This window comes from Symphalangus syndactylus, chromosome 1 (genome assembly GCF_028878055.3).
Source record: "Symphalangus syndactylus isolate Jambi chromosome 1, NHGRI_mSymSyn1-v2.1_pri, whole genome shotgun sequence".
Classification (NCBI taxonomy): domain Eukaryota; kingdom Metazoa; phylum Chordata; class Mammalia; order Primates; family Hylobatidae; genus Symphalangus; species Symphalangus syndactylus.
In genome coordinates, this window is record NC_072423.2 from 66,497,765 (window position 1) to 66,641,943 (window position 144,179).

At 41.7% G+C, this 144,179-nt stretch overlaps 1 protein-coding gene and 1 pseudogene across 2 annotated transcripts; both read right to left on the reverse strand.

Moving 5' to 3' along the window:
- Window positions 1-2,148: 2,148 nt before the first annotated feature.
- Window positions 2,149-102,842, reverse strand: YES1 (YES proto-oncogene 1, Src family tyrosine kinase). 2 transcript variants are annotated; one of them, XM_055236919.2, is made up of 12 exons: window positions 99,975-102,842; window positions 38,014-38,292; window positions 33,181-33,280; window positions 29,717-29,815; window positions 27,733-27,836; window positions 27,493-27,642; window positions 24,967-25,122; window positions 24,625-24,804; window positions 21,483-21,559; window positions 18,558-18,711; window positions 14,868-14,999; window positions 2,149-5,329 (listed from the first exon to the last, which is right to left on the reverse strand). In XM_055236919.2, exons 2-12 carry the CDS (start codon window positions 38,282-38,284, stop codon window positions 5,121-5,123), a joined length of 1,632 nt encoding a protein of 543 aa, XP_055092894.1. In that variant the 5' UTR covers window positions 38,285-38,292; window positions 99,975-102,842; the 3' UTR covers window positions 2,149-5,120. The 2 variants fall into 2 exon arrangements, with proteins under 2 accessions (XP_055092894.1, XP_063496753.1); XM_063640683.1 differs by having other exon boundaries at window positions 99,999-100,019.
- On the reverse strand, window positions 84,104-84,250 carry LOC129461771 (uncharacterized; annotated as a pseudogene).
- Window positions 102,843-144,179: the final 41,337 nt, after the last annotated feature.

The window sequence follows — 144,179 nt, forward strand, 5'->3', positions numbered from 1 at the left end:
AGTGACAGCAATTAAAATGCTTTGATGAAAGAAATACTTGGGCAAAACAGTGTATGTATAATAAAGGAAGGAACCTAAACCAATGGACCAATGGGAATGAATTAACCAATAATTTGTGCTGAGAAAATTACCTATATGGGAAAAAAAATCATGCTAGACTCTTAAGTCACTTTTTTTGAGACAGTCTTGCTCTGTCGCCCAGGGTGGAGTGCAATTGTGCAATCTTGGCTCACTGCAACCTCTGCCTCCTGGGCTCAAGCGATTCTTGTGCCTCAGCCTCCCGAGTAGCTGGGTCTACTGGCATGCACCACCATGCCTGGCTAATTTTTGTATTTTTAGTAGAGATGGTGTTTCACTATGTCGGCCAGGCTAGTCTCGAACTCCTGGCCCCAAGTGATCCACTGGCCTCGGCCTCCCAAAGTGCTGAGATTACAGGCACTATACCTGGCCCTTAAGGCACATTTTATACTCAACTTCCAAATGAATTAAAATGCTTTTATTGTTTTTTTTTGAGATGGAGTCTCGCTGTGTCCCCAGGCTGGAGTGCAATGGCATGATCTCGGCTCACTACAAGCTCCGCCTCCCGGGTTCACACCATTCTCCTGCCTCAGCCTCCAGAGTAGCTGGGACTACAGGCGCCAGCCACCACGCCCAACTAATTTTTTGTATTTTTAGTAGAGACGGGGTTTCACCATGTTAGCCAGGATGGTCTTGATCTCCTGACCTCGTGATCCACCCGCCTTGGCCTCCCAAAGTGCTGGGATTACAGGCATGAGCCACTGTGCCCGGCCTAAAATGCTTTTTAAAAAGCACAACCTATAGGGTTGCGCGCAGTGGCTTATGCCTGTAATCCCAGCACTTTGGGAGGCCCAGGAAGGCGGATCACTTGAGCTCAGGAGTTCTGAGACTAGCCTAAGCAACATGGCAAAACCCTGTCTCTACAAAATATCAAAAGTTAGCCAGGCAAGGTGGCTCGCACCTGTACTCCCAGCTACTTGGGAGGCTGAGGTGGAAAGATTGCTTGAGCCTGGGAAGTCGAGGCTGCAGTGAGCCATGATGGTGCCACTGCACTTCAACCTGGGCAACAGAGCAAGATCCTGTCACACACACACAGAAGCATAAACTATAATATAGATAGATGAATATTAATCTTGGGGTGGAAGAGGACTTCTAAGCATAAAAAAGGAATGAACAGACTTGACAATCTACAAATGTACAACTTTCATGTCAGAAATTATATGGAAAATTAAAAGGCAAACAGGAAACTAGAAAAACATTCTTAAATTGAGGAACTATTGCTATATTACAAAAATAAATGTTTACTAAATGAAGTGTTTTAGAAATCAGAAAAAAAGCTAATGATTTTGTAATTAACACTTATTGAAACTAAATGCTTTTGAATGACCATTCAAAATCTAGTATTAGACAGTTTTACTTTCATTATCCTATATAATTATAAAACGCATAGAGATAAGGCTTTTTTCTTTTTTAGAAAATTAAGCCCCTTAATTTATAATAAAACTGGTCATTCTATATATATATATATTTTCTTTTTGAGACAGTCTCGCTCTGTTGCCCAGGCTGGATGGAGTGCAGTGGCACAATCTCGGCTCACTGCAAGCTCCGCCTCCCGGGTTCATGCAATTCTCCTGCCTCAGCCTCCTGAGTGGCTGGGACTACAGGCGCCCACCACCACGCCCAGCTAATTTTTTGTACTTTTAGTGAAGACGGGGTTTCACCGTGTTAGCCAGGATGGTCTCGATCTCCTGACCTCGTGATCCACCTGCCTAGGCCTCCCAAAGTGCTGGGATTACAGGCATGAGCCACCGCGCCTGGCCTCTATTTTATATTCTTCACATAGATTGTGAACAGCTACACTCAAATTACTTAGGTTTCTGCATTAACTGTATTTGCTGGTATAATTTTAAAAAGAAGAAAATACTTATAAAAATAATGTCACTCACTTGACATAGAAAATTGACCACAAATAATGAGTTCAATAATGTTCTGAATTTAATAAAGGATTGATTAAATTCTGCTCAGTAGTTACAAGTAACTGAACATTTTTTTCTCAATGGAAGAATTCAGAATATATCAATTTTTAAAAAACGAATGAGAATATGAATAGCAACTAAAACGATTAATAGGTGCATTCAATGAGAATTTTTTATTTCAATTATCCACAAAACAATATTACAATACTTTATAAAAATATTAAGTTTAGGCTACCATTATTCATTTAAAAAAGTGTGCTAGAAGGCTGTTTTTGCCAACTTCCTTTTTTGGTAAGGGTTAACTTCCACATTAAGACACTGAAGACGAAAAGCTGTTGGAAAAAATCTTCAAATTTACAAAGTTGTTTGTTTTTCTTGGCAATTTAAAAATACAGAACAATTTAAAATGAATACACATTAAGTTAGTGTTTTATCCCTACTATACAATTGTTATTATATAAGGAACTGCTCCATTCAGTTAAAACCTAATGAATACCATCAACTTTTCCTGGCTTACTTTCCTGATTTAGTACATAAACATAATTTTGTTACCCTTTTGAATATGCTTAGAAAAATTACAATATCATAGTTCACACAAAGCCCTTAAAAAATCTCATGTCACAAGTTGTTGACAAGAGGAAATAATGACAGCACTCTTCTTAGGAAGACCCTCTTGGTAGAGAGTGTCAATACTAAGCAGGTTACATAAACAGAAAAAACAACCACAATTTTTAGTACCAGAACCATTGCCAACTTGCATGAAGTCCATCTGTCACATTTTAAAATGGTTTGAATTTGAACATATATGCCATGGCACAGAATTTCGAATCTGATGATTAAAATCAGGTAAATAATGATAGTTAAGAATTATATCCTGAAAAGAGGGGCCTAATATGAGGTTTAATTTAAGGTGTGACTATATGAGAGAATTTTAAAACATATACACCAGACCTTCATTTATCAATTTTTCCTTTGCTAGACACTTAAATCACTAATGCTGCTATTCAAATCTGTATTTTGAAATTACTGAGTTATTCTTAAAAATTAGTCTTATTTTGTATGTTTCACTTTTGCACTTTAGGGTAAAAACTGTCCCCTTTTCACCACTGTTAATATTTAGAATAAGTTTTCCTCCCCAAATCAACCATTTAATATATTCTAAAAGGGAAAAAATGACCACCATTACGTAGACTTTAAAACTGAATGTAGGCCGGGTGCGGTGGCTCACGCCTGTAATCCCAGCACTTTGCGAGGCTGAGGCGGGCAGATCACAAGGTCAGGAGATCCAGACCATCTCGGCTAACACGGTGAAACCCCGTCTCTACTAAAACTACAAAAAACTAGCCGGGTGTGGTGGTGGGCGCCTGTAGTCCCAGCTACTCGGGAGGCTGAGGCAGGAGAATGGTGTGAACCTGGGAGGCGGAGCTTGCAGTGAGCCGACATCGTACCACTGCACTCCATCCAGCCTGGGTGACAGCAAGACTCCGTCTCAAAAAAGAAAAAAAAAAAAGTGAATGTAGATTCAAACATGATTTGAAAACTGGAGTTCTAAAAATGTTTTACATAAAAGCCATATCCCACTGAAATGAATGTGAAGCCATAACTTCACTATTTTGAACAAATACCCATTTAGTGTGTAAGAAAAATTAGTTTTATAGTTATACCTTATAACTCTTAAAAGTCTCAGAATATAGCTAAGTGAGGAGCTCTGAGTGCCAGCAAAGCCATTCTCTCACTCTATGACATCAACATTAAACATCACATTCCATCCCTCTAACTTGTAAAACTTTCACATTTTCTTTTCTCGTATTTCTTTTAAATACATTTTCCTCTCTGTTCATCTATATTCACCATGAGCAAAAGTGCATTCAAGTCCCTGATCTGGTCATATTTTCTATTTGTGGCACCCATCCCCATAAGGACATATAAGCAATATCTCACAGTACCAAGTCTAGTTTTTAAAAAGGGCTTTTTAAATGCTGGGTCTTACTTTGCATGCTATCTAAAGATTAAAACATTTCCCCTTTGATTGGACAGTAGTTTCAATTATATATTGCCTTAAAAAAATCAATGCAACCTCATACAAGATTAACTCACTTTCTAGTTACCTTCATTATTCTAAGTCAAACTCTTCAGAAAAGGACTGAAGTGAAAAAGTTCTTATTCTTTCAGTTCCGTGAATATGAATATTAATGTACTGCATTATACTTTCAAATTCCACTTCTGTGGTCTAACATTTAATCAAGTTTGAGATCCTGTTTAAATTCCTTTAGAAAAACCTGGCCCATGTCCATGCAAAAGAAAGCATATATTAAGATTGCATACTGACTGTTTAACTTAGAAAAAACTTTTGAGAATAATAAATGCAAGAAACTTTAAAAAAGGCCGGGCGTGGTGGCTCACGCTTGTAATCCCAGCACTTTGGGAGGCCGAGGCGGGCGGATCACGAGGTCAGGAGATCGAGACCACGATGAAACCCCGTCTCTACTAAAAGTACAAAAAATTAGCCGGGCGTGGTGGCGGACGCCTGTAGTCCCAGCTACTGAGAGAGGCTGAGGCAGGAGAATGGCGTGAACCCGGGAGGCGGGGCTTGCAGTGAGCCGAGTTTGTGCCACTGCACTCCAGCCTAGGCGACAGAGCAAGACTCTGTCTCAAAAAAAAAAAAAAAGAAACTTTAAAAAACTGGAATGGAATTATTTGGTCCCATGATATTCCTTAATTTTAGATTTTATTATGGTATAGCTTTTTATCTCTCAAGTTTTTTCTGTAACAATAAATAATTTTCTTTGAGCAATTCTGACTTTGGGGAAAAAAAGAAAGGAAATTATTTATAAATAAGCAGGAGCCTCACTGTCCTTCATTACCATGCTATCACCCACACTGTTATCAGTATCTTAGCTCTATTTTCTCTGGACCCTGAAGTACGTTGGAAAATTCATCATTGGTACATTAGAGTTTAATACTTGGGGGAAAAAAAAGTGGTTTTGTGCAACCATATCTGGGATTCCAGTTTACCATTAAAAACATGCAGAGTAAAGAAGATTTTCTTCTTTTGATTCCTGTAGAAAATCTACACAAGTTCTTTACATTTTGGCAGATTTGTGCATATAAAATAGGCTGCTTGAATTATAAATTTTCTCCTGGCTGGTACTGTGGCTCTGTAGCAGTGAAGTAGTCTTCCAAGAAGGACTGAATATATTCAAATGTTGGTCTTTCATCAGGGTCCTTCTTCCAACACAGATTCATCAATTCATGGAGGGATTCTGGACAGCCCTGAGGGCACGGCATCCTGTATCCTCGCTCCACTTGTTCCAATACTTCACGGTTCACCATACCTAACACACAAGATTAAAACATTAAAGAACAATGGTACTGAGCGTCTCTGCCCGGCCGCCCATTGCTCATCGTCTGGGAAGTGAGCAGCACCTCTGCCCAACCACCCATCGTCTGGGAAGAAGTGAGGAGCGCCTCTGCCCGGCCGCCCTGTCTGGGAAGTGAGATGCACCTCTGCCCGGCCGCCTCGTCTGGGAAGTGGGGAGCGCCTCTGCCCGCCACCCTGTCTGGGAAGTGAAGAGCGCCACTGTCAGGCCGCCCCGTCTGGGACGTGAGGAGCGCCTCTGCCCAGCCGCCCCGTCTGGGATGTGAGGAGCGCCTCTGCCCGGCCGCCCCGTCTGGGAAGTGAGGAGCGCCTCTGCCCGCCCGCCCCGTCTGGGAAGTGAGGAGCGTCTCTGCTCGGCTGCCCCGTCTGGGAAGTGAGGAGCACCTATGCCCGGCCACCCCGTCTGGGAAGTGAGGAGCGCCTCTGCCTGGCGGCTGTGCAACCTTCCAAGTGTGAAGTGACAGCCTTCCTTGTAGAATGAATGAAGACACTGGGACTGATTATATAACACCTTGGCAGCTATCTCAAGTCGTTGATGGTGGAAGTATTGGAATTATAGAAGAAAGCAAACACACAAATTTGACTAAAGGCGATTTTGTGACTTCTTTCTATTGGCCCTGGTAAACCAAGGTTATTCTGGATGGAAATAGCCTTGAAAAGGTGATATATATATATGAACGTATCTGATTTTTTTTTTCCCCGTATAATTCTTACTTTGTGCAAAAAAAAAAAAAAAAAAAAAGCCTCCTCCAGAGAGGACTACCCATTCATACATGCCATGCCCCCTATCATAACTCCAATTTATTTTCTTCATAATACATATCACTCTCTCAAATCATCTTGTTCATTTCTTTGTGCTTTTTTTTGGTCCCATCCAGCTCTGAAGTGTAAACTCTGTGTAAACATCAGAGGGACCTGTCAGTCTTGCTTCCTGTTGTGTCCCCAGTGCCAAGAACAGTCACTAGCACTCAACAAATTTTTGAGTGACTATCTGAACAAATGCATGAATGTGCCTACTGCCTCAAAAAAAAAAAAAACAAAAAAACAAAACAATGGTCCTAACTAGCACTAAGAAAACATAACAAACCCCCTAGCCACTAACTGATTCAAAGTATATTATTTAGTGAAATAATTCTTTTAACAATGCAACAAAATCAATTTTAAACATGAGAATATCAAGAAGAGCTTAGAAAATGCTAATCTATGTTTTAACATGTCTAATTTTTCATTCTATCTTATATCTTATTTTTAATACTAATGTCTTCAAAAGCCAACCCCATTTGATTAATAAGAATTTAGGGTGCCACTATGAGGTACTGGTACTTTCTAATATTAACATTTAACAATGACCAAACTTGGGTTACTGAAGAATGGTGGCAAGATCCTGTATGAAAGAACTTTAAAACAGGAATTCAGAAGAAAGTTCTAGTCTTGGTTTTGCCAAATACACTAACCACATAACTTTATATTGAATTACTTCTGTGAAACAGTTTCCTCATCTAATATCACCTGTTTAACTTTCTTCACGATATTACACATAGCTCCTTTCTTGTATTCCTTTGTAATCCTCCCTTCCTCAACCCCCTGATCAGCAGTTCACCCCATCTTATCACAGGACAGCAAAATGCCTCCTTTTCCAAATTCTTCCTGACAGTGTCTCACTAAGCCAGCAACCCCATCTCACTTCCTTTATCTCCTGCATCACCTTCCCTGCCTGCCTGCAAATCAGGCCATCCCTCGTATCTCTTGGAAACTTTATCAACCAATTAGGAATGGTATTTAAAATAGTCTATGATTCTCTAAAGAAAATGTAATGGGGTTAAATCATTATTATTTAGATTTTGTTTTTTTTTTGAGGAATAAGTGATTTCTCAAAATACATTTTTTAAACTATTAAAAAAAACTCTACATGACATTACTTTGAAATTCAATACTTAAAAGGAAGTTTTCTGAGCTTTTCATCTAACTAGGTACTGTCATCTTCATAAGTGAAATCCAGCTGGGCGTGGTGGCTCTCGCCTGTAATCCTGGCGCTTTGGGGGGCCGAGGTGGGCGATCACCTGAGGTCAGGAGTTCAAGACCAGCCTTGCCAACATGGTGAAACCGCGACTCTACAAAATACAAAAATGAGCCGGGCATGATGGCAGGTGCCTGTAATCCCAGCTACTTGGGAAGCTGAGGTGGGAGAATCACTTGAACGGGAGGCGGAGGTTGCAGTGAGCCGAGATTGCGCCATAGCACTCCAGCCTGGGTGACAGAGTGAGACTCCATCTCAGGGGGTGGGGAAGTGAAATCCAGTACATTTTACTAACAATGGAAATACAACTAGAAGTTGTTGGGGGAAGGAGAAAAGGAATAAGGGAATTAATATTCAGTGAGGGCTTACTTTAATTGAACTTCTTTTCCATTCTGTGTTCTTTGATTTTATGCTTATTATTTTAATTGACTGTTAGGATTAACTAATCCAAATAAGCCGGAACCTATGAAAATAACTTCTAATTACCAATAAGCTTTCATTCAAAACTTCACTCAAAGGCCAGGTGCGGTGGCTCATGCCTGTAATCCCAGCACTTTGGGAGGCCGAGGCAGGCAGATCACGAGATCAAGAGATCGAGACCATCCTGGCCAACACGGTGAAACCCCGTCTCTACTAAAAATACAAAAAATTAGCCGGGCATGGTGGCGGGCGCCTGTAGTCCCAGCTACTTGGGAGGCTGAGGCAGCAGAATCGCTTAAACCCAGGAGGTGGAGGTTGCAGTGAGCCAAGATCGCGCCACTGCACTCCAGCCTGGGTGACAGAGTGGGACTCCATCTCAAAACAAAAACAAAAACAACTTCACTCTTCAGAATTTTCTGATAATTAGAACTATTAAATTATTTTATGCCAGCTGAGCATGGTAGTTCACACCTGTAATCCCAGCACTTTGGGAGGCTGAGTGGGCAGATCACCTGAGGTCAGGAGTTTGAGACCAGTCTGGCCAACATGGCGAAACCCCATCTCTACTAAAAATATAAAAACTGGGCACGGTGGCACACGCCTGTAATCCCAGCTATTTGGGAGGCTGAGGCAGGAGAATCACTTGAACCCGGGAGGTGGAGGTTGCAGTGAGCAGAGATTGCACCACTGCACTCCAGCCTGGGTGACAAAGCAAGACTCCGTCTCAAAAAAAAAAAAAAAAAAATCATATGGTAAATACTTAGCATACTGTCAATAAATGTAAGGATTTCATACCTGTTAGCATTTATCAAGGTTTATTACTATCCCCAAATAAGATTAGTAAACAGGAGCCGTTGCTTTGAAATGGACAATCTGATGTAAGAAGAGTATGCAATGGATCGGTCCATGCTACATGTGGAAAGTTCTTTCCAAATCCTCTTAAAAATCATCAAAGAAAGACAATGAATGATATTTATAAAGTATCTCTTTTTCTTCTTTAAAGATGGGTAATCTACAAATCGTTTATATTCTGATTATCATCTGAATACTTAACTAGAATATCCTGATCATATAAATTTTTATGCATTTCGATGCTATGTAGTTATATAGCTCATTTTGGATTTTCATGTTTCCCTGTTGAACTGACCCTTTTATCATTAGGAAATGTCCCTTTTTGTCCCTAGTACTATTTCTTGCCTTAAAGTCCACTGCTATCTAGGCTTTCTTCAGTTAGGATCTGCAGCGTATAACTTTTCCATCCTTTTAATTTCAGTCTCTTAAAATACCTTAAAGTGGCCGGGCGCGGTGGCTCACACTTGTAATCCCAGCACTTTGGGAGGCTGAGGCGGGTGGATCACGAGGTCAGGAGATCAAGACCACGGTGAAACCCCGTCTCTACTAAAAATACAAAAAAAAAAAAAAAAAAAATCAGCTGCACGTGGTGGCAGGCGCCTGTAGTCCCAGCTACTCAGAGAGGCTGAGGCAGGAGAATGGTGTGAACCCGGGAGGCGGAGCTTGCAGTGAGCCGAGATTGCGCCACTGCACTCCAGCCTGGGCGACAGAGCGAGACTCCGCCTCAAAAAAAAAAAAAAAAAAAATACCTTAAAGTATGTATCTTATAAATACCATTATAGTATTTGTGTATGTGTTTAAAATCCAGTCTTACCCTTTTTTATTGGAATGTTTAGTGTACCTAAATGTCATTTAATTATGGATGTAGTTGGGTTTAATTCTACCATCCTGATCTTTGTTCCATCTATTCGTTTCTCCTCTCTTGCTTTTTAATTTGATTAAACAAGCATTTTTCAATGTTCAATTTTTTTCTCTCCTCTGTTGGCTTTTTATCTTCTCTTCTTGTTATTTTAGTATTATCATTGAGACTACAATATGCTTCTTTGGTTTATTATAGTTAAAATAAGTACTTTTACCTGTTCCAAACTTAGAACGGTTTACCTCTTATTCCTTGACCCCCTCTACCCTTTGTGTTATTGTCACAGTCTATTTTTATATACATTATAAATTTGGTAAGATTTTTTATTGTTGGTGTTTTAGATCAGCAGTTTTCTCCCAAGCACTTTAAAGACATAATTTCACTCTTTCCTGGCTTCCATATCTGAGGAAAAGTTAGCTGTCTGACTGTTGTTCCTGTGTAGATAATATACAGGCTGAGTATCCCTTATCTGAAATGTTTGGGACCAGAAGTATTTCTGATTTGGGATTTTTTTGGATTTTGGAATATTTGCATATACATAATGAGATATCTTAAGGGATGAGATACAAGTCTAAACACAAAATTCATTTATGAGCCAGGCACAGTGGCTCGCACCTGTAATCTCAGCACTTTGGGAGGCCAGGGCAAATCGCTTGAGCCCAGGATTTTGAGACCATCCTGGGCAACATGGTGAGACCCAGTCTCTACAAAAATTAGCTAGGTGGATGGCACACACCTGTGGTCTCAGCTACTTGGGAGGCTGAGGTGGGAGGATCACCTGAGCCCAGGGAGGTAGAGGCTGCAGTGAGCCCTGATTGTGCCACTGCACTCCAGCCTGGGTGACAGAGACCCTATCTCAAAAAAAAAAAAAAAATTCATTTATGTTTCATATACACCTTATACATACAGTCTGAAGGTAATTTTACATAATTTTAAAAATAATTTTCTGCACAAAATTTTGATGGCATTTTGACTGCAACCTGTCACATGAGGATGGGTGTGGAATTTTCCATTTGTGGTGTTGTCAATGCTCAAAATGTTTTGGATTTTGGAGCATTGCGGATTTTTTTTTTTTTTTTGAGATGAAGTCTTGCTCTGTTGCCCAAGCTGGAGTGCAGTGGCACAATCTTGGCTCATTGCAACCTCTGCCTCCCAGGTTCAAGCAATTCTCCTGCCTCAGCCTCCAAGTAGCTGGTACTACAGGTGTGTGCCACCATGCCCAGCTAATTTTTGTATTTTTAGTAGAGATGGGGTTTCACTATGTTGGCCAGGCTGGTCTCCAACTCCTGACCTCGTGATCCACCAGCCTCGGCCTCCTAAAGTGCTGAGATTACAGGCCTGAGCCACTGTGTCCGGCTGCATTTTGGATTTTTGAATTAGGAATGCTCAATCTGCACCACCTCCTTATGGCTGTTTGGCTTTGATTTTTGTAATTTGACCATGGTATGTTTGCTTGAATTTCACTGAGTTTATTTTTCTTGTTTGAGGTTCACTTAATCTGTGGGTATTTTATCATATTTAGAAGATTTTTAGCCATTACTTTTTAAAAATGTTGTCACTGTTTCATCTTTTTCTCTCTTCTGCTTCTGGGACTCCATAAATTAGACCTTTTCACTATGCCCCACTGGTTTTATACATTCTGTTCTGCTTTCTTCCCCATTAGCTTTTATCTATGCATTACACCTTGGATACTTTGTTAATGTGTCTGAATCCACTAATCTTGTCTTCTATTATGCCCATCTAGTGAGTACTTAAATTTGATATAATGTTTTACAGTTCTAAAATTTCCATTTGAGGGCCAGGCTGGGTGGCTCACGCCTGTAATCCTAGCTACTTGGGAGGCTGAGGCAGGAGAATCGCTGGAACCTGGGAGGCGGAGGCTGCAATGAACCAAGATCGTGCCACTGTACTCCAGCCTGGGAGACAGAGCGAGACTCTGTTTCAAAAGAAAATAAATAAATAAATACAATTTCCATTTGATTTTTTTAAATAGATTCAAATTCTGCTGAAATTCTCCAGTTTTTCATTATTTTGCAAAACTTTTCTTCTATTTTAACATTCCATATATTGCTATTTTGAAGTCTTTTGCTAACTCCAAGATTTGGATTATCTCAGAGTCTGCTCCTATTGATTTTGAACTTTTTTTTTTTTTTTTTTTTGAGACAGAATCTTGCTCTGTCACCCAGGCTAGAGTGCAGTGGCACGATCTCAGCTCACTGCAACCTCCACCTCCTGGGTTCAAGCGATTCTCCTGCCTCAGCCTCCTGAGTAGCTGGGATTACAGGCGCCCGCCACTATGGCTGGCTAATTTTTGTATTTTTAGCAGAGATGGGGTTTTACCGTCTTGGCCAGGCTGGTCTCAAACTCCTGACCTTGTGATCCACCCGCCTTGGCCTCCCAATGTGTTGGGATTACAGGCGTGAGCCACAGCGCCCAGCCAGATTTTGAACTCTTGATAATCAATCATCTCTTCCCTTCTTCATGTATCTAGTAACTTTTTATTTTGTGTTAGACATTTTGAATCATACACTGTAGATTATATGGATCATGTTATTTTTTCTGAAGGATGTTCAGTTTAATTCCATTTGTAATTTACCAGCAGATCACCTGTTGTTAGGGCTTAGTTTTGCTCAGTTTTGCCCTTTCTCCTAGGGTATGGACTTTCTGGGGTCTCAACAAAAAGCCTAGGGTATTCTCCAACATCTATCCAGTTTGGCTGGGCAAGAACTCCTCAGCACTCTGTAGCCTCTGAACTCTGCTTGACTCCCCAGCCTCCTAGTGGCTATTTTCTGTTAGGTCTCCCAGAGACTCTCCCTGTGTATGCGCAGATTAGAACTGACCAAGGACCCGAGGGGATTTTTTTTTTTTTTTTTGAGACAGGGTCTTGCTCTGTTGCCCAGGCTGGAGTGCAGTGGTGCAATCATAGCTCACTGCAGCTTCATATTCCTCAATTTGAAGGATCACTCAAGCGACCCACCCACCTCAGCCTCCCAAAGTGCTGGGATTATAGGAGTCAGTCACCACACCCAACTGGAATTTTAAAGGAGAATTTTAGATTTCTTTCCCTATGGTTCCTTCTCTGGGACCCTGTCCTTCAGATCCCAGCACTAGGATCTCTGCCTCTTTTGCTTAATAAGACTTATGCTTTGTTTGGGTTTTACTGCCCTATGCTATTTTAGAAAATGCCTTCAGAAAAGCCAATATAAATGGCCTTCCTTGATATAATGTCCTATCAGTTTTTTTACATACTTTATTTAACTTTTGTAGTTGTTTACAGTGCTATAGTAAGTTGGATATTAGCCTCTCCATCATAGCTAAAACTGAAAGTTCCTCATGATTATATATTTAAAGTGAAACTATGTTGCATGGCTGTGTTGTTCTTTCTAGCCCTGTTTGCAGGTGTGGTGTAGGCAGAGTTGGATTTATTTAGTGTGGTGATTTTGCTAAGCAATGATGATGAAATCAGAGAAGAGTGAAAGGCAAGGTAACTGCAAAGGAGTGATCATACTGCTTCACTAGGGAATTTAAGGAGAATAGTTTCATGAATGGGGTGAGAAGAAGGAAAAGGTGGCAGAAATAATGAAGTAAAGATCCTGGTAGCACCAAGAAATTGCTAGGGTTGGGGTAGAGGGAGTTATCTAGAAAGATGGCAAGTGGTGGTCAGAAAGTAGATGCATGAAATAGATTTTGAAAGGGTTGCAGTTATTGGTGATGTTAAGGTTTAAGGTATGAAGATGGAAAAACTGGCTAAGGTAGAGTGAAAGATAAGATTACACGGGAGAAGAGTTCAAGCTACAAGAGACCAGGGTAATAGAAAAATCATTACCATGTGTATTAAGATGACAATGAGTTAAGACAGGAGAGGAGTTTTGTTGGAGAGGACAATGGTGAGTCATTAAATGAGAATAACTTGAATGGTATCAGTGAATAACAGCAACCAGACAAAGTGGGTGATAAAATTCGATGGCATTAGATCTACAGTTGGAGATATTCGGGAAGAGGAATATGTTAGATAATATGCAAAACCTGTAAGATTAGCAAAACAGTTTTTCCTAAAGATTAAATTTTATATGCTTTCACTCTCAACATTAGGATACTTCAGTAGAAGAGTCTGAGAAGTAACAAACTAAAATAATACTCAATGATAGCTGAATTTCAAGTGAGCTAAAATTTCTCCTTCCCCCTAGAAACTATATAAATCTCTTAATTTTGAGGCCGGGCATGGTGGCTCACGCCTGTAATCCCAGCACTTTGGGAGGCCGAGGCGGGCGGATCACAAGGTCAGGAGATCGAGACCATCCTGGTTAACACATCTCTACTAAAAATACAAAAAATTAGCTGGGCATGGTAGTGAGTGCCTGTAGTCCCAGCTACTCGGGAGGCTGAGGCAGGAGAATGGCATGAACCTGGGAGGTGGAGGCTGCAGTGAGCTGAGATCGTGCCACTGCACTCCAGCCTGGGCGACAGAGCAAGACTCTGTCTCAAAAAGAAAAAAAAAGTCTCTTAATTTTGAAAGGGAAGCATTTTTATTTTTCCTCTTTATTAATGGCAGATATATTTTTTAAAGTACTGGTTTATAAATAGGTTTTGTTAGGAGAAATAAAACAAGAAAAGGATCTCAAAATAATCTACTGAAGAAAACAAGGCAAGTACATATTTAAAAAACTATACCAGGATGGGCACGGTGGCTCACGCCTGTAATCCCAGCACTTTGGGAGGCCTAGGCAGGTGGATCACCTGGGGTCAGGAGTTCGAGACCAGCTTAGCCAACATGGCAAAACCTCATCTCTACTAAAAATACAAAAAATTAGCTGGGCATGGTGGCGGGTACCTGTAATCCCAGCTACTTGAGAGGCTGAGGCAGGAGAATTGCTTGAACCTGGGAGGCAGAGGTTGCAGTGAGCCAGACTGCACCACTGCACTCCAGCCTGGGTGACAGAGTGAGACTCTGTTTAAAACAACAACAACAACAAAAAAACCCAGTCATACTACTGAAAAAGAACAGTTATTTAGGATATAGGGTGATGAGCCAGGATATTTAAGATACGTTTATTATCTGAGAGAACAGTAAGAGGCCCTTTTGGAAAATGTCCTGAGAAAGCTGAGGTGAATGTGGGGCATATCTCATGTGCTCACCCTGTCAAGGATCGTGGCTTTCACTGTTACCCATCCAATGCCACAGTTACCCATCCAATGCCACAGTAAAGGGAAGGAGTGGGGAGAGGGAGAGGCAGGGGGACTATGAGAAGAAATAAAGGCCTTTTCCCCGCTTATAATTCTGTTCCTAATAAACTCCTGATAAAGCCACTCATGAGATAACCAAGAGCTAATAAAATGCAAGCTTACCTGGATATGGCACTCGGCCCTTTGTTACCAGTTCTGTCTGCAGAATTCCAAATGACCAGACATCAGACTTTATTGTAAACCGACCATACAGTGCAGCTTCAGGAGCTGTCCATTTGATTGGAAATTTTGCACCTAAAATAATATTGACCATCTTGCTTAATTGTTTTTAAAAAATCTATTTGTGTAAACATAGCATACGCAGGGCTAATGTTCTGTCAATATCTCTACTGTGGTCATCAGTGTCAATTCTTTAAATGTACAAGACACATGGGATAAAAATTCTTTAATTTTTAAAATTCATATTGAAATAAATCACATTTCTTCCTGATTAGATAGCTGATGATATAAAAAATAAGTTGGCTGTGGGAACAGAAAACAATTTAAGAAAATAGAGGTTGAAGCTCTAGCAAGCCAAAGATACGGGTTATAATACGTGTAACTTTTAAGTATAGTCTGGCACCTAATAGCTATAGTTAAGTATTGCCTGATGAGTGAATATTCTATTGAGTTATAATGTCTACAGGTTTTCAACCATAATCTCTTTCCTACTTTTTATATCGTTCTGGAAAATTTTATTGTACTACTTTTAAAAGCCCATGTTAATTAACTCAAATATTTACTGTATATCTTTTTTGTGGAGGGCATTATGCTAATCATTATGGAAACCTAAAAAGCATGGCTTTCAGGAAGTTTATAAAGTTACTGGGGAAATAAGATTATAGGTGTCTTACATTCTTTAAGTTATTTATATGTGTTTGTAGATAGTGTTTTAAAACAGAGTTCTTTAGACATTTAGACAAACAGACAATCAATTTTCCTTGGCACAGTTACAAAATGTTTCATTTAAAAAGTGGCAGGTGGTTGGGCACAGTGGCTCACGCCTATAATCCCAGCACTTTGAGAGGCCGAGGTGGGCAGATCACCTAAGGTCAGGAGTTCAAGACCAGCCTGGCCAACATGGTGAAACCCTGTCTCTACCAAAAATACAAAACTTAGCCAGGCCTGTAATCCCAGCTACTCAGGAGGCTGAGGCAGGAGAATTGCTTGAACCTGGGGGGCAGAGGTTGCAGTGAGCCAAGATCATGCCACTTCACTCCAGTCTGGGCAAAAAAGCAAAACTTGGCCAGGCGCGGCGGCTCATGCCTGTAATCCCAGCACTTTGGGAGGCCAAGGTGGACGGATCATGAGGTCAGGAGATTGAGACCATCCTGGCTAATACGGTGAAACCCCGTCTCTACTAAAAATACAAAAAAAAAAAAAAAAAAAATTAGCCGGACGTGGTGGCAGGCACCTGTAGTCTCAGCTACTCCGGGAGGCTGAGTCAGGAGAATGGCGTGAACCCGGGAGGTGGAGCTTGCAGCGAGCCAAGATCGCACCACTGCACTCCAGCCGGGGTGACAGAGTGAGACTCTGTCCCAAAAAAAACAAAACAAAACAAAACAAAAAAAACCAGTAGCAACTACAACATCACTAATCATCAGGGAAATGCAAATTAAAACTACAATGAGACACTACCTTACTCCTGTAAGAATGGCCATAATGAAAAAGTCAAAAAAAAAAAACAAAACAACAATAGATGTTGGTGTGGATGTGGTGAAAAGGGAACATTTTTCCACTGATGGTGAGAATGTAAATTAGTACAACCACTATGGAAAACAGTATGGAAACTCCTTAAAGAACTGAAAGTAGAACTACCATTCAATCCAGCAATCCCACTACTGGGTATCTTCCCAAAGGAAATGAAATCAGCCAGGTGTGGTGGCTCACGCCTGTAATCCCAGTGCTTTGGGAAGCCAAGGCGTGTGGATCACCTGAGGTCAGGAGTTTGAGACCAGCGTGGCCAACATGGTGAAACCTTGTGTCTACTAAAATACAAAAATTTGCCAGGCCTGGTGGCGGGTGCCTGTAATCCCAGCTACGGGGGAGGCTGAGGAAGGAGAATCACTTGAACCTGGAAGGTGGAGGTTGGCAGTGAGCCGAGATTGTGCCGCTGCACTCCAGCCTGGGCAACAGATTGAGACTCTGTCTCAAAGCAAAAAAAAAAAAAATCATTACATGAAAAAGATACATCCACACACACACATTTATAGCAGCACAATTCGCAATTGCAGATATAGAGCCAACCTAAATGACCATCAACCAATGAGTAGATAAAAAAAAGTGTGGCATATATACACCGTGGTATACTACTCAGCCGTAAAAAGGAATGAAATAATGTCTTTTGCAGAAACTTAGACAGAGCTAGAGGCCATTACTCTAAGTGAAGTAACTCAGGGATGGAAAACCAAATATTGTATGGTCTCACTTAAAAGTGGGGCTAAGCTATGAGGACACAAAGGCATAAGAGTAATATAATGGACTTTGGGGAATAAGGGGGAAAGGTTGGGGGGTGGATAAAAGACTACATGTTGGAGGTGAAACCCCGTCTCTACTGAAAATACAAAAATTAGCTGGGTGTGGTGGTACGAGCCTGTAATCCCAGCTACTCGGGAGGCTGGGGCAGGAGAATCGCTTGAATCTGGGAGGCAGACGTTGCAGTGAGCCAAGATCGTGCCACTGCATTCCAGCCTGGGCTGGGCGACAGAGTGAGACTCCGTCTCAAAAAAACAAACAAACCTACATATTGGGTACACTGCACGATGCTTGGGTAATGGGTGCACTGAAATCACCACTAAAGAACTAGTTTCCCAAAAACTATTGAAAAAAAAAACGTGGCAGCTAAATTAAGCCCTAAAGAATGGTTAGGAGTTTCACATGTAAAGATTACAGGCTGGGCATGGTGTCCCACGCCTGCAATCTTACACTTTGGGAAGCCAAGGCAGGAGGATTGCTTGAGCCCAGAAGTTCGAGACCAGCTTGGGCAACATGGCAAAACTTCGTCTCTACAAAAAATACAAAGAATTGGTCAGGCGTGGTAGTGTGCACCTGTAGTTCCAGCTACTCAGGAGGCTGAGATGGGAGGATCACCTGAGCCCCAGGAGGTCAAGGCTGCAGTGAGCTGAAATCACGCCACTATACTCTAGCCTGAGTGACAGAGTGAGACCCTATCTTGAAAAACAACAACAACAACAACAAACATTACAGATAGGAAGGCATTCCAGATGGAGGTAACTGCACAAAAGTATGGAGGTTGAAAGAAAGCCCTTTGTCTAAAGCAGGGTTTCTCAATCTCGGCACCGCTACAATTTTGGGCCTGATAATTCCGTGTTGTGGTGGGGGGGGTCTTGCCTGCACATTTCTGTACACTGTAGGAGGTTCAGCAGTATACCTGGCCTCTACCCACTAGATGTCAGCAGTAGCCCCCAGGTTGTAACCACCAAAAAAGTCTGTAGACATTGTCAGATGTCCCCTGGTGAGTGGAGGTACAGGGCAATATCTCCTCTGACTGAGACCCTCAGGCCTTTCTAGGAAAGAAATTAAAATATATTTGTTGTCATGTCAAAAGAAGTGTAAAGAAGCTACTACTTGCTATATGTATAATGCAAAGGATACCTAGTCAAGTTCTTTCTTGGAGGAAATAACTATCAGAAAGCCATAGTGGTACATGATTTTATGAATGAAATCAATGTCTCTATGACTCTTCTGAGGGAAGCTAAAACAATTCTTATTCTGGAAAACGCTGTATAGTCAAGAGAGTTAAGCAAAACATAGAACACTACATTACAAGCTTTTATGTAAAAGTAATTTTACCTTGTCTTGCTGTGTATTCATTGTCTTCAATTAACCTTGCTAAACCAAAATCTGCTATTTTGCACACAAGATTTTCTCCTACAAGAATATTAGCAGCCCGAAGATCTCGGTGAATATAGTTCATTCTTTCAATATATGCCATACCATCAGCAATCTTGGAAAGGGAAAAACAAAAAACACAAGACATACGATACAAAGGGAAGCAGAGAGAAGACAATTATGGTTAACGTCAAATTGTGTCACTGAAAATCATATTATCTTAGAAGGAGATGATGGTAACAGGGTATAGTCTAGAAGATAACAGGAAAACCAGAAACATAATAAAAATGCAGGCTAAATTCAGATTTCAAAAAAATCTAACACTGGCTGGGTGCGGGGCCCACACCTGTAATCCCATTAATTTGGGAGGCCAAGGCAGGCGGATCGTTTGAGGTCACGAGTTCGAGATCAGCCTGGCCAACACGGTGAAACCCCATCTCTACTAAAAATACAAACATTAGCTGGGTGTGGTGGCACATACCTGTAGTCCCAGCTACTCAGGAGGCTGAGGCAGGAGAATCACTTGAACCCAGGAGGCAAAGGTTGCAGTGAGCCAAGATCGTGCCACTGCACTCCAGCCTGGGCAACAGAGCGAGACTCCGCCTCAAAAAAATAAAATATAACATTACTCTGAAGACCAAGATTAACCCTCCTAATATCTTCTTGTGTCAGTGGTTAGAAGAGATAAATCACAAGGTAATTTAGTGCCTCTGGATACAAGCTCATCAAGGTTTCTATCAGGCACAATCTAAGATGACATGGTGATAAAGGTATTAAACACAAGGTACAGGTTCCCAAACTACAGCTTGTAGGCCAAATGTGGCCTGCAGCCTGTTTTTGCATAGCCAGAGAACTAAAACTGTTTTTTACATTTTGATTGATTGACTGAGACGAGGTCTCACTCTGTCACGCAGGCTGGAGTGCAGTGGTGCAATCGTGGCTCACTGCAATCTCTATCTTCTGGGCTCAAGCAATTTTCCCACCTCAGCCTACTAAGTAGCTGGGACTTAGGCATACACCACCACACCCAGCTAATGTTTGTGTTTTTTTGTAGAGATGGGGTTTCACCATGTTGCCCAGGCCCCACAAAGTGCTGAGATTATTAGGAGCCATTTTGCACAGCCTGGTTTTTACATTTTTAAAGGGTTGTAAAAAGTATGACAGATTGGATGTGGCTCACAAAACCTAATTTTTTTTTTTTTTAAACAAAAATGGATTGCGAACCTCCCCTACCATAGAGTGTCTAACTCAGAAGCATGAACTGGCCTGGCATATGCCTGTCGCCTATGTATAGTTTCTCAGTATAAAGTTTTTCTGAATTGTCAGATTCTGTGGACATTTGGAGGCTAGGAGGTAAGATTCCAAAACCAGCATGTCAACCAAAGCTAATAATAAGGCCTCTCAAATACCTACCACATATCTGAAGAGAAACTTTTAACAGTTTTCACGATATATTTAAAACAAAAAGTCAGCAGAGTAAAAAAGTCCCATTTTAAACTCTATATATACCATCTTAATTCTTGTGTTGGACTATAGTAAATAAAATATTCAGGCCGGGCACGGTGGCTCACGCTTGTAATCCCAGCACTTTGGGAGGCCGAGGCAGGCAGATCACGAGGTCAGGAGATCAAGACCATCCTGGCTAACACAGTGAAACCCCGTCTCTACTAAAAATACAAAAAATTAGCCGGGCAGGGTGGCGGGTGCCTGTAGTCCCAGCTACTCGGGAGGCTGAGGTGGGAGAATGGTGTGAACCTGGGAGGCGGAGCTTGCAGTGAGCTGAGACTGCACCACTGCACTCCAACCTGGATGACAGAGTGAGACTCCATCTCAAAAAAAAAAAAAAAATCAGCATACACTTTGGATTACTAATATTTTCTTTGGAACAGCACTCATCCATTTTAATTTTCTTAACATTATCTGTTGAAATATAAATACATATAGACTTTACATTTGTGGAAACATCTATTTTCTTTCTTTTTTTTCTTGAGATGGAGTCTCACTCTTGTTGCTCAGGCTGGAGTGCAATGGTGAGATCTTGGCTCACGGCAACCTCCGCCTCCCGGGTTCAAGCGATTCTCCTGCCTCAGCCTCCTGAGTAGCTGGGATTACAGGCGCCCGCCACCACGTCTGGCTAATTTTTAGTATTTTTAGTAGAGAAAGAGTTTCACCATGTTGGCCAGGCTGGTCTCGAACTCCTGACCTCAAGTTATCCACCCGCCTCGGCCTCCCAAAGTGCTGAGATTACAAGCGTGAGCCACCACACCTGGCCTGGAAACATCTATTTTCCAAGAAATCGTATGATACAGGACAGCACTGGACTAAGAGTTAGATAGCTGGTTCTAATACTCGTTCTGTTACTAACAAGTTATGTGAATTTTAGATACCTCTCATCTTTTGATACTTCATTAATCTGTATCATTAAGAGCTCACATTAGATTATCTCTGATGTTCCTGCCAGTTCTAAAATTCCATTATTGGCCAGGTAATCCCAATACTTTGGGAGGCTGGGGTGGGAGAATCCTTTGAGCCAAGGACTTTGAGACCAGCCTAAGCAACACAGACAGATCCCTGTGTCTACAAAAAAACCCACAATTTTTTAAATTGGCTGGGAATGGTGGCCTGTGCCTGCAGTCCCAGCTACTCAGGAGGCTGAGGTGAGAGACTTGCTAGAGCCCAAGAATTCAAGGCTCTTCAAGAAGGGAGCTATCGGCGCACCACTGCATTCCACCCTGGGTGACAGAATGAGACTCTGTCTCTAAAAAAATAAAAAATAAAAATAAAATCCCACCATTTCACTACATATACTATAATATTCTGGTAAGATTATTCCACATTTTAATTTACACTTTCAATTCAAATGGATACATGTATATATACAGATACCTGAGCAGCCATATCAACCAGCTGTGGAAGCTTCAAATACTTTCCATCTCCTTCCTTAAGGAAATCTAATAAGCTTCCTGTAACAGACAGCAAGATAGTCATAAAAAATAAGCAAATCTTACATTAGGATTGAAATGAATACTCCTCCACCCCAAATCACAACACAAAACTTCTTAGCTTTTCATTTTTTTAAATTTTGTGCAGTTTTGGAGTTTCCAAATAATTATCTAGATCCCAGAAGAGGTCTCTAAGCTGAAATTTTGAAAACTTCTCCTGATAACATATGCAAAAAAAAGAAAATGCATTAACTTTACCTGACAAGAGGCATTTTTTCCTTGCTTTGATCAATATCCCAATTCTGATTCAAAAAGTAGTATTAAATACTTACATATTTTTAAGTAAATCTGAATCAAGAATTCCGACAACTAGGAGTATCTTGGGGGTGGTTAAAACTAAATATAGGTAGCTAAATGAGTTGCTGTGGAACTACTGCTGTGACCAAGCTCTCTCCCTGAAAACTACAAAGTACTATGAATAACAGAAAGAAAAAGGCTAGAAGTCTGATTATGGCTTCACTATTATTTGTTAAAGCTTATAATCAAGAGAAAACATCACACAAAACCAAATTAAGGCAAATCTAAAACATAAAAGTGGTCTATTCTCTTCAGAAGTAACAACGCTATGGAAGACAGAGGAAAGTTGAGGAATGGCTCTAGATTAAAGGAGACTAAATAGAAATGACAACTAAATGGAATGCCTGAGCACAAACTGGATCAGGGAAGTGTAGTTGGTAGACTGGTCCAGAGCTAGGGAGACCAAATTCCAGGTGAAAGAAAAAACATGAAAAAAGTCATGAAAACAAAGAGCAGAACAGTGGGTTTATGCTGGAGTGCATGGGGAATGAGTTTGGACAGATTATAAAGGGACAAGTGCTAAGTGAATACCAAAATGAGAAACTGAAGAGTTTTAAAAATAGAAAGGACTTTTGTTATCTTGTATTCTAAATCTCTCCCGCCTGGAAATAATTGTACCCAGTGGTCTGACAACACAGAATTTTACCATGTTCTCCCAATTAAATAATTCTTAAAATTAATATACAGAGCTAAATGGGCTATCAGCCTTACCTTCATTATATTTCTTATGCTCCAATAACTTTTTTAATTGTTAAAGTCTTTATTTATTTGAAACGGAGTCTCGCTCAGTCACCCAGGCTGGAGTGCAGCAGTGTCATCTTGGCTCACTGCAACCTCTGCCTCCCTGGCTCAAGCCATTCTCATGCCTCAGCCTCCCGAGCAGCTGGAACTACAGGCACGAGCCACCACCCCCAGCTATTTTTTGTATTTTTAGCAGAGACGGGGTTTCGCTATGTTGGCCAGGCTAGGATCGAACTCCTGACCTCAAGTGATCTGCCTGCCTCGGCCTCCCAAAGGGCTGGGATTGGAGGCGTGAACCACTGTGCCTGGCCTGCTTCCAATATCTTGATTTAAACATCTTCCCTGTCCTTTTCTCCCCCTTTTTTTTTTTTTTTTTTGAGACAGGGTCTCATTTTTTCACCCCAGATGGGAGTGCAGTGGCACAATCACAGCTCACTGTGGTCTTAACCTCCTGGGCTCAAGCAATCTTCATGCCTCAGCCTCCTGAGTAGGGAATATATGTGTGCAACCATGTCCTGCTAATTTTTTTAGTTTTTGTAGAGATGGGGTTTCGCCATGTTGCCCAGGTCAGCCACCATGCCTGGCCCTCCCTTCCCCTCTGGTTCATCTAATATACTCTTTGAAAGGGCATATTTGGGCTGGGTGTGGTGGCTCACACCTGTAATCCCAGCACTTTGGGAGGCCAAGGCGGGCTGATCGCTTGATCCCAGGAGTTTCAAACCAGCCTGGGAAACAGGGTGAAATCCCATCTGCAGAAAAATACGAAAATTATCTATGTGTGGTGGCATGCACCTGTAATCCCAGCTACTCAGGAGGCTGAGATGAGAAGATCGCTTGAGCCCAGGGAGGTCGAAACTGCAGAGGAATGTGACCACACTCCACTCTGGGGGACAGAGTGAGGCCCCACCTCACAAAAAAACAAAAACAACAAAGAAAAAACACCAAGCAAACAAAAAAAAAAATGCCATATTTGGCAACTGTTTGCAGTAGACATTCCTTCCAAAGAGCGCCAGGTGCTTTGGGTCTTTAGGTGTGTTCTGGCTATCAATTAATAGGCTGTATCATTTCTTAACTTTTGGTTTCAGTCCCCTTTTGAGGGGAAAAATTTTCCTACAGCAAATATGTAACTTGTAGTTGTCCTTGTCACCACTAGATGGAACTACATCATTGACCAAGACAGACTACTGGAGAGGCTGACATAATTAGTGACTACTGTATATTATTGGTTCAAGAGTAAAAATAATAATAAAGCAGATCAAATCAAACACATAAAAATCAGGCCTGTCAGCTTATCTGCTGACTAGTTCTTACTAGTTCTTCTAACTAACCCTGCTACTGAAGATCCCATCTTGTGGTCTAGAGTTAAGGAAAATGAAGAAATTTCCATTGAAGGTAGTGGGAAGGCCAGGCACAGTGGCTCATGCTGGTAATACCAGCACTTTGGGAGGCCAAAAAGGGAGGATTGCTTGAGGCCAGGAGTGCAAGACCAGCCTGGGCAATATAGTTGAGACCCCAGTCTCTATTAAAAAAAAAAAAAAAAAAAGGAAGCAGTGGGGAAAAAAGTTCCTAGAAGTCCTGAATATAGGAATTATGTTTACATTAAAATGAGAAAACTAATTTAACTTTACCTTATTTCTTTGCTTTAGTACTAAAAATGTAAGTATCTTTCTGATTTTATCATTTTAATTAAATGTGTACAAACACTTTCTATTTTTCACCTTTCTAGCTTTTCCATTTCTTTTAGTCAAACTCGATTTCAAAATTAATTCAGCCTGCCTACTTTTCCTTTTAAACGTCATACTATCCTCTGGAATAACTGGATAATCACTATTCCATTAAACAAAGTGTCAGGTTTCTTCTATCCAAATGTCTACATAAAAATCTTAAATTAGAAAACAGTATATGCTAAGTCTATATGCATACAAATACAAATAAAGACTCTTAAAAATATTATCAACACGAATACCTAAAGAGATACTAATACATACCTTTTGACATAAATTCAGTGACAATGTAAATTGGCTCTTCAGAAACAACAGCATATAGTGGAACAAGTTTATCATGTCTTAATTTTTTCATTATCTGAGCTTCTTGAAGGAAAGCTTCTGGCATCATTGTACCTGGTTTTAGTGTTTTGATTGCTACTTTCGTGGTTCCATTCCATGTTCCTAAATAAATAACACATTTTATGAATTTATATTTTAAAGGATTTTAGACCAAACTTCAGTGAACAGCACGTCTCTTAAATATTGAAACATATTTTATCATAAATTGTTGCACTTTAATCCACAGCTAGACAATGACAGAAAACAAAAATTCAGGCTTCTTACCCATCCACACTTCACCAAAACATCCTTGTCCTAGTTTAACCTCTAGTCGCAAAGATTCTCGAGGGATTTCCCAAGCATCTTTTGCTAGACCTTGAGTCTGAGGTTTCACAGTTGGACACACAGTTGTCAACTTGTGGCATAAACCATCAGCATGTTCTAGATAAATGAATAAACTACACTGTAAAATCAACTACAAAAATTAAGGGGCATATAGTGTATCAATGTTTTAAGTTTAAACTGTAGAAAAACAAAAACAGAAGTCCTTTCAAGTTTTACTCTAAAAGCACAAAACAAAAAGGGAGTTGTCCATAAGCAGCAAAACATGAAATATACGTAAGTGAAACATTTTGTAAAATTTATTTTTAAGGCCGGACAAGGTGGCTTACGTCTGTAATCCCAGCACTTTGGGAGGCTGAGGCGGATGAATCACGAGGTCAGGAGTTCGAGACTAGCCTGGCCAATACAGTGAAACGCTGTCTCTACTAAAAATACAAAAATTAGCCAGGCGTGGTGGTGCATGCCAGTAGTCTCAGCTACTAAGGAGGCTGAGGCAGATGAATCACTTGAACCCAGGAGGCAGACGTTGCAGTGAGCCAAAATTGTGCCACTGCACTCTAGCCTGGGTGACACAGTGAGATTCTGACTCAAAAAAAAAAAAAAGTGTATATATACATATATATATGTTATTATTTACTACTTAGTATGTATATACTAAAATATAGTAAATATATTGTATTTACTAAATAGTATGTATATACTAATATATAGTAAATATATTAGTATATTTACTTAGTATGTATATACTAATATATAGTAAATATATTAGTATATTTACTTAGTATGTATATACTAATATATAGTAAATATATTAGTATATTTACTACTTAGTATAACTTACAATATATATTTTTAAAGTTATTATTTACTAAATACTTAGTATGTTCCAGTATTGTGCTAAATTAGCACTTCACAAGTATCTCATATAAATGAAGCTTTGAAAACATATGCAACTTTCCCCCAAGGCCCTGCAGTTAGTAAGTGGTAGAGATGGGATTCAAATCTAGGTCTGTCTGCTTCCAAAGTTCTGCCTTTGTACACTGGGTTTTATTAATTCTCAAAGAGAATGTTATCATTAAATGTTATTATCTAATAGCCACTAATCTGTAAGAGGCATACGAAAAAATCAAGGAAAAAGTTCATTTAGGAGATTTTTTTTTTTTTTTTTTTTTTGAGATGGAGTCTCACTCTGTCGCCCAGGATGGAGCGCAGTGGTGTGATCTCAGCTCACTGCAACCTCTACCTCCTGGGTTCAAGTGATTCTCCTGCCTCAGCCTCCCAAGTAGCTGGGCCTACAGGTGTATGCCACCACACCTGGCTAAATTTTTTTGTATTTTAATAAAGATAGGGTTTTGCCATGATGCCCAGCTGGTCTCGAACTCCTGACCTCAAGTGATCTGTCTGTTTCGGCCTCCCAAAGTGGTGGGATTACACGCGTCAGCCACCGCGCCTGGCCTTTTTTTTTTTTTTTTTTTTAAGACATGAGGTCTTGCCATGTTGCCCAGGCTGTCCTTGAACTCCTGGCCTCAAGTGATCCTCCTGCATCAGTAGTTGGGATTAAAGGCACAATCCACCATGCCTAGCAGGAGACTGATTTTTTTAAATAAGGGAGACACAAAGTCAGGGAACCCTAGATTCATAACAGCTTGACTTGTGAATTCTGCTTATACAATCTTTCTTATTATAAATGAGACGTGTTCTCTCCTATTCTCATTAAAATAACCACATAAATTCACATTGTGACAAAGGCAATTAGAAGGGATGCCACTGCTTGGTAACATGCTTGATCAATGTCAAGACTGCTGGCTGACTTGACAGACTCAGTTTGCAGCTAGCTGTCATTGAAGACATTACCATGGAAACATCTCCTCTCCTAGTATTAATCATGTAAAGACTTTCAGGTGCATTCATATGCCAAATTGGCAATGAAAAATTTTGAGACAGAAGATTCTAATATTAAATACCTTCAGAGGTCCGTGAGAGACAAAAATGTCTATAATTGCTATAGGTTAATTTTCTAGGATAAGAAAAATGCATCGTCAGACCAAATTTCATTGAATTTATACTTTAGGAAAGCTTATGTGATCCAGCCCATGCAGGGGAAGGTAATCCTTCTGACATAGCTTTTTCTGTTACCCAATGTCTAGTTTTACTTACTAAGTGTCCATAAATATTTGCTTTTAGGTTTATTTTCACAATGTACATGTGGTGAAATGAACTCCAATGTAAATACTATGCAGGTAAGATATAAGGACCCAAATGACGAGAGTCTATTAGCACGTTATCTGAGTAGCACAATGGAAGTACTAAGTATCATCTGTTCCTCCCTTTAAACTAGAATACAACATTTATTGGGCATGTATTATGTGTAAATAAGTGTGTAAATCTTAAGAGAAATGAGGATATGGATTTTGTCCTCATAAACTAGAATGTGAAGAAATAATTTTTACCTTTGAAATATTCACATACCTGTGTAGTGTTTCACCAATTTCTGCAGAGTATCAAATTGTGCTCTGGTTGTGATATAGTATCCACCATTGTCAAGTTTCCTAATTTTGTAGTGTTTCACATTGTCACCCCTTACCTCATCCCAATCACGAATAGAAAGGGAATAAGCACCTGGGTGAAAAATAAATACTTTCACTATATCTTTCTCAAAATACTGCCCCAAGAAATTTTATACTTATACTAATATAACAATATTCATACCTTTAGTAGTTTCACTCTCTCTTACTAAGAAAATACCTCGTTGATTTCCAGGATTCAGAAGTAATCTTTCAGCATCTTTTCTCCCCATTTTGCCAAAATACCATCTGGAAAAAAATTAAGTATTTTGAATTGAAAAGTGTGAGGTTCAGAAAAATTATACATAAGTGTCAGTAAGAATGGACTGGGATAGGTTTGGATGACCAAGAATAGCTAGAGAACACAGCTCAAAATACAGGAAAATGTAAGAGTTGTATTGATTAAATAGTAATATCACAAATATTACTGTTAGAATATACTCTTACAGTATTTCTATGTATTAACTACTCAATGTGTCTCTTAAAATTCCACCTGACAGTCACAGGAACAGTAAATGGAGAAGGAAAGAGAGCAAAATAACAGATCCTTTCTGTCAGTGACAAATGGAAATATTAAGACTATGACAGGAAGAATAGAAGTGGTTCCCTGGTAACAGTGTCATCATCTGTATTCAGTAAGACACAGGTATATCATACCCAAATTACTAGTAACTCTAAATATGTGTGGGTTTAATTTAATAAGGTTTTGTGAATAAAATGACAGTGTCTGCTATGGAAGAGTTCACAGAAAACTGGAGAAGAAAGACAAAAGAACAAAACAGAAAGTAAGAAGCACCATAGTGGAACAAAGAGTTATTGAGACACATTACAGATCATTAATAAAAGCAAACAAACACTGATAGAGCACCTATCATATACAAGGTACTGTGTTAAGTGTTATAATATGAAAATAAAGTAGCACTTATGAATCCCAGATAAACTGGTTTAACCTAAAAGTAGTATGTCACTGAAGGTGAATTTTGACTTTTTAAAAGTTGCAAAAATAGGACACAGAACTCCCATACACCCTACAATAAACCCTACAACTAGGTTCCCCAATGGCTAACATTTTGCTTTGTCATACTCTCTCCCTCTCTATATATGTATGTGTGTGCATGTATATATATATACATATGTATTTTTTCTTAACTAATTGTAAGTTGCAAACATGCTAAATTATTACCTCAAATACTTCAGTGTGTACTTGCTAAAAGAGAAGGATACTTTCCTACATAACTACAATGCAAGTGCCTAAATCAAGACGTTAACAGTCATATAAAACTAACTGAAAATAATATTCTTTCATGGGCATATTACTTTTATAATCATAAAATGATAATAAATCTCTGAAATATTTCAAAAATAGTAAAACCTTAAAGAATGTAAGTCTTTGGGCCAGGCACAATGGCTCACGCCTGTGATCCTGGCACTTTGGGAGGCTGAGGTGGGTGGATCACTTGAGGTGAGGAGTTTGAGACCAGCCTGGCCAATAGGTGAAACCCTGTCTCTACTAAAAATACAAAAATTAGCTGGGCGTGGTGGTGCATGCCTGTAGTCTCAGCTACTTGGGAGGCTGAGGCAGGAGAATTGCTTGAGCCTGGGAGGTGGAGGTTGCAGTGAGCCGAGATTACGCCACTACATTCCAGCCTAGGCGACAGAGCCAAGACCCTGTCTCAAAAAAAAAAAGAAGAATGTAAGTCTTGGCATCATAAATATGGGATGCATATATATACCAATATACCCATTCCTATCAACACACCCCAATATATAAGCTGTAAGTTAAAAAAATAAGTCAAGGCAGGGAATGAGGATAATCTGAAGGCAAATTTTTGAAGTGAGACAGTCTGAAAAACATGCAAAAGGCTTACAGATACATATTTAAGTGAAAACATAAAAGAGAGAGACTAGACATAAGGAAATATGACTGATGCAGATTCGTTTATGATCCTACTCTAAGTGAACAGTGTGACATTAGTTATTAATTTTTAAATAACATTTATTAATATGATACGTTAGCTGTATTAAGACTGGTATGTAATTCTGTGTGTGTAAAGTTGTGGCTAAGTAGAATGTGCATTAAAACATTTTAAAAATCAAAATAATTAATAAAATATGAAGTAGTGCCATACTCTTCTGCCTGAATGGAATCTGCAGGCGCTACATAATTGCTCGGGATATAACCATTCTTTCCTGTAGCGATTGATCTTGCTTCCCACCAATCTCCTTCCCTGCAACACATAAAACAGCAATCACCGCAAGGTAGACTATTGCCCAAGGTACAATATATTGCAGTGCTATCTTGTATCTGAAGTAAACAAAGGGTATTACTTTCATTTTTTATTTATGCATTCATTGGATAAAGAATTAAACTCAAAGAATGATATTAAAAAATAGGTTACATGAATTCAAGGAAGCACAATTGCATACTTCTGCTCCAAATAAAGCCTCAAAATCCCACATACTTAGTTATAAGATTTCTTTTTTTAACACAATTCTTTCAACCTAAGACAGACTATAGTGAATAAAACAATTTGGGAGGTAAATCTTTCAAATTACTCAGTTTGTTTTCTTTTCTTTTTTTTTTTTTTTAAAGCTTTAAGGTGTAATTTGCATGCCATAAAATTCCCCCACTTAAGATGTACAATTCACTAGTTTTTAATATATTCACAGAGTTGTACAACCATTATCACAATCAATTTTAGAACATTTTCATCACCCCCAAAAGAAACTCTGTACCCATTAGCAGTCACTCCGCACCCCCAACTCCCTCCAACCACTGTCAACCACTAATCAGCTGTCTCTATGGATATGCCCACTGCATGCACTTTATATAAATGGAAATATGTGCATTTATGTGGTCTTTTGTAACTTTTACTCGGCCTAATTTTTTAAAGGTTCATCTAGGTTATAGCATGTGTATCAGTAGTTCATTCTTTACTGCCAAATGCTTTTCTCTTTACAGTACATAAAATTGTAATATTCTTTTTTAATCATTTTAGATAAAAAAAAATCACAATGCTCTAACATTCCTATAGCCAGACAATTAACAATCAGCAACTAGGTTAAAAACTGAATTTCTGGGCCAGGCGTAGTGGCTCAAGCCTGTAATCCCAGCACTTTGGGAGGCTGAGGCAGGCAGATCGCCTGAGGTCCGGAGTTCGAGACTAGCCTGGTCAACATGGTGAAACCTGGTCTCTACTAAAAATACAAAAATTAGCTAGACACAGCGGCGTGCACCTGTAGTCCAGCTACTTGGGAAGCTGAGTCAGTAGAATCGCTTGAACCCGGGAGGTGGAGGTTGCAGTGAGCCGAGATCATGCCACTGGACTCCAGCCTGGGCTACAGAGCGAGACTGCATCTAAAAAAAACAAAGAAACAAAACAAAACAAACAAAAACCCCAAAAAACTGCATTTCTGGCCGGGTGCGGTGGCTTACGCCTGCAATCCCAGTACTTTGGGAGGCCAGGGTGGGCAGATCATCTGAGGTCAGGAGTTCGTGACCACCCTGGCCAACATGGTGAATGAAACCCTGTCTCTACTAAAAATACAAAAATTAGCTGGGAGTGGAGGTGTGTGCCTGTAATCCCAGTTACTCAGGAGACTGAGGCAGGAGAATCACTTGAACCTGGGAGGCAGAGTTTGCAGTCAGCCAAGATCATGCCATTGCACTCCAGCCTGGGTGACAGGAGCAAAACTCCATCTCAAAAAAACAAAAACAAAACAAAAAAAACCCTGAATTTCTAGAATAATGCATACTTATAAAAATGTTATCTAGAAATATTCCAGTAAGACCAAAATTAATAATTCAGAACATGAGAACTACATGTAGTTTATAACACATAAGCCCTCATTTTTTCAAAATTAATGTGAAAAGACCAAATATAATCAGTCTTTAAATAGGAAGATAGATATGGGATTTGTTACTAAAGATTAGATGCATGTTTTGCTTCACCAAGATAAAAACTGAAAAGGTACTGTCTAAATTAAAATGTTATAAATGCCTAGATAAATTTGCTCTCTAGAAAATGAATGAAAAATCCCTCAGTAATTCAAATATTTAGAAACTCATACACTTGGTTTGTGGTTCCTCATATATACTAAGCACTTTCAGATGCACAAACCAAAAACCTTGTATTTGATCCTGCTAAGCATTCATTGATTCACTCTAACATTTACTGAATAACTGTTAAGTGACAGACTTTAGTGTGTGCTGGAAATAAAAGTAAAAAGACAGTCCTTGACTTCAAGGAATTCACAGTCTAGAGCTGGGTTTTCCAACTTCAGCACTATTGACACCTTGGACTTGATCATTCTTTGTTGTGGGAGGCTGCTGTGTGCATTTTAAGATATTTACCAATATCCCTGGCCTCTACTCACTAGAAGACAGTGGCAGCACCCCAACTGTGACAACCAAAAATGTCTCCAGATATTGCCAAATATCCCCTGGGTGATTCTGTCCCAGGTTGAGAACCATTGGTCTAAAAGAATGACAAGCAAGTGACAAATTGTAATTCAAAATGTGATGAGAGCTATGATTGAGGTTTGCATAGGGTGCTATGTAAACATCTAAGAGAGATACTTAATCCAGCAGGGGATAGGGACTGGGCCAGGCAGGGCAGGAAGAATGTAAGGAAAGGCATCCTTGAGAAAGGACATATTAACTATATTTTGAAGGGTGAGTAGGATTAGCTAAATAAAGGAAAGAAAGGGAAAGATGAGAAATCATACTCCAGAAAAAAGAAACAGTATGTGTGAAAGCATGAGAGTATGAGAAACTCCAGTGTACTCAGAAAACTGCAAGTAATTCAATATGTCTGGGTAGTAGAGTCAGAAGAGGGGAGAAGCACATAGTAAATTCTCAATGAATGATTTTTGTTATCATTGTTGTTTTCCTTTTATCTTGATGGCAAGTGGTAGGTACTGAATATTTTAAAGGTAGAAGGATATGACCATATTTTATGTTCCGGAACAATAACTGGTAGCAGATGGGAACAAGGATGGAAGAAAACATGACTGGAAGCAAATAGACCATAAACATATATTTTGAGAAGTTACAAAGTGGTCATTATGCTTGCTAATGAAATTATTCGATCTACTTTCTACAACGAGCATCAAATGTTCTACAGTGTACCTCTAGACAAAAAGTCTAAGAGTCACATAAGGAAAAAAACAACTTAATTTCATCAATTGGAAAGTAGATGGGTTCCTTACTCAACTTCCCCCCCCTTTTTTTAATAGAATGAGACAAGATCTTTAAACCATCTGGTACTTAGAAAAGTAGGTGCATCGAACTCTCTTCATAAAGTTTTTTTAAAAAATAATACACTTGCATGTACTCCCCTCAGTAACTCTTCATTCTTAAATCTCTACTGTTTATGGCAGAACCACAGCAGCACAAATTGTAGAAGTAATAATTTCTGGCTATAGCAGCAGTGTTACAACATGCATCTAGAGAAGCCAATGCATTGTTAAACACAGTGGGCAGCCCATGCCCTACCTCTCTCATCTCTGGATCATCAACTAGCTCAGTGGTTTCTGTGTAAAGACCAGATTTCTGTCAGTATTTCTCTCACAAAATATTCATGACACTTACGTATTGTTAATTATTTGAAATCTTTCACCTTTCTTAAATGAAAGGTCTTCTGTAGTTCTAGCTTCATAATCATATAAGGCCACAAATATAGTAACACCACCTATCAGAGGGAAAAAAGACCAAGGTAAATTATGTAGCTAAGTTAACAAAACAGAAAAAAAGAACTATTGCCAGCCAAAAAAAAAAAAAGAAGAAGCTTAAGGATAGTTTTTTCAGTAGTCTCCAGAAACAATTTTTAGAAGTTGGAACTACTAAAGAATTTTAAAGTAGAGAGACATGACCGTATTTTATCTTCTGGGACAATAACTCAATAACTGGTAGCAATAACTAGTCTTAAACTCTCTGAAGACCTTACATAAAACTACTGTATTCTACAAATTATAAAACTCTGTAGACTTGGAGAAACAAATTTAATTTTGTTTCTTTTTGAGACAAAGTCTTCACTCTGTCACCCAGGCTGGAGTGCAGCGGTGTGATCTTGGCTTGCTGTAACCCCTGCCTCCTGGGTTCAAGTGATTCTCATGCCTCAGCCTCCCAAGTAGCTGGGATTACAGGCATGTGCTGCCACACCTAGTTAATTTTTTTGTATTTTTAGTAGAGACAGGGTTTCACTGGGTTAGCCAGGCTGGTTTTGAACTCCTGGCCCCAAGTGATTCGCCTGCCTTGACCTCCCAAAGTGCTGGGATTACAGATGTGAGCCACTGTGACCAGCCAACAAATTTAATTTTGACTCACTGTACCAACATCTCAGGCTTGGAAATGTAGTCAAATTTCAAATCAATTATTTGACAGAAAAAGCACTAATGAGTACTATAAACTAGTGGGGCAGTGTTCTTCATATAAATAATGAATGAACAATTGCATCTAATCATTACCAGTAATAACTAATTTACTAGTTTTAGCAAAATTACATATTTAACACTTAAAAATGTCATGTTTTGTCTTAAATGGTATCAGACAGTCACAGTGGCTCATGTCTGTAATCTCAGCACTTGGGGAGGCCGAGGTGGGCGAATCACTTGAGGCCAGGAGTTCGAGACCAGCCTGGTCAACAGGGCGAAACCCTGTCTGTACTAAAAATACAAAAATTAGCCAGGCATGGTGGCGCATGCCTGTAATCTCAGCTACTTGGGAGGTTGAGACAGGAGAATCGCTTGAAACCCGGAAGTGGAGGTTGCCATTAGCCGAGATTGTGCCACTGCACTCTAGCCTGGGTGACACAGCAAGACCCTGCATCAAAAAATAAATAAAATGGTATGGATGATATGAATTATAAAGTATAAATTCAAAAACTAAACTGTCATATTTAGCATTATGTGCAGATGCTTAAAGAGATTAGCATACTGAACAGCCAAACTATTATTTGCAAACAAAACAAATAATAAAACAGAAGTATACAATATGCATGACATCTCAGTGTTAAAATTATTCAAGGCAGGTATTCAGGTTAAAAACCCCATAATATATTAATCTTCTTTTAAAAAACTGTATATATTTATTGTATACAACATGATGCTTTGAAATATATATACACTGTGGAATGGCTAAGTAGAGCTAATTAACATATGCATTGCATCACATATCATTTTTGTGGTGAGAACACTTAAAATTTTGTTAGTAATTTTCAAGAATACGATATATTATTATTAACCGTTTTCTACAATAGATCTCTTGAACTTACTCCTATCTAAATTTTGTATCCTTTAGCCAACATATTTTTAATTGAATATGTATATACTCTACTCAATATAATCCCACTGACTTGTCAGATCAAATAAAATTTTTCTTTTTTGAGACGGAGTCTTGCTCTGTTGCCCAGGCTGGAGTGCAGTGGCACGATCTGGGCTCACTGCAACCTCACCTCCTGGGTTCAAGCGATTCTCCTGCCTCAGTGTCCTGAGTAGCTGGGATTACAGGCGTGCACCTCCATGCCCAGCTAATTTTTGTATTTTTTGTAGAGATGGGGTTTCACCATGTTGGCCAGGCTGGTCTCAAACTCCTGACCTCAAGTGATCTACCCAAGTCGGCCTCCCAAAGTGCTAGAATTAAAGGTGTCAGCCACCGTGCCCGGCCGACATCTTTACTTGAATGTCTAATAAGCATTTAAAATTTATTACAAAACAAAGCTCTTGATTTTGCTCCTCCAACCTATATTTACATACCCAAGTCTTTCCTATCTAAGTAAATGGCCCTACCATCTAATCAGGTACTCAAGCCGAGTCCATTACCAGTGCTATCAGTTTTACCTCTAAAATTTCCATTTCCACTGCTGCTACCCTAACCCAAGTCCTTGTCATCTCTCACAGGGGCTGGGCGGACTACTGAGAGTGCTAGTCTCATCTGCTTCTATACTGCTTCTCTACCATCCATTCTCCACACAGATGTCAGAGTCAGTTTTTCTCAAAAGAAAATTCAGTCAAATCCTTTACTTAATCTCTTCAGTAGTTTTTTCCTAGCTTTGAATAAAACCTAAACTCCCTACCAGAGTCTATGGGGTCCTGAGTAATTGTGGTCTCCTAACTCTTCAATCCCATATAATACAATTCTCCCCTCTGTTTATACTAGTCTCCACACTAATATTCAAAACTTACAAGTCTCTCTGTATCTCCTAAATGTTGCATTTGTTATTTCCTCTCTCTAGAAAGCTCTTTCCCAGGATTGCACATAGGTAGGTCATTCTCACTTATCAAATCTCAGCTCAAGAGCGCAGTGGCTCACACATGTAATCCCAGCACTTTGGGAGGCCAAGGCAGGCACATCCCCTAAATCAGGAGTTCAAGACCAGCCTGGCCAACGTGGTGAAACCCCGTCTCTACTAAAGTACAAAAAAATTAGCCGGGTGCCGTGGTGTGTTTCTTGTTATCTCAGCTACTCAGGAGGCTAAGGCAGGAGAATGGCTTGAACCTGGGAGGCAGAAGGTTGCAGTGAGCTGAGATTGCGCCACTGCACTCCAGCCTGGGTGACAGACAGAGACTCCAACTCCAAAAAAAAAAAAAAAAAAATCTCAGCTCAAATGATTTCTTCTTGAGACAGCTTTCCCTGATTAACTGCAGGGCCTTCACCATCATTCTAGTTAGTTCCTTCATAGCATTTAAGGATCATTAATCATCCATCCTGTTTAGCTGTTTATTCATTAATTATTGTCCAACCCTCTATAATGTAAGCTCCATCAGGACAGAAACCTTGTCTTGCTCACCTCTCCATACCTGATACACAGACATTGAGTGTACACTGAGTTAATAAATGAATACCCCTAATGGAGTATTTTATATAAGTAAATTGCTGTAGGTAACTAAAGTGTGTCTTTAAGTATCAATATTTAACCATTTTAGATTACTATCTTTCCCAAACATAACTCTAAAAGTAAACTTTTGCTAAAGACTGAGAAATGCCCTCACGGCCATCTACTACTGAAGTGTTCAGAATTAGGGGGCTGGAATTAAGACTGTAATTGACTTAACATGCATAACTCCCTAAATGAAGTCTAACAGAATCAGTGTATGGCAGTCCTCTGGCCATTGTCTTCTTTTTTTTTTTTTTTGGAGACAGAATCTCGCTCTGTCACCTAGGCTGGAGTGCAGTGGCGCAATCTCGGCTTACTGCAATCTCTGCCTCCTGGGTTCAAGCACTACTCATGCCTCAGCCTCCCGAGTAGCTGGGACTACAGGCACGCAACACCACACCTGGCTAATTTTTTTTGTATTTTTAGTTGAGACAGTGTTTTGCCATGTTGCCCAGGCTGGTCTCAAACTCCTGAGCTCAGGCAATCTGCCCGCCTTGGCCTCCCAAAATGCTAGGATTACAGGTGTGAGCCACCGCGCCTGGCCTGGCTATTGTTTTTGGTCCAGTTGGAACAGACTGAAGAGACAAATGTATAGTCAGTCTATGCTTGTAGTGGAGATTTATCTTTTGCCCCCACTGGCTGTTAATGAGGACATATATTGCTTGATTTGATGCTGGCAGCTGTTCTGCCAAGCCTAAGGATAAAGCAGACACTCCCAAGGGCTGCAGAATAGAGATAAAGAAATCTGAGTCCTTGATGACACCATGGAACTGCTGTTATCAAGGAATCCTGAAACTCACTCTACCTTTTTAAGCCAGCTATACTTTGTTACTTCAGTGAAAAAGCATCCTGATATGGGACCCTTTACAAAATAGCTCATTTTCTCTCTTTTAAAACTGTTTGAATCTATTTTTTTAAGAGCCTTCTGTCTCCACGAAAGGTTGTCAACAATCACTTCTTGCTATTCTCTAAAAGGATATAATAACGTAATAATTGGGAGTTCTGGAATAGGACAATAAATCTGAGCTCTCCTACTTACTATCTGTGACTTGGGGGAAAATTTTAAACTGTCTGAGCTTTAGGATTTTTCTTTTTTAAATCAGCAGCAACTGGGAGAAATACTGTATTATCACTACTTTACTGTCATTAAATTAACATCTATTAAGTAACTACTATAAGACTTTAATACTGCAAAGTACTTTACAATCCTGAGAAGTTGTCAAATTCTTGGGGGAAAGGTATATGTTTTGAATCTTTATGCTCCCAGTGCCTACAGTAGGGGGGGCTCAATAACTATTTGAATAATGAGTTAATAAAATAATTAATGACATGATCCAGTACATAATCACCATCAGGTTACTACCAATTTTCCAGAACCATACCCATGTATACAATAAAACTAATTTTTATGTTAGAGACTAATTTTCACATACAATTATTTGAAAAGTCCTCAGGTAAGATATCTTTCTTAAAGGCAGACAAGCCTTAAGTATATATTACCCAAGGTGATGTTCTCAAACAGACAACATAATTGTCCATTTAACTCTTACCTGTTAAACCAGCAGGATATGAACTCGGCACCACTGAAAATGAGGAAGATGCACCTCCAAAAGGCGTTACCCCCGAGGATCCTCCAAATGGTGTCATGGAAAGACTGCTGAAATTAACTGCTGTTCCCTTTGCTGAAGATGATGGACATGGTGACACTGTAGTGGGTTCTGCTCCATAATGGCTCACACTTGTACTGACAGGCTCTGGAGTATTTTCAGGTCTGTATTTAATGGCTGGACTTTTGTTTTCTTTACTTTTAATGCAGCCCATTATCAAATCTACAGAGACAATAAAACAAATATTTTGAGAGTCAGTTAACACACAGGATACTTCAAAAAGACAGGGTTCAAAAAATCGTTTTAAGAAAAGCATATGCCATCCCTGCAAAAAGGAACATAAACAAAACAAAAAAGAGAAAGCTGAAAACGAGGTCTCTTCCCCTCATTTATCTTTATTACAATTTGCAAAGGCCCTACTCCAATCGCTTCATTCTCCAACTCAATCACCTTTAATAGTCCAATGCCACCATGCCACAGTATATTGGGAAAACCATGGGCTCTGAAGCCAGAGAGGCCTAAATTTGAATCCTGGCTTCCTACTTAGTAGTGGAGTGATCTCAGGGTATGTTGCTTAACCTCTATGCACTCCAATTACTTGAAAAAGTATCGCTGGGCGCAGTGGCTCACGCCTGTAATCCCAGCACTTTGGGTGGCCAAGGCGGGCGGATCACGACGTCAGGAGATTGAGACCATCCTGGCTAACACGGTGAAACCCTGTCTCTACTAAAAATGCAAAAAATTAGCCGGGCGTGGTGGCAGGTGCCTGTAGTCCCAGCTACTCGAGAGGCTGAGGCAGGAGAATGGCGTGAACCCTGGAGGCGGAGCTTGCAGTGAGCAGAGATCGAGCCACTGCACTCCAGCCTGGGCAACAGAGCGAGACTCCGTCTCAAAAAAAAAAAAAAAAGAAAAAAAGAAAAAGTACCTGGGGGCCAGGCGCAGTGGCTCACGCCTGTAATTGTAGCACTTTGGTAGGCCTAGGCGGGCCAATCACTTGAGGTCAGGAGTTCAAGACCAACCTGGCCAACATGGTGAAACTCTGTCTCTGCTAAAAATACAAAAATTAGCTGGGCGTGGTGGTGCACACCTGTAATCCCAGCTACTAGGGAGGCTGAGGCACGAGAATCACTTGAACCCGGGAGGAAGAGGTTGCAGTGAGCTGAGATCGTGCCAGTGCACTCCAGCCTGGGTGACAGAGTGAGACTCTGTCTCAAAAAAACAAAAAATAAAAAAGCATCTGGGTGATAAAATTGTCTGTTAAAAAAAAAAACAGAGAAAGAAAACACAATAGAAAAAAAAGAGAAAAACCTACCTCATAAGGTTTACCATGAGGATTAACTTTATTACAAATTCTAGACAATCTGGCACACAATGGGTACTAGCAAATATTGTTGTATTCTGTCTGTACCAGCATTATGCCAACAGAAATACAATCTAAGTCACAAATGTGAGCCACATAATTTTAAATTTTCTAATTTAGTGTAGCCATATTAAAAAAGTACAAAGAAACAGGTAAAATTAACTTTAGTATTTTATTTAACCCAGTATATAAAAAACATGTTTATTTCAACAGGTAACCAATATAAACATTTTAATGACATTTTATTTTTTCATACTGAGCCTTAAAAATCTAATGTGTATTTTGTACTTGGAGTACATCTCAACTGGACTAGAGACATTTCAAGGGCTCAAGAGTTGTATATGGCTAGTGGCTATCATACAGGACAAAGTAGATCTATACCTTTTCCCTTCCTTGTCAATGGAAACACCCCTAATGCTCACCAAATTTAACCCCAATCTATCTTTTCAACCTTTCCAACTTTTTTTTCTACTATCCTCGTACTTATGCTCACACACACACAAATCGTGTTTTCCCAATGCATATGCCCTGTGCTTTCCCATTCTGGGTTTCTTTTTCCCCCTTCTAAAATTGTCTCTGTCTCAAGTATTCTCCCCACCTCTCTACCTGCTAAAATCCTATCCTTTCACCGATGGTCATCACAAATGTTACTTTTCCATTCAGGCTTTCCTTATAATCAGTAAAATATCTTTTCTCTTCAAACCTACAATATACCTTTGGGGAGATTTTCTTATGAGGCTCACTTTATTCCATTTTATATACCATTTTTTATTTACTAGTCTAATCCCAACCTACCCCCAAATTAATGGCAATACACTCCTTCGAAGCAAGATTTGTGCTTTACTCATCGCTTACCTACCATATTATCTACCATATAGGTTTACTAACATTACAAAATCTGCATTATTCTATTCACTTTCTACAGAAGCACTAATATAGAATTCATTAATTCACTTACTTTCAAAGGTCATTCTTATTTGTATAGTTTTTCCCTTTCTATGACATTCAAAAGGAAGTAGGTGAGTGTTGGCCGCCTCATAAATTCTGAAAGACTAAACATTTACAACCTCAGCTGTACAATAATAATTTAAAATGTAGCTACATATATTAAAATAGAAGCAGTCTTAGAACCTCAGAATTGGGTTTTAGATCACTCTCTTAAATGGGTATATTCTAAAGATGTGAGTTAACTATAAGCATCAAAATATAACCGGGGCCAGGCACGGTGGCTCACGCCTGTAATCCCAACACTTTGGGAGGCCAAAATGGGTGGAGAGCCTGAGGTCAGGAGTTCGAGACCAGCCTGGCCAATATGGTGAAACTCCGTCTCTATTAAAAATACAAAAATTAGCTGGGCGCGGTGGCGGGCGCCTGTAATTCCAGTTACTCGGGAGGCTGGCACAGGAGAATCGCTTGAACCCAGGGGGCGGAGGTTGCAGTGAGCCAAGATTGTGCCATTGCATTCCAGCCTGGGTGACAAGAACGAAACTCCGTCTCAAAAACAAACAAACAAAAACCCACAACAGGATCTGGAAACTTAATATACGGTCAGCCTTTTGTATCTATGGGTTCTGCATCCATGGATTCATCCATGGATTCAACCAAGATTCAGAAGTTTCAGAAAAAAATTGTGTCTGTACTAAATACGTACAGACTTTTTTTTCCTTGTCATTATTCCCTAAACAACATAGTATAATAACTATTTACATTGTATTAGGTATTATAAGTAATCTGGAGACAATTTATTTATTTTTCTTTTTTTATTTATTTTCTATTATTATACTTTAAGTTCTAGGATACATGTGCACAATGTGCAAGTTTGTTACATATGTATACATGTGCCACGTTGGTGTGCTGCACCCATTAACTCGTCATTTACATTAGGTATATCTCCTAATGCTATCCCTCCCCCCTCCCCCCACCCCACGACAGGCCCCGGTGTGTGATGTTCCCCTTCCTGTGTCCAACTGTTCTCATTGTTCAATTCCCACCTATGAGTGAGAACATGCGATGTTTGGTTTTCTGTCCTTGCGATAGTTTGCTCAGAATGATGCTTTCCAGCTTCATCCATGTCCCTACAAAGGACATGAACTCATCCTTTTTTATGGCTGCATAGTATTCCATGGTGTATATGTGCCACATTTTCTTAATCCAGTCTATCATTGAGGGACATCTGGGTTGGTTCCAAGTCTTTGCTATTGTGAATAGTGCAATCTGGAGACAACTTAAAGCATACGGGGGAGTGGGTGCAGTGGCTCGCACCTGTCATCCCAGCACTTTGCAGGGTCAAGGCGGGTGGATCACCTGAGATCAGAAGTTTGAGACCAGCCTGGCCAACATGGTGAAACCCTGCCTCTACTAAAAATACAAAAGTTAGCCACGTGTGGTGGTGTGCACCTGTAGTCCCAGCTACTCGGGTGGCTGAGGCAGAAGAATTGCTTGAATCCGGGAGGCGGAGGTTACAGTAAGTCGAGATTATGCCACTGCACTCCAGCCTGGGTGAAAGAGTGAGATTCTGTCTTTAAAAAAACAAAAAACAAAAAACAACAAAAAAACAGCATATGGGGGATTTGTACACAGGTTATATACAAATACATGCCATTTTATATCAGGGACTTGAGCATCTGGGGGTTTTGGTATCCACAGGAGGTTCTAGAAGGCTCTACAATTTCCCATGGATCTTGAGGGATGACTTAAGTGAAAATATTGTAAAGGAATTATAAGCTAAATATATAAAAGGCAGTTGCTTCTAAAAGTATTAGAAAAAATTAAGTAGTTTCATAATCTAAAGTTGGAAAAGTCTTTTAAAGTATAAAGTAACTTCCACATTGAGGGGGGCAGGGGTGGGGACAAAAGTTTAAGAGAAGCTAAAATATCTTTGTACTTGCTCATGCTTTCTTATTCTCTCAATACATAATAAATGTACACATGTGGAATCTGGTTGACATTCTTAATACAGACAACTTTTATGCATGAAAAGAAAAAGTCCAATGGAAAAACATGAAAACCTATCAAGAGACAATTCACAACATAGGAAGGGCCAATTAACATCTGAAAATGCATCCAACCTTCCCAGTCTTCCAAGAAATGCACATTATAAGAAGATACCTTTTGTGGTTATCAGACTGGAAGATGTTGACTCAATATACTTAAGCCTGAAGGCAAAATTGTAACTATCAATATATATCCACAAAATATGTAAAGACTGGGAGGGGGAAAGGTCCACTGTTCCCCACCCCACTTTCTGTCAGGGCCAAGCACTATTGTTTGCCATTAAAAAAAAAAAAAAAAAAAAGTTCAACCGTAAAAACCTTAAAAGTCGGTACAAGGAATTTACAAAATTACCTGCATCCAAAGTCTAAATATCAAGAAAACAGCATTAACTATTACATAAATTATACTTTGAAAGAACAGCAGTTGTGTGAAGGAGGAAAAATTATGGGGGAAACCCAGTAATACTGTAATTTAAATTCTGATAGGACAACTTGGAAATACCATGTCAATTCACAACAGAGGCTCCTATAATTACCCGACCACCTCAGTTTCCATTCCCAGCTTAATTCCTCATCCTCACCTCCTTTACCCATAACCATCTTCCCTCAAAAGTCACACTTTTTCTCCTTACCCTATCAAGTCTTCCATTACTATGCTTAACCTGTCCTCCAGCCTCATTTTCTTAATCCAGAGTACTGAGCCTAATGCCTCACATCTACGCACTTTTCTTTCCAATAACTCTAGGATAGCCCATCAATTTCAGTCCAGTTCCACCAGCACCCCGGTATCAATGCATAGGACCCATCATTGCTGCTCATCTCATTTAGAAATATTACTAATGTCATATGTGATTCATATTTTTAAGTAAACTTCAGGTGCAATATGAGTTAAACTGATTTTTATGGGTTGTCTTAGAAATGTTAACATCATGGCTGGGCATGGTGGCTCATACCTGTAATCCCAGAACTTTAGGAGGCCAAGGTGGGAGGATCACCTGAGGTCGGGAGTTTGAGACGAGCCTGACCAATGTGGAGAAACCCTGTCTCTACTAAAAATACAAAATTAGCTGGGCGTGGTTGTGCATGCCTGTAATCCCAGCACTTTGGGAGGCCAAGGTGGGCGGATCACCTGAGGTCGGGAGTTTGAGACCAGCCTGACCAACGTGGAGAAACCGTGTCTCTACTAAAAATACAAAAGTAGCTGGGCATAGTGGTGCATGCCTGTAATCCCAGCTACTCAGGAGGCTGAGGCAGAAGAATTGCTTGAACCCAGGAGGCGGAGGTTGCGGTGAGCCGAGATTGCGTCACTGCACTCCAGCCTGGGCAACAAGAGTGAAACTCCATCTCAAAAAAAAAGAAAAAAGAAATGTAACATCATTTAAAACATTTATATGGAAACCTACCTGTTGGATATTATACTGATTACCTGGGTAACAAAATTTATCTGTAGGCCAAACCCCACAACACATAATTTACCCATGTAACAAACCTGCACGTGCACCCCTTGTATCTAAAAGTTGGAAAGAAAAAACAATAAACCAAGCAAGAAAAATCCCCCAAAATAAAAACATAAAACATTTATATGGAAAAGTCTCTTCCAAGTTCCAAGCTACTGACTTATAGATATATATTCATTAATAACATACATTATGGGATAAAAAAAAACTATATACTGGGTACAATGTACACTACTCAGGTGACGGGTGCACCAAAACCTCAGAATTCACCACTACATAATTCATCCATTTAACCGAAAACCACTTGTACCTCAAAAGCTATCAAAATAAAACCAAAAACTAAAAATATTGTATATTAGACACTGTAAAAGGAGCTGGGAGGAAAGAAACAGTCCCTTTTCATTAAAAGGTCACAAATGTAAGAAACAAATACAACATTATACAATGTGAAAAATGCTAGAGTGTGACAAAATGTTAGAGTGGAGGTATGTACAAAATACCATGGAAATACAACAAATGTTATCAGCTCTGCTTAAAACGCTTAGGAAAAAAAGTTTTGCAAAGGAAGTGGTATCTGAGCTTGGTCTTGAAGAGTTGGAGATTTGGGGAAAAGAAAAGGATATTCCAGGAACAATGAAAAGTGTACAGAATGGCTCGATGCTTGAAACAGCATGGTTCATTTTAGGAACAGAAAATTTCTCTGTTCCAAGAGTGTGAGGGGCTGTTTGTGAGCTGGGTAGGACAGGCAGCTAGAGAGGAGATTTAATATAGAAGATTATTTGTTATGCAGTAACTTTTAGACTTTCTCCAGGGAGCATTAGGAATTTAATCCAGAATTTTTGTTTTGAGGAATAGCGGGAGAAGATGTGTTTTATAAAAACTATGACAAAAGGATGAATTATACAGCCTAGAAAGAATAAAAAATAATGACAGCAGTTAGACAAGTTATAAAACTATTCCAACTGACCCATGTGAGAAAAGGCAAAAGCAGCCAGGTGTGGTGACTCATGTCTGTAATCTCAGCATTTTGGGAAGCTGAGGTGGAAAGATTGCTTGAGCCTAGAAATTTGAGAGCAGCCTGGGCGTCATGGCAAAACCCTGTCTCTACAAAAAATACAAAAAATTACCCAGTTGTGGTGTGTAGTGGCACATCCCTATAGTTCTAGCTATTTGGGAGGCTGAGGTGGGAAGATCACCTGAGCCCAGGGAGGTCAAGCCTGCAGTGAGCTGTGATCGTGCCACTGCACTCCATCCTGGGTGACAGAGGAGATCGTGTCTTAAAAAAAAAAAAAAAAAAAAGACGAGCTGGAACAGTGTGGGGCCAATGATAATGGGGGAAATGAGAATTGTATAATAATCAAGGTTGTCAGTTAAATATGGAAAGAGGAGACATTAAGAAAAAGTCGAGGCCAGGCACAGTGGCTCACACCTGTAATCCCAGCACTTTGGGAGGCAGAGGCAGGAAGATCATGAGGCCAGGAGATCGAGACCATCCTGGCTAACAGGGTGAAACCCCATCTCTACCAAAAATACAAAAAATTAGCCGGGCATGGTGGCGGGCACTGTAGTCCCAGCTACTTGGGAGGCTGAGGCAGGAGAATGGTGTGAACCCGGGAGGCGGAGCTTGCAGTGAGCCGAGATCTCGTCACTGCACTCCAGCCTGGGTGACAGAGTGAGACTCCGTCTCAAAAAAAAAAAAAAAAAAAAAAAAAGAAAAAATCATTCATTCTTCAGTATTTATTGAACATTTCTAAAGTACTTACTATACGTGTATTAAGGGTTGGCTGACTCCAAAGTTTCCAGTTTTATTTATTTTTTATTTTTTTATTTTTTTTTGAGACTGAGTCTCACGCTTGTTGCCCAGGCTGGAGCACAATGGTGCGATCTCAGCACACTACAACCTCTGCCTCCTGGATTCAAGCGATTCTCCTGCCTCAGCCTCCCAAGTAGCTGGGATTACAGGCATGTGCCACCATGCCCGGCTAATTTTGTATTTTTAGTAGAAACGGAGTATCACCATGTTAGTCAGGCTGGTCTTGAACTCCTGACCTCAAGTGATCCACCTGCCTTGGCCTCCCAAAGTGCTGGGATTACAGGCGTGAGCCACTGTGCCTGGCCAAAGTTTCTAGTTTTAACCAAGTGGAGAGTAACACTATAATTAAGGTAGAGGACAGAGGAACAGATTTTTTGGACCAGTTTCAGATGGTTTGTTTTAGGTTCATGCTGTGAAGTCTGGTGGGAGATTAATAATATGTTTAAAGCTCAGAAAAAGATGGAAGCCAGAGATAGATTAAACAAAAATAGTTTCATAGTTTATCTGAATCTTTTTTTCTTCTTCTTTTTTTTTTTTTTAGACGAAGTCTCGTTCTGTTGCTCAGGCTGGAGTGCAGTGGTGCAATCTCGGCTCACTGGAACCTCTGCCTCCTGGGTTCATGCGATTCTCCTGCCTCCCGAGTAGCTGGGATTACAGGTGCACACCACCACACCTGGCTAATTTTTTGCGTATTTTTAGTAGAGACGGGTTTTCGCTATGTTGGCCAGACTGGTCTCGAACTCCTGACCTTGTGATCTGCCGCCTCAGCCTCCCAAAGTGCTGAGATTACAGGAGTGAGCCACCTCACCCAGCTTATCTGAATCTTTTAAAGATAATAAAACTCTCAAATAAGGTACAGATTTAGAGGAAATCAAAAGAATACAATGTTGGAGGACACCTACATACAAGGATAAGACAGGGAGAGAAATTAGGAAGCAACCATTAGAGTTGGGAATACTTCCATAGATACAAAAACATAGAAAAGATAATCACCAACTTCAAAACAATGGACAGGTTTGGGAAAGAGTTACAACTATATATATATATATATATATACATATATATATATATATATCTGTAGCAATTTTTTCATTATATGAAACATGAAGCAGAGAAAATATTAGTGTGTTAAATGTGGATAAATTATTTTTGTTTGAAGTATTTTATAATTTAACACTTTTTTTTTTTTTTTTTTGAGACAGAGTCTCGCCCTGTCACCCAGGCTGAAGTGTAGTGGTGTGATCTTGGCTCACTGCAACCTACCCCTCCCTGGTTCAAGCGATTCTCCTGCCTCACCCTCCCCAGTAGCTGGGATTACAGGCGTGCACCACCACGCCCAGCTAATTTTTTGTATTTTTAGTAGAGACACGGTTTCACCTTATTGGCCAGTCTGGTCTCGAACACCTGACCTTGTGACCCACCCACCTTGGCCTCTCAAAGTGCTGGGATTACAGGTGTGAGCCACCGCACCCGGCCAATTTAACACCTTTTAATAAGAAGTAAAATAAGTAGGAATAAACAGACTTTCAGGAAGAAAATGGCTAATAGTTTTAAAGACAAAATCAAGTCAAGTGGCACGTAAAATGATTTTTTTAAAGGCCAGCTGATTTTTTTAAAGGCCAGTAATTTGGAGCTCACTGGTGACTTTACCAAGAGCATTTCTTAACTTCATGAAGACAAAAGCAAGATTGCAGTAAGTTGAAGAATAATAAGTGAGCCATGAAACGAGGTAATCTTTGGAATATCTTCATAAGTTGGGAACACATGCGTTATCAAGATGTTTCCTATGATTTCTTTGTCTACTTCACTGATCCTCTCCTTCACAGTATTAGTGTAATCAAATACAGTTGCCACTTGGTTAGTCAACAGCCATTCTTCCTCTTCTTTGATAAAAAGAACTGTGATTTTGTTGATCCTTCTTACGTTTGCCAAGTCCTTCAGGGGAGGCTCAGTGCCTATCCAGCCCTGCATAGTAAATATTGATTTATTTAAGCCACTTACATGGTCTTATCTCTATTGCCAGTTGGCTGGTTGAGCCACGAGCATGGGCTTCCAGGAAGTTTTCCCCACTTGTAAAGAGGAATACAAGACAGAAATATTCTATTTTCTTCCCATAGATGTTATCATAGATGATGCCTAAATCAAATGACTTGCTCCACATCCTTAAGACTTGTTATTAACACTTTTTAAAAACTGTTAATTAAATGTAAGTTAAAACCGCAAAGGGATATCACTACATGATTAGTGAAAGATGATTATCTTTTCTATGTTTTTGCATTTATGGAAGTATTCCCAACTCTAATAGGAAGCAACCACTAGAGTTGGGAATACTTCCATAAATACAAAAACATAGAAAAGATAATCATCAACTTCATTCTAGAATCAAAACATTCTAATTTCTCATTCTAACTGGTGTGTAGTGATATCCCTTTGTGGTTTTTACATTTCCCTAATGACTACACCTTATTTTGAACACGTTCTCATGTGCTTATTTGCTTCCCATCTCTACTTTGGTGACGTGACTGTTCAAATCAGTTTTTAAACTAAAGTGTCTGTTCAAATCAAATTTTTAATTGGGCTGTCTTCTGTTATGTTCTGGAAACAAGAATATTTACTACTCTAACACTATTATATTCTTTATATATTCTGGAATCTAGTTCTTTGTCAGATGTTTATACTAAACTGTGATATTTCTCCTAGTTCATAGGTTGCCTTTGCATTTTCCTAACAGTATCCTTGAACATGCTTTTAAATTTTAAGTTCAATTAAAATTTTTTATTTTTATGGTTTATGTTTTATGTGTCCTGAAAATTCTTCACCAGAAGATTTTCTACATGTTCATCTGTAAGTTTGAACTCTTCTGTAAGTCAGGCCTATCGAGCCATTTTAAGCTAATTTTTGAATATATTATAATAGTCTTACATTCAAAAAAAATTTTTTTTGAGACAAGGTCTGGCTACCCTGGCTGGAGTGCAGTGGCATGATCATGGGTCACTGAAACCTCCCCCTTCCAGGCTCAAGCTATCCTCTTATCTCAGCCTTCTGAGCAGCTGGGACTACAGGTGAGCACCACCACGCCTGGCTAATTTTTGTATTTTTTTGTAAGGACAGGCTGGTCTGGAACTCGTGAGCTCAAGTAATTCGCCTGTCTCAGCCTCCCAAAGTGATGGGATTACAGACATAAGCTACAATGCCCGGCCCCATGTTCAATTTTTTAAAACTCGATATCTAGTTCTCCTAGTACAATTTGTTGAAAAACCTATTCATTTCCCACTGAATTACCTTGTTAACTTTGTCAAAAAGCAATTAACCACGTATGTGTGTAGGTCTGTTTTCATTCTCTATTTTTCCCATTGACCTATACATCTATTCTTATGTCAATGACCACAGTCGTCATTACTGCAGCTTTACTGTGTCTTGAAATTATATAATATAAAGCCTCCAGTTTTTTCATTTTTATTTATTTATTTTTTGAGTCAGAGTCTCGCCCTGTGCCTAGGCTGGAGTACAGTGACACGATCTCGGTTCACTGCAACCTCCATCTCCTGGGTTCAAGTGATTCTCCTGCCTCAGCTTCCCGAGTAGCTGGAATTACAGGCGTGCACCACCACACCTGGCTAATTTTTGTATTTTTAGTAGAGATGGGGTTTCACCATGTTGGCCAGGCTGGTCTCAAACTCCTGACCTCAAGTGATCCGCCTGCCTCAGCCTTCCAAAGTGATGGAATTACAGGCATGAGCCACTGTACCCAACCTTTTTCATCTTTTTCAAAATTGCTTTAAATACTCTAGGGCAGGGTCAGCAAATTTATTCTGTAAAATATTTTAAGCTTTGTGGACCATATGGTGTCTGTAACAACTACTCAACTCTGCTGGTTTACTGCAAAAGCAGGCTGAGACAATACGCACAACACACTAAGTGTGGCAATGTTAAAAAACAATTTCTAAAAGCAGGCAATGGGACAGTTGGCTTGCAAAGACCTGCCAAACCATGCATGAGGGTCTTTGCATTTCCATACAAATTTTAGAATCTCTACAAATTTTAATCATACAAATTTTAGAATCTCTACAAAAATGCCTGCTGGGATTCTGACTGGGATTATTCTCAATCTATAGATCAATCTGGGGAGAAATGATATTTTAAGAAAACTGACTTCCGCTTGATCCATGAATGTGGTATTTTATTTATTTAGGCATTTACAGACTTTTCCCAGCAGTGTTTTATAGTTTTCAGTGTACAGGTCTTGTCCAATTTTTGTGCAGTTTATCTCTAGACACTATGGTTTATGCCATTATAAATGTTACTACTTTATTTCTATTTCCAACTTTTCATCACTAACATATACCATCATGTGCAGCATAACATTTTGGTCAAGGAGGGACCACATATATGACGGTGGTCCCGTAAGATTATAATACTGTATTTTCACCATACCTTTTCTATGTTTAGATATGTTATTTATTTATTTATTTTTGAGACAGGGTCTTGCTCTGTCGCCCAGGCTGGAGTACAGTGGTGTGATCTCGGCTCACTGCAACCTCCGCTTCCCAGGTTCAAGAGATTCTCGTGCCTCAGCCTCCTGAGTAGCTCGGATTACAGGCATCTGCCACCACACCTGGCTAATTTTTGTATTTTTAGTAGAGACAGGGTTTCTCCATGTTGGCTGGGCTGGTCTTGAACTCCTGACCTCCAGTGATCCACCTGCCTCAGCTGCCCAAAGTGCTGGGATACAGGCATGAGCCACTGTGCCCAGCCCTAGATATGTTTAGATACACAAATACTTACTATTGTGTTACAACTGCCTACAGCATTCAGTATAGTGACATGTTTGTCGCCTAGGAGCCATAGGCTATACCATATAGCCTAGGTACATAATAGGCTCTAACATCTAGGTTTATGTAAGTACACTGCATGATGTTCACACAATGATGAAATCACCTGATGACACAACGTCAGAACATATTCCTGTCTTTAAAGTGACGCGCGACTGTGTGTAAATCTGTATACAAAGTATATTTGTATATTATGTTCTTGTGACTGTACTAAACTCACTTATGATTTCTAGTACTTTTATAGGTTCTATAGTATTTTCTACACTCAAGATCATGTGTACAAATAAACACTGTCTTACTCTTCACTCTCCTACATACGTCTTTTTCCCTGCTTACCTTATTCACTGACTAGTACCTCCAGTGCAATGTTGAACAGAAGTGATGAGAGAATATCTATGCCTTGGTTCTCAATCTTAAGAGGAAAGTATTTAGTCTATCACTATTAAGTATGATATTAGCTGTAGGATTTTTGTATTATAGCAGAACTTCATAAGGCCAAGCAAAGTTCCCTTGTTTGCTGACAGTTTTTATCATAAATGAGTGAATTTTGTCAAAAACTTTTCTACATGTACTTAGATTATCATATAGGTTTTTTTCCTTTATTCAATTGATGTGAATTTTACTGATCATATTGACTGTTAAGCAAACCTTGGGACCTTTGCATTCTTGAGATAAAACCCAATTGGTCATGGTATATTACCCTTTTATATGTTCCCGAAAGCTAATATTTTGCTAAATATGTTTGTCTATGGTCAAGAACCACATTGTTCTTTAGTAGTATTTTCCTGTAATTTCTGTGTTTGTTTTTGGTATCAGGATGTTGGCCTCACAAAATGAATTGGGAAGTACTCTCTTCCTTTTTTTTTTTTTTTTTTTTTTGAGATGGAGTCTTGCTCTGTCGCCCAGGCTGGAGTGCAGTGGCGCAATCCCGGCTCACTGCAACTGCAACCTCTGCCTCCTGGGTTCAAGGGATTCTCCTGCCTCAGCCTCCCAAGTAGCTGGCAGTACAGGCGCACGCCACCACACCCAGCTAATTTGTGTATTTTTAGTAGAGACGGGGTTTCACCGCGTTAGCCAGGATGGTCTCGATCTCCTGACCTCATGATCTGCCTGCCTCGGCCTCCCAAAGTGCTGGGATTACAGGTGTGAGCCACCGCGCCCGGCCCTTTTTTCTTTTTTTTTTTTTAAGAGAGTTTTTAAGATTGGTATTATTTCGTCCTTCAATGTGAGTGATCAACAAGGACTTTCCCCTCTAGCTAGTAAAAACTCAAATGCTTCCCAGCCCTCTGTGACCTCTGATGTCTGTCAGTTCACATCAATCTGGTTGCTCTTTGTCTGGCTTTACAGTTTTACTCCATGTATGTTCATTCTAGAATTCAGCAAAAAGTCAGAGACTTCTATGGATAGCATTATTTTTTGACAAAATGTCCTTCCTGCTGAACTTTGCCCTAAAACTTCTTGCTGCCTCAGCTTCCATAAATTCCGATCTCTATCTCTTCTCTTGTTCTTTGCTCAAGATTCCCTGTCCCAGATCTACAATTTAGAATGTGCCCCAGGCAAAAAGCCAGGGTGGGTGAGTGACTGTGGAGCTCACTTTGTTTCCCTTCTTTTAGGGATCGCAGTCCTGCATTGCTGTTGTCCAAAGTCTAAAACCCATCGTTTCATTATTTTGTCCAGATTTTCAAGGTTTTTGTGTGTTTGTGGAGGTGTGGGGGTTGAGATGGTAAACTCCATCATGGTCACTTAAAAATTCTGAAAAGTTGCCAGAGTGGTGGCTCATGCCTTTAATCCCAACACTTTGGAAGGTTGAGGTGAGAGAACTGCTTGAGGGCAGTGACTGTTAGGCAGTGACAGTAGGCACCACTGCACTCTGCTCTGGGCAATGAAGAGATATCCCATCTCAAAAAAAAAAAAAAAAATCTGAAAAGCTAAAACCTAGAAAAACATTTCATTCCTTGGTGTTAATAATCATTCAAGTGATGGCTGGGCATGGTGGCTCACGCCTGTAATTCCAGCACTTTGGGAGGCCCAGGCAGGCAGATCACTTGAGGTCAGGAGTTCAAGACCAGCCTGACCAACATGGCGAAACCTCGTCTCTACTAAAAATACAAAAATAAGCTGGGCATGGCGGTGCATGCCTGTAATCCCAGCTACTTGGGAAGCTGAGGCATAAGACTCACTTGAACCTAGGAGGCGGAGGTTGCAGTGAGCCAAGATTGCACCACTACACTACAGCCTGGCCAACAAGAGCAAAACTTCCTCTCAAAAAAAAAAAAATCATTTGAGTGCAGAGGGTCTTATCTCTTAAATGAACTTGTGTTTAACTTTTTATTATAACAGAAAAATATGTATTCCTTAAAAATCACCTTCAAATAAATTAACATTTTAAGTGTTTTACTGTAATCTGTTAAGTACTCTGTGGCATTTTTCTCTTACATTTCAAGAAAGAAAACTTTTTTGTGTGATGGGGTTTCACTTTGTCACACAGGCTGGAGTGCAGTGGCGCGATCGCGGCTCACTGAAGTCTAGACCTCCCGGTCTCAAGCTATCCTCCCACCTCAGCCTCTCTAGCAGCTGGGACCACAGGTGCAGGCCACGACGCCTGGCTAATTTTTGTATATTTTTGTAGAGATAGGGCTTTGTCATGTTGCCCCGGCTGGGCACAGGGATCCCCACACTTTGGCCTTCCCTGGGATTACAGGTGTGAGCTACCACACCTGGCCTGGAAGAAAAAATGTTAAAAAGTATTTCCTTATGTATCTGTTTGGTAAGTTTAAACATTTATACTCAGCTTAATGTTGGGCTCTTTTGGACTGAAGAAGGGATTTTATTGTAAAGATAAAAATGGTAATAAGGAAGAGGCAAGAATTTCACATAAAAATCAGAAATTACAAGACAGTCTGATCGTATACCACAAAAGCATGTTCAAGTTTTTTTTTTTTTTTTTTTTTTTGACATGAAGTTTCACTCTTGTTGCCCAGGCTGGAGTGCAATGCTGCGATCTTGGCTCACGGCAACCTCCGCCTCCTGGGTTCAAGTGATGCTCCTGCCTCAGCCTCCCAAGTAGCTGGGATTATAGGCATGCACCAACCACACCCGGCTAATTTTGTATTTTCAGTACAGACAGCATTTCTCCATGTTGGTCAGGCCGGTCTCAAACTCCCAACCTCAAGTGATCCCTCCCACTTTGGCCTCCCAAAGTGCTGGGATTACAGGCATGAGCCACCGCACCCGGCCTGCATGTTCAAGTTTGAATGCAGGTCTTGATACTAGGTTAACATTGCTTTGTTTTCCAGAACTTATTGCTTCCCTACCATAATGTGGATTAAGCATCTCTATTTCTTTTTTCTTTTTTTTTTTTGAGATAGAGTCTCACTCTTGTCACCCAGGCTGCAGTGCAATGGTGCGATCTTGGCTCACTGCAACCTCCGCCTCCTGGGTTCAAGCAATTCTCCTGCCTCAGCCTCCTGAGTAGCTGAGATTACAGGCACACACCACCATGCCCAGCTAATTTTGTATTTTTAGTAGAGACGGGGTTTCACTATGTTGGTCAGGCTGGTCTCGAACTCCTGACCTCAGGTGATCCACCTGCCTCGGCCTCTCAAAGTGCTGGGATTACAGGTATGAGGCACCACACCCGGCCAGCATCTCTATTTCTGTACTTCTGATGTTTCTGGCTAACTACTTTACTCTCTACTGACATACCTATTCTCTACCTCATAATTTCTACTTACTCATAATTTTTATTCATTTGTGGTTTGCTCCAGGTTCCCTCAATCTTCCACAGCACTTGAATTGCCTATTTCTGAGTTTGTATTTGCATGGCCAAGAGTAAAAGCAAAATAATATAAACTGCTATCTAACTGCACTAACCTGCTGACCAGTTATGGTTTGGCTATAAGCTGGTCCTATGGTTTCCTTAAGAGGCTGTGGACTAGAAGGTACTATGATGACTGGCCTCTTTAGCACAATCTCTTCTTAACATAAGGTCTCCTCAATTGACCTTGCTTTAATAGCTAGTAGAAATACACATTTTAGCAAAATGCACTGAAAGTAAAAACTTTTCAAATTGAAACAAATTTCCACATTAGATTTTTCTTTAATGGAGATGAAGTCATAAATCTGGAAGATTAATGTTTAATGCTGATCCAGCTCTACTAAGTCACCTGCCATTACCAGGGGAGGAGTCAAGTCAGTACAGACAGCTTTACTTTGTTCCCTCCTCATACCTGAACTACTTTCATCTTCCTGCATAACGGGCAAGAGAAGGCAGAGTAGAACCAAAAGAGCTTTGCTGATGGGGCAAGTTCTCAGGAGCAGAGAAGTAAAACGGCCCCTTTCCTATTTCTTATATGGCTGTCTTGTCACCCAAGAAGGTAAATAAGTGTATTCAAAAACTTGAACCATGACACTCATCTTTCGATTCAAAATCCTGTACGAATTAAAAGGCTGGTAAGACAGTGAGGAAAGACAGCCACCAAGAAATGCTACCAGATATTTAAGATGGTCAGGCATTCTCTTCTCTTTTAAAACCTCTAGACTTTCATAATCCTGTCCATTGTATAATAACTTTCCTGCTTTTCTTTCCATATAACCCACTTCTTTTAGCAAACTTTGTTCCAACTTTCCTATGTTTCTCACATTCACTTAAAATACAATCTGATCCAATGCTAATAATAAAAGGAAAAAATAAGAAAAAAACTGAGGTTCTCTCTCTTCCTTAGAACACTTTTCCCTTCTTTTTTTTTTTTTTTTTTTTTTTTTGAGACGGAGTCTTGCTCTGTCGCCCAGACTAGAGTGCAGTGGTGCGATCTCGGCTCACTGCAACCTCCGCCTCCTGGGTTTGAGCAGTTCTCCTGCCTCAGCCTCCTGAGTAGCTGGAATTACATGCGCCCGCCATCTTGCCCGGCTAACTTTTGTATTTTTTAGTAGAGACGGGGTTTCACCATCTTGGCCAGGCTGGTCTCAAACTCCTGACCTTGTGATCCACCCGCCTTGGCCTCCCAAAGTGCTGGGATTGCAGGCATGAGCCACTGCACCTGGCCTTCCCATCTGCTTTCTAAGATATTACCCTCTTGGTTTCCCCCCGTCTTACTGGCGGCTCCTTCTCAGTCTCCTTTGCTGACTGTTCCTCATCTCCCTGACATCTACACACTGGACTGCTGCCGCAAAGACTTCCCTATTTACATTCATTCCTTTGGTGACATCACACAGTCTTATATCTTTAAATACCACCTGCAAATTGATGATTACCAAATCTATATCTTTATGGACTTCTGGACTTCTCACTTGAACTCACTTTAACTGTCTACGCAATATCTTCACTTGGACGTCTAAAAGGATTTCAAATTTAACATTTCCAAGAATCCTAATCTTCCTCCCCAAACCAACTCCTCCTGCAATCTTCCCCCATCTCGATAAATGTTAATGCCATTCTTCTAGTTGTTCAGGCCAAAACTCTAAAGTCATCCTTATTATCTATTTCACACCCTTAAATTCCTCAGTAACTCCCCTGGCCCCCCTATTCTCAAAATATATTCAGTATCTGAAAACTTCACTCCACCTCTCACTGCTACCCTGGTCTAAGTCACATCATCTTTCACTAATTCAACAATATTGAATTATTCTAATAGCCTAACTGGTCTCCTAGTTCCTGCCATTGCACCTTTTACAGGCTTGTCTCACAGTAGTAGTTTAACATCACTCCTCTGCCATAATCCACCCAAAGACTTCCAATTGCACTTAAAGTCAAAGCCAAAGTTCCTGCTATGGCCTTCAAGATCCAATAACTTACTATGTAGCCTTCAATTCCTACTACTGTGCCCCAACTTGCCTCACTTCTGCTACACTGGCCTTCTTGCTCTCCTTCAAACAGACGAAGCATACTCCCAGCTTATTGTATGTATGGCAGAACAGTTAAGAGCACAGACGTCAGAGACAGAATGTCTGGGTGCAAAGTCTAAGTCCATCACTTACTAGCTGGGTGAACTTCAACAAGTTACTCAACCTTTCTGTGTCCCAGTTTCCTTATCTGTAAAATGGGGATAATAAAAGTAAACTTCATAGAGCTGTGAAGACTGAGTAAATATATACATATATATAAAACACACCTAACATAGTGCCTAGTATTTGAAGCACGAATGTTTGCCACATCAGTGATCATTTTGATAATGGTGGCTCTCTTCCACAGCATGTAAATATGGGCAAATTAAAAAAAAATTATTGAAATATAGTACAAAGAAAAATATACAAGTGAATGAATTACATAAACGCAACACCAATGTACTCACCACCCAGACCAAGACACCCTGTCAGCACCCAAGAAGCCCATCTCATGCTATTAACCATGCTCAGTTCCTCTTAACCACTATCTTGACTTCTAACATTACAGTTTAAGTTTTGCCTGCTTGTAAGGCTTCTTATAAATGGAATCACGGCCACGCATAGTGGCTCACGCTTGTAATACCAACACTTTGGGGATCATGGCTGGGCGTAGTGGCTCACGCCTGTAATACCAACACTTTTGAAAGCCAAGGCAGGAGGATTGCGTGAGCCCAGGAGTTTGAGACCACCCTGAGCAACATACTGAGACCTCATCTCTACAAAAAGTAAAAAAATTGGCTGAACATGGTGGCATACACCTGTAGTCCCAGACACTTGGAAGGCTGAGGTTGGAGGATCGCTTGAGCCTGGGAGATGGAGGCTACAGTGAGCCGTGATTGTGCCACTGCACTCCAGCCTGGGTGACAGAGTGAGACCTTGCCTCAAATAAACAAATACAAATAAAATGGAATCATATATAATGCATTATTTTGTATTTGACCTCTTTCACTTAACGATGCTTGTGAGACTCATCTGTATTATCAGGAACAGCTGTACTTTGTTTTCACTTCTGTGTAGCATTCTTTTATATGAATATACCATAGGTAAGGGATATGAATTGTTTCCAGTTTTTTTTTGCTATTATAATAATGACAGCAATGAACATTCCTGAGCCCTCCTTGGTACACATGTATGCATATTCTACTGGACGTAACCTTGCAATAGATTGCTGGGTCAAAGTGTTTGCACTGCTAAACAGTTTTCCAGAGTAGCTATAGCAGTTTATACTCTCACCAGCGAGCATGAGAGTTACCATTGCTTTACATCATCAATACTTGGTATATTCGATATTTTTTTTTGAGATGGAGTCTCCCTGTGTCGCCCAGGCTGGAGTGCAGTGATGCAATCTTGGCTCACTGCAACCTCTGCCTCTGGGGTTCAAGTGATTCTCTTGCCTCAGCCTCCCATGTAGCTGGGATTACAGGCTCATGCCACCCCGCCTGGCCAATCTTTTAAAATGTATCTGTTCTGGTGGGTGTGTAGGAGTCTCTCATTGTGATTTTAATTTTAGGTTCATAATTACTAATGAAGTGGCACCTTTACATATGTTTACCGGACATGATCTTTTGTGAAAGGTCTGTTCAAGACACTTATCCATTGTTCTATAGGGTTGTCTGTCCTTTTCTCATTGACTTGTAAGGCATTCTTTAATTTTCTGTATATTGGAGGAGTAGGATTTAGTGCATTTACTCCTGTATCCCCAGAACCTAGAAGACAGTCTGAAACATAAAAAGCATTAATATTTTTTACATGAATGAATGCTTGCCTGGCTGTTTTCAGATCCTAATCATACCCGTTTCTACAATTCTGCCGCATAATCTGACAATATATGGTGATTCCTAACCTCCAATCCAACCCAAGGAGGTTCTAAAATGTTGATTGCCTAACAATCTTTATAAAGTAGAACACTGTAACACTCTCTTGGATACATCTGTCAAGGGCTTCCTACAACCTACAAAATAAAACCTCAACTCTTAACCAGGCATTCCGGGTTAACTTCTCCAACTTACTTTTCTAATATGCTTTCTCTATCATCTACTAATCTTCCAAAACATGTATTTGTGGTTATGAAAAACAAAAAGGCCAATTAGACATTAACCACAAAAATCAGGGGGCAATTACTAATTTTTTTCGTTCTTTTGCTCGAGAAATTATTTTTGAAGTAGAGGCAGCAGGATGTGCAAAAGCTCATAAACAAGAGGGAACAAAGTGGGGTTTTAAGTTTTAAGTAGTTTGCTGCTGGTGAAGTACAACACAGAAGAACGAGAAGGGGAGGAGGCTAAAACAGCAACAAGGAACAGAGCCTATGACTCAAGGATCTTATATTTCCTTCTATTTAGCACTAATTGCTTTATATATGTATATAAGGACATTCATTTAATCTTGTTGGAAAAATAAATCACTGAATTGTAACTTGATGCTGATTAATTCTATTCAACAACCTGCCAGACATTTATATTCTTTCCTCCTCCAAAAAGCCAAGCCTAACAAAAATTCTAGAAATACTTGTAGGTTTTCCAACTATTTCCTAACTTATCAACTACATAAGTCATATGAAAAATTTTCAACTTTATGTTAGGTGGTCATCTATCAGAATTACTTATATCAGGCCGGGCGCACTGGCTCACGCCTGTAATCCCAACACTTTGGGAGGCTGAGGTGGGCCGATCACTTGAGGTCAGAAGTTCAAGACCAGCCTGGCCAACATGGTGAAACCCTGTCTCTACTAAAGATACAAAAATTAGCCAGGCATGGTGGTGTGCGCCTGTAATCCCAGCTACTTGGGAGGCTGAGGCAGGAGAATCGCTCTAACCCAGGAGGCAGAGGTTGCAATGAGCTGAGATCATGCCATTACACTCCAGCCTGGACAACAGAGTGAGACTCTGGCTTAAAAAAAAAAAAAAAGAATTAAAAAAAGAATTACCTATATCAGAACATACTTTATAGCAGCATGTTTAGTAAAGCTATAACAAATTTGAAGTAAGTTTATAATGTATCTGGTTCAATCATTAACAGTTAACACATTATTATGTTGTACACACATTATGTTGTACAGTGTTACACTGTTAAAGTATTTTGCTTTAATACAATTTTACACTTTGACAGTGCTTTATGTCTTCAAAGCTCTTTGTTATTATTATTTAATTTGATCCCAAAATAATCCCAATATGTTACCAGGACAAGTAGGCATAATCTCTACATTTTACATTTGAAGAAACTGAAATGGAGGGAGGTTATTTCATGCCTTGCTCAAGGACGGGGGCTAAAAGTAGGCAAAACTAGGAAACAATCTTCTGACTTCTATACTGCATTCTTTCTACTACCCATACAATCTTTAGGGAAGCCTTGTGTATAACATTCTTTGTTCATTGATAAGTTATTAAATATTAGCCCTTTAGAAAATGTAACAAACATGATAACATTATTTACAGCCAAATCCACTGCTCAACCTATGGCACAATCTACTAACTTTGGAAACAGCACCCTGCCTGTCAGCATGACAATGTTGCCTTATTATTAGTAACAGTGACTAAAAATTCTCAAATGATTTAACACATTTCTGAACCTCTTAAAAAATTAAATGTAATTATTTATATAAACGAACTCGAACAAGCTAATTGTGACATTACATGCTCTATCTAGTTTGGGAGGAATAGCCCTAGTCTGGCATTTTGCCCAGATGGCTCCAGTTTACATACAAGTTTTAAATCTTTAAGAAATCCTAGAAAAATAAATTTAGAAACTTAACTTCATAAAACATGAACAATTTCCATAGGTCACGGTGTTCTACAGGCCATAAACTAGTCTATGATTTTTCTCTTTCATTTTTAAATCCCCTCCCTTAAGCATAAAGCACAAAGGATAGGCAGGACCATAAAAGAGAAAACACAGGCAGAGAGAAGGAAGCAGCAGACTACTAAAGGGCATGCACTTTGTCTTGTAAAAGCAAACAAAGAACTTCATTTTCCAAGAGTCAAAGGAGAAAAGAAATGTTAGCAATGGACAACTGATCTTGCAGGGGTCTGTAATGGTACCAATTTTTTTTTACCATCCTTTTCTTTTTTCTGCCCTTTAGATATACAAACAATTGACCTTAAAGAAAAGTAACCCAACTCCTTCTAAATTCCTGGAACTTCGTGGTTTCTTTAATGAAGTCTGATACAGGATCAGCCATGAGAAGAGCCTGATATAAAGAATATGTAAAGAACTGTATGGTTGGGTGCAGTGGCTGATCCCAGCAGTTTGGGAGGCTGAGGTGGGAGAATCACTTGAGTCCAGGAGTTCAGGACCAGCCTGGGCAACAAAAGGAGAACCCCATCCCGGCAAAAAAATGTTTAAATTAGCCGAGCATGGTGGTACACACCTGTAGTCCTGGCTACTCAGAAAGCTGAGGTGGGAGGACAGCTTGAGCCTGGGAGGTCAAGGCTGCGGTAAGCTATGATCGCGCTACTGCACTCCAGCCTCAGAGAGAGAGTGAGACCCTCTCTCAAAAAAAAAAAAAAAAAAAAAAGTAGAAAATAATTTTTTTTGTTATAGATTATAGTAACAAAAATAACTTACAAATTAAAGCCTCAAGATTTTTAAAAAATGTATTAAATTCAACATAGAACAGATCTGAATTATGAAGATCCCAGGTAACAGTTAATTACCTTCAGCCACCTCAGGCAATTATTAAAGGCAGTTTTTTGGTAGAAAGGCACCTATCAAGTACTATTATGTATCATTCCCTCTACAAATCCAATCAACTCAAAAAATAAGCTGACCATATACCTATCTCAAGAATCTTTCTTCTCTCAGATTTCCACACCTTACTTCCAGTCTTTTGTCAAGATTTTAGACCAGCAAATTATAGTAAACAATTAGATACCACTTTCAAGTCCTTATGTCAATTAAATGCTCCTCAGGCAGTGCATGTACTCTTCTTTAATTGGGGTTTTAAACTTTAAAATCATCATCCACTTGTTTCTATAACAATGTATGTAGTCCTTTTTTTTTTTTGCTTAAATCTCTTTAAGAGAGACTAAAGAGGCTGAGTGCAGTGGCTCACGCCTGTAATCCCAGCACTTTGGGAGGCTGAGGAGGGTAGATTACCTGAGGTCAGGAGTTCGAAACCAGCCTGGCCAACATGGTGAAAGCTTGCCTCTACTAAAAATACAAAAATTAGCCAGGCGCTGTGGTACACACGTGGTACTTGGGAGGCGGAGGCAGGAGAATCGCTTGAACCAGGGAGGTGGGGGTCACAGTTAGCCAAGATCATGCCACTGTACTCTGCACTCCAGCTTGGGCGACAGAATGAGACTCTGTCTCCAAAACAAAAACAAAAACACAAACTTAATCTCCAGTGTGGCAGTACTGAAAGGGAGGCCTTTAAGAGGTGATTGGATCATGAGGGCTCCGCCCTTATTAATAAATTAATCCATGTATGGATTAATAAAGGATAAATGGATTCATGGGTCATCATGGGAGTACAACTGGTGGCTTTATAAGAGGAAGAGAGATCTTAGCTTAGCACAATAGCACGCTCAGTCCCCTCACCATCTGACACGCTGCACCACCTAAGGATTCTGTAGACAAGAGTCCTACCAGCAAGAAAGCCCTTCCCATATGCCACCCCATGACCTTGGACTTCTCTGCCTCCAGATCTGTAAGAAATAAATTCCTTTTCTTTATAAATTAGCCAGTTTCAAGTATTCTGAAAATGGACTAAAACACCTTCCTGTGCCCTATATGGCTAACTGGTCACCAGGACCTGACCATACTGCCCTGTAATCTCTAGAATTCTTCCATTTCTGCCCCAACTAATTACTTGTTCTATAGGGTTGCCTATACTTCCCTTGAAACTTCCCTTGACTACTAATTATTTACTGTCTGGATTATTGCAAAAGCCTCTTTAACTGACTTCCATCCTTCTACAGTGTTAGTTCTCCAATCCTTCCTGGCTATAATGTGAAAAATGTTTGTGTTCTCTAGAAAAGAAAGTCTGATTATGAGCCTTTGATGGTCCAGCCCCCTCTTTCTCCCAGTATAAAGTCCAAACTCCTTAACATAAAATAGAAGACCTTGGCCAGAGGCGGTGGCTCATGCCTTTAATCCCAGCACTTTGGGGCCTGAGGTGGGTGGATCACCTGAGGTCTGGAGTTTGAGACCAGCCTGGCCAACATGGTGAAACCCCGTCTCTACTAAAAATACAAAAAATTAACTGGGAGTGGTGGCAGGCACCTATAATCCCAGCTACTCAGGAGGCTGAGGCAGAAGAATTGCTTGAACCTGGGAGACGGAGGTTGCAGTGAGCCGAGATCGCGCCATTGCACTGCAGCCTGGGAGACAAGAGTGAAACTCTGTCTCAAAAAAAAAAAAAAAAAAAAAAAGAGGGCCTTGTATGATTTGCTTAACTTACCTCTCTTGGCTCTTGAATTTCTTGTAGATCCTCAAATGTACCATATTGTTCTCATAAATGCTTGGCACAACCTCCCTCTTTCCTTAATGCTTGACTTGTGACTACTCAACCTTCAGGTCTTAGCTTAAACGTTCAAGGAATCTTCCTTGATCTCCCAAGTGCTCGCACAGTACATTTTTTTTTTCTTTTTATTATACTTTAGGTTTTAGGGTACATGTGCACAATGTGCAGGTTTGTTACATATGTATCCATGTGCCATGTTGATTTCCTGCACCCATTAACTCGTCATTTAGCATTAGGTATATCTCCTAATGCTGTCCCTCCCCCCTCCCCCAACCCCACAACAGTCCCCGGAGTGTGATGTTCCCCTTCCTGTGTCCATGAGTTCTCATTGTTCAATTCCCACCTATGAGTGAGAACATGCGGTGTTTGGTTTTTTGTCCTTGCGATAGTTTACTGAGAATGATGTTTTCCAGTTTCATCCATGTCCCTACAAAGGACATGAACTCATCATTTTTTATGGCTGCATAGTATTCCATGGTGTATATGTGCCACATTTTCTTAATCCAGTCTATCGTTGTTGGACATTTGGGTTGGTTCCAAGTCTTTGCTATTGTGAATAGTGCCGCAATAAACATACGTGTGCATGTGTCTTTATAGCAGCATGATTTATAGTCCTTTGGGTATATACCCAGTAATGGGATGGCTGGGTCAAATGGTAGTTCTAGTTCTAGATCCCTGAGGAATCGCCACACTGACTTCCACAATGGTTGAACTAGTTTACAGTCCCACCAACAGTGTAAAAGTGTTCCTATTTCTCCACATCCTCTCCAGCACCTGTTGTTTCCTGCTTTTTTAATGATGGCCATTCTAACTGGTGTGAGATGGTATCTCACTGTGGTTTTGATTTGCATTTCTCTGATGGCCAGTGATGATGAGCATTTCTTCATGTGTTTTTTGGCTGCAGAAATGTCTTCTTTTGAGAAGTGTCTGTTCATGTCCTTCGCCCACTTTTTGATGGGGTTGTTTGTTTTTTTCTTGTAAATTTGTTTGAGTTCATTGTAGATTCTGGATATTAGCCCTTTGTCAGATGAGTAGGTTGCAAAAATTTTCTCCCATTCTGTAGGTTGCCTGTTCACTCTGATGGTAGTTTCTTTTGCTGTGCACGCATAGTACATTTTATTCCTGCCCCCACACCATTTATGACACTGAATTGTCACTGCCTATTTCTATCCTTCTCTGAACTGCAAACTTTGAGACAAGAAAATTTTCTCTCTTGTAGCTTAGCCTAGTGTTGGCCCATAGCTGATGCCCAATGAATATTTTTACAGATCATGAATACAAACTGACCTTGGAGTTAGACACACATTTCAATTCTGGTTCTGTCACTTATTAGCTACTGTGATCCTTGATGAAATTACTTTACCTTTCCTAAGACTGAATTTCCTCTTTTTTTTTTTTGGAGGAATAATACCTATCTTGCAAGGTTGTAAGAATTAACTGATATCATATGCAAAGCAATCATAGCACATACCCGAATGACAACTGTGTTTGCCTTGGTTAAGACTTATAGCTTCAAGGACAGAATCTGACTAGAGGTAGCTTAAGCAAAAAGGGGATTTTCTATAAACGTTATAGGAGTGCCTCATGGAATTCAAGGTCATAAGAGAAACTAGAACCAGCAACCCATGTTTTGGAAATTTAGTTCGTTTCTTCTCTGTTTCTCCTGGTCTTTCCATCACTTCCCTTGCTTCCCCATTTTCTCTCCTCTCCCCAACTACCTGGTCCCTTTCCACCCCCGTCCCATCTCTCCTTCACCCCCTCCATGTATTTTATCTTAGTCTCTCTTCATCTTTCATCTTTGCTACTATGCTCATGTGCTTCATTTTTCCCTCCTGTGGCACAATGGCCTTTTCAGCTCTTCATAAGGTAAAACATGGCTGGCAATAGTCCCAGAGTTAGGATTTTCATTTTAGAGCTAGGCTGAGGAACCATAAAATATCAGTTCCTAATTCCTAAAGGACCCTGGCCCAGCTTGGATCAGCCACCTCCCTCTGGGTCAGCCCTCTCCAGCCAAGAGGCAGGATCACTGATGGAACATGGCAGATCCCACCTGAACCATGAAATGATAGGAAAGGTCCTAGAAAATGAGAGAGTCTGGGCAATCAAAATACTTAGGGCTCACTACTCCATCTATTCAGTAAAAGCTATTACCATTTCAAGAGAATTGTTTTACTTAAGTGAATTAGCTATAATAAAAATATATTAATTAGTCACAAGTTTAAAGTTACACATCTATGATTTTAAATCTTATATGAATGGGAAATGTGTGACATCAATATAAAACATGTAAAAAGGATTATTTTTTCTTTTTAATTTTAACTTTCTAAATTTTAGACAGAGTCTTGTTCTGTCACCCAGGTTGGAGTGCAGCGGCACGATCTTGGCTCACTGCAACCTCTGCCTCCTGGGTTCAAGTGATTCTTGTGCCTCAGGCTCCCGAGTAGCTGGGATTACTGGTGTGCAACAACAATACCAGCTAACTTTTGTATTTTTAGTAGAGACAGGGTTTCGCCATGTTAGCCAGGTTGGTCTCGAACTCCTGACCTCAAGTGATCCACCTGTCTTGGCCTCCCGAAGTGCTGGGATTACAGGCGTGAGCCATCACGCTCAGCTAACTTTCTGAATTTCTGATCTCAATAGCTAATGCTGCAAACAGACTACAAAGGTTAACTTTTTTTTTTTTAAGAAAAGTATGTAAAGATATCCTAAGAATATTTTAAAAAATTATATAGCCACTAGGTTTGGCACATGTCTGTAAGTCCCAGCTACTCAGGAGGCCAAGGCAGAGGATCACTTGAGTCCAGGAATTTGAGTCTGCCTGGGCAAAATAGCTAGACCCCATCTCTTAAAAAAAAAAAATAAATAAAACATTATACTGCATATTTTAGCTAAAGACCCAAAGAGAAAATTGAGAAAATATCTCAAATATACATTTAAAAATTGAAACTAGTACATCCTAAATGTCTTCTCAAAACCTTGTTCCAAACTGAACAGAAAAACACATACACACACACACGGGAAAAATAATCACATAACCTATAGCTCTCAAGGAATATGAATGCAATGTTATAACAAAATTGAATCTGAAAGCTCAATTGAGTTGAACTGGAAAAACCAGGAGAAAAAAGTGAGACGTCTGTAAGCTTGTAGCATATCTGCTTCCCATTCCCTACCCCCAACAGATTTTTCTAAGCTTCTACATGTATCAATTTTTCTTTCCTTTTGTCTTTTTTTTTTTTTTTTGAAACAGAGTTTCACTCCTGTTGCCCAGGTGGGAGTGCAATGGTGCGATCTCAGCTCACTGCAACCTTGCATCCCAGATTCAAGAGATTCTCCTGCTTCAGCCACCCAAGTAGCTGGGATTACAGGCGCCTGGCACCATGCCCAGCTAATTTTTCTATCTTAGTAGAAACGGGTTTCACCATGTTGGCCAGGCTGGTCTTGAACGCCTGACATCAGGTGATCCACCTGGCTCGGCCTCCCAAAGTGCTGGGATTACAGGTGTGAACCACCGCACCTAGCTCATTAATTTTTCATGTTATTAATATTTGTAACATGCAATAAACACTAAAAGCCTGTTTTGAGGATAATTAGAAAAATCCATTTCCTTATATTAAAACAGACGTAATACTGATGGAATTTCCCCAAATTTCATACTGGCAAAAAAATATTCATTTTAACACACATGTTGTCATACATATGGCCAAACTTCTCTTGTAATTTTAAATGTCCATGGGACAGTTACTAAATAAAATGTCTAATTTATTCTTATATTTTAAGAAGAATTAATATGAATAATTCAATTACTTTGTTTTCATTACAAGTTTTCTACATGCTCACCATATTAAAATATAAATAATAATAAGATGTATCTAAGTGTGTACATTGGATGCACTAACTGATTTAATCCAGGCAATAACCACTGAAGATATGTGTTGTTATTATCTCTGTTTTACAGATGAGGAAACTAAGGCCGGAGACATTAAATAGGTTTTGGTTCTATGTCACAAAACTAGTAAGTGACAGAGCCAGAAGCTGAGAATGAACTCAGAATATTTCAGCTCAGTGTCCACTAATTATTGCTGCTACAACAAATTACCACAAATTTAGTGGCTTAAAACAATACAAACACATTTATCGGGCTAAAATCAAGGTGTCAGCAGGGCTGCATTTCCTTCTGGAGATTCAAAGAGAAAATCAGTTCTTGCCCTTTCTAGCTTGTGGGGGCTGCCCACATTCCTTGGCTCACAGACTCCTTCCACCTTTAAGGCCTGGAATGTTGTCTCTTTCTGATGCTGCTTTGTTGTTACATTTCCTTGACTTTCCTCCTTTTCTCTTCCACTCTTAAAAACCATTGTTACTCTATTGTGCCTACCTGGATAAGCCAGGATAAACTCTCTATTTCAAAATCAGTTTATCAGGAACTTTAACTCTACCTGCAACTGTAACTCCTCTTTACCATGTAACCTAATACATTCAAAGGTTCCGAGAATTCACAGAACATAGACATCTCTGGGGAGTCAAGATGCTGCCTATCACAGTACCCATGCTTATAATCAGTATACTACAAAAATCATGCTCATGCTCATCTATTAGGGTTCAGAGAGTCAGTATGCTTCCATACTAAGCAACATAACTGTTAAATTAGGAGGATCACGGGTGTCCAACCCTTTGAATGTGAGGACTATTTTGCTTATCTGTGGTGGCGGATATCACAAAAGTTATGCATAGACCTTTTTTTTTTTTTTTAACCTCATCAGCTATCGTTAGTGTTATTGTATTTTATGTGTGGCCCAAGACAATTCTTATTCCAATGTAGCCCAGGGAAGCCAAAATGTTGGACACTGGTGGAAATTATTAACTCTCAAAGTAAAACCAAGTGATTGAGTCAATGGAGTTAACTCCTGTATCTAAATAGGTCTTAAAAGGAAACAAGTCAATAAGAGATATCATCTTCCCCTTTCTTACCAAGCTTCTGAAGTATAATACTGAGTGTTAGGAGGGAGAAAGAGGAACAAGTAAAGCTGGGCTTGTTCTAAGTAGCTGGAAGGAGAGAAGCACTATAAAAGGTCTGAATTCTGGTAGTAGGGCTGTGGTCGGCATTACACCCAGCCTGTTCGCATGATACTCTATGCTATGGTTTGAATATGACCCCAAAGTTCATGTGTTGGAAGCTTAATCCACAATGCAACAGTGTTGAGAGGTGAGATCTTTAAGATGTAAATAGGTTATGAGGACTGTGCCCTCTGAAGGGGTTAATGTCACTATTATGGGAGTGGGTTTGTTATAAAAGCGAGTCCGTCAAGACCAGCCTAAGCCCAGTGAGACCTTGTCTCTACAAAAGGAAAAAAAAAAGCCAGGCACTGGTGAGCACCGGTAGTCCCAGCTACTTGGGAGGCTGAAGTAGGGAGGAACACTTGAGGCCAGGAGTTCAAGGCTGCAGTGAGCCAGGATTGTGCCACTGCACTCCAGCCTGGGCAAAAGAGTGACTCTGTCTTTTTTAAGTGAATTTCTCTCTCTCCCTCACTCTAACCCTCTCTCAGCCTCTCGCCTTTCACCATGAGATAACACAGCAAGAAGAAGGCCCTTGCCAGATGTCAGCACTTTGGTATTGGACCTCCCAGCCTCCAGAACTGTGAGAAGTAAATTTCTCTTCTTTATAAATTACCAAATCTGTGGTATTGTTATAGCAACACAAAATAAACTAAGAAACCCTAAGATGCAATTGTTCTTCAAATAACCTCTAAATGAGAATTTGGCAGGAAGCTGGTCTCCACATAGAAATTACTCAAATCACCAGGACTCAAAGACAGAAGATGGGGTGGAGGTGGGGGTGGGGGCTGACTTCCTTCTTTGTCACAATATCAAACATGGAGACTTTTTCCCTTTTTTCTTCCTCCCTAGAGTAGGAGGAAGGGGAGCTTGACATAAGAGTGTCAAGTTTGAGGGACACCAGCAAGAGAGCTAAGGAAACCTAAAATAGAATCTTTGTCTATTGTTGTGGTTAGCCTAGAAGGCAATTTGCAACATTTATTACTATAAACATCATCAATAAGTCCATACCTACACACACACACACACACACACACACACAGTTGCTCCTCATTATTTTGAATTCCATATTTATGAATTCACCTGCTTGCCAAAATTAATACCATATCAGTTCAGGGTGGCAACAACAATTGATAATATCCATTTCTGCATTATTTAGCAACCGCCTATTGTTTCCACTTGGAAATAGGAAACTAAGAGCCACTTGAATAAGAATGTATGGGAAAACAGGATTTGCTGCACATCAAGTTTTTATATGGTCAAGCTCCAAGGTCTACCATAAAGTCAAATATACCTGCATGTTCTGAAGGACTTCATTCCATTTACATTTTAATATATATAAGGCATCTTTGAACAGAAACACACATATAACAAGGTGCATGATTTCTTTAAAAAAGCTCATAGGGCTTCCTCCCTTCCTCTCTCTCTCTCTCTCTCTCTCTTTCTTTCTCTCTCTCTCTTTCTCTCTTTCTTTCTTTCTTCTTTCCCCTCTCTGGCCCAGGCTACAATCTACTCGGCTTGCTGCTGCCCCCGCCGCAGACTGCCTGGGACTGCCGGCGCGCGCCACCGCTGCCTGCCTTTTCTCCTTTGGATGCAGGCACGCGTTCGCCATCTTGGCCACGCTGGTCGCCAGCCCCTGACGCCGAGTGCTCTGCCCGCCTCAGCCTCCCGAGGTACTGGGACTACAGACGGAGTCTCGCTCACCCAGTGCTCGGTGTTGCCCGGGCTGGAGGGCGGTGGCGTGGTCTGGCCTCGCGGCAGCCTCTACCCCCCGGCCGCCTGCCTTGGCCTGCCAGGGTGCTGGGATTGCAGCCCCTGCCCGGCCGCCGCCCCATCTGGAAGGTGGGGAGCGCCTCTGCCCGGCCGCCCCGTCTGGGAGGTGAGGAGCACCTCTGCCCGGCCACCCACCGTCTGGGAAGTGAGGAGCGCCTCTGCCCGGCCGCCCCGTCTGGGAAGTGAGGAGCACCTCTGCCCGGCCACCCACCGTCTGGGAAGTGAGGAGCGCCTCTGCCCGGCCACCCACCGTCTGGGAAGTTAGGAGCGCCTCTGCCCGGCCACCCACCGTCTGGGAAGTGAGGAGCGCCTCTGCCCGGCCGCCCCGTCTGGGAAGTGAGGAGCACCTCTGCCCGGCCACCCACCGTCTGGGAAGTGAGGAGCGCCTCTGCCCGGCCACCCACCGTCTGGGAAGTTAGGAGCGCCTCTGCCCGGCCACCCACCGTCTGGGAAGTGAGGAGCGCCTCTGCCCGGCCACCCACCGTCTGGGAAGTGAGGAGCGCCTCTGCCCGGCCACCCACCGTCTGGGAAGTGAGGAGCGCCTCTGCCCGGCCGCCCCGTCCGGGAAGAAGTGAGGAGCGCCTCTGCCCGGCCGCCCCGTCCGGGAAGAAGTGAGGAGCGCCTCTGCCCGGCCGCCCCGTCCGGGAAGAAGTGAGGAGCGCCTCTGCCCGGGCGCCCCGTCCGGGAAGAAGTGAGGAGTGCCTCTGCCCGGCCGCCCCGTCCGGGAAGAAGTGAGGAGCGCCTCTGCCCGGCCACCCACCGTCTGGGAAGTGAGAAGCGCCTCTGCCCGGCCGCCCCGTCTGGGAAGTGAGGAGCACCTCTGCCCGGCCACCCACCGTCTGGGAAGTGAGGAGCGCCTCTGCCCGGCCACCCACCGTCTGGGAAGTTAGGAGCGCCTCTGCCCGGCCACCCACCGTCTGGGAAGTGAGGAGCGCCTCTGCCCGGCCACCCACCGTCTGGGAAGTTAGGAGCGCCTCTGCCCGGCCACCCACCGTCTGGGAAGTGAGGAGCGCCTCTGCCCGGCCAACCACCGTCTGGGAAGTGAGGAGCGCCTCTGCCCGGCCGCCCCGTCTGGGAAGTGAGGAGCTCCTCTGCCCGGCCGCCCCGTCTGGGAAGTGAGGAGCGCCTCTGCCCGGCCACCCATCGTCTGGGAAGTGAGGAGCGCCTCTGCCCGGCCTCCCATCGTCTGGGAGGTGAGGAGCGCCTCTGCCCGGCCGCCCTGTCCGGGAGGAAGTGAGGAGCGCCTCTGCCCGGCCGCCCCGTCCGGGAAGAAGTGAGGAGCGCCTCTGCCCGGCCGCCCCGTCCGGGAAGAAGTGAGGAGCGCCTCTGCCCGGCCGCCCCGTCCGGGAAGAAGTGAGGAGCGCCTCTGCCCGGCCGCCCCGTCCGGGAAGAAGTGAGGAGCGCCTCTGCCCGGCCGCCCCGTCGGGAAGAAGTGAGGAGCGCCTCTGCCCGGCCGCCCCGTCCGGGAAGAAGTGAGGAGCGCCTCTGCCCGGCCGCCCCGTCTGGGAGGTGAGGAGCGCCTCTGCCCGGCCACCCATCGTCTGGGAGGTGAGGAGCGCCTCTGCCCGGCCACCCATCGTCTGGGAGGTGAGGAGCGCCTCTGTCCGACCACCCATCGTCTGGAAAGTGAGGAGCGCCTCTGCCCAGCTGCCCCATCTGGGAAGTGAGGAGTGCCTCTGCCCAGACACCCATCGTCTGGGAGGTGAGGAGCGCCTCTGCCCGGCCACCCATTGTCTGGGAAGTGAGGAGCGCCTCTGCCCGGCCACCCATCGTCTGGGAAGTGGGGAGCGCCTCTGCCCGACCACCCATCGTCTGGGAAGTGAGGAGCGCCTCTGCCCGGCCACCTATCGTCTGGGAAGAAGTGAGGAGCGTCTCTGCTTGGCCGCCCCATCTGGGAAGTGAGGAGCCCCTCTGCCCGGCCGCCCCGTGTCTGGGTAGAAGTGAGGAGCTCCTCTGCCTGGCCGCTCCGTCTGGGAGGTCTACCACGGAGGCCAAAAGCAATGTGGGGGCTGGACGTGGTGGCTCACGCCTGTGGTCCCGGCACTCTGGGGGGCGAGGCGGGTTGATCACTTCGGGCTAGGAGTTCGAGACCAGTCTGGCCAACTTGGCGAAACATGAAGAATACAACAGACAAACCAACCAACCAACTCAGTGACAACAAAACAGGTCTACCCTGGAGTCATACTCTAATTTTTTCTATTTTCCTCCCTTTCTGATCCTTTATCCCACTTTCTTTTTCTTCCTCTTCCTTCTCCCTCTTCTTTGTCAAATAGAGGATTGAGTTATTATCACTGATCCATATAAAGTCCCTCTCTCATTTATTTTAACTCCCACCCCCATTTCTATTCCCCGACTTCCCATGTGCAACCTTCCTAATATGTTTGATACGCATCTTTTTGTTTGTATGTATTTTTAGAAAATGTTTATTGTTTTTGTATGAAAAAAAAAAAAAAAAAAAAAAAAAAAAAAAAAAAAAGCTCATAGGAACCTAACCCTGTATTCCCTCTAGGAGGAATGGTTCAGTCTTTGATAAGGTAGTGTTCGTAATTTTATAGAACATAACTAGCACAAATAATGAGAACTGACTATATATGAATACTGATAGAAAAGATGGCCAAAATTATGTTTTTTAAAAAATTGTGATACATACTTTTTTTTTTTTTTTTTTTGAGACAGAGTCTCGCTCTGTGGCCCAGTCTGGAGGAGTGCAGTGGCACAATCTCAGCTCACTGCAACCTCCACCTCCCAGGTTCAAGAGATTCTCCTGCCTCAGCCTCCAGAGTAGCTGGGACTACAGGTGCTCACCACCAAGCCTGGCTAATTTTTGTATTTTTAGTAGAGATGGGTTTCACCATATTGACCAGGCTGGTCTTGAACTCCTGACCTCAGGTGGTCCGCCCGCCTCGGCCTCCCAAAATGCTGGGGTACAGGCATGAGCCACCGCGCCCAGCTGATACATACTGTATTTAAAAAAATTTGTTGGGCTGGGTGCAGTGGCTCACACTTGTAATCCCAGCACTTTGGGAAGCCAAGCCAGGTGGATCACTGAAGGTCAGGAGTTTGAGACCAACCTGGCCAATATGGCGAAAGCCCATCTCTACTAAAAATACAAAGATTAGCTCAGCGCGCTGGTGCATGCCTGTAATTCTAGCTACTCCGGAGGCTGAGGCAGAAGAATCACTTTAACCGGGGAGGTGGAGGTTGCAGTGAGCCGAAATCGTGCGTGCCATTGCACTTCAGCCTGGGCAACAGAGTGAGACTGTCTCAAAAAAAAAAAAAAAAAAAAAAAAAAATTCTGTTGAATTATCGATTCTTTTCCCCATCAACATTTAGGACCTGACCCAAATGATAAATACAGATCAAAAATTAATGTTTGAATCCACTTTTTTAATTGAAGAGAGTGGGGATAAAAAAAGACTGATATTAATCCACAGATCAACATATATCGAACTAATTTACTAGTTATCTGCACCTCCTTTTAAGCTGTGAAGACTTGATAATGCTCTGGAGTTCAACAACTGCTCTAGCCTCAAAATGTCCAGATAAGGTATCAACGCTGGGTGACAGGAAAACAGCATGTACATGAGAAAGGCAGGATGCACGCTGACTGTTTCCAGCCATTCCTCATATTTATATTCTGACTCTTCACATCCATTTACATGTTGAATCTTCCAACTATATGAACTTGCCTCCTTTGGCTTTTTGGAGTAAAATAATGAAGTAAAAAATTAATATGGAAATAGCATGAATGGTTTTATTCTAGTTCAATAAAGCTGTTATATTAAAAAGAGACACAAAGTTTTTGATTCAAAAAAGTTGATGTTTCCTTTCTATTTTCATATTACATGGGGAGGCTTTTAGCATGGGCTATAAAATGATCATTTATATTCAGCTTTTCATTCCTTAGGATGACCTAAAAATTAAAGCCAGAACTTCATATTTCTGAAATAGTGCTTACTTCTGGCTACACTATTTCAACCCTAAAATCATTGTTTAAAATATGTACATAGGGCTGGGTGCGGTGGCTCACGCCTGTAATCCCAGCACTTTGGGAGGCCGAGGCGGGCGGATCACGAGGTCAGGAGATCAAGACCATCCTGGCTAACACGGTGAAACCCCGTCTCTACTAAAAATACAAAAAATTAGTTGGGCGAGGTGGTGGGCGCCTGTAGTCCCAGCTACGCGGGAGGCTGAGGCAGGAGAATGGCGTGAACCCAGGGGACGGATCCTGCAGTGAGCCGAGATCGCACCACTGCACTCCAGCCTGGGTGAAAGAGTGAGACTCCTTCTCAAAAAAAAAAAAAAAAAAAAAAAAAAAAAAGTACATAATAACAATGTGTATATATGTTAAAAATTTCAGTTTTATTAAAAAATAAAACCTTTTGATTGTCAAAGTTTAGTATATACAGGTATGGAAGTTTCCACCTAGAAAGTCACTAATATTCTGTGGAAAACTATTTTAGAATGCAACAACATTAAGAATTTTTGTAATCCTGATACTACTTTGTGCTCTTAAAACAGTATTAGGAATAGGTGCAGTGGCTCACGCCTGTAATGCCCGGCACTTTGGGAGGCCAAGGTGGACAGATCACTTGAAGCCAGGAGTTTGAGACCGGCCTGGCCAACTTGGTGAAACCCTGTCTCTACTAAAAATATTTTTTAAAAAATTAGGCCAGACGTGGTGGTGTGCGTCTGCAGTGCCAGCTACTTGGGAGGCTGAGGCAAGAGAATCGCTTGAACCCAGGAGGCAGAGGTTGCAGTGAACCAAGATCTCTCCACTGCACTCCAGCCTGGGTGACAGAGCGAAAGACTGTCTCAAACAAACAAAAACCGTATGAGAAGTATTTGCTTGCTCAGAGCATGTAAAAAAGTTTGTTGAACTGAATTATATAAAGATTTATCATATTATGGCCCCCATTTTATAACATTATTAGCTTTGACAATGGATATTTTAACTTCCATGAAATTACCTATACATGCTTTAGTTGCTTCTGATTGGAAACAATTTTCCACACTGTTGTTTGGCATTCATTGAGTACTGATAACAGAATATATGCTATAAAACCTTAGGAAATGGTACACAATGTATTTTTTCAAAGTTTTAAGTGAGATGACTATATTAAAATATTCATGACCCAATACACTTATGTCAAAGAGAGAACAAAACCCACAATTATAAAAGAACAACTTTGCGAGGCATGGTGACTCACGCATGTAATCCCAATACTTTGGGAGGCTGAGGTGGGAGGATGGCTTGAGCCCAGGAGTTCAAGATCAGCCTGGGCAACATAGGGAGATTCTGTCTCTACAAAAAATTTAAAAATTAGCCAGGTGTGGCCGGGCGCGGTGGCTCACGCTTGTAATCCCAGCACTTTGGGACGCCGAGGCGGGTGGATCACGAGGTCAGGAGATCGAGACCACGGTGAAACCCCGTCTCTACTAAAAATACAAAAAAATTAGCCGGGCGTGGTGGCGGGCGCCTGTAGTCCCAGCTACTCGGAGAGGCTGAGGCAGGAGAATGGCGTGAACCCGGGAGGCGGAGCTTGCAGTGAGCCGAGATTGCGCCACTGCACTCCAGCCTGGGTGACAGAGCGAGACTCCGTCTCAAAAAAAAAAAAATTAGCCAGGTGTGGTAGTACAGGCCTGTAGTCCCAGCTACTTGAGAGGCAAAGGTAGGAGGATCACTTGAGCTCAGGAGGTCAAGGCTGCAATGAATCGTGACTATGCCATGCACTTCAGCCTGGGCAAGAGGGCAAGACTCTGTCTCAAAACAAAAACAAAAACCCCTAAAACAAAAAAAAACAACAAATTTCTACATCAATGAACTACAGCAAAGGTTGTATTCAGAGCAAATTTCAAATACTTACACACCTGTTACTAAAAAGGAACTAACATAAACAAATGAACTGAGGAATTCAGGAGGAAACAAAATTAGGATAATTTACAATCTAAAAAACAAAATGGCCAGGCGCAGTGGCTCAAGCTTGTAATCCCAGCACTTTGGGAGGCTGAGGCAGGCAGATCACCTGAGGTCAGAAGTTTGAGACCAGCCTGATCAACATGGTGAAACCCCGTCTCTATTAAATACAAAAAATTAGCTGGGCATGGTGGCACATGACTGTAATCCCAGCTACTTGGAGGCTGAGGCAGGAGAACTGCTTGAACCAGGGAGGCTGAGGATGCAGTGAGCTGAGATTGTGCCATTGCACCAGCCTGGGCAACAAGAGCAAAACTCCGTCTCATAAAAATAAATAAAATAAAATAAACAAAAGATTTCCAGCCGAGCGCAGTGGCTCATGCCTGTAATCCCAGCACTTTGGGAGACCAAGGTGGGCAGATCACCTGAGGTCAGGAGTTTGAGACGAGCCTGGCTAACACATGGTGAAATCCTGTCTCTACTAAAAATACAAAAATTAGCCAGGCATGGTGGCATGTGCCTGTAACTCCAGCTTCTTGGGAGGCTGAGGCAGGAGAATTGCTTGAACCCGAGAGGCGGAGGTTGCAATGAGCCGAGATGGCGTCACTGAACTCTAGCCTGGGTAACAAGAGCAAAACTCCATCTCGGGGCTGGTGGGGGGCGGGGGTAACCTCCCAAAAGGATTTTTATTTGTAAATCATACTGAGATTTCTGTTTCTAATTCATTACCTTTTCTTTTAATTTCCTCTTATAACAAAAAATCTAGTATAATTTACAAATAAACATCAATGAAACAGATAAATCACTAGATTTCATCATAAACAAGAAACACAAAGGGAGACTACACAGTATTAGGTATGAGAAGGGTACTAGAGCACAGATGATTTGAAAAGAAAGTGATAACTTTGTATAACTCCTGTCAATGAAGTTTTCAGAACTAGATAAAATGGCTAACTAGGCACATAAAAATTAATAAAAATAACTCAGTTAAAAGACAGGAGACCTAAATAAAGCAATAACCATTAAAATAGTTTAAATCTTGTTTTAAAAAACTACCAGAAAAGCACAAATATTATGTATTTCATGGGTATTATAGGATGCTTTCTTGGTTGTAGTATCCTTCCAACAGACATCTGGGATTATCAAAAGAGCTCCTTCCCAACTGTTACCTAGGTTTCTCAGAAATTCTCTGTATTCATTCATTAATTCAAAAAAATATTTTTTGAAAGTCTAGACTGGGTGCAGTGGCTCACACCTATAATCCCAGCATTTTGGAAGGCCAAGGCAGGTGGATCATCTGAGGTCAAGAGTTTGATACCAGCCTGGCCAACATGGTGAAACCCCGTCTCTATTAAAAATACAAAAATTAGCCGGGTGTGGTGGTGCGCGTTTGTAATCCCAGCTTCTCGGGAGGCTGAGGCACGAGAATCGCTTGAGCCCAGGAGGCAGAGGTTGCAGTGAGCCAAGATTGTGCCATTGCACTCCAGCCTGGCCAACAAGAGTGAAACTTGAAGAAAAAAAGAAAAAAAAAAAGAAAGTCTAGAAAGTAGAGATCCAACAGTGAACAAAACAAGGTCCCGGGCATCATGCAGCTTGCATTCTTATTAAGAATAGTAACAGATAACATTATGCAGCTGCTATGTGCTAAATTCTATCCTAAGTACTCTTGTGTATACTAACACATTTAATCCTTACAACCACCCTTTCAGTTAAGGACTATTTTTACTCACCCCTTAAAGATGAGGAAACTAAGGCACACAGAATAGGTAACTAGTCTAAGGTCAAAGATACTCTCAGGCAATTTAGCTCCAGAACAGTACTGTCCAATAGAAATGTAATGTGAACCACAAATACAAACCACATATGCAATTTTAAATTTTCCAGTAGCCACATTTAAAAAGGTCAAACAGAAGGAGATTAATTTTAATATCTTATTTAACCTACTATATCAAAAATGTTATCAACATGCAATTAATATTTAACAGTTGAATTATTCTATATTCTTTTTACCATATTAAAATCTGGTGTGTACTGCACCAGGCGTGGTGGCTCACGCCTGTAATCCCAGCACTTTGGGAGGCTGAGGAAGGTGGATCACTTGAGGTCAGGAGTTTGAGAATAGCCTGGCCAACATGGTGAAACCCCGCCTCTACTAAAAATACAAAAATCAGCTGGGGGTGTTGGCGCGCACCTGTGAGCCCAGCTACTCGAAATCGGGTGTGTATTTTACACTTAGAGTACATCTCAATTTGGACTAGCCACATTTCAAGTGCTCATCTATTATACTGGAGAGGGTTCATAACCACTGTTCTATGCTTTTCCACTAAAAAAATATACCGTATTCTCAGGATGTAAGAATGGTTTAGTTTTAGGGTCTATTAATAATATTAATTCACCATATTAAAAAATAAGGAAGTTTAGCCAAGTGTGGTGGCATGTGCCTGTAATCTCAGCTACTCCAGAGGCTGAGGCAGGAGAATTGTTTCAACCCGGGAGGCAGAGGATGCAGTGAGCTGAGATTGTGCCACTGTACTCCAGCCCGGAGGACACAGTGAGACTTCATCTCGAAAAACAAACAAACAAATAAATTAAGAAGCCATATTGACCATTTTGGGTTTGGGTTAAAAAATATAAAATAAAAAATAAAGAAGTCAGGTGCAGTTGCACACATCTGTAGTCCCAGCTACTCTGGAGGCTGAGGCAGGAGGCCAGGAATCAAGGCTGTAGTGTGCCATAATCACACCTGTGAATAGTACTATACTCCAGCCTCAGAAACACAGTGAGACTCCATCTCTCTCTCTCTCTGTGTATGTATGTATGTACGTGTGTATGTGTGTATATATATATATATATATATATATATACACATGAAGGAGGAGCAGCAGCAGCAGCAGCCATGTGCAGTGGCTCATACTTGTAATCCCAGCACTTTTCAAGCCTGAGAAGGGAGGATTGCTTGAGGCCAGGAGTTCAAGATCAGCCTGGGCAACATAGAGAGACCTTGTCTCTATTTTTTTAAAAAATTTAAAAAAGAAAGAAAAAGAAGAAAAGTTATTTATCTCAATAAAAGCCAAGGGGGGAAAAAAAACTTAAATCAACACCCACCCCTACTTTTTAATAACTCTCATGAACTAAAAATAGAGGAATCCTTCCATGATATTATATATCTATAAAGTTCAAGTCAACTCTGGCATCACAGCTTAATGGCAAACAATAGAAAGAGTCTTAAGGTTCATTATAATTATTATTGGTTTTTTTTTTTTTTTTAGACAGAGTCTCACTGTGTCACCAGGCTGGAGTACAGTGGTGCGATCTGGGCTCACTTCAACCTCCACCTCCCAGGTTCAAGCGATACTCCTGCCTCAGCCTCCCGAGTAGCTGGGACTACAGGCGTGTGCCACCACGCTCGGCTGATTTTTTGTATTTTTAGTAGAGACAGGGTTTCACCATGTTGGCCAGAATGGTCTCAAACTCCAGACCTCGTGATCCACCTGCCTCGTCCTCCCAAAGTGCTGTGATTACAGGCGTGAGCCACCGCACCCGGCCATTATAATTATTACCTGAAATGAGGTTTCACTCTGTCACCCAGGCTACAGTGCAGTGGCATGATCATCGCTCACTACAGCCTCGAACTCCTGGTCTTAAGCAATCCTCCCATCTCAGCCTCCTGAGTAGCTAGGGCTACAGGCATCTGCCACCACACACAACTAATTTTTTAATTTTTTGCAGAGATGGGGTCTCACTAAATTGCTCAGGCTGGTCTCAAACTCCTGGGCTCAAGTGATCTTCCCACCTCAGTCTCTCAAAGCACTGGGATTACAGGTGTGAGCCACTGTGCCTGAACTGCATGATCCCTTACACAAAAAAAGTAAAAGAATTAACTGAAAAGCTATCAGACACAGATTTCTATACAGCAGCTACAAAAATATATTGAGAAATAAGTAGTTTTGTAATATACCAAAAATAGTTACAAAGTAGTACTCAACAAATGATAGGGATCTATCAAAAGTACATAGGAGCTAGTTTGAAGAGGCTCTTACTGACCAAATATAGAATTTGAGCATCAAGAAAAAAAATGGTGACACTAACAGATTACAACTAGTTGACTAAGATAGTCCATAAGTCACTCTGATAAATAAATAAGGACAGGAAGGTTCTCTCTTACAGAATCCCAACTACTAAACTTGGAGTAAGAGAGCTACACATTCAGCACATGTATCCCAGAACAACTCTTACTGCAATAATTAATTCAGCCAAGGAATCATCAATGGAAGCAAAAACTATTTCCTTATCTGTAATTTATTCAAAAGAGAAAAATGCTCATTTTATGGTGAAGAAACCTGACAGACATCACTTAACTAAGTAATCAAAGTTAATACTGCCAATAGTAGGATAGACTAACAGTTTGCCTCCTGATGTCCTGTACTCTGAAGAACATAATAGCCTTTAAGTGGTACTCCTGCCTCAAATTCATAATCTAAATCAAATCATGAGGAAACATCAAACAAAAACTCATCGATGTACACTATACAAAACCATCAATGGTTTAAAAAATATCAACGTCATGAAAGATAAAGCCTGAAGAACTGTTCAGATTAAAGGAGACTAGAGAAACACAACAATTAAATGCAATATGTATTTCTAGATTGGATTTTGGATTTTTGTTATAAAGAATATTATTAGGACAATTGGAAAAATGTATGCACTACTGTATTACTTTCCTTGCCACATTTCCTTTATTGTTCCCTCCTAGGGCTGCTGTAGAAAAAAATGTCTTAAAACAACAAATTTATTATATCATAGTTCTGGAGGCAGGATGTCCAAAATTCAAGTGTCAGCAGGGCTATGCTCCCCCTGACACTCTGGATACCATTCTTCCTTGCCTCCTCCTAGCTTCTGATGGTAGCTGGCAATCCTTCGTGCTCCTGGCTTACAGGTGCATCCCACCAATTTCTGCCTCTGTTGTCACAAGGCATTCTCTCTGGGTGTCTGTCTTCACATGTGGGTTTTTGGTTTTTGTTTTGTTTTGTTTCTGAGACGGAGTCTCGCTCTGTCGCCCAGGCTGGAGAGCAGTGGTGCAATCTTGGCTCACTGCAACCTTGCCTCCTGGGTTCAAGCAATTCTCCTGCCTCAGCCTCCCAAGTTGATCCAACTATAGGCGCGTGCCACCACGCCTGGCTAATTTTTGTATTTTTAGTATAGACAAGGTTTCACCTATTAGCCAGGATGGTCTCAATCTACTGATCTCGTGATCCGTCTGCCTTGGCCTCCCAAAGGATGCTATTTCCAAATAAGGCCACATTCACAGGTACTGAAGGTTAGGACCCTTTTGGGGAACATAACTGAATCCACAACTGGAAATTAGGTAACTGTATTATGCTGATGTTGAACTTGTTGACTTCAGTAACTGTACTGTAGTTGTATAAGAAAACGTCCTTGTTTTAGGAAATACATACTGAAATATTTAAGGGTACTGAGACATGCCATCTGCAATTAACTTTCAAATGGTGGTGGTGGGGACACACATACACACATACCCAAGGAGGGAACCATAAAGGAAATGTGACAAAATGTTAACAACTGGTAAATCTGGGTGGAGGGTATCCAGTGCTTTGTGCTACTCTTGCAACTTTTCTGTAACTTTGAAATTATTTCCAAATAAACTTGCAGCATTATTTACAACAGCAAAGACTTGGAACCAACCCATATCCCCATCAATGATAGACTGGATAAAGAAAATGTGGCACCTATACACCATGGAATACTATGCAGCCATAAAAAAGAATGAGCTCATGTCTTTTGCGAGGACATGGATGAAGCTGGAAATCATCATCCTCGGCAAACTAACACAGGAACATAAAACCAAACACCGTATGTTCTCACTCATAAGTGGGAGCTGAACAATGAGAACACATGGACACAGGGAGGGGAACATCACACACTGGGGCCTGTTAGGGGATGGGAGAAAGGGGAGGGAGAGCATTAGGACAAATACCTAATGCATGCGGGGCTTAAAACCTAGATGACAGGTTGATAGGTGAAGCAAAACACCATGGCACACGTATACCCATGTAACAAACCTGCACGTTCAGCACATGTATCCCAGAACTTAAACACACACACGTACACACACACACACACACACACACACACACAAATAAGACCTATGAGTAAGTAAAACAAAAGTTCGGAGTCTATATAAGAAAATAAAACTGGGATATAAAAGACAATCTCAAAAAACAAACATCACTTATTTTTAGAAGGTACATTACAAAGATGCCCATCCTTCCTACATAAATCTAAGTAACATTATTCAAAATCACAATGAAATTCACATGAAAAAGTAAATGCATATGAATAGCTGAGAAAGTTTTGAAAAGGAAAACAGGAAATTTGTCCTTCTAGGAATCACAACCTCATGGTTAAGGGTATAGGCTCTGTTAGGTTATAGTCATAGCTTGTAATTTGAGTAAATTTAACCTCTTAAAAATAAAGGTATCAAGAATACTTAACTCTTGGCGGTTCTGTGAGAAATGAGTTAGCTAAATATGTTAAAGTATTTATCACAGGGACTGTCACAAAGTCAATTATCAATACACATTAGTTGCTGTTATCATGGTTATAATCAGCAGCATCAAGCTATGTGATATTGGCATAGAAACAAACAATTAGGCCGGGTGCAGTGGCTCACACTGGTAATCTCAGCACTTTGGGAGACGGAAGCGGGCAGATCACAAGGTCAGGAGCTCAAGAGCAGCCTGCCCAACACAGTGAAACCCATCTCTACTAAAAATACAAAAATTAGCCGGGCGCGGTGGCGGGCGTCTGTAGTCTCAGTTACTCAGGAGGCTGAGGCAGGAGAATCGCTTGAACCCGGGAGGCAGAGGTTGCAGTGAGCCAAGATGGCATCACTGCACTGGCCTGGGTGACAGAACGAGACTCTGTCTCAAAAAATAAATAAATAAAATAAACAATTAAATCCCTCAAAAAGAAAGAGCCCAGAAACAGGCCCAAGAGTAAAAAGAATTTGTAAATACTAAAAGGTGGCATTTTGAACCAGTGTGAAGATAGATTTAATAACTAGCAGTAGTGAGGTATATCATCTGAGGAAAAAAAAATTACCTCACAACATACATAAAATCCAGAGTATAGAGCTAAATGACTTGCAAGACAAAACAAAATGAAAACCTGTAAGTAGAATTTTTAACATCGTCTTCAAGTGGAGAAAATATTCTTGAAACATAAAATCCAAAAGTTACAGAAGGAACATTACGCACAGACATGGAAAAGTCTTTGCAACAGAAAGACAAAGAAAGAATTAATATCTATAATGTATTGAAGAGTCCCTAAAAATCTATAAGAAAAAGACAAATAACCCAATAGTAAAACTGGCAAAGATTATGAGCAAGCAGTTCACCACAAGGAGAGATGCATAGTAGCCGTCAATTGAAAAAGCAAATTAAAATAATTTTAAGATATCTTTATTCATATATATAACAAAAATAAAACAATGTTCTATCAATCCCCCTAAAAAAAACTGGGAAAATACAGAAAGAGCTTTAAACCTGCTAACATCCCTCGCTCTGTTTATCACCAAAAGAAAAAACAACACCTATCATGCCATTAGAACACTTTATTATGGAAAGAGGAAAAACAAAACCAAAACCAAAACACAGGTAGAAAAGCAATCACTGAACCTTACTGTTAGAAGGAAACTAAGCTTATCAGGTCTGACCACTCACCAACACAAGAAAGTAACACTGACAATGACCTATATGCAGCATTTACTCAAACTCGAGACAAGATAGTTCAATAAAGCACTTCTAAACAACTGTTAAAAATTACTTCTTTATAATCTTCAAATTGCTTAAAAATGATAAACATCTGTTTAACAAACTTTTTAAAAATTTTTTCAGGAGGCCGGGCATGGTGGCTCACGCTTGTAATCCCAGCACTTTGGGAGGCCGAGGCGGGCGGATCACGAGGTCAGGAGATCGAGACCATGGTGAAACCCCGTCTCTACTAAAGATACAAAAAATTAGCCGGGCGTGGTGGTGGGCGCCTGTAGTCCCAGCTACTCAGGAGGCTGAGGCAGGAGAATGGCGTGAACCCGGGAGGCGGAGCTTGCAGTGAGCCAAGATCGCGCCACCGCACTTCAGCCTGGGTGACAGAGCGAGACTCCGTCTCAAAAAAAAAAAAAAAAAAAAAAAAAAATTTTTCAGGAATCAAAGGCAACTTTCAGTGTCCGCATTTATTAACATTCACCTTTCAAGGCATCATCTAATCATTCTTCTAAGATATCTACCTGTCTCCATGATTTCTCTCTTACTGGTAGGGCCCTGGAAGTATCAGAAATATCTTTCAGAACCTTGATATATAATTCTTCTAGACCTAGAGACATGAAATCATGTAAAGCCACATGCCTCTATTTTATTATTTATTTGTTTTTAATATTATAAACTTCACACTATGGTATCTTATGACAAAAAATGACAGGGGAAAGCACAAACACAGTCCCTCACTACTACAAATTCTGCATTTGGGGAAATCACAGGGGTCAGCACAACCAAAGTGCAATGGATGAGCCTCACTCTGGGAACCACCTTCATGATCATGGTATCTCCCCAGCCAGATAAGTGTATTGTCTATTTTCTTTTTGTTTGTTCTAGTTTTTCTAATTTATTTATTTATTTTTTTTATTAATTTTTTTTGCACACAAAAACAATAAACATTTTCTAAAAATACATACAAACAAAAAGATGCGTATCAAACATATTAGGAAGGTTGCACATGGGAAGACGGGGAATAGAAATGGGGAGTGGGAATCAAAATAAATGAGAGAGGGACTTTATATGGATCAGCGATAATAACTCAATCCTCTATTTGACGAAGGAGGAGAAGGAAGAGTAAGAAAAAGAAAGTGGGATAAAGGATCAGAAAGGGAGGAAAATAGAAAAAATTAGAGTATGACTCCAGGATAGACCTGTTTTGTTGTCACTGAGTTGGTTGGTTGGTTTGTCTGTTGTATTTTTCATATGTTTCGCCATGTTGGCCAGACTGGTCTCGAACTCCTAGCCCAAAGTGATCAACCCGCCTCGGCCCCCCAGAGTGCCGGGACCACAGGCGTGAGCCACCACGTCCAGCCCCCAGATTGCTTCTGGCCTCCATGGTATACCTCCCAGACGGGGCGGTCGGGCAGAGGCGCTCCCCACATCCCAGACGGGGCGGCCGGGCAGAGGCGCTCCTCACTTCCCAGACCGGGCGGCCAGGCAGAGACGCTCCTCACTTCTTCCCAGATGGGGCGGCCAGGCAGAGGTGCTCCTCATTTCTTCCCAGACGGGGCGGCCGGGCACAGGCGCTCCTCACTTCCCAGACGGGGCGACCGGGTAGACGCGTTGCTCATTTCTTCCCGGACGGGGCGGCCGGGCAGAGACGCTCCTCAGTTCTTCCCAGACACCCCGGCCGGGCAGAGGCGCTAGTTTTTCTCATTTAAAGAGCAACTTCTTGTTACAGAAATGAGAAGATAAAAAGGAGATATACTGTGTGTTCTGTGTCACCTATTATTTCAAGTTTCCTGAACTGTAGATTCCTGACTTCTTACTCTAGCTATAAATTTATCTCTAAGAATCATCAATATTGTTTTTTCTTTTCTGAAACATCGGTCATTGTAAAAATCCTATTCATCCTCTGACAACATCCTAAGAGCTTCACAACCCTCTTTCCTACTTGACATTTGTTATGAGTTTCTCCTTCTGACTTACAGTATATGCATTAAAACAAAAACAAAACAAAAACTAAGACCCAGTTGGAGTGATTGATGGGGTGGGGTGGGGGAAAAGCGGAGATGGTGAGAAGATGCGTGGGGGAGCCGCTTTAGCTCCACCCTAATTTCTACCTGCTACTACCCCCATGGAATTCTTTGATATGGCTAATTAGTATCTGTTCCCAATCACTAAAAGTGCTATGTAAATGGACATATAATATTTTTCTACTCTGACCCCCTCCCTCCACCAGTGTGCTTTCCTAACCTTTCATATAAGAAGTTTGGGGCATTTCAAGACTTTGCACTCCTTCGGGGGGTACACTGTCCATTAGAATTTTAAGCCTCACTCTTACGGGTTTTCCAATGTTTCCTAAAGTCTAGTGCACACATCTTAAAATCCAGAACTATTTTTCCTGCTACTTTTAATATAAACCCAAGATGACATGACTCCTGTCGTCAAAGGTTCTTTCTAGAATTTACACATCACTTGCTTTTTTATTGATTCTAATTAAGTTCAAAACAGCAAATATCTTTATAGCTTACCACCTCAAATATAAAATTAGTCAGATGCTCTGCTTTAAGAAACACATTTCCAGAAGCTGTTGGACTAACCAGTGTGCTTTATACCAATACTGTAACCTGAATTAAGATACCATCGATGCCCATACCTTTCAAATATTCTAACCACATTTGTACAACCAAGTGGTATTTTCCATACAGATGTCTAATTTGTGTAACTACCATACTTTTCATCCCCACTACCATACTTTTCATCCCCTTCTGTGACAGAGATAATTACCTGTTCTCCCAAAATTCATTCTCCCCTTCTATGGTATGCAGCCCTCACTGGGAGGTGGCCGACGTGCTAGGAACTACTTTTTCCAGCTCTCTTTACACTCAGATAAATCCATATGACTTGCTTATATCAATGTAATATAAGAGGAACTAATGTGTGCCAGAGTTTTTAAGAAGTATGGTTGTGAGGCTGGGCACGGTGGCTCACGCCTGTAATCCCAGCACTCTGGGAGGCTTAGGTGGGTGCATCACTTGAGGTCAGGAGTTTGATACCAGCCTGACCAATATGGTGAAATCCCATCTCTACTAAAGATACAAAAAGTAGCCAGGCAAGGTGGTGCATGCCTGTAATCTGAGTAACTCAGGAGGCTGAGGCAGGAGAATCGCTTGAACCTGGGAGGTAGAGGTAGCAGCGAGCTGAGATCACGCCACTGCACTCCAGCCTGGGCAACAGAGCAAGACCCCATTTCATAATATTTTTAATTTAAAAATAAAAAATACAAATACAGAAATTAGCTGGGCATGGTGGTATACACCTGTAATCTCAGCTACTTGGGAGGCTGAGGTGGGAGGATCACTTGAACCCAGGAGGCAGAGGTTGCAGTGAGCAGAGATCGTGCCACTGCCCTCCAGCCTGGGCTAACGAACGAGACTCTGTCTCAAAACAAACAAACAAACAAAAACAAAAAACAAAAAAAAAAAAGAAGTATGATTGCTGGACATATATTTATGGAATATGATATACAGAAACAGAACTCCTATATTGTAAGTGGGTGAATATGCTTAGGTTAAATACTGCTCTTTAACATTTACAAGCTATTAAACTGAATCAAATCTTAGTTTCTCCATCAGACTCAAGTAGAATGCTTATTTGAAATTCATCCTGAGCATTAATGATACTAGTTTAGCACAAGTCTGCCACTTCAAAGAGTCTTGAACAAAAAACATTTGTGGTTACTGCATGGGCTTTTAGTGAAGAACTACTTGTTACTTCTTTCTCTCATGCCCATGGATCGGCAGACAATGCCAGCTGACTGCTGCGTGTTCCTACAATAAAAAATATTTAATAAATGTCTCTGTGTCATTGTTCTATGTGCTTGGAACAACTTTAGTAACCAAAACTAAGATCCCTACCCTCACGGAGCTTACATTCCAGTGGCAGCCATTCCAGTCATTTGGAGTTGGTACAACAGCAGTTTGAAGCCTATTTGCCAACCTTTATGTAAAGACTTAATAAACATGGGCAATAATAAACCGTTAAGAGTTAACATGTGAAGGAGTTGTACTGTAGATACTGTGGGATAATAATGCTACAAAAATTAAGCTAGTATTCCCTCTAGAAAACAATGTTCCAGCTTATTAGGGAGGACAAAGGGTACATTCTTAGATACAATTGGAGAAATAAAAGGAAGCCAAAGAAGAAAAGGCTACTAAGATGGTGAAGAAAATTATTGTTAATGTAAGAACTTGGCACAGTGGCAAAGGAGTAGCAAATAAAATTTCCATTGGTAGTTTTTGATGAGACTCTTCTTCCAGACAGTGATGATTATATAACAGTAATAGTTACAAGGCTGGAGGTGGTGGCTCATGCCTATAATCTCAGCACTCTGGGAGGCCAAGGTTGGGGAGGATCATGCTCAGGAGTTTGAGACCAGCCTGGGCAACACAGGAAGGCCCCATCTCTGGAAAAAATAAAAACAAAGGCTGGGTGTGGTGGCTCACGACTGTAATCCCAGCACTTTGGGAGGCCAAGGCAGGAGGATCAGGAGGTCAGGAGATCGAGACCATCCTGGCCAACATGGTGAAACCCCGTCTCTACTAAAAATATAAAAATTAGCTGGGCATGGTGGCCTGTGCCTGTAATCCCAGCTACTCAGGAGGCTGAGGCAGGAGAATCGCTTGAACCAGGGAGTTGGAGGTTGCAGTGAGCTGAGATCACGCCACAGCACTCCAGCCTGGGCGACAGAGAGAGACTCTATCTCAAAAAAATATAAAAATAAAAAATAAAAAGAAAATAAAATTAGCCAGGCATAGTGGTGCACACCTGTGGTCGCAGCTACTGGGGAGGCTGAGGTGACAGGATCGCTTGAGCCCAGGAAGAAGAGGCTGCAGTGAATGGTGATTGTGCAAATGGAGTCCAGCCTGGGAGACACAGTGACACCCTGTCTCAAAAAAATGATTTATGGTTACAAACTAGTATAGAAGTCTATAAGAATGAGGAACAAGCCAGTATGGAAGAATCCTCACTTCCCTAGAAGTATAGCCTTGAATGGCTGATGAGTCTGTACCAAGATGTAGGAAACTGCTATTCTATTGACAGGGCAAATTAGAAAATGGCTTTCTGCAACACGTCTGAAATGTTAACTGAACCATCAGGCAATAAAGACCTTCCATCTATTTCTACTAACTCACCTAGAAATAAATGATATAATTAGTAGAAATAAAGGCAATATTGTACAGTAGCAATTTGATCCAGCTTTTGAGGCAGAAGACAGATCTGAGTACAAACTACATATATATGTACAGAGAGTGTGTATGTGTATATACAGAGAGAATATATAGACTTCACAAACCCAAACCTATAAAAGGGCAACACTTGAAACAGTTTAGTGTAATAACTCATCTTTTGCACGTTTCTTTATTCTTCTGATGAATTAAGTTTAGGAAAGAAACTTGATTGGGAAAACATGCTCTGTTAATCTGGCTGAATGAACACCTTATTTTATAAAAAGATGAAGAATGTTTTGGACTTAGTATATCATTTTCCATTACAAACCCCAACTTACAAAAAGACAGCATTTGCTACAGTTGTTAGTGTAATAACACATCTTTTTCAGTTAATGAATATATTTAATATCTGACCTTAATTAACAATTGATATCTATTATAAAACATGCAGTACAAAGCTACTTCCATTAAAAAGAAAAGTGTAGGGTGGGTGTAGTGGCTCAAGCCTGTAGTCTCAGCTGCTCAGGAGGATTACTTGAGCCAAGGAGCTCGAGGCTGTAATGAGCTATGATCATGCCACTGCACTCCAGCCTGGGCAAACGCGGCAAGACCATATCTCTTAAAAATGAAAGAAAATAAAATAATTAAAAAGTATTGCCAGGCGTGGTGGTTCATGCCTGTAATCCCAGCACTTTGGGAGGCCGAGGCAGGTGGATCACCTGAGGTCGGGAGTTCGAGACCAGCCTGACTACTCACGCTTGTAATCCCAGCACTTTGGGAGGCCGAGGCGGGCGGATCACGAGGTCAGGAGATCGAGACCACGGTGAAACCCCGTCTCTACTAAAAATACAAAAAGCTAGCCGGGCGTGGTGGCGGGCGCCTGTAGTCCCAGCTACTCGGAGAGGCTGAGGCAGGAGAATGGCGTGAACCCGGGAGGCGGAGCTTGCAGTGAGCCAAGATTGCGCCACTGCACTCCAGCCTGGGCGACAGAGCGAGACTCCGTCTCAAAAAAAAAAAAACAAAAGAAATACAAAAAATTAGCCAGGCATGGTGGCGCATGCCTGCAATCCCAGCTACTTAGGAGGCTGAGGCAGAAGAATAGCTTGAACCTGGGAGGCAGAGGTTGCAGTGAGCGGAGATCGCACCATTGCACCCCAGCCTGGGCAACAAGAGTGAAACTCCATCTCAAAAAAAAAAAAAAAGTATTAATTGAACATTCTCTGCCAGCAATTCAAATGCACTATTTAATGAAGAAGAAAAAAGACAAGAATCTCCCTTTCCATCATTGCTCCTCATTCCTAAGAAAGTTATAGCATATGGAACAGGATTGTAGTCAGCCCTAGATTTAAATCCCAGTTCTGCCAGTTGTGTGACCTTAACAAATTATATATACTTTCTGATCCTCAGTTTCTTTATCTGTAATAAATACCTACCTCAAGGGGCCCAGCATAGCGGCTCACACCTGTAATCCTAGCACTTTGGGAGGTTGAGGCAAGTGGATCACTTGAGCCCAGGAGTTCGAGACAGCCTGGGCAACAAGGTGAAACCCTGTCTCTATTTTAAAAAAAAATAAAAATAAAAAACAGGCCGGGCATGGTGGCTCACACCTGTAATCCCAGCACTTTGGGAGGCCGAGGCGGGAGGATCCCTTGAGCCTAGGGGGTTTAAGTCCAGTCTGAGCAACATAGTGAAACATTTTAAATTTTAAAAATTAAAAAAAAAATTAGCTGGGCATGGTGGCTCACAACTGTGGTCCCAGCAGCTACTCAGAGACCAAGGTGGGAGGATCACTTGAGCCTGGGAGGCAGAAGTTGCAGTGAGCCAAGGTTTTGCCACTGCATCCAGCCTGGGTGTCAGAGTGACACTCCATCTCAAAAACAAAAAATAAATACCCATCTCATTCCTAATTTCTCTGTTTATTTTGGAAACATATTTCAAAGATTCAAATCAAATGTGATAATGCATAAAGTGTGGCATAGCACCTATCACAGGAGAGGCTTTCTTCTTTCCCTACCCAATGCCAAAGCGAGGTGAATGGGTGGGAAATAAAAAAGGACAGAGAAGGTAAAGTTACAAACTCCATATTATAACACTCCTTATTTTCCCAAACCCTTTTCTACTATTTTTGTTTAATACTCCCAATCTTTTGAAGCTTTTCTATACCTCATACTGTCCCATAGGGTTAGAGTATGAGGCAGGTTTCACTGCGCCTAGCAAGCAGGTGGGGAAACCTAGGGAAGTTTCTGTACTTAAATTAAGCTTAATAGCAATGCCTTATTGGGAGAATCTCAGTCTCCTAACAGGGAACTGAAAACAGTGATTTTTAAATAGTGAGGAGCTGGTAAGGTGGGAAAGGAGGGTGATTGGCAAGGCTACAGGTTCATCCACCTCATAATCAGAGCATTTGTAGGCCAAATATTTTATTTGTTCAAAGAGCTCAGCAGTTAACAAAAACAAGGCAAAAACTGAGAATCAGTCAGAAAATATTTTACCACCAAAGTATTATTTTGCCTATTTGTGAGGCTTTTATAAGACTCCAACGGGCTGCCTAGAAATCAGGCCAAAAGGCTTATGTTACAGAAAAGACTTCCTGGAAAAACAGATTCTAATTTTCAAAACATCAACTTACAAACTTTCGGAACACTATAATTTTAGTTTGTTTTAGAAAATCTATTTTACAAACCTAAAAAAGCTAACCATTTTCCAATGCCATACTTGTCTTGTTCTAAATATTAACTGTATGTGTATAAAGACAACTATCCAGAACAAGTTGTCCATACCTTTGTCAATTAAAAAAATTAAATGTAAATTTTGATAGTGGCTATTTTTCTCATATAATGTTGCAAAGTTTTTATTCAAATAGCCACGATTACTTGTTAACTGACATCATAACTATCCACTTCAACAGAATAATTAAGTCATTTTTCTGATTTTATTATGAAAAAATCTGGGCTAGGTGCAGTGGCTCATGCCTGTAATCCCAACACTTTGGGAGGCCAAGGCGGCAGATCACCTGAGGTCAGGAGTTCGAGACCAACTTGGCCAACATGGTGAAACCCCAACTCTACTAAAAATAAGAAAATTAGCTGGGCGTGGTGGCACACAGCTGTAATCCCAGCTACTGAGGAGGCTGAGGCAGGGAGAATTGCTTGAACCTGGGAAGCAGAGGTTGCAGTGAGCCGAGATTGCACCACTGCACTCCAGCCTAGGCAATAGAGTGAGACTGAGTCTCTCAAAAAAAAAAAAAAAAAAAAAAAAAGAGGCCAGCTGAGGTGGCTCACGCCTGTAAGCCTGGCACTTTGGGAGGCCAAGACGGGCGGATCACCTGAGATAGGGAGTTGGAGACCAACCTGACCAACATGGAGAAACCCCATTCTCTACTAAAAACACAAAAATTAGCCGGGTGTGGTGGCACACGCCTATAATCCCAGCTACTTGGGAGGGTGAGGCAGGAGAATCACTTGAACCCAGGAGGCTGAGGTTGTAGTGAGCTGAGATCGAGCCACTGCACTCCAGCCTGAGCGACAGAGTAAGACTCTGACTCAAAAAAAAAAAAAAAAAACACACACAAACCAAAAACCTAGCATGGTATTTGTCACACCACAGGTTTAATAAATGTTTGCTTAATTAGTAAAACTGCAATTTGCTTGAGAAAGTTCCATGCCAAGTCCACGGGTCAGTTTTTTATAATCTTTACTTATAGCTAATTTGATTCCAAATTTTAGACTCAAACATTTCCTTAAAATGTTATCAATACGGTCATGCATCACTTAACATATATTCTGAGAAATGCCTCATTAGGCAATTTTGACATTATGTGAACACTCTAGAGTGTACTTACACAAACCTACGTGGCATAGCTGAATACAACTTTGGGCCATATAGTATGGCCTATTTCTCTCAGGCTACCAACCTGTACGGCACGCAACTGTACAGAATACTGCAGGCAACTGTAACAGTATTTGTGTATTTAAACATAACCAAATGTAGAACAGATATAGTAATCACACAGTATAAAAAAATAAAAAATGGTACACCTGTATAGGGCAGCTCTACTATAATCTTATAAGATCACCATCGGCCGGGCGCGGTGGCTCACGCTTGTAATCCCAGCACTTCAGGAGGCCGAGGCGGGCGGATCACGAGGTCAGGAGATCAAGACCACGGTGAAACCCTGTCTCTACTAAAAATACAAAAAAAAATTAGTCGGGCGTGGTGGTGGGCGCCTGTAGTCCCAGCTACTCGGAGAGGCTGAGGCAGGAGAATGGCGTAAAACCCGGGAGGCGGAGCTTGCAGTGAGCCGAGATTGCGCCACTGCACTCCAGCCAGGGCGACAGAGCGAGACTCCGTCTCAAAAAAAAAAAAAAAAAAGATCACCATCATTGAAACTTCCTTAGGCAGAGCATGACTATATTGTAACAACTTCAACTGTGGCAGAGCACACATTTATATAAAGCTGAGAAACTATTAGAAACCATGAGGCCCAACTACCTTTTGTTTCAAATCGCAAAACTAAGGCCTAGGGAGTTTACTGAATTGACCAAGGCTAAACACCTCTTCACTGTCAGAAATAAAACTAAAATCTAGATAGTGCTCTACCTTCCAGTCCTTTCATTATAACACCATATTGCCTTCTCTGCTCCTCCCAAATGTCTGACTGCTACTATTTTTAAAGTATCCTTATTTGTAAAATATTAATCACATCAGAACAAAAGTTAGAAGTCAATACATTTGCCAGGAAACAATGTGAAGTATTAGCTTATACACAACAACCACCAACTTTCTCCACCTCACCCCAATTTCCAATTAATGCTAAGAAACTGAAAAGTTACACTAAAAAATTAGAGAAGTGAAAATCCTCTTAAGTCAGTTGAAGAAAACCTAGAATCCACATTTTGCTGGGAACAGAGGCTGAAAACCAGACAATCTTGAAGTTTCAGTGGTCAGTCCTTTTCCTTCCAGCACTTCCTGTTCCGTCCTCACCCCCAATAACCCAGCAAAAGTACACCTATGAATTATGCATTCCTTCACACACGTTACCACAAGAAAATCAGGACTTCTTTTTCTTTTTGTCCTAGGTATATATGAACAAGTCGTAATTGTAATACTGATTGTCACTACTGTGATGAGATACCAAATGCGTTTTTTAAAAATCTAGGATTCTTCTTTAGCATAACTTGGACTTTCTTTTTTCACTAAAATAGTACAACGTATTTATTTAAAATAAACCTTACTAGAGACTAGTTCTACAATGAATTTTCAGTTCATATTAGAAATATCAAAATGAACTTTAAATTCATATTTGAAGGATTGCTTAAGCTATTTTGTAAAATCACCTTCTAGAACAAAACCTTGAGAACAAAAATCTAAAGAATTAACTTCGAGCTATGAAAAAGCATTAAGCTAGTTTTATAACATTTTAGTAGAGGTGTACTCAAAAGATTTGTTTGCGAAAAGTCCGTAAGTGTAAATTCATATAAATCTGCCCAGAACCACATCCCTACATACAATTCAGAATTTATTTAGTATTTATTGTGCTAAGGGCTGTTCTCAAAGATTGCTATAAAACAGTTCCTTGACACAGTGAATACTAGGTCAAGAATAACAGACAAGCATGGAAAGAAATAATTACAGTACAAGGAGAGGTGTGTTTTGACATAAGTGTTTTGTGGGAGCACAAAGAGGTCATAACACCAATTTCTTGCTAAGTATATGCCATAATGATGTGTACTTCTTACTGTTCAAATGCATGGTCTAACTGTACCTCATCCTTCCTCTGGTTATACAAGTTTGAGCACTACTTTTCTCAATCCTCTCTAATCTCCATCCCAAATGCCAAACCCCAAACTACCAAATTCCAAAGACAAGATAAATCAAAGGAATAGCTCCAGATTTTCAGTAGATAGTAGTGGTAAAAGTAAGGACAAGACGCTCCTGTGGCTGGGTGTGGTGGCCTGTAATCCCAGCATTTTGGGAGGCCCAGGCAGGTGGATTGCTGGAGCCTAGGAGTTTGAGACCAGCCTGGACAACACGGTGAGACCCCATCTCTCCAAAATATTCAAAAATTAGCCAGGCATGCTCCAGTCTGGCCAACATGGTGAAACCCCATCTCTACTAAAAATACAAAAATTAGCCGGGCGTGGTGGTGGACACTTGCAATCCCAGCTACTCGAGAGGCTGAGGCAGGAGAATCACTTGAACCTGGGAGGCAGAGGTTGCAGTGAGCCAAGATTGCGCCATTGCACTCCAGCCTGGGCAGTAGAGTGAGACTCTGTCAAAAAAAAAAAAAAAAAAAAAATTAGCCAGGCATGGTGGTGCACACCTGTGGTCCCAGCTACTCAGGAGGCTAAACTGGGAGGATCCCTTGGGCCCCAGAGGTCAAGGCTGCGGTGAGCTGTGACTGTGCCACTGCACTCCAGTCTGGGCAACAGAGCGAGATCCTGTCTCAAAAACAAAGCAAAACAAACAAACAAACAAAAAACAGAAAAGATGCGACTGCTGCTATTTGCTTGGCATATTTATAAGCTGAGCAGCATTTTAGAAGCAGCAAAATTTGCCTATGGCATCTTCCAGTCTGGGGATTGCCATATATAGCTGATAACGTATTTACAACTGTTGATGTCCATCTTTCTCAAACACGAGGGATAAAGAAAGAACAAAAGGAAAAGAATGCAGAGTTCCTACTAGCAAAATTCAGGCAGCCACAAGGGATATGCAATGTATAGCTGATTCTAGAAGTCATCCCTTTTGAAGGCCTTCCACTTCCTAGGAGAAAGTAGAGTCCAAAGAACCTATATGCCAGCAATTCTACTCCCCTCCCCTAAACAACAGTAAAAGGAGCAATTCTAAGAATCACAGCTTAAAGTGAAATGAAGTATACTGCTTCAAGGAACCTGCGGTCTCACAGCTTACTGTACATTTGAACAAGAGAAACTGAAGGGCATTGCTACCCTAGATTTGCGGGGGAAAAGGAGTTGAGGCACAGAGGCTTGTAACTCAGTCCATTAGTACCTCAACAGTACATTACTCTATACTCTAAATTACAGGATTCTCTGTCTTTCCTGGAGTGGGCTTTCAGATCTCAAAGGTAAACCCAATCCAGACCAGGATATATTGCCATCAAGTCTGCTAGTTCCAAGACAACAGTAGTGCCGCTGCAGCCAACGATTCCTTGGCATACAGACATGTGAAAATGATATTGGCGGCAGCACTGGCTCTTCTCTTTCACCCTCTACTGTTACTATAGCTCCTTTTGCTAAATCTGCCTCTGAGTTTAGACAGGAGCTGGATGGTTGGTAATCACCCAGCAGCTGCAGCTGAGCAATACTCAGCCTAATTGTGGCACTGGAGCAGCTGAGAGGAAGAAAAGAGATAATACATACCCTACCATAGCCATACACGAACTACCAATAAGACAAGACACTTTAATAGAAACAGATTATTTCCTTTAAAGAAAAGCAGTTGTACCTCGCTACAGGACTTACATTATAAAACTGTTTAAATGTGAACTGAAGGTGACCTAAGCCATGTAGGGTTCTAAACAATGGAAGATCTTACTAAAACTTCCTGTAAATATTCACACAACAAAGCGTGCACCACAAACATCACCTTTATAACATGACCGAAAGTTCCTGTGATATAAAAATTTGGCACAGATGAGATCTCTTCTTCAACTCTACAACAATGCAAAGCCACAATATCAACAACTAAAATAGCAAGCCATTACATAAAGCAAATAAAATAGCATGACCCAATGATTCTCTCCATTTCTGAAACTCCAACACCATATTGTAATTTGCCTTTTGAACCAAAACATGCTCATCCTTCAGGTGCTGTAAATCTTCATAAACTTTAAACAAAAACTTATTTTATGCTGAGATTTCATGGCATTCTTAATAGAAAAACTAAGGCTGAAATTACTGATCTAAAGAATTACTGTTCTAGAAAACCAAAAATAGATAAAAGTCAAAACTTACCATCTTGATGCCATAATTGAGTTTTGAGTTTTGTCATGTTATGTAATTTTCAGAAAAACAGAGTATTTGATGACAGAACAGTATCCATTTGTTCAATAAACATTTTGATTATCTTCTATTGGTTATTTACAACATACAAGCCGAAGCGGATTTTAATTTTGTAAAACCTGTGTCTTCTGTCAAAATATTAAAACAATTAACTTACTAAAGAAAACTAACTAGAACTTTATTTAGAAATTTTTTCCAAAAATTCTCTAATTATCGTACATTTGGGAGTATTTGACTTTTTTTTTTTTTTTTTTTTTTTTTGAGACAGTCTCACTCTGTTGCCCAGGCTGCAATGCAGTAGCACTATCTCAGCTCACTGCAATCTGTCTCCCGGGTTCAAGCGATTCTCGTGCCTCAGCCTCCCAGGTAGCTGGGATTACAGGAGTGCGCCACCACACCCAGATAATTTTTGTACTTTTTAGTAGAGATGAGGTTTCACCACGTTGGCCAGGCTGGTCTCAAACTCCTGGCCTCAAGTGATCCCCTTCCCTCTGCCTCCCAAAGTGCTGGGATTACAGGTGTGAGCCACCGGGCCCAGCCTGACGTGTTCAAAGTAGTTATACATACTAGCTGGTATATGACAATTATGATTTAATAAATCTAATCCTATTTGCAAAGGATAGCCTAGGTAGTGTTCGAAAGTCAGTCACCAAATTACGTTCTTAAACCAAGCACCATATATAGACATTACACACTGGATTCCTTAAAAAAAAAAAAAAAAAATTCATATAAAATAAAAGAGAAACAGATTCTGCACACAAACGTAGGGCTTAATGAATTACACTAAGACCAATACCCTTGGTAACTCCTACCAGGTTAAAAGAACTTTGTCACCACTTCGGAAGCCAGGTCCCTATCACAATCTCCTTCCTCTTCCCATATATTTCCTTTCATAGAACCACAGGTATTCTATGCTTCTATTTTTACGTTCACAGAAATTTCCTTGCAGGTTTTTTTTTTTTTTAATTACCCAAGTTTGGGTGACCCCAGAGCTTAGCATCACTTAAAAAATTGTTTTGGCATTAGTCTTCTTTCTTACTATAATGCTAATAGAATTAATAAACGATGTCTACACTGATTTTGTAAAGAAAAACTACCCATAGTAATAAATTATTTACTGTCTAACATGATGCAAATTTCAACTTTGAGTAAGTCAGTCTTACAACATTGGTTGGTAATATTTCACTATACAGGTTTACTTCTAGTCTTTTAGCACATTTATTCTTTTATCAATACATACCATGAAGAAATTTTACTTGCATAGACAATTTTTCAGCTTGTGAATTTCCTGAACTAAAACACACACACAAAAACAGCCCATGTATTAATATTATACTTCGACCACAAGACAAATTCCACCTAACCCAGGAAGACAGGTCAAAGCTGTAATTTCACTTTCAGATGAACAGAAAGGAATCAATTTGTGGTTTATGAAGTCAGCAAAACCTAACTGCGAAATTAAAGCTATTATAACATTACTGTGGTTACAACAGAGTATATATTTTAAGAGCCCTTTTATCTTTTTTCCTGGAAACATGGATATAAACTGTTTTGTTTTCAGATCAAAGGCAATTGTCTTTTTCAAATGTAGGACCCTCTGAATTGTCAACCAGCATTTAAAATCTCCACCGACTTTTAGCTAATGTCCAAAAATAAAAATACAATTTAACTTCCTTTTCTTACATGTCAATTGTGGCAGGGGTCTCACATTTATAAGCAAACAAACAAAAACAAAAAAGCCATATATATTATTTGCTAAAGTAAAACTTTCTTACTGTGCAATATATGAAAATTGTAAGTGATGCATACAAGATCCTTGGCTAATACAAGATACTCCTTTATTACCCGACCATTCAAAATGCTTCCTGTCCACGGTGTGCCAAGCACTGATAGTTAAGATATTAGATTTACCATGCACTTTTCCTTAAATGCACAGTCACGTGTATACATTTAGTAATACTTTTCTTAGTGAGTAATTTAACTTTAGAAATGTAACAGGATGGTTTAAATATTTAAAATTATCAAGATAGCTGTGGCACTGTAATCTTACAGTTATATATAATACATGATACTATAATATCATGTGAAATCAACTATGTAAAAACACACCCGTGGAACGTATACACATAATAAATGGAATGGACATAAAATTGTGCTTCCACCAAAGACTTTCATTATTTCCTTTAATAATTTATAAATTATATATAGTATGTTATTCCACGCCTGTATCAATTATACAGAAAATGATTCAACCAAATCCGAACTGTTAAGTACCTACTCATTACAAAACAAAAACTAAAGTCCCTACACCAGACTTGATTTTCAAAGAGCTTCTTAAAACAGCTTTGCCCCATGCCCAATAAAGTGAAAGCTGGAAGCAATTATCAAGAAGAAAAACACACTTTAAGACAATTTTCTTTAACACATGTGGACAGGGAACCGAACGCAACGGGAGGCGGAGTGGCATGATTCCGTAAAAGTGAACGCTGAATGGTAAATTTCCCAACCCCCAATCCAAAACAAAGGAAAACTTTAAACATGTTGCGGTTTTCAATCAAACCAAGTAAAGCCAGAGAGGCTCACCCACTCGCCCCACACACCCGCTCCTCTCCCCGCACAGCTGCTACCGGCGTCGGCCGACACACTGACCCCCCCAGCCTTTAGGACCCAAAGGGGCCGCTTCCCTCGCCCCTACTTCGGCCGTGGGGGCAAAAATAAACCCCTCCTCTACGTCGCCGGGCGGTCCACACGACCCCAAAGACAAGGGGTGGGGAGTGTCCCCACGCCCCTTGAACCTCAGGTCGGACTTGGGCGGGACCCAGCAGGTCTGGACGGGGCAGAGACCGAGTCAGGGACGAGCAGGTAGCGCGGGGAACGAGACAAGCCCGCCGGGCGAGCCGGGGGAGGGGAGAAGTTTCTTCCCAACTTCCCGACTCGCGCCCGCGGGGGCGGGGAACGGCGGCGGCGGCGGTGGCGGCTCCGGGCGCTGGGGCCTAGCCCTGTCGGGGCAGAGGTGGAACCCTCCGCCCGCGGGGCCCCACGGGGTCCTTACCTGTCCTCCGGCCGCGCTCTCATGAGTCGCTGCTACCGCAGCTCGAGGTGGCGGGAGGGGGCGGAGGGCGGAGGCGAGGCCCGCGGGCCCTCTCCCTCCTCCACCTCCTCGTCCCGGGGCGCCCGGCGGCAGCAACGACGGCAGAGCCGGCCCGGGACGCGTTACTTCAAGAGGAGGGAGTTCCCGGGCTCCCCACCCCTCGGCCTCACTCTCCACCTCCTCCCCCCGGCCCCGCCCCCTGACTGCTAGCGGGGGCGGGCGCGGGGCGGGGGCTGCGGGTACCTGCGCGCGCCGCTGTCTGCTCACCGGAACTCGGGCTGCGCCGGCCCGTCTCCGGGGCCCCCAGCCTTCCGGCGCCTACACCCCCATAAGGTCCCGTCCGCGGGCTCCGGGCCGCTTTGCTGTGGTCAGGATAGGCGACCGGTCCCTGTCACTTCTCCCGACCCAACATGGCGGCGGGGTCCGGGGCGGATTCCCGGGGGCGGCGCAGGCTGAGGGGGCGTGAGGAGGAGGTGCTTCCCTGCCCGGAGAGCAGGTCCGCGGCGCCCCTGCCCACCCGCGAACCCACCGACGCTCGGCTGCCGCGGGGATTGAATGGGGCGCCCCGATTCCGCCCTTCCGCTTTTCTCTTTTCCTTGGCCCGGCTCTCAGTAGTGCCCAGAGCTTTGGGGCTTGTTTTTGTGCGGGAGGACGGGTTTGAGTTTTTTTGGTTGGGTGTTTGCTTCTCAGCACTATGCTTCCGCACCCTTTGTCGTTGGTAGTAAAATCTCAAGCCCAACCGCGTGAGCCGGGAGCGTTACTCACACCCTCATCACCATCTTGATCGCCGTCCAAAAAACGTTCACGTCTTGCCTCCTTCCGAGGCAGGGATCCTGTCCCTGCCTCCAGGAGCTTCCTGTTGACTGTAGGTCGAACCAGCCTTGCCGGGAGGGGAACCGAAGCTGAGTTCTGTTTGGCGACTATCCCAGTAGTGGTGGGTTTGGCTTATGTTGGGACAGCGTTTTTCTATATGATGCTGGCGGCAGCCCAGTGAGGGAAGTGCAACAGTATGGTTATCCTGCTTGACAGCTGTGGAAACAGCAACCTTGAAAGTGGAGGAGCCACAGCTAGAATCGTGTCCGTCTGAATCCACGCACCTTTCCTATGAGCCTCCGCTGAAGAAGGGGGAGGACCCGGAAGGATGGGGTGGGGGCGTAAAGATGAAGGTTAATCAAGGTCCTCATGGACTGAACCTTGAGGCCCTTCTACCCTATCAGACTTTTAGAGTAACTTACTCTCTTTACTTCCTCTTTGGTGGGGTTATCAGAATTATTGTGTGACTATTGGTTTCCTTTGCGGTTTTTAGTGAAATTCAGAATCATCTTCGACAGATATGAAATAGTGCAATCGTATGTGTCAGTATTCCGGTATTCTAGGAACTTAAGGAAATGCATATAAGGGTTTGAATATTTTTTTCTTCAGCTCACTAAATGAACGAAAGGTAGGCGTAGGCATTAAAGATACACATAATGTGGAACGATGCCGTATTTTCTTTAGGTACTAAAACTTCATTTGTCATTGACTGTCTCAGGGCTTTAAAATTTTATGTAGGTCTATATTCAGCTTTTATTAAAACAGAAAATTCCTTGAGCTGTTGCCTTTCTTCACTAAATAGAGACATTTTCGTCTTCCTAAACACTCAGTCTCAAAAATCAACTCTAAAATAGGCCGGGCATGGTGGCTCACACGTGTAATCCCAGCATTCTGGGAGTCCAAGACAGCAGGATCACTTGAGTCCAGGAGTTGGAGACCAGTCTGGGCAACATGGGAGACCTCCTATTTAGTAAAATATATTTTTAAAAATAATAATAAAATGAAATTAAATAGTAGTTTGCCCCAGTTTAAGGGGTAAGGTGGCTTTGAAGATGTTCTATATGGAGTTTTAAAGTTGGGAGAGTATGTCAGAATGTCACCTACAAGTTATAGATTACATTGACTTACTGAGTTTGCTTCTCTTTGCCCTCCCTTTTTTTTTATTACCACATTACCTGATTTCTTTTTTAGTATATTCATCAATGTCAAACCTCAGTCTGTAAATAACCTGGAAAGCTTTCAATCTTACACTTACTGGCTCACTTGTTTCCAGGAATATTTTTTTAAAAAATTTTTAATGAGGAAGAGAAAATCTGGAAAGTCTTACTGAGTTTGGTATAACAAAAATTGCTTTTAATCTGTTCATCCTGAAACGGACAAATAAGCTTGCCCCTACTTTTCCCTCCTGCACAGCATAGAGGTGTGGTATGTACATGTGTGTTAGGGAGTGATAAGGAACTTAAGTCTTGAAACCCCTGGAAATGTCTGCTGGAGGAAAAAGCTAGGGGAAAGCTTTAAACAAACAAACTTTATGAGATATGTTAGGTCCCTATAAAAGTAAAATGCTTTCATTTATGCAAGTTGATTAATGCTTAAAATTATTTGGCTGGAAGTTTGAAAAGTTGAAAGTTGAACTAGGGCCCGCTCAGTACCACCTTGGAACCTGTGATTCTACCAGGAAATGTTTTTGTTTAGGATAAACCTCTCCTACGTGCTATCACTGATATGCTGCTGCTGCTGCTTCCGCCACTGAGGCTATGATGATGATTTTCTCTTCCTGATAACAGTAAAAAAGCCTGCAGCCCTACACAAGGTGCATGTATTGCCTCTTTTCTAACAACCATCCCCTCACCACCTTCCTCAAATCCATTCAGTGCCTGACATTATCTGCACCACCTTAGCTTTGCCAGCTCCACCTGGCCAAGACTGCTCCTGTGCCCAGTTAGGAAGAATATGAGAACCCCTCTCTCAGGATAAATTTGAAAGATCAGGAAAAAGGAAGGTATTTCTCCTTGAGTATTAGGCCTATTGTGCCAAGCTCAGTGGAGAAATGCACCAACTCATCAAGTTCTCAATGCTCCTGATGTCTTCATTGCCTCAAGGACTGAGGTTTCTATATTACAGTTTTATTTCCCCTCAACTGCGAAAGGACTGTCTAAGTGACCTAAGTAAATGTATATAGAGGGCCAGGCGCAGTGGCTCACGCTTGTAATCCTAGCACTTTGGGACACTGAGGTGGGTGGATCGCCTGAGGTCAAGAGTTCGAGACCAGCCTGGCCAACATGGTGAAACCCTGTCTCTACTAAAAAAAAAATACAAAAATTAGCCGGGCATGGTGGCATGCGTCTGTAATCCCAGCTACTTGGGAGGCTGAGGCAGGAGAATCGCTTGAACCCCGGGGGCAGAGGTTGCAGTGAGCTGAGATCACGCCACTTCATTCTAGCCTGGGTGAAAGAGCAAAACTCCGTCTCTAAATAAATAAATAAATAAATAAATAAATAAATAAATAAATAATGAATGGATATAGGACATATCCTGCAATGAATAGATGTCAATCAAATGTGTCTTGCAATTAATAAATGTCAAACATGGCAATCTTACATGAACTTCAACAAGTCTATCTCCATCTTGCTCCCTTTTGTTGCTCTCTCTAGCTTTTCACTTCTTCACTACCTGGTTTACAATCTTAGAATTTAACCCTGTGCTGAGTATGCCTTCTCTGCTCCAGAACTATTTTCTGGCAGTATGGTCTTTGCTACTGGAGTCTACTTTGGGGACATCTCTTGTTTTATTTCTGACTTCAATTCTTTCTAGTTCTGCAGCTTGACCCAGGCCTGTTTTATCTACCAAAGTCCCTGGTTTCGGCTCTAGCTTCTGGTACCACTCTGCTTATTCCTAGGTAGCTTTACCCACAGCTTCAGACTTTCACAGGCTCAGCTTGGTTTCTCACTCTGTTTGGTGACAGCAGTTCTAGGCCAGATGAGCACATTACATCCTTTCACATGCCCTCTGCTGAGTAGAATACAGCCTGTTAGTGGACATCTCTTGAGGGTGCCTGTTTAACTCAAGTTCCTCTTCTCTGAGAATTAATCCTTCAATAGGTGGCACGTAGGCCTATGATCTGAGTACTGCTAATCCCAGGCTGTAGGCTGAAAGTTTGAATTTTGAGGAGTAACACAAAGGTGACTCAGTTAGTGATTATTCGTGGTAGCCATGGTGGAGTTGAGTCAAATGGCAGAAGATGAGTGTCCAGGGGTAGAGGATTCCAGTGATGGTGATGCCTGCGTCATAAGCATACCATCCCTGTGGCAGAACCTGGACTTTGTCTTGCCTTCCTTGCTTCCTGCCTGAGCCTGCTCCTCTAGTTTTCCTGTTGATTCTCACCATCCTCCAATAAATTCCCTTTATGCTTCAATAGAGACCATTTTTGTTCTTTGCAAATGAAAACCATTACTTAGTCTTTGCTACTTACTTGTGCAGCCAACAGTAAACTCGGGAGCTGTGAGAGTGGCATCTCCTGCCACGTGCTTGGAGAGGCAGTGGGAGTGGGATGGGGGATCCAGTTTTCACAGAGGGTGAAGCAGGCACAGCCAGAGGCGAGAGATAAGAGATTGTGGGACCCCAACACTGAGACTTGAGACTTGTGACTTTTGCCACATGTAAGACCCCAAACCTAGAACAGAGCTGGCAGGTCAGTCTCTCCTCCTGCTTGCCCATGGCAGTCATGGCTTTTAGACTATGGCATAGCATATACTCTCCCCCAGAGCATTAATACCATCCTCAGAATCCTTCTCAACACAATTCAGGCAACAGCCACTGCAAAACTGGAGTTAGAATAGGTTGAAAACCATTTCATATCTCTGCCCTATCGGCTTACAATTTCTTCCTGAGATCTATATTTGCAATTCCTTTAGTCATTACCAAGTGTTTGACCCATATTTTTCTGAAATATTAAGCTGATATATAGTTGTGTCAGTGTCTGACATTGGGTTTAGACACCAGTAAAATTGCTACCAGATTGCTACTTCCTGGAAATCTTTACAAATGGGTTATGAAAAGTAGAACATAACATTGCTTGAAGGCAAGAAGTTAAAGTAGATTGTTTACCTGCATTGAGTGTTTAGAAAAGAAACTATAAATCAAGCTCTTATCTTTAAAGTTAACGGACATCAGATCATGAAACATGAAAGGTTAGTATTAAGGAAATTTGTATTAGATATTTTGCAAAGTAACACTATAACTGGGTTTGTTTTTTTTAATGTGTTTAGAATAAATCCATGCTTTTGAAAACCTTGTTTTAATCTCCTCTCTAAGGCTAAATCTTCTTTATACATTTTTGGCTGTATAGATCATTATTTTTCACATTGAGCAAATTTTAAATTCTGGCTACAGATATTATATGATGTAAAGAGTAAAACAGGCCTGGTGTGGTGGCTCACGCCTGTAATCCCAGCACTTTGGGAGGCCAAGTCAGGTGAATCACTTGAGGTCTGCAGTTTGAGACCAGCCTGGCCAACATGGTGAAAACCCATCTCTACTAAAATACAAAAATTAGCCAGGCATGATGGTGCACGCCTGTAATCCCAGATACTCTGGAGGCTGAGGCAGGAGAATCGCTTGAACTTGGGAGTCAGAGGTTGCAGTGAGCTAAGATCACGCCATTGCACTCCAGCCTGGGCGACAGAGTGAGACTCTGTCTCAAAAACAAAACAAAACAAAACAAAAAACAATAAAACATTTAATATTAACAAACTATGTTCATCTTCTTTGATTTGTATATGAAAAGGGCTTTTGATTACTTGAAATAGCTACTTAATTTTTCTTTTTTCTAAGGAAAGCACATATGCAACAAATGTTTAACATGAGACCCATGCTTTGATGAAAGGTGTTTTACGTCATGTGAATGAATGAATTAATCAGTGCAGACATGAGGATTGATAAACAACAGCAGTGGCAATGGCTGTCTTTTTATTGAGCCTTCACTATATGCCAGGTGCTTTACCTACATCATTCACTGACTCTGCACAATAACCTTGGAGGTTGGTAATATTATCACCATTTACTGATTGGATGCCTCAGGCTTAGAGGGGTTAAGCAACAGGCAACTAATAAGAGGAGATGCTCCAAAACCTATTCTACTCAAAATCACTGTGATTACAAAAAAGAAATTATTTTTAAATGTTATTTCAGTGACCATGTAAAATACTATTTCTCTAAATTCTGGAATCATAAAAATGGGTAAATTGCCTTTAAAATTAGGAAGATATAGATGAGAAATGTGAGAGTGTACAAATTCATAGGAAATCCTTCTTTATATTACAATCTCACATCCCGAAGAAAGAGTTGGAGCAAACAGATTTATGAGAGACTAGCCTAAAAAGAATGAATTCATTTCAGGAAAAACAGCATGTATTAAATATGACTTTCTGGAGAGATTAGTTATTTGCATCTATCAAGTCAAACTTTCATTGACACTACCTAAAATCATGGTCTTCCAACAAAGAACCAAATATGGGAATTGACTGTATACATGCATGAATTACCTTACCAAATACAAAATGTCCAAGTTACGTCAATATTAAGGTTCGTATTTTAATCTGCTCTGTGTAACTGTAGTTAAACCTTCCATAGTAACTCAATGATAAAAGTCATTAACAGTTAATAATAGCCCAACACTAGGTAAGATTGTTTAATATTTTAAAAATCAGCTCATTCATTCATAAAACAGAGTGCCTCCTGATAAATTCTGTGTATTTTGGCCTATATTAAGAGTTTTGTTGTTGTTGTTGTTGTTTTTTTTTTTTTTTTTTTTGAGACGGAGTCTCTCTCTGTTGCCCAGGCTGGAGTGCAATGGTGTGATCTCAGCTCATTGCAAGCTCCGCCTCCCGGGTTCACGCCATTCTCCTGCCTCAGCCTCCCGAGTAGCTGGGACTACAGGCGCCCACTGCCACGCCTGGCTAATTTTTTGTATTTTTTTTTTAGTAGAGACGGGGTTTCACCGTGTTAGCCGGGATGGTCTCAACCTCCTGACCTCGTGATCCTCCTGACCTCGTGATCCACCTGCCTAGGCCTCCCAAAGTCCTGGGATTACAGGCATGAGCCACCGCGCCTGGCCAAGAGAGATTTTATGACTTTATTAACTTAGAGATAAATACCAGGACACATTGTACTGAAATCCAAGGAGTGTGAACATTAACAGATTTTCAAATACTTTATTAAAATTTATTTTCAGGGATAAGGAAATTAATATCCTACCAAACTTTATGGGTTTTTTTTTTTAAATGTTTTGAAAAACATTGACGTTGTCTACTTTATTTATTTATTTATTTTTTTTTTATTAATTTTTGCATACAAAAACAATAAACATTTTCTAAAAATACATACAAACAAAAAGATGCGTATCAAACATATTAGGAAGGTTGCACATGGGAAGTCGGGGAATAGAAATGGGGGGTGGGAGTTAAAATAAATGAGAGAAGGACTTTATATGGATCAGTGATAATAACTCAATCCTCTATTTGACAAAGAAGAGGGAGAAGGAAGAGGAAGAAAAAGAAAGTGGGATAAAGGATCAGAAAGGGAAGAAAATCGAAAAAATTAGAGTATGACTCCAGGGTAGACCTGTTTTGTTGTCACTGAGTTGGTTGGTTGGTTTGTCTGTTGTATTCTTCATGTTTCGCCAAGTTGGCCAGACTGGTCTCGAACTCCTAGCCCGAAGTGATCAACCCGCCTCGGCCCCCCAAAGTGCCGGGACCACAGGCGTGAGCCACCACGTCCAGCCCCCACATTGCTTCTGGCCTCCGTGGTAGACCTCCCAGACGGAGCGGCCAGGCAGAGGAGCTCCTCACTTCTACCCAGACACAGGGCGGCCGGGCAGAGGAGCTCCTCACTTCCCAGACGGGGCGGCCAGGCAGAGACGCTCCTCACTTCTTCCCAGACGACAGGTGGCCGGGCAGAGGCGCTCCTCACTTCCCAGACAATGGGTGGCCGGGCAGAGGCGCTCCTCACTTCCCAGACGATGGGTGGCCGGGAGAGGCGCTCCTCACCTCCCATACGATGGGTGGCCGGGCAGAGGCACTCCTCACTTCCCAGATGGGGCAGCCGGGCAGAGGCGCTCCTCACTTCCCAGACGATGGGTGGCCGGGCAGAGGCGCTCCTCACTTCTTCCCGGACGGGGCGGCTGGGCAGAGGCGCTCCTCACTTCTTCCCGGACGGGGCACTTTATGGGTTTTTTTGTTTGTTTGTTTTTGAGACCAAGTTTTGCTCTTGTGCCCAGGCTGGAGTGCAATGGCACGATCTCGGTTTACCACAACCTCCACCTCCCTGGTTCAAGCGATTCTCCTGCCTCAGCCTCCCGAGTGGCTGGGATTACAGAAATGCACCACCATGCCCGGCGAATTTTGTGTTTTTAGTAGAGATGGGGTTTCTCCATGTTGGTCAGGCTGGTCTTCAACTCCGGACCTCAGGTGATCTGCCCACCTCGGCCTCCCAAAGTACTGGGATTACAGGCGTGAGACACCGCCACGGGTGAAAGTTTATGTTAAAATGCGTAGGTGTCAGGCTGGGAGTGGTGTCTCACACCTGTACTCCCAGCACTTTAGGAGGCCAAGGCGGGGGGGATCATGAGGTCGGGAGTTCAAGACCAGCCTGACCAACATGGTGAAACCCCATCTCTACTAAAAATACAAAAATTAGCCAGGCGTGGTGGTGCATGCCTGTAATCCTAGCTACTCAGGAGGCTGAGGCAGGAGAATCATTTGAACCTGGGAGGCGGAGGTTGTGGTGAGCTAAGATTGCGCCACTGCACTCTAGCCTAGGCGACGGAGCAAGATTCTGTCTCCGTGCGGGGGAAAAAAACCCATAGGTTTCTTTTGGAAGTTTTCATTAGACTAATAACATCTGTTTTTTCAGTTTATACCTAATTTGGTTTTAAATTTGTTTTGATTAAAATAACTAGCCACGGCCGGGTGCAGTGGCTCACGCCTGTGATCCTAGCACTTTGAGAAGCCAAGGCAGGTGGATGTCTTGGGCCCAAGAATTCGAGACCAGCCTGGGCAACATGGTGAAAGGCCATCTCTAGTAAAAATACAAAAATTTCGCAGTGGCTCATGCCTGTAATCCCAACACTTTGGGAGCCCAAGGCGGGTGGATCACTTGAGGTCAGGAGTTCGAGACCAGCCCAGCCAACATGGTGAAACCCTGTCTCCACTAAAAACACAAAAATTAGCTGGGCATGGTGGTGCATGCCTGTAATCTCAGCTACTTGGGAGGCTGAGGCAGGAGAATCGCTTGAACCTGGGGGCTGGAGGTTGCAGTGAACCAAGATGGCACCACTGCACTCCTGCCTGGGCGACAGAGTGAAACTCCATGTCAAAAAAAAAAAATTACCTTCTAGCTTTATTACCATTATTATCATATTCATTTCTTTATAGTGGACTAATCTACAATCATTTCAAATTATTTGAGCCCTGAGTTCTGATCATTAATTTGCATAGGTGTATGTTCTTCTGAATACTTGAAACCACATTTACTAAAGAATCAACAACCATGCACTGAAGATTCAAAATGTATACAATGACTCTCATAGTTTAAAGAGTGCTATTTAAATTATCTAAACACGACTAATGTTGTAGAGATTTTTCTTTTGGAGACCTAGAATTTTGGCATAAAATAGAAGATTGGCACTCATGCTTATTTTATGTAAAATTAATTCCAAGTTTAAAATAGAAGCAATGCAGGAGACCAAGGAATGGATGTTTTGAAAACCACAGACTAGAAAATTTGATTTATGTTATAATGAGTGATTTTTAAAATGTATATGAACTCCTATTCAGGAAAATATTTAGGTTCTCCTTAAACCTTTTAAGGATATATTGTCCAGTTGTGGATTCTATTTGAAAACTTTGAAACAGAAAATAATCCTCCGTTTAATAAAAGCCTCCAGAATAAACAACTTCTTTAAGCTTTTCTCTAACATCTCCCATATTCTCTGTGAAAATTACCAGTCTCATTTCCTTTGAGATGGTGTGCTGTGCATCCAAAGAACAAAGCATTTCCTGAGTCTGTTTAGAGTATGTAGAACCCCTTCCTAAGTGTTTACCATGTATCCTCAAGAATCTGCATATATTTGAAAAAACAACAATAAAAAATCCCAAAGAATACAGAAACTTATATAAAAGCTTGAGATGGTTAATGGCACAGAATTATGCAAAGTCTTAGCAAGCATTTGATAAATTTGATTATTTAGACATTAAATACTTATTAAATAAAACTTTTCTTACCTAATCAATTTGAATATCCATATATATGACTATGAGAATACAAAAAATCTTTTGAGCTAGAAGTGAAATATAAGTTCTTGTTCCACTGCTAGTGGGTACAGGATTTCTTCTTGGGGCGATGAAAATATTCTGGGATTACATAGTGGTGATGCTTGCACAGCTTTGTGAATATACTAAAAATCACTTCAAATGGTGAATTTTACTGTGTGTAAATTATATCACAATATAAAAAAATTTCTGGTACCAGAATTTTATGCCCTTTTGTAGCTATGTAATCTTAAGCAAGCAAATTTCCCAATTTCTCAAAGACTTCAGTTTTTTCCATTGTAAAGTGAAGGGATTGTATTAGGTCAATGTTTTTTGAACTGTAGGTTGCAATTCCTTACTGAGTAGCAAAATCATTTTAGTGCATGGCAACCAGCACCTTTTAAAAAATGAAACAAATATCACAGCATACTGCATATACTAAGTATAATTTGGCAAAACTTTTATTTTTTCTATGTTGTATATACTGAGTTATGACATAAAATATATTTTCTTCATTGTGGGTTACAGTTATAAAGGTTGAAATCCACTGTATTTCCTGATTTGTAATGTCTCTATAAAATTTAGTCAATTTACATTCAATTTAGTAGTAGCAAACTCTCCATTTGTTCTTATAATATTTTCAGGTTATGTTCTTGGAACACTTACCACACATCAGACACCATTCTGAACTCTTTACGTATTAACTCAATCCTTACCGCACACTATGAAACAGAACAATTGTTATGGTTCTTTCATTTTATAGACAAGGAAAATGAAGGAAAGATAAGTTAATAACGAAGACAAAATTGTAAGTTAGAAGCGGTGGAACTAGAAATTGAGCCCTAATAGTTTAATTTACAATATGTAAATTATATCTCAATTAAAAAAATTAGTCCCAGAATTGTATGCCCTTTTGTAGCTATGTAATCTTAAACCAGCAAATTTCCCAATTCTGTTTTCCCAAATCTATTTTTGGTTGTGAATATTGTCCACAAAAATAAGAAAAGTTTCACTGAGACCGGGTGTGGTGGCTCATGCCTGTAATCCCAGCAGTTTGGGAGGCCGAGGCAGGTGGCTCACCTGAGGTCAGGAGTTCAAGACCAGCCTGGCCAACATGGTAAAACCCCATCTCTATTAAAAATACAAAAATTAGCCAGGTGTGGTGGTGGGCACCTATAATCCCAGCTACTTGGGAGGCTGGGGCAGGAGAATCGCTTCAACCTGGGAGACGGAGGTTGTATTGAGCTGAGATCATGCCACTGCACTCTGGCCTGGGTGACAGAGCGCAGAGCGAGACTCCCTCTCAAAAAAAAAAAAAAAAAAGAAAAGAAAAGTTTCATTGATCTGAAAGAAATCATGCTGGAGAAAGCATTAAAGAAGACGGAGGAAGCATAGTCATCAAATCACTTTGGTCCATCAGCTCTCTTGCCAGTGCCCTCTGTAGACTCAAGGTTTTGGCTGAGTAGCAGAAATTTTCACTTACAAAAACAACAGAAAAGGACACTCTATATTAAATAATCTTCCCTTAAGAAAAATTAAGTAGGCTGGGCGTGGTGGCTCACCCCTGTAATCCCAGCACTTTGGGAGGCCGAGGTGGGTGGATCACCTGAGGTCAGGAGTTCGAGACCAGCCTGGCCAACACGGTGAAACCCTGTCTCTACTAAAAATACAAAATTAGCCAGGCGTGGTGGTGGGCACCTGTAGTTCCAGCTACTCGGGAGGCTGAGGCAGGAGAATTACTTGAACCCAGGAGGCGAAGGTCGCAGTGAGCCAAGGTCGCACCACTGCACTCCAGCCTGAGTGACAGAGCAAGACTCCATCTCAAAAAAAAAGATAAAGAAAATAAAGAAAAATTAAAAAACCCCATCTTTCTTTTGTTTCGTTCTATTAATATAAAGATGTCTTCAACTTTAGTTCAGTTGAATTTGGCCGCAAACATGTCCAGTGCTTTTCCCCAGGTAACAATTGTTCTAATTAGTTTCCAAGGAAGGCAGTGATAACGGTGTGTGAGAAATGCGAAACAGAATTCAGATGGATGACTGAAGTCAATGAGATTTTAATTAAAAAAAAAAATACCAAATTATCTGTCTTCCTATCTTCTTTTTGATGATAGCTATATTCATTGGCACACACATATACCCATGCTTCTAATAATTTAGCAAATATGCCGGGCGCGGTAGCTCACACCTGTAATCCTAGCACTTTGGGAGACCGAGGTGGGCGGATCACCCGAGGTCAGGAGTTCAAGACCAACCTGCCCAACATGGTGAAACCCCGTCTCTACTAAAATACAAAAATGAGTAGGGCATGATGGCGGGTGCCTGTAATCCCAGCTACTCAGGAGGCTGAGGCGGAGAATCGCTTGAACCCAGGAGATGGTGGTTGCAGTGAGCCGAGATCACACCACTGCACTCCATCCTGGGTGGCTGAGTGAGACTCCATCTTAAAAAAAAAAAAAAAGTAGCAAACACAAAACATTTTTTGCTTGGAGGCTGCTTAAGGAGCTTCTGATCTCTTGGCAATCAAAATTGGAAACTCATTTGTTGGGTGTTCTTTAGCAGGTACTTGTCCTGCTTTTATATGCTAACACATTTAAATTCATCTTCACCACAATCTGTGAGGTCATCCCTGTTTTGTTTTTGTTTTTAGTGTGAGTACACTGCAACTCACTTAAAATAATTTAGTGTTAAGAGAGCCAGCTTAAATTAAGCTTCAGTTTCTGTGAACCAATCCTGGTAGTTTTTCCTACTATATGGATCTGAAGTATTGCTCCCCTACTCAAATGCACCTCCATACACTGTGTACACGTATACATGCATGTCATATATTTTCCATTGTTACAATTTATATAGCGGTATTATGTCTACTCATACATTTCCATTCTTTTGCTTTCATCTGCTATGGGATCTATATTTTACTATTACAGAATATTTAAGGCCAGGCGTGTTGGCTCATGCCTATTATCCCAGCGCTTTGGGAGGCTGAGGCCAGAGGATTGCTTGAGGTCAGGAGTTTGAAATCAGCCTGGGCAACATAGCAAGACCCTATCTCTACAAAAAATGGAAAACAAAAATGAAAACAGGCATGGCAGTAGTCATAGCTACTTGGGAGGTTGATGCAGGAAAATTGCTTGAGCCCAGGAGTTGCAGTGAGTTATGATTACACAACTACACTCCAGCCTGAGCCTGGGTGACAGAGTGAGACCCTGTCTCTAAATAAATAAATAAGAATATTTTGAAAATTTAGTCAAACAGTGGGGAATTTTGTTCTTTTACCTTCAGTTCAGCTCAAATCTTGAATATTTATATTTAATAGTCACATGCAAATGTTTCCCGTTATTTCCTATTTAATAAATACTACACTATAAGTTGCTAAATTTAGGTCCAGCTGCTAATGACTAATGGGGCAAGAACAGTATAGCTATTTATACAGAATTTTGCAAATTGATCATGGAATTTACAGAGGAATGGAGACCCCTGACTTAGTTGTGTGTGTGTATGTGCGTTTAACTATAATCTTATTCTTGGACAATGCTTGAGATAATGATTCCCACAAGAAAATGTAAGTTATGCAGAGAAAAAACACTTGTATAAAATGTAAAATGAGAGATGAACTTTCAGCCTGTAAAATCTACTTTGGAAAAATCAGATTAGAAGTTCTTTCAAGGCATAGGAAGAACACATTTAACAGAGATTTTAGCCAAGCAGAAATAATGCAGAACCACTGTGAAGAATTTAGTGTGCCTAGCCACATACAAGCTTTCTGTTCATTTATTTTCTAAGGTAGATACCATTTTCTTCACAATTACTAAAAGCCAGGCAAATTACTAGTATTTTACATCATCATAACTCATTAATCTCTCACAAAAATCCTATAAATTTGGTAATGAAATTAAAATCCCCTGGGAGTCAGAAACATCCCATTTGTGAGAAATACACTTTTCAATTTATGCCAACCAAAAGCAGAATAAAATTTTAACTTACGAATTTTTAAGATGAGAAAAGTTGGGCTTAGCAATGCTAACTAATATGTCCAAGTTTGTGCAGTTATAAGGAATCTGATTCATAATCACTTTTCTCCATTGCCTCCACGGATTAAAAAGGTGTTCCCAGCCCTGCAGTTTTTCTTACAGAGCTTAGTTCCTTAACCACATATCAATACATTTCAATTGTGGCTGGGTAAGGTGGCTCACACCTGTAATCTCAGCACTTTGGGAGGCTGAGGCGGGCAGATCACCTGAGGCCAAGAGTTTGAGACCAGCCTGACCAACATGTCGAAACCCCATCTCTACTAAAAATACAAAAATTAGCCAGGTGTGGTGGCAGGTGCCTGTAATTCCAGCTTCGAGAGGCTGAGACAGGAGAATCGCTTGAACCCAGGAGGGGTAGGCTGCAGTGAGCTGAAATCACGCCACTGCACTCTAGCCTGGGCGACAGAGTGAGACTCTGTCTCAAAAAAAAAAAAAAAAAAAAAATTGAATTGCATGTAGTATACGGCTTATGCCTTTTCCAAAAGTTGGAATTTGATTTTTGATTAGGGATTAGAATCCTTACATAAAGGAGTATTTTTGGATGTTTGCCATTAATAGGGGATTTTTAATCTCAGCAATTTATGTTAATTAATTTCTTTTTTGTCATAATAACATTATAAACAAATTATTATTTTTTCTAAACAAATTATTTTTCTTTGTAACTTATTTGCTCTTTTTATCCTTCTTGGAAGACAAAAATATTTTACATAATATTCCTGTTATCAAGTATTTTCCTCATTGTGTAGCTTGTGAAAACTCAGGACATTGCAACAAAGTGACTCCCCAGTTTCTCATACTGAGTCGGTAACGGAAAATCATTATTGTTACTCAAGGCATGCTTACTGTACTGGGTGAAACAATGGAATATAAGAACATATCCTACTTAAGAAGCTTGATAGAATATTATATACAAACATGAATAGTAGCTTATATTTGATAAATGCTAATGAGGAGTACAGAAAATTAAATCTTTGGGAATTTACAGTAGGGATCTTAGTAGGCTGAGGCAACTGACAAGAGCTTTGAAAAGGCAGTGGGATAATCAGGAGAGACAGCTCCGGAAAGGCATTCCAGAAAAGGAAGATGAGAGCAGAGGCAGAGTTTCAGTTTGAGTAAATGTGCATGAAATAGAGTGCTCCATTATGCCAGGAGTAGAGGATTTGCGTGGGGGTAGAGTAGGAGATAAGGGCCCTTGATGATTCAACATTTACAACTCTTACAATGTGAACATTAATTTTTCTATCAAATGCCTCCAGGTCGCACTCTACTGAACTCCTTGAAGGGTGGGGAATTTTATCTTATCAACCTTGATACCTTTGGTGCCTAACACAGTACTTTTAGTGCCTGGTACAGAAAAGACATTCTGTAAGTATTTGTTGAATGAATGAGTGAATGAATCTCAGATAGTGTAAGTGAATTTCTCAAGGTCAAACAATGAGTCGGTGATAGTATTTTGACTGTAATCAACCATTTGTGTTTTTATTTATTTATTTATTTTTGAGTGCAATGGAGTGATCTTGGCTCACTGCAACCTCTGCCTCCCAGGTTCGAGTGATTCTCCTGCCTCAGCCTCCTGAGTAGCTGGGATTACAGGCACACGCCACCACGCCCAGCTAATTTTTGTATTTTTAGTAGAAACAGGGTTTTACCATATTGGTCAGGCTGGTCTTGAACTCCTGACCTTGTGATCTGCCCACCTCAGCCTCCCAAAGTGCTGGGATTACAGGCGTGAGCCACCATGCCGGGCCTCAACCATTTGTTTTTACTCCATTCAGACATGAATGATGAAATGTTACAGAATCCTATTTCTTCATTCTCCGTTGCTTTTTGGAAATTTTCTCAGGTGAACTTTACCTTCTTCTACAGAGTAACAGAACCAGTAGGATGTAATATACATAGAAAGACATTTATGAGAAGGAATTGGTTCACATGATTGTGGCAGCTGAGAAGTCCCAGCATCTGTAGGGTGAGTCAGCAGCTATAGACCCAGGAGAGCAGGTAGGGTAGGTCCAGGCAGAGTTTGAAGGCCTGAAAACCAGGAAGCCAATGAAGTCAAGGAAAAAGCCAGTGTCTCATACTGAAGGCAGTCGGGAAGATTTCTTCCTTTCTTTCCTTCCTTCCTTCCTTCCTTCCTTCCTTCCTTCCTTCCTTCCTTCCTTCCTTCCTTTCTTTCTTCTTTCTTTCTTTTTCTTTCTTTCTCTTTCTCTCTCTCTTCCTCCTTTCCTTCCTTCCTTCCTTCCTTCCTTCCTTCCTTCCTTCCTTCCTTCCTTCCTTCCTTCCTTCCTTCTTTCTCTCTCTCTCTCTTTCCCTCTTTTTTTTTTTTTTTGGACTTGCTTTGTCACCCAGGCTGGAGTGCAGTTGCCTGATCTCACTGCAACCTCTGCCTCCCGGGTTCAAGCAATTCTCCTGCCTCTGACTCCTGAGTAGCTGAGATTACAAGCACGTGCCACCACCCCTGGCTAATTTTGTACTTTTAGTAGAGACGGGGTTTCACCATGTTGCCCACGCTGGTCTTGAAATCCTAACCTCAGGTGATCTGCCCACCTTGGCCTCCCAAAGTGCTGGGATTATAGGCATGAGTCACTGCACCTGGCTAATAGCAAATATTAATGCATTTAATAAATATGGCATACCACTACTACTTCTTTGATTTTATCAGATAGTCTTTTCAAATATTGAGTTGTGATACTCCTGCATCGCAGAAACCATTCATTTACATTTCTGTTTTTTTTTGAGGCAGGGTATCTCTCTGTCGCCCAGGCTGGAGTGCAGTGGTGTGATCTTGACTCACTGCAGCCTTGACCTCCCAGGCTCAAGCAATCTTCTCACCTCAGCCTCCTGAACAGCTGGAACTACAGGCGCGTGCCACCATGCCTGGCTAATTTATATATATATATATGTAATATATATATATATATATTTATTTATTTATTTGTTTATTTTTGTAGAGGAGTGGTTTCTCCATGTTGCCCAGGCTGGTCTTGGACTCCTGGGCTCAAGTGATCTTCATGCCTTGGCCCCCCAAAGTGTTGGGATTACAGGCATGAGCCACCATGCCCAGCCTCATTTACATTCCTATCTTCAATTTTTAGTATAGTGCCTGGTAGGTAGTAAGCATGTGATAAAAATTTTAAGAATACTTAGTATTGTTGTCTCCGAGAAAAACATAATTTATGGTATCTAAATTCTGTAGCCCTATAAGAAAATCTGTGTATATATATATCATATATATGTATATATCTTTTTTTTTTGAGACGAAGTCTTGCTCTATTGCCCAGGCTGGAGTGCAATGGCGTGATCTCGGCTCACCGCAACCTCTGCCTCCCAGCTTCAAGTGATTCTCCCGTCTCAGCCTCCCGAGTAGCTGGTATTACAGGCATGTGCCACGACGCCTGACTAATTTTGTATTTTTAGTAGAGACGGGGTTTCTCCATGTTGATCAGGCTGATCTCGAACTCCTGATTTCAGGTGATCCACCCGCCTCGGCCTCCCAAAGTGCTGGGATTACAGGCATGAGCCACCACGCCTGGCCGAAAATCTGCATATTTTTAATATACAAAGTTTAAGAACAGCTAAGTTTTATTTATGCACAAATGTTTATTTGATTTGAAGTGAAACTTTGGAGAAGTTGTAATAGCAGAAGTCAAATGTCTTCTTTTCCTTTGTGTTTCTTAATTATGTTGCCTTTTTAACCTTTCATTCTAAAATAGTTTCTATGAACAACTAAACTAGACATGATGGTTGACTCAATCAATAAAATATATAGTATGTTTGCATCATGACATATTTAGATCTCAGTGGCACAAATATAATATTACGTTACACCAAATAATACTCTATATTTTTCAAATTATTTTATTATCACATTTGATCCGTATAACAATCTTAAAGGATGAATAGGTAGATGTCACTATCCCCATTTTACAGATGAGGAAACTGAGGAATGAGAAATGCAAACCAGTATGCCAGTCACCAAGTGTCAGATTAATTACTGAGCTAGAGGCCAAATGAGGTGGCTCAAGACTGTACTCGCAGCATTTTGGGAGGCTGAGGCAGGCGGATCGCTTGAGCTCAAGAGTTCGAGACCAGCTTGGGCAAGAAAAAGAAAAATTAGCAGGGTGTGGTGGTATGTGCCTGTAGTCCCAGCTGCTTGGGAGGCTGAGGTGAGAGGCTTGCGTGAGCCCAAGAGGTTGAAGCTGCAGTGAGCTGTGATTCTACCACTGCACTCCAGCCTGGGTGGCGGAGCAAGACCCTGTCTCAAGGTGATGAAATAATTAGAATTATCCCAAATCTACTATCCCGAATGGTATATTTATTTTGTATCATTGTATAATTTTCCCCTGCTACTTATTCCTTCAGGTTCTATGGGAAGGTAAGTTCCAGTTGGTTTCCAAAAGCCCCAACTTAAATGGCTTCCTGGCAATTTTGACCTTAAAGATTGTCTTTTTTTAAGCTGGCCAGAGCAGCTGGCATAAAGAGAAAAAAAAAAGATTATGTCTTTTCTTCTTTTCTCTCTCTCTCTCCTCTAGTACCTAGAACACATGCAGAAGGTGCTTAGTATACTCGTGAGCAATTAATACATAAATAAAATGAGTTTGGAAGAGACCTGGGAAAGTCTGGGTAGTGGAATGGGAATACTCTTCTTTGTTAGAAGATAATAGATACCTCAGCCCTGGGACATCAGCAGTGATAATCCTGCGTCACAGTTGGTGAGAAGCAGGGGGAAATCGGGGGAAAGGAGGTAGAGGCAGGCACAGTGGCAGTCCAAGGAAATGAAGGCAAACTGTGGTCATGAGACCAAAGACAAGGGGAGCTGGGGAAGGGAATGATGTCATCAGAACAACAATAGAGGAAGATGGTTTTGGCAGCAGCTTTTGAATAGACTTTGAAGAAAAAAATCAGAGAGAGGGGAAAAAGGAAACGGGAAAGGGAAGTCTGCTGAGAACTCAGCATGACATTTGGAGTGGGTGGAGAGCTTCCTGTATAGCTTGATGTTTGGAACATCTGGTCACCTCTTACAATAACAAAACCTTAGAAACTTCAAGCCTTCTCAAGTGGCCAGGTTAGAATGAGTGTGAATTCCATGGCCAAACCGTCATTGCCAGAAGACAGGAATATCTAAAGAAAGAAAAATTCAGATGGAAACTGACTCTTAACACTGAGAACACCCCCACTAGTTTTTTGATGTAAGTATTCCTATTTGTCAATGTATAAATGCTTTATTTTTGGAATACAGTATTGGCTTTGTATTGAATTTAAAGTGTTAAGTCTACTTTAATTCAGTTATCTCAAAGGGCAAAAGGTAACGAACAGATTTACAAAGAAAGCAATTATTTTCAAAGCTTATGATTTTCACTACCCATTTTTCTGTTCCATTAATTTTTACTAGAGTCCATACCTTGTTTCATTTCCAATATTGGCCGAAATTTTCCACAACTCAATTGTGCCCTCTAGTGTTTATTAGCATTTAGTGACGGCTACTTTGAAGGTTTTATTTATTTATTTATTTATTTATTTATTGAGACAGAGTCTCGCTCTGTCGCCCAGGCTGGAGTGCAGTGGCGTGATCTCGGCTCACCGCAACCTCCGCCTCCCGGGTTCATGCCATTCTCCTGCCTCAGCCTCCTGAGTAGCTGGGATTACAGGCATGCACCACCACACCCAGCTAATTTTTGTATTTTTAGTAGAGATGGGGTATCACCATGTTGGTCAGGCTGGTCTTGAACTCCTGACCTCGTGATCCGCCCACCTGGGCCTCCCAAAGTGCTGGGATTACAGGCGTGAGCCACCGCGCCTGGCCTACTGTGGAGTTTTAAAAAGTGATCCCACAGAACCAGACTCTTCTAATGGGCAAGGAAGCTAATAATGATTCCCACATTGTCTTCTTTAGGTTACTCACTGTAGAAATTAATCTCAGTGGCTTAAAAAAACAAAGTTTATTTTTCACAGAAGGTTTAATGCAGGTTGGCTGGGCTTCTCTGCAAGCAGTGTCTTGGAGATCGAAGCTTCCTGCGTTTGGCGATCCCTAGCACCTTCTCGCCTGCCATGACAGGGTAAGAAAAGGATGGAGGAGGCACACTTGATTTTAACTGCTTCAGCCTGGAACTGACACATGTCACCCTGCTACTTCCTGTTGACCAAAACTAGTAATCTGGCCCCAGCCCAATGGCACGGGAGCCGGGAGGGTGTACAGAAGCCTGTGAGTTGGTTCTGGGAGCGCTAAGTGCCTCTGTTAAAGCTTCCGCCAGAGCAGCTAGGAAACAAGCATAACGGATATTCTAGCTTTATTACTTGGGAAATATTTTTTATTTGAGATTTTCCAAAAACAAAGTATTCAATCAGAAAGAAAGAATAACCATGGTAATTTTTTTTTTTTTTTTGAGATAGGGTCTTGCTCTGTCACCCAGGCTGGAGTGCAATGGCATGATCTCAGCTCACTGCAACCTCTGCCTCCTGTGTTCAAGTGATTCTCCTGCCTCAGTCTCCTGAGTAGCTGGGATTACAGGCATGTGCCACCGCACCCGGCTAATTTTTGTATTTTTAGTAGAGACAGGGTTTCACCATGTTGGCCAGGCTAGTCTCGATCTTCTGACCTCAAGTGATCCGACCACCTCGGCCTCCCAAAGTGCTGGGATTACAGGTGTGAGCCACCACGACTGCCCAGCAATGTTAATATTCATAATTTTCTTCATTTTTTAATATGAAGTTCAAAATTAAATATCCCACTTGTATAATAGCAGAAATGTTTTTATATTAAAAATTTTTATATTAAAAAGTTTCTGTATATTAAAAAGAGTATACAAAGTTTTTAGCCAGGCGTGGTGGCTCACGTCTGTAATCCCAGCACTTTGGGAGTCAGAGGCTGGCGGATCACTTGAGGTCAGGAGATCGAGACTATCCTGGCCAACATGGTGAAACCCTGTCTCTACTAAAAATACAAAAATTAACCAGGTGTGGTGGTGCATGCCTGTAATCCCGGCTACTCGGGAGGCTGAGGCAGGAGAATAGCTTGAACCCAGGAAGCAGAGGTTTCAGTGAGCCGAGATTGTGCCACTGCACTCCAGCCTGGGCGACAGAGCAAGACTCTGTCTCAAAAAAAAAAAAAAAAAAAAATTTATATTAAAATTTCTGTCATGATTGACTTATATAAAATAAAATGTCCCATAGTTTCCTATTCTTTGAGAGAACTAACATCCTCCTCCTGAATCTATTCCTTAGATTTAAGTTATGACCTTCTTTTTAATGATCTCTTTCCAACTTTAATTTGGAGATATTTGAAAATTGTTCCATAAATTATTGTCTTTACTGATATTCCATCTTGGAGAAGCATATGACATTTATTTATGAAATTTTACAAATTTTATCTTTTAGTAGGAAAAATATTTAAGAAAACCTTATTGTTATATGTTAACTATTGAGCTCAATGGCTCTTTATTTGATTTTTTTTTTTTTTTTTTTTGAGATGGAGTCTCACTCTGTTGCCAGGCTGGAGTGCAGTGGCACGGTCTTGGCTCACTGCAACCTCCACCTCCTGGGTTCAAGCGATTCTCCTGCCTCAGCCTCCCAAGTAGCTGGGATTACAGGCACATGCCACCACGCCTGGCTAATTTTTGTATTTTTAGTAGAGATGGGGTTTCACCAGGTTAGCCAGGCTGGTCTTGAACTCCTGACCTCGTGATCCACCCACCTCAGCCTCCCAAAGTGCTGGGATTACAGGCGTGAGCCACCGCGCCCAGCCTTGATTTTTTTTTTTTTTCTTTTTTTGAGATGGAGTCTCGCTCTGTCACCTAGGCTGGAGTGCAGTGGCGCAATCTTGGCTCGCTGCAACCTCTGCCTCCCTGGTTCAAGCATTTCTCCTGCCTCAGCCTCCTGAGTAGCTGGGATTACAGGTGTCCGCCACCATGCCCAGTTAATTTTTGTATTTTTAGTACAGATGGGGTTTCACCATGTTCGCCAGGCTGGTCTTGAACTCCTGACCTTGTGATCCACCCTCCTTGGCCTCCCAAAGTGCTGGGATTACAGGCGTGAGCCACTGCGCCCAGCCTATTTGATTTTTTAATTGTGGTAAAATATGTGTAACATAAAATTGACCATTTTAACCATTTTTAAGTATGTAATTCAGTGGCATTAAGTACATTCACATTGTTGTGTAACCATCACTACCATCCATTGCCAGAAAGTTTTCATCTTCCTGAACTGAAACTGTTAAAACCATAACTTCTGCCAGGTGTGGTGGCTCATGCCTGTAATCCCAGCACTTTAGGAGGCCGAGGCAGGAGGATTGCTTGAGCCCAGGAGTTTGAGACCAGCCTGGGCAACATAGCTAGACCTCATTATTACAAAAGAAAAAAAAAATTAGCTGGGCATTGTGGCTCACAATTTTAGTCCCAGCTACTCAGAAGGCTGAGGTGGGAGGATTGCTTGAGCCGTGGTGGCAGGGGGAGCGGGGGGCGTTGAGGCTGCAGTTAGCTGTGATTGCATCACTGCCCTCCAGCCTGGGTGACAGAGCAAGATCTGTCTCAAAACAACAACAACAATAAATACCCCTGCTCCTGCCCCCACCATTCTCGTTTCCCTTAGCCCCTAGCAACCAGCATCCTGCTTTCTATCTCTATGAATTTGATTACTCTAGGTGTCTCAGGCAAGTGGAATCATAATATTTATTCTTTGGGTCTGGCTTACTTCTCTTAGCATAATGTCTTCAAGGTTCATTCATATCATAGCATGTGTCAGAATTTCCTTGTTTTTTAAGGCTGAATAGTATTCCATTGTATGGATAGACCACATTTTGTTTATTCATCCATAATGGCTCATCTTTGGCAATATCATTTATTAGGTTTAGTCAGACAGTCGGTCAATCATTAATACATATTTTGAGAGCTTTGTATGATCTATAACACCTCTTACTGGAGGACATAAAGTTGTTCAACAAGTGGTCATCTGTGTCCTTTGAGTATGTATGTATGTCTGATATATTTTGCTATTTCTACCTTTCATTAGGCCTTCTTGCAAAGCTCCACTTTCACATGAAAGCATCCTCTCTGTACCTAGTGGTGCTCTGGAGATAATAAGCTCTAGTATTTAGCCTTCAGTACAAGCATGTTACATTATTAAACTTTTCCTTTTCAACCCTGATATACTAAGAGGCTGATTTTTAAAGTTATTTTAAATATTGAGGACTAAACTCTGATTTTTAAATCTTGCCCAAATTCTTTCTAAGGGGCCTGGGGGGTCATGCCCTACAAATCATAAAAATTCTCATCAGAGGGGTTTTATTTAACTCTATATATCATTATTTTATTTCTTTCTCTCTCTCTCTCTCTTTCTTTTTTTTGACAGGGTCTCGCTCTGTCTCCCAGGCTGGAGTGCAGTGGCGTGAGCTTGGCTCATTGCAACCTCCACCTCCCAGGTTCAAGCGATTCTTGTGTCTCAGCCTTTCCAGTAGCTGGGATAACAGGTGCATGCCACCATGCCAGGCTAATTTTTTTTTTTTTTTGAGATGGAGTCTTGCTCTGTTGCCCAGGCTGGAATGCAGTGGCGTGATCTTGGCTCACTGCAACCTCTTCCTCCTGGGTTCAAGCGATTCTTCTGCCTCAGCCTCCTGAGTAGCTGGGATTAAAGGCGCATGCCACCACACCCGTCTAATTTTTGTATTTTTAGGAGAGACGGGGTTTCACCATGTTGGTCAGGCTGGTCTTGAACTCCTGACCTCAGGTGATCCACCCACCTCGGCCTCCCAAAGTGCTGGGATTACAGGTGTGAGCCACTGCATCTGGCCTAACTTTTGTATTTTTAGTGAAGATGGCTTTCACTGTGTTGGCCAGGCTGGTTTTGAACTTCTGACCTCAACTGATCCGCCCACCTCGGCCTCCCAAAGTGCTGGGATTATAGGCGTGAGCCATCACGCCCAGCCATATTTACTTTCCAACCTGACTGTGGCATAACATTAGGAGATAAATAAGAAAAGCAAAATATTTTACCTCAAAACAAGTTTATTTGCTATTATTTTGAAATGACTCTGCAAAACTCTTTTTCGTGGGGGAAAATTTGCATCTGTAAAGAATCTCTATTAACTTAGCTGCATCTTTTTCTTCCAGACCCTCCCAATTCTAAAGAGATGATCTAAAATCTGAATAGGAAACATTTGTCATCCTATTGTCTCCAAGGGCAGCCATTATAAGATTTCAAAAGAACTTTGGTCTCCACAGTCTTTTTTTTTTTTGAGACGGAGTCGCTCTCTGTTGCCCAGGCTGGAGTGCAGTGGCACGATCTCGGCTCAATGCAAGCTCCGCCCCCCGGGTTCATGAAATTCTCCTGCCTCAGCCTCCCGGTAGCTGGGACTACAGGTGCCTGCCACCACGCCTGGCTAATTTTTTGTATTTTTAGTAGAGATGAGGTTTCACCATGTTAGCCAGGATGGTCTCAATCTTCTGACCTCATGATCTGCCCATCTCGGCCTCCCAAAGTGCTGGAATTACTGGCGTGAGCCACTGCGCCCGGCCCACAATCTTTATCTTAACCTGAACATTCCCTTTCTGTCAACCCCACGTCTTTTTTTTTGTGACGGAGTCTAGCTCTGTCACCCAGGCTGGAGTGCAGTGGTGCGATTTCGGCTCACTGCAACCTCCATCTCCCGGGTTCAAGTGATTCTCCTGCCTCAGCCTCCCAAGTAGCTGGGATTACAGGCTCCCGCCACCACGCCTAGCTAATTTTTGTATTTTTAGTAGAGATGGGGTTTCACTGTGTTGGTCAGGCTGGTCTTGAACTCCTGACCTCGTGATCTGCCTGCCTCATCCTCTCAAAGTGCTGGGATTACAGGCATAAACCACTGCGCCCAGCCCAATCCCAGGTCTTCAGACAAGGTAAACTCATTGTCAACCAGAAAATGTTTAAATTCACCTATAGCCTGGAAGCCCCAGCTTTGAGCTGTCCCACCTTTCTGGACCAATCCCATGTATTTATTAAACGTATTTGATTGATATCTCATGCCTCTCTAAAATGTATAAAACCAAGCTGCACCCTGATCATCTTGGGCACATGTTCTCAGGACCTCCTGAGGGCTGTCTCATGGGCCATGGTCACTCACATTTGGCTCAGAATAAACCTCTTCAAATATTTTAGAAAGTTCGACTCTTTCTGTCGACAATATGGAGGTGCTGTAGGATGTTAGGCACATTATTACCAGCTTCGCCATGTTTTTGAAAGTTTTTATTATAATTCTATTGCTAATAATGTGGTTAACCTCCATATAATAATACAATAGTCCCTCCTTGTCTGTGAAGAATACATTCTGAGATCCCCAGCACATGCCTGAAATCGCTATAGTACCAAACTCTATAGATACTGGGTTTTTTCTGTAGATACAGACACACACATATCCCTATGATAAAAGTTAATTTATAAATGAGGCACAGAAGAGATCAACAACAATAACTAATGATAAAACGAATAATTATAACAATATGCCAGTATCCCTACCCTTGTGCTTTGATGCCATCATTAAGTCAAATAAAGCTTACGTGAGGGAAGTGGCTCCTGTAAGGGCACAAAGCAGCCTGGCAGGGGTCCCAGCTGGGGTTCTGTCCCCGCTGGGCTGCCGCCCCAGCTGGACTACCGCCATGGAACTCAGCGCCAATTACCTCCAGGAGAAGCTGCAGCGGGACCCGGAGGCGGAGCATGCGGAGGTGGAGGACACGACCTTCAACCGTTGCGCCTGTAGCTTCCGAGTTCTGGTGGTGTCAGCCAAGTTCGAGGAGAAGCCGCTGCTTCAGAGACACCGGCTGGTGAATGCGTGCCTAGCAGAAGAGCTCCTGCACATCCATGCCTTTGAACAGAAAACCCTGACCCCAGAGCAGTGGGCCCGTGCGCAGCAGAAATGAGAGACTGGAACCTGCACAGCCATTAAATTATAAATCTGGACCAAAAAAAAAAAAAAACCCCAAAAACCTTACATGAGCACACACTCTTCAATACCGTGACAGTTGATCTGATAACTGGGCCAGCTACTAAGTGATTGATGGGCAGGTAGTGTAGATGGCATGGAGACACTGGACAAAGGGATGATTCACAACCAGCCCCAAGCAGGATGAAACAGGACAGCGAGAGATTTCATCCCGGTTATCAGAACAGCGCGGGAAACTTATTGTTTATTTCTGGAATTTTTCTTTTTTCTTTTCTTTTTTTTTTTTTTTGAGATGGAGCCTCGCTCTGTTGCCCAGGCTGGAGTGCAGTGGTGTGATCTTGGCTCACTGCAACCTCTGCCTCCTGGATTCAAGTGATTCTCTTGCCTCAGCCTCCTGAGTAGCTGGTATTACAGCCACCTGATACCACACCAGGTAATTTTTGTTTTTTTTTTTTGTAGAGACGAGGTTTCACCGTGTTGGCCAGGCTGGTCTTGAACTCCTGATCTCAGGTGATCCACCCGCCTCAGCCTCCCAAAGTGCTGGGATTACAGGCGTGAGCCACTGCGCCCGGCCAGAAGGCTGTATATTGTATGACTGTATTTATATGACATTTTGGAAAAGATAAAACTATAGCTATTAGGCACTGTTCTAAGTACTAGACACAGACAATACGTGATGATGCTAGTCTTTGAAATAGAAAACACAGGAGAAAAAGCAGGATAGCAAAGGGGGAAATGATTACTCGAGTGTTGGGCATGTTGGGTTTGAGCTGTCTGAGGGAAAGCCAGTGGAAGTGTGAATGGGAGGCAGAACTCAGGAGCACTGCCAGGGCTGGAGATAGATTTGGGAATCAATAACACGTAGGTAAGAGCTGAAGCTGTGGAACAAATGAGATTCCCAAGAGAGAGAATGCAGAGTGTCCACTTAGTCCAGCCCCAGCCCTGAGCTGAGCCAAAGGGATGAGCAGGAATTAGCTAGGAAAGAAGGCCGAAGAGGTCATTTCAGGTGGAGGAAATAGTGATGGCAAAGAAATCTGCAGGTCCCTGGGGTCAACTTAAAAAGCACAGGATTTGTAAATTTAGAAAGGAGGGCTGGGCATGGTGGCTCACACCTTTAATCCCAGCACTTTGGGAGGCTGAGGTGGGAGGATGTCTTGAGCCCAGGATTTTGAGGTCAGCCTAAGCAAAATAGAAAGACCCCCATTTCTACAAAAAATAAAATAAAAATAGCTGGGTGGCGTGTGCCTGTAGTCCCAGCTACTCAGGAGGCTGAGGTGGGAGGATTGATTGCTTGAGCCCAAGATTTCAAGGCTGCAGTAAATTATGATTGCACTGCACTCCAGCCTGGGTCATAGAGCAAGATCCTATCTCAAAAAAAAAAAAAAAAAAAAAGAAAAAAAATTTAGAAGGAGACTTGGTTGTTGTTTTTTTTTTAATAAAGGATTACAGCCTGCAAGGTGGCCGTTCCGACAGGTTGGGAAGTATAGCCTCCGGGAGAGGCTAAAAGGCAGGCTTTTCAAGAGAGACAGGAATTATGCTGAGGGGTTGGCCAAACATACATATTCAACAGGTTACAGGAGGAGCTATGAATGTTCATGAAAGGGGTCCTGAAGCAGGTAGCAAACGTGCATGTTACATGTGACCCATGTTCACTTTGGAGCGGAGACTTAACATTTAAATGTATTACAATTAGGGCCTATGCATCAAAAGGTGAAGGAGGGACACGAAGCCTCTCAAGTGCACAGCTTCTGTAAACTGGCCAGAACCAGTCCACGGTTGGCGGCCTCTTATCGGGAGAAAGTAACAGAACTCAGTCTCTGGTCCAGTCAAAGCTGTAGTAATGGCTGGTGGAACGAGGGGTAGGTCTAAGTGTCTGATGGTGGCTGAGCTGCAACTGCTTCAACGTGGCTCATCTCAAGGCCAGTGCTTGTTTAGCTGCTAGAGAAAAAGAACCCTGATGGCAGTGAGAACATAGTTTATTCTTTAATCCCAGGGAGTACATGACTTAATCCTTGCCTGGCATGGCCTTAGGTCCTATTTATAATGTGGTATCTTATTACCACAAAAAGTCCATTGTGTCAGGATTATGAGCTCCATTTTAACATCAATGCTGGTCAGATTTTGTGCCTAATCTGCAAAAGGGAAGGGATATAATGAGGTGTGCCTGCCCTCCCATTCTGTCACGGCTGGGAACTCAGTTTTTTAGGTTTCTCACTGGGCACAGTGGCTCCCGCCTGTAATCTCAGCACTTTGGGAGGCTGAGGTGGGTGGATCACCTGAGGTCGGGAGTTTGAGACCAGCCTGGCCAACAGGTGAGACCTTGTCTCTACTAAAAATACAAAATTAGCCAGATGTGGTGGCACATGCATGTAATCCCAGCTACTCAGGAGGCTAAGGCAGGAGAATTGCTTGAACCTGGGAGATGGAGGTTGCAGTGAGCCGAGATCGCGCCATTGCACTCCAGCCTGGGCAAGAACAGCAAAACTTCATCTCGAAAAAAAGAAGAAAAGGTTTCTCTGGGGTTCCCTTGGCCAAGAGCAGGTTTGTTTAGTCAGTTGAGGGGCTTAGAATTTTATTTTTAGTTTACACTGGCAACTATTGTTCTATTTCTGTCTCTGTGAATTTGACTATTCCAGTACCTCAGTGGAATCATATAGAATTTATTGTCAGCGTCGTTTTTTTTTTTTTCTGAGTCAAGGTCTGGTTCTATTGCCCAGGCAGAAGTCCAGTGGTGCAATCTTGGCTCACTGCAACCTCTGCCTCCCAGCTCAAGTGATCCTTCCACCTTAGCTTTCTGAGTAGCTGAGACTACAGGCATGCGCCACAACACCGGCTAATTTTTGCAGAGATGGGGTTGTGTCATGTTGCGCAGGCTGGCCTCGAACTCCTGAGCTCAAGCGATCTGCCCGCCTTGGCCTCCCAAAGTGCTGGGATTACAGGCATGAGCCATCATACCTGGCCTCCACAAGTGATTTTGCTGCTCAGTCAGGGTTAAGAACCATTGATCTGAGGTCGGGCACAGTGGCTTACGCCTGTTATCGTAGCACTTTGGGAGGCCGAGGTGGGCAGATCGCTTGAGCTCAGGAATTTGAGATCAGCCTGGCCAACATGGTGAAACCTGTCTCTACTAAAAATACAAAAATTAGCCAGGCATCATGGCACACACCTGTAATCCCAGCTACTGGAGAGGCTGGGGCAGGAGAATCACTTGAAGCGGAGGTTGCAGCGAGCCAAGATTGTGGCACTGCACTCCAGCCTGGGTGACAGAGCAAGACTCTGTCTCAAAAAAAAAAAAAAAAAAAAAATTCACTTTTGGAGCTTTGAAAACCTGCGAATGCCTGGGCTATGCAGCTAGTGATTCTGACCTACGTGGTCTGAGGAAGGCGTCAAACATCTGCATTTAGAAAGAGCAAGTGAGAATGCCTGTTGTAGAAGTAGAAGATGGGAGAGGAATAGCATCACGTGAGCTGCAGGAGGAGAGGCTGCGGCGGAGGGATATAGCAGGATATAGCAGTGACAAAGCACCTCTGAGGTTTGGAAGGACGAGGACTAGGGACAGCCACTGGGTCTGGCAAACAAGGTTTTATCAGAACCTTTAATAGAGCAGTTTTAGTAGAAGAATGAGGGCAGAATCATTGGTGAGCAAGTCCTCTGAACTCTGGAGAAATTGGAAGCAAAATTACAGGTAGAACGGGAAGGTTTAAAGGATGGATGGAGATACGGTTAAATAATTAGGTAGAAGGGATGGAAATAGAGGGACTTGATGCCTGAGAGCTTCTATTTTCTTTTTCTTTCTTTTTTTTTGAGACGAAGTTTTGCTCTTGTTGCCCAGGTTGGAGTGCAATGGTGTGGTCTCCACTCTCTGCAACCTCCGCCTCCCAGGTTCAAGCGATTCTCCTGCCTCAGCCTCCCAAGTAGCTGGGATTACAGGTGGGTGTCACCGAGCCCAGCTATTTTTTGTATTTTTAGTGGAGATGGGGTTTCACCATATTGGCTGCGCTGGTCTCAAACTCCTGACCTCAGGTTATTCACCTGCCTCGGACTCCCAAAATGCTGGGATTACAGGTGTGAGCCACTGAGCCTGGCCAAGAGAGCTTCTATTTTCTAAGTGGCACTTCGGGCACAGTCACCAGAGGCCACATGGCACTGGTGACCAAGAACATAGGTTTTACAGCCAGATGACATAGGCTCACATTCTCAGTCCTTTGATCTCTGTTCTTCTGATTCTTATCTGTAAAATGGGGTCTTTTTTCTGCCCTGTAGGACTGTTGCGAAGGTTAAAGGAGTTAGTACCTATGATGTCTTTGGAATAATATCTGGCATGCAGTGAGGACTCAGTTTTGTGTTAACAGTGATAGAGGCAAGGAGTGGGTTGGATGGCCAGGTCATCTGTTTGAGGCATGGAAAAAGAAACCCACTAGAGCTGAAAAACAATGTTCATAGTGTCAGTGGCCCAGCTAAAGCTGGAAACCATTAATTTTGTAACAGAACCAACTAGTGACTATTTTATTTTCTTGGCAGAACTCAGCAGCAGGAAGAAGCCAAGGTAAGGCATTAGCCAGGGAGGTGGGGCAGAAGGGCCAGGGGCTGGAGAATCTCAAGTGCTCCCATGACTGTGGCCACATGGTTCGACTGTGGTCTAGGTCGGGGTTCATAAACTCAGAGGTCAGGGGGACCTCAGGTGTCTGAGCCCTGGCAGAGTCCAGGGGAGATTTAGAGGCTGTGGAGGAGGTGGAAATGCAACAGGGAAGAGAATTATGACCAGAGAGAGAATATCAATAAGACAAGCACGTTTGAGGGCTCTTGGCTCAGAGTTTATTCCACTCTATCAATCATTTTCTTCTTTTTCTTCTTTTTTCTTTTTTTGAGACAGAGTCTCCCTCTGTTGCCCAGGCTGGAGTGCAGTGGCGGGACCTCGGCTCACTGCAACCTCTGCTTCCCAGGTTCAAGTAATTCTCCTGCCTTAGCCTCCCCAGTAGCTGGGATTACAGGCACCCGGCTAATTTTTGTATTTTTAGTAGAAATGGGGTTTCACCATGTTGGCCAGGCTGGTCTCAAACTCCTGGCCTCAAGCAATCTGCCCGCCTTGGGCCTCCCAAAGTGCTGGGATTACAGGCATGAGCCGACGCACCTAGCCTCATCAATCATTTTCAAACTCTTCTGAGGAACCTGATGGTTCTTCAACGATGCCTCAGGAATGATTCTTTCAATCAGGGCGACTCCATTTTCATTTGTTGAGACGTGGGGGGCGTGGGTGGGGTGGATGGGGGCAGTGAAAAAAGTATATTTTATCAATTAAATTGGACTAAAAAAAGTGGTGTTGCTTGTTTTTTGCTTCTGGTTTGAAAACCACTTTGGTTTGGCCGGATGAACTTGGGTTTGACAGTGAGGAGGTGTATTAGTCTGTTTTCGCGCTGCTGATAAAGACATACCTGAGACTGGGTAATTTATAAAGAAAAAGAGGTTTAATGGACTCACAGTTCCACGTAGCTGGCGAGGCCTCACAATGAAAGGCACGTCTTACATGGTGGGCAGGCCAGAGAGACAGAGTCAAGGGAAAGGAGAACCCTCTTATAAAACCAGCAGATCTCGTGAGACTTATTCACTACCACGAGAACAGTATGGGGGAAACTGACCCCATGATTCAATTGTTTCCCACCGGGTCCCTCCAGCAACACGAGGGAATTCTGGGAGCTACAATTCAAGATGAGATTTGGGTGAGGACACAGCCAGACCTTATCAGGAGGCATAGTTCTGTCTCCTCCAAACTAGCAGTGTAGTTTGGGCTAGGCCCTCACCTTCTGGGGTTCTCAGTGCTCTTTTTGGGAAATGGGCAGGCTGCCCTAGATCTTTGCAAGCTGCCTTCCCTGAGGGCTGGAGTTGAATTCACAGCTGTGCAGCGTCTGTGGAGCTCTGCGGGCGCCACCTTGTGGTCAAAACTGGCAGTGCTGTCAGCGGGCTCAGCGGGACGTGAGAGCCCAGGCAGCTTGCTAGATGGGCTTCTATTTACATTAGAGAACAATCTCTCCAGGGGACAGGGTGCCCTAACCAGGGTAAGAGAGCTCTTTTGTTAGAATAAATTGAGGATGAGCTGAACATGGCACAGTAGCCAGGATCTCATCATGAAAATCAGAATAACTCATCCACATATTTGAATAATTTATGGCATATGCAGCCTGTTAGAGAGAGAAGGCCCATACTGTTAGTCAAAACTTACAATCAGCTTGCTTCAATTAGGTTTTCCTTTATTGAAACAGTGACCTTGAAAATGACTTCATTTTCATATTCAGGCCTATCTCGTGTGTTTCCCAGAATAGTTATAAAACTGATCTGATGTGTGTGCTGTTTATGTCCCAGCACTTGTTGAGTGGAGATGAAGTCAGGGTCACTCTACAATGAGCCACGACAGCCTCTTTTGTCTCTAAGTAATTTTTAAAATGGCTGATTGGTAATATTGGAGAGCTAGGTATATGATTCAGAAGGGTTACTGGAACAAAAAATTCTGAAAATGGCCTTGGATTGTTAATTTCCTATCCATGGGCATAAAGGGTGTCTGCAACAAAGGCTCTGTCACAAAACAAATGACATAAAATGATAATAGAGCGGAAGTGGGAGGGAGTTTTTCTGTCATTGTGTTAGTCCTTGAACCCTCAAGGAAAGAGATAACAATGCCTCTGGCTTTGGACTACAAATACCCACTCCCTTTGTTTAACTCTTACTTTTTTTTTTCCAGAAAAGTTTCAGACTAAAAATGTACCCTCCAAAGAGCTAGCTTCAAAAACTCCTTGCAAGAGCTGAGTTCCTTTACATTTATGGTCATTTTATTTTCTTTATGAGAAACTTGTAGATTAAAAACTATAGGCTAGGTGTGGTGGCTCATGCCTGTAATCCCAGTACTTTGGGAGGCTGAGGCAGGAGGATCCATTGAGCCCAGCAGTCTGAGATGAACTGGGCAAGACAGGGAGACCCCACATCTACAAAAAAAAAAAAAAGAAAAGTTAGCCAGCTGTGGCAGTGCATGCCTGTAGTCCCACATACTCGGGAAGCTGAATCAGGAGGATTTCTTGAGCCCAGGAGTTCAGGGTTCATAGTCTCAACCTCCTGGGCTCAAGCAATTCTCCTGCCTCAGCCTCGCAAAGTGCTGGGCTTATAGGAGTGGGCCACTGCGCCCAGCCGTATCTTCATCTTTTAACTCTCTCTTCAATTGGCTCCAGTGACACTATTATCCAGACTCTTATTCTTCCTCTTTAAAAATCCCTTTTCAGTTTTTTTTTTGAAAATGCGAGTGTGTATGTGTGTGTTTGTGTAAGTTCTTGTTTGCCATTTACTGAGCCCTTCCTAAGTGCCAGGCACTTAATAGTTTGCATACATTTTATAGTGTTATCCTCTGAATGGCTTCATGACATCAGTACTTTAAATTTCCATTTTACATGATGAGCCCATGACTCAGAAAAGTTAAATAACTTGTCCATGTTCTACAGAAAGTAAAAGATTCAAACCCAGAGACACTGGTGTTCAGAGGTTGAGCTCTTACTCTCTGATGCTGTACTGACTCCTCTATCATGCCTCTTGAAGTTTAACCTTCCTGAAGGTGCTGTCCACAGTCCTTATTTCCCTAGGGAGTATTATTCTCACCCAAGGATTCAATGACATTTTTATGCTGATGCATGTGAAGTCACTGTGTGCACTGTCATTCCACACCCATGCCCACTGGACATCTCTAAATTCATGTCCCATAGGCCATGCAATTTATCAAAGCCCACATAACACGGGAATTTTACCCACTTCCAGCTTCATCCCATATTGCTCTTCTACTTGGTCAGGGCACTCCAGCTGGAATGAGACCACCACTTCTCCTGTTGTCCTTCCCAGCTTCTCCCCCACCTCCCCTTCCCCTAGTTTATAAGACAGGAGAAAAAGGAGAAAGCAAAAAGTTGGAAAGAAACAGAAGTAAGATAAATAGCTAGACGACCTTGGCGCCAACACCTGGCCCTGGTGGTTAAAATAATAATAATAATAATAATAACCCCTGACCAAAACTACTGGTGTTATCTGTGAATTCCCGACATCGTATGAGAAAGCGCTGTAAAACTTTTTGTTCTGTTAGCTGATGTATGTAGCCCCCAGTCACGTCCCTCACGCTTACTTGATCTATTATGACCTTTACACGTGGACCCCTTAGAGTTGTAAGCCCTTAAAAGGGCTAGGAATTTCTTTTTCGGGGAGCTCGGCTCTTAAGACGTGAGTCTGCTGATGCTCCCGGCCAAATAAAAACCTCTTCCTTCTTGAATCCGGTGTCTGAGGAGTTTTGTCTGCGACTCGTCCTGCTACACAGCCACACCAACCTCCTTTCTGTTTCTCAAAGATGTCAAACTCATTCCTGTTCCAAGGCCGTTGTACGGGCTCTTCTCATTTACCACAATATACTTTTCACTGCTTATTTCACAGCTGGCTTCTTCTTGGACTTCTTGTCTCAGCTGAATTGCCATCTCCTTAGAGAAACTTTACTGACCATCCTATCTATGAACGTGTTTCCCCTGTAGTTTTTCCCGATCACATCATCCTTTATAATTATCTTCCATTTTGCTTGGTTGTTGTCTATCTGCTCCCATCAAAACATATGTCACTTGAAGTCAAGTCATTTGTTCAAGCACATATAAATATTTGTACAGGTTGTGCACTGTGCAAGGACACCTAGCTGAGGTCGGTGCATGGGCTCAAATCTAGTCTGCCTCCACTTTCCGACCAGAAGGGCTATCTTTAAAAAAATTGTCCAAAGACACCATCCAGGGTAGCAGTGGATGTGGCCCTGTGTATCTTATCCAGCAGTTTATTTTCATAGTCTATAACAGTGACTGGTACATATTAGGCTTTCATAAAATATTTAGTGAATGAATAAAACGGAATAATGTAGCTGCAGGACAGTTTTTTTTTTTTTTTTTTTTTTTTGAAATGGAGTTTCGCTCTTGTTGCCCAGGCTGGAGTGCAATGGCACCACCTCGGCTTACTGCAACCTCCAACTCCCTGGTTCAAGCGATTCTCCTGCCTCAGTCTCCCAGTAGCTGGGATTACAGGCATGCACCACCATGCCTGGCTAATTTTGTATTTCTAGTAGAGATGAGGTTTCTTCATGTTGGTCAGGCTAGTCTCAAATTCCCGACCTCAGGTGATCTGCTCACCTTGGCCTCCCAAAGTGCTGGGATTACAGTCGTGAGCCACCGCGCCCAGCCTGCTTGGTTATTTTCTGTCCTGGCTGGGCGCAGTGGCTCACACCTGTAATCCTAACACTTTGGGAGATTGAGGCAGGCGGATCACAAGGTCAAGAGATGGAGACCATCCTGGCCAACATGGTGAAACCCTGTCTCTACTAAAAATACAAAAATTAGCCTGGCTTGGTGGTATGTGCCTGTAATCCCAGCTACTCAGGAGACTGAGGCAGGAGAATCACTTGAAACAGGGAATTGGAAGTTGCAGTGAGCTGAGATGGCGCCACTGCACTCCAGCCTGGCGACAGGTGGAGTCTCCGTCTCAAACAACAACAACAACAACAACAACAACAAAACAAAAAAACCTGTCCTGCAGCTACATTACTTCCTTTTGTTAATTCACTAAATATTTTATGAAAGCCTAATATGTACCAGTCACTGTGTACTCCAGCCTGGGCAACCAGAACGAAACTCCATCTCAAAAAAAAAAAAAAAAAAAAAGAAAAGAACCAAGCAGTTCTAACATTTAAAAATTTTCCAATTGCATGTAGGGTAAAACTGAAATTCTTTACAGGACCTGCCTCCAACCTATATCTACCGCCTAATTTCACACCTTGGTTGCTATGATAAATTGCTGTGGTTCTTTTTTTTCCTTATTATTATTATTATTATACTTTAAGTTCTAAGGTACATGTGCACAACGTGCAGGTTTATTACATATGTATACATGTGCCATGTTGGTGTGCTGCACCCATTAACTCGTCATTTACATTAGGTATATCTCCTATTGCTAGCACTCACCCTCCCCTGACCCCAACCCCACGACAGGCCCCAGTGTGTGATGTTCCCCACCCTGTGTCCAAGTGTTCTCATTGCTCAATTCCCACCTGTGAGTGAGAACATGTGGTGTTGGGTAAATTGCTGTGGTTCTAACTCTCAGATATCCTTTGAAAAATCAAAACCTGACTACAAGTCCAGAGCTCACAAAATGCAGGGAACACTGTTTCTTGTTACATTTCAACTTGCAAGAAGTGGTAGTTTGTATTTTGGGCATTTTTTCCAAAATTTTTTTGCATTTTTTCCCTGTCGCAGAATTTCCTGTCAATCTACCCTAGGATGGTTTCTAATGAGACTCTTCATCAGAAAACAGCCTAGTAACATTAGTTCCCTCAGAAGGTCATGTGATCCCGGTCAAATTTCCCAGTGGATTTTTTTTTTTTTGAGATGGAGTCTCGCTCTGTCGCCCAGGCTGGAGTGCAGTGACGCAATCTTGGCTCACTTCAAGCTCAGCCTTCCAGGTTCATGCCATTCTCCTGCCTCAGCCTCCCGAGTAGCTGGGACTACAGGCGCCCGCCACCACGCCCGGCTAATTTTTTTGTATTTTTAGTAGAGACGGGGTTTCACCGTGTTAGCCAGGATGGTCTCGATCTCCTGACCTCATGATGCGCCTGCCTCGGCCTCCCAAAGTGCTGGGATTACAGGTGTGAGCCACTGCACCTGGCCCCCAGTGAATGTTTTCTTGTCAATTTCTATTTGAATACTCACGTAAGTGGGAAATCTGTATGAACTCTGAACTTCTTTGACATGCTCTTTGATAGCTAACTCCAGCCACTTAGCCCTTTGAATTAATTCCTCCTTAGATTTGTCTTTGTGAATCATCCAGCTTTTTTTTTTTTTTTTTTTTTTTAATTGAGACGGAGTTTCTCTCTGTCACCCAGACTGGAGGGCAGTGGCACGATCTCGGCTCACTGCAACTTCCACTGCCTCCCAGATTCAAGCGATTCTTCTGCCTCAGCCTCCTGAGTAGCTGGGATTAACGGGCACCTGCCACCATGCCTGGCTAATTATTTTTGTATTTTTTTTTTCTTTTTAGTAGAGATGGGGTTTCATCATGTTGGCTAGGCTGGTCTTGAACTCCTGACCTCAAGTGATCTGCCCACCTCAGCCTCCCGAAGTGCTGGGATTACAGGCATGAGCCACCGTGCCCAGCCCGATCCAGCTCTTTCAGTAGATTTTAACCCTTACTTAATTTCATTCCAGCAGTCAGATCACCATGTACGTCTGGATGACTTTTTATTTCGTCCTCTCTCCTCTCCATTTTTACAAATGTTGCCCACCAGTCCAGGTGAGACTAAGGCCTCTCTCACCCTGGTTGTAATAGTGATGCAGCCACTGTGGAATCACTTTCCTTCAAGCTCCCTGGGCAAATGATGAAGTTCTTATTTATTTATTTATATTTCGTTTATTTATTTATGTTTCGTTTATTTATTTATTTATTTAGTGACGAGGTCTTGCTATGTTGCCCAGGCTGGTCTCGAACTCCTGGGCTCAAGGGATCCTCCTGTCTTGGCCTCCCAAAGTGTTGGGATTACAGCTGTGAGACTCCACGCCAGGCAGGAATTCATTTCCTCATGACTAAACTTCCTCTTCTGAAATGTGATAGGAGGGGAAGCGAATGCAAAGATTGTGGCCTTCTAAACTTCCTCTCGGGCTTTAATCAGATCTGTTTACAAAGGAACAATTTTAGGAAACCAAGCCAAACCAAACAACACCCTTAAGCCAAAGTTTTAGATACTTCCTTTTTCGCTCTTCTGGAAAAGTAAGTGGTGGGGATGGCCAGGCTGACCTTCCCTAACATCAGGAAGATGTTATTTCTTCTGGTCCACGTTTCTGGTTAGTCCCATTTGGCCTGCTTTAACATGCACATGCTTCTTTCTGCTGTGCGTTTAGAACTCTCAGATCTCTGGAACAAATGTGATGACCTCTTAAGCCCTCATTATCTTGCTTAATAATTTTAGGAAATGTGCACTAGCATTGGCACTGAGGTGCTTTAACCTTCAACCACAGGAATCCTGGTGTGCAGAGGCTGGACCTATGGACCATTTTTCTGGGAATACTGGTCTGACTCAAATGAAAACCATTTGGCCAAGTAAATTTATTGTTGTGAGCTGACAACACTATATATTAACATATCGAATTGAAGGGCTACTTTCTGAAAATTTAATAATCAGTCATTCTTTACCTATTTCATTTTGAGGTAACTATTTTAGACCAAATTAAAAGTGATCATTTTTCTTTTTAAAATATATTCTGTCCCTCAATATTGTTGCTTTTCAAAAGTGCATCTGACCATTATTAATTCAAAGAGTAAGGTAATGATAATAAAAATGTTAAGAAAAAGTAGGCATTTTTCCAATCTCATGAGTAACTTTTCCACCCAAAATGAAATGGAATTTTGTTATTTTGATACATCTTTTTTAAAACTCTAGTAGTTTTCTTCTGGGTGGGAAAGCAGAACTTATATTGAGTGCCTACAATATGCTAATTGCTTTACATATGCTGGATTATATAATTATCATACTGATTATGTAACACGTGTATTATTATCACCATTTTACTCATATGGAAACAGTTTCAAAGGTAACTTGTCACATAATTATTATTGAATCAGGTGCCAATCCTGCTTTGTTGGACTCTAAAGCCTCTTCCTGGGAGCTTGTTAGAAATGGGGAATCTTAGGTGCCCCCCACCAGAACTACTGAGTCAGAATCTGCATTTTAACAAGTTTCCTAGGTGATTGGGATACACATTAATTGTATATTAATGTGTGTCATTGGTTGGACCTACATTACATAGAAATATTTGAAGCTATCGGGCCGGGCGCGGTGGCTCATGCTTGTAATCCCAGCACTTTGGGAGGCCGAGGCGGGCGGATCACGAGGTCAGGAGATCGCGACCACGGTGAAACCCCGTCTCTACTAAAAATACAAAAAATTAGCCGGGCGTGGTGGCGGGCGCCTGTAGTCCCAGCTACTCGGAGAGGCTGAGGCAGGAGAATGGTGTGAACCCGGGAGGCGGAGCTTGCAGTGAGCCGAGATGGCGCCAGTGCACTCCAGCGTGGGCGACAGAGCGAGACTCCATCTCAAAAAAAAAAAAAAAAAAAAAAAAAGAAATGTTTGATGCTATCTGAGGTTTTTTGATTGTTTTTTTTCCCCCATCTCCGCCTGGTTTCCCATATACCTGTTAAGATAACCCAGGAGGAAGTACGTTTAGATGCTACCATTCATTGATTTCATTGATCCTTCACACATATATCTCAGCTAAGCTTCCTAATCACCCCACAGTGTCATTACTAGCATCCCTACCTTATGGGTAAGGAAATTGAGTCTTGGAGAGATGAGAGTGCTAATGTAGGAATTGGAAAAGATAAAAATAATCATTTTCCGGGGAAATTTAAGTTCAAAATGGTATACACTATTGCTACTTTTGGTCTTCTTTTTACAAATATTTAATAGTCAAGTATAACTAATAGTACTAGTAAGGAAAATTGTAGCTGTCTGAGTGCTCAGAATTTGCTGAGCACAATATTAAGTGTCTTATGCATTAGCTAATCAAATATGTAAAACTGTTACATAAATGGGACTTATTCTCTCTAACTGTAGCAAATAGAAAAATGAATATCATAAAATCATTTGGCTTGTTTATCGTGAACCAATAGCTACAAAAATAAATTGATACTTGTTGATTAACTATTTTTAGCAACAGCATCTGCCCATCAGCCAGTGATTCTCAATAAGGTTGGGAGTTAACCCTCCAAGGGACATTTGGAACCACACAGGGGCCCTTTCTGGTTGTCATAATGAGTAGGGAGGTACAGCTGGCCTTCAGTAACTTGGAACTGGGGATGCTAAAATTCTCTGCCAGTATGGGATCTGGGCACAACCAAATATTGTCCCCCCACCACTCCCAAGTGCTAATGACACTCTCCTTGAGGAACGAAGAACTCTGCCAAAGTTTTTGCGTGTATAAAACAAGTTTCAGCCTTTAAGAGAACAATACTAATTATTCCTACCCCCAAAGAGTTAGCACTTTCCATTACTAAATAATTCTTTTTTTTTTATTTTGGAGACAGAGTTTTGTTCTTGTTGCCCAGGCTGGAGTGCAATGGTGCAGTCTCGGCTCACTGCAACTTCTGCTTCCTGGGTTCAAGCGATTCTCCTGCCTCAGCCTCTCTAGTAGCTGGGATTACAGGCGCCCACAACCACGCCCGGCTAATTTTTGTATTTTTAATAGAGGTGGGCTTTTACCATGTTGGCCAGGCTGATCTAAGCTCACTGCAACCTCTGCCTCCTGGGTTCAAGAGATTCTCATGCCTCAGCTTCCATAGTAAGCTGGGATAACAGGCACATGCCACCACACCTGGCTAATTTTTGTATATATATATTTTTTGAGACAGGGTCTTGCTCTGTTGCCCAGGCTGGAGTACAGTGGCGCAGTCTCAGCTCAATGCAACCTCTGCCTCTTCGGTTCAAGCGATTCTCCTGTTTCAGCCTCCTGAGTGGCTGGGATTACAGGTGCCCGCCACCATGCCAGACTAATTTTTATATTTTTAGTACAGACAGGGTTTCGCCATATTGGCCAGGCTGGTCTCAAACTCCTGACCTCAGGTGATCCACCCCGCCTTGGCCTCCCAAAGTGCTGGGATTATAGGTGTGAGCCACCACGCCTGGTGGCATTACTAAATAATTCTAATAAACTCACTAATACACAATGTACTGAAAACCCAGGGGCTTTGAAGCAATCAGGAATCCTTTAACGGCCAAAGGGACTGCTAGGGTCAGGCCCTTCTACCTAGTTTCCACCACAGCTCACAGATGAGGGCCTTCTGCTTCCTCTCCACTCTGGCCAGTGTTGGAGGAAGCAGGTACAGTCCCTCTGTCTCTTTCTTCTGGGAAAAGGAGTGATTAGTTTGATTGTGAGCCCAGAATATTCACTGAGGCAAGTTTTACTCGTCAGTGAGATTACTGTGCCAAAGACTTCACTCTTCCTCCTTCACTTCCTACTTTTGCGGCAGCTTGGCCTGCATTCCTGCCCCAGACGGGCTAAATGGCGGAAGTCCTCTTGGAGCTGGGGCCTGGGCCAGTGGAAGGTGTGTGACTCCCTCGTGCTATGTTGCCCTTTGCTCTGGCACTAGGAATGCACTGTGCATTGGATTTTCCTTAGGCGGCCATGGTTCCATCTACCCTATGATTTGCAGGTGAAATGGCAGATATTTATGGGGAAAGCAGTGGAAAGCTCCACTACCCTCAGTCCTAAGCCTTTCTCCAGTCCAGCTTTTAGCAGAGTTTATGTCAAGGGCTTGCTCAGCTCTTCACAAAGAGCTGCTGTCTTGCCTCCTGAGGTCTTGCTGCTGTGCAAGCTCCACCCGTTGGGCTGCAGAAAGGCTCCGGGAGCTCGGGGGTGCAGGAGCTGCCATCTTTGAAGTGCTCACACTGTGCTGGGCACTTTCTTTACCTTATCTTCTTTATTCTTCAAAATGACCTGGGGGTTAGGTGCGGTTCCTGATTCAAAGACCTGGAAGCAGAAAATTTGAGACATTAGTAACTCCGGGCTGCTTAGTGGGTAATAAAGCTGAAATTCAGTTTGTCTGGACTCTAAAACCTATACTTTTAGCACTTTGAAGACAAATTTGTTTCTTCCATGTTTTATGATATGGATTTATCAACAAAGCCTTTCTCTTTGAGTTTCTGAGCGGATCCAAAGCTGTTTTTTGAGAGAAATAATTGGTTCTGGTGGCACCCCTGAGGAAGCAGGACAGGCTTGTCTCTGGCAAGAATATAAATCACGCTCCTCCATTTTCCCAACACTTGCAGTCCTGCCATCTGCATGTCTGGGGCCTAAGACATGTGTGTTTTCTTGTACTCACAACACAGAAGACTGGCATTTACTCACTCACCACTGTGAGTTGGTTGCAACTCAGCATTTGACAGAAGTTTGCTTGTGACATCTGGTGAGATAGGGAGGGAGAAAGAGAGAGAAAGGAATAATTTTAATGGGAAAGAAGATTCGTGGGAGTTTTATTTGTCTAGTGTTCTAGGGTATCTGTTGTCTGACTGTAGTATATTAGGTGATCAGAAATAAGGTTTTTTTTTTGAGACAGAGTCTTGTTCTGTCACTCAGGCTGGAGTGCAGTGGTGTGATCTTGGCTCACTGCAACCTCCACCTTCTGAGTTCAAGCGATTCTCCTGCCTCAGCCTCCCTAGTAGCTGGGATTACAGGCATGCGCCACCACGCCCGGCTAATTTTTGTATTTTTAGTAGAGACGGGGTTTCGCCATGTTGGCCAGGCTGTTCTCGAACTCCTGACCTCAGGTGATCCACCTACCTCGGCTTCCCAAAGTGCTGGGATTATAGGCGTGAGCCACCGTGCCCATCCTAGAAATATTTTTTGACTCTCTCTCTCTGTGTGTGTGTGTGTTTAGTCCTATTTGCCTTAGAAATATAAAAGTAACCAAAAAAACACTGTTAGGCGAAATTGTTTGTAACGTCTGTCATTTTACTAGTTACTAAAGCTGCTTTAATTGATCCCGCAGGAATGATAGGTATCTCCTTTTCACACTCTTTGGGATCTGCCTCATGAAACTGGATGTTTGGTGGAGGAGGTCGTTCTTTTCAGATACAGAAGGCTGGTTCCTTAGTGAAGGTATACAAATGTCTGGGCTTTCATACTCATTAGAATAATTGTTCACTATCTTATTTGAGGTATTTATATAAGCATCCCTGTGAGAAATTCCTGCTGAAGTCCATTTCACTTTTATGAAACAATTCATGTACCTTATTCCATTTGGAAGTGAGACCTCTAACTTAATATCTTTTTTTTTTTTTTTTTTTTGAGACAGACTTTCACTCTGTTACCCAGGCTGGAGTGCAGAGGCACGATCTGGGCTCACTGCAACCTCCGCCTCCTGGGTTCAAGAGATTCTCTTGCCTCAGCCTCCCGAGTAGCTGGGACTACAGGCACCTGTCACCACGCCCGGCTAATTTTTGTATTTTTACTAGAGATGGGGTTTCACCATGTTGGCCAGGCTGGTCTTGAACTCCTGACCTCAGGTGATCCACCTGCCTCTGCCTCCCAAAAATGCTGGGATTACAGGCGTGAGCCACCGCACCCAGCCCTCTAACTAAATATCTTTGCTTTATTGTTTTGGTTATCAGAAAATTCAGGGCCAAATGAGTGCTCAGTTGTACTGCTTGATTCCTAACAGATGCTAAGTACACATATGATTCTTTAAAATATTATTATTACTATTATTTAGACAGGGTCTTGCTCTGTCACCCATGCTGGAGTGGAGTAGCATGATCATAGCTCACTATGGCCTCCACCTCCTGGGCTCAAGTGATCCTCCCACCACAGCCTCCTGAGCAGCTGGCACTATAGATATGAGTCCTCATTTTTGAGTCCCTGGCCCATGTTTAATTTCAATTGTCATTGTCAGTTTTAATATTTTGTAAGTTATCTAAGACACCCCCTCCTATTTTTTTTTTTTTTTTTGGCAATAGGCATGGCATTTTCCCATGGGTTACTTGTTAATTGCAAAGGGTAAAAATGCCTTTAAAATGGAGACATCTGGCTTTTACTACCCCAATACAGCAATCAATTTAAAAATTACTAATAATGGACCAATCAGGCAGTATACGATTCTTGATGTAAATATTAACCTCAATAAGATGAAGCCTTGATGTCTTACGTCCAGTTCCTGGAAATACAGGGGATAGAGAAACTAGCCAAACAATATCAGAGAGAAATAAAGTCAAACCTGGAACGTGGGAGATTGTATTAGTTGGTGCAAAAGTAATTGCGGTTTTTGCCATCACTTGGTTTTGGATTTGCTCATGCTGCCATTCCAGCCCAGACGACCTTCTAGGTGACTGCCACATAAGCAAGTCCAAAACCGAGTGATGGCAAAAACGGCAATGACTTTCGCATCAACTAATGCAATGCAACTAGCCAGGTCGCCTAAAACACTTAATTTCATGAAAATAATTGGGGAGATGGAGTCTGTTCTAGAATAAAACAGATGGGATGATGTACAGAAACTAGATTAACTTTCATTACTGGTGAGAATGTAAAATAGTGCAGCCACTCTGGAAAATAATTAATGTTTCCAGTATATGATCCAGCAGTTCCATTCCTAGGTATCTACCCAAGAGAAAATATATGTGAACACGAGGACTTGTATATGAATACTCATAGCATTATTATTATTATTATTATTTTTTGAGATGGAGTCTCACTCTGTCACCTAGGCTGGAGTGCAGTGGCAAGATCTCAGCTCACTGCAACCTCTGCTTCCTGGGTTCAAATGATTCTCCTGCCCCAGCCTCCCGAGTAGCTGGGATTTATAGGCAT

Excerpts from the sequence above, each read along its gene's own strand:
- YES1 (XM_055236919.2), bottom strand. The coding sequence starts at position 38,284 with ATGGGCTGCATTAAAAGTAAAGAAAACAAAAGTCCAGCCATTAAATAC. Across the intron at positions 25,123-27,492 it reads ATTGGTGAAACACTACACAG|AACATGCTGATGGTTTATGC; the intron begins GTATGTGAATAT and ends TCATTTATCTAG. Across the intron at positions 5,330-14,867 it reads GGGCCGAGTGCCATATCCAG|GTATGGTGAACCGTGAAGTA; the intron begins GTAAGCTTGCAT and ends CTTGTGTGTTAG.